This window comes from Rhipicephalus sanguineus, chromosome 3, assembly GCF_013339695.2.
Source record: "Rhipicephalus sanguineus isolate Rsan-2018 chromosome 3, BIME_Rsan_1.4, whole genome shotgun sequence".
Taxonomy (NCBI): domain Eukaryota; kingdom Metazoa; phylum Arthropoda; class Arachnida; order Ixodida; family Ixodidae; genus Rhipicephalus; species Rhipicephalus sanguineus.
This window is the reverse complement of record NC_051178.1, coordinates 124,157,608-124,300,242: the sequence shown is the minus strand read 5'-3', so window position 1 is coordinate 124,300,242 and position 142,635 is coordinate 124,157,608. Positions and strand designations below refer to the sequence as shown.

Here is a 142,635-nt window from a genome sequence, read left to right as displayed (position 1 = left end):
TGCTAGCCTCAGTGTTAACGCGTTGGCAAGAAAGGAACACTACGACTTTGCATGTTCCCTGCGTCAGTGAACAAACCGGGCCCTCCGTGACACGAGAAATCTGATTCGTTCTTGCGAGAAGCGAAGTTTTCGTGAAAATACGCGGCAACTCGCGCTTTCAATGCTAGCCCACAGTGTACACATACTATCAGCTTCGCGAGGCTTACTGTAGCCACGTAGGTAAGTTAAATGTTATCGTCTGACATATTCAGTTGAAGCTCATCCTGTTTTACTTGTATATATAATTGGTCAGTGTTTCTTGTAGTGCATGAGTCCCATAACGCTACGCGGGAGGGAGGTCGCGCGGGCTCGCGATGTGCTCATGTATAACTGAGCGATCTCAAGTTGGCGATACATTAAAATAGGGCCTCTATCCTTTGTCAGCAAAGCGCTGTTAGGAATCGTGCGAGCGACGTTTCAATCCTTCGAGGACGCGTCTGCCCGACGCCTTTCGTGGAGCGAACGCTTTCCATCCACGCCGTCCTTCGCCAGTGTGTTGGTGGTGTTGGGTTTCATAGCCACCGCTGCCGCTTGTTTTTGTACGTTTGTTGATAGGTGGCAGCACACTGCAAGCGATTTGCTTGTCGACCGGTCTGAGAGCAAAACGTTCTCCGCGCCCAGACGTCTCTCTAATTGTAAACGTGGTGACGCGGAGTGGTCGAAGTCGTTCGGCGGAGGAAATTCTTCAGATTGCTTTCAGCAGTGATGTTGAAAGAAACCATCTTGACGACGAGGATTTTTCACTGGACGTAGAAGACTGTGAAAGCACCGAGAGTGATAGCGACGATGAACCACCAGCTGCTAACTCACGACGAGCGAGCTGCACTTCACGTCCCCTCGTGCGTTAATGTTCTTTCACGCTCGTAACTCGTAAGTCACTTTGATTGTATTTAATGTATAATATCCTTGAGCGAGATCAAAATAAAAGCATAGTTCCTCTTGTGCATTGCATGTATCACAATTATTGTGGATATTATGGAGCGCCGCATGCCGCCAACACGCTCGAGCTCGACCAGCGAAGCGAAATGGTTAGAGCGATGGAGCGTGCAGTCACGGCCACAATCCACGCCTCTCGGCGAACTTCTTGGACGTTGCGAAAAGCACACGTGTGCATTCTTTTCGATATTCATGTTTCGATCGTGCTGATCGAACCTGCAACAACATGCGAGTGAAGTACACACGGCTAGAGTCTCAGCATGGCTGTGACACAAGCGCTACTGAATGGCATGTTAAATGCTTGTGTTCCGTTGAAGACGTAACTCCGCGTTTCCGACTGCGCAAGTAATGACGAAGGGGTATTATCGCAGAACACTTTTATGTTTACAAGCCATCATCACCAGTGTTGCCAAATGTATGAGAGCAAAAATAGCTAGATGGCCGTGTAAAAGTAGCTAAAAATAGCTAAAAAAATCCAGCAAGGAGCTAAAAAGTAGCTAAATTATTTTTTCATGCATTTTCAAACATATTCTGGGCGTGAAACGAATTTACTGGCAGCTGTGTTATCTTAAAGTTCAAACACAACTATCAAGTTACGTTTTCTTGCAGAACATGAGTGAACAAAAAACAAAGTACTCCCGTATAGGGCAGGCGTTTTTTTTTTTTTTTTTTTCGCAAAGCGTCAAGGCCAACGTACTCACAAAATGCGAGCTGCGAATGCACGTAAATATGTTACAAAATCGAAACTAATTCTTACCGAATTGTGTAACTGCGAAAAACTGATTGCCTTCTTCGTTGTAATGGGCAGGAAGCCAGAGGCTTAACATACCAAGTTTCAAGAAATTTCGTTGAGCCAGTTGGTCAAAATACGAAACACGTTGAAATCCGTGACGTCAACATTGGAGATAACAGCGGGAAATTTAAAAGTGCTACTTTGACTCATTTTCATGTCGATTAACATATGGCGATGAAATTAAGGACAGAGTTTTCAGCTTATAATTTATCTGTCTAAACTAGTTTATTGCTTCACTGTAGTGTCACTTTACCTTAACCTTTCAGCGATCTCCCCCTGTGCCGCTGTTTGGACCCAGAATAGGTCGAACATGTCATCAGGTGTTTGAATATATCTCAACGAATTTGCGCGGTTGCAATTAAGGGAACAGAATAGTAATTTATACACAAAAAGCCCATTAAATATTTTAGCGTAGCTCTGAACGCACGATGAACCGCATTGGCGAATAAAAAAAACACTATATTTATTAACAGTAAGCCATAACATACAGCAAACACTAATGATAAAGCCTGCTTGAGAGCTTGAGTAGAGAAAAACTGAAATTCAAGCTGAAACCCTCGAAAATCATTAAATGGCAGTGCAAGCGTGAAGCTGTGCAAACGGAAATCAGTCCATTGGTGCACAGAATTCTTGGATTATATCTGCAACCTGCACGGTATCTTCTCCTGCCGTTGAATAGCATGCCATCGTGCCTATTTTTGTAGCCACGTCATCTGGCAGGCTATATTCGTGGCACTTTTTTTTGTGCCTTCGAAGTCCGTACCTCACACTCAGTAACGCATTCAATGTGTCGATGTCCATCCTGTTGCGACGCCTGCACTTCACGATGCTCATATCGCTGAAGCACCTTTCAATCCCAGCGTTAAAGAAGGGCAGCGACAGCACTGTCATGGCGAGCGTGGCGAGCTCGGCGAAAGGATTCTCGCCATGCGCATCCTTGAACGAACTTACTTCATGCCAAAAACCATCGGTTCTGTTGGTACAGCACCATTTTATGTGCCGCAGGTTTCTCCACTGCGTTTCGCAAGCGGACACGGCTTCCACGGAGAGGAACTGCAACGCCAATTCTGTAATTGGCTCTTGTATTGGCTTCAGTGCGTGCTCCACCGAGAGGAGAGAAGTCTTTTGTAAGCACTGAATGTTTTCTGGAAGCCGTTGACGCAGCTGGTTAAATATCTCCACGATGAAACGTCGACAGCGAAGGCGCAGCTCTTTTTCATCGTCGCGTGGCAAGCATGCGTCTCGGAGTGCTGTTTCAAACCGGTGACCAAAGTACGGATTTGGGTCGAGATGCTCGTTGATGTTGACTGTCAACACGTCGTATCGGGAAGTTGGCAGAGATACTTTCGCGGCTGTCGACTTCACAGTATCATAAGATCTTCGAACAATTTCATCGGGTCTTGGTTTTCCGCTTGGTACGATTTGTTCACACGCTGAACCTCCGCTAAAACCCAGTCCAGCAACAGTACGTAGCATTTGTTCTTGGGGTCACTGTACATTTCATAAAGCATCATTGCCGTGCAGCAATTTTTGTCTCTCTGTGCATTTCCAAATACTTCCTTCAGTTCAGTCCACTGCGCAAGTATCCTATTTACTGCCGCATGTATTGACAACCAGCGTGTGTCACAGGCTAGCGGTATGGTAAGCGTAGTCTCTCCGTCGTTTATGTCGCGGTATAAGCTTTGGTACTCCAGTTTCCTTGTTGAGGAGTGAGCAAACCATCGGTATGTCTCTCTCACCAGGAACTCTATGTTTCTCGGCAAGGCAAGTGAGGCGTGTGAAACAGCAAGTTGAAGGGAATGGCAGACGCATCGCACCATAACAAGATGAGAAATTTCATTTCTCAGTCGAGTGTAGACGCCACTATTCACACCCGTCATGACACTTGCATTGTCTACTCCAATGCCAACAAGGTTTTTTGGGTTCAAACCCTTACATCTCAATCCTTCTAAAAGCGCCGAGGTGATGCTTTCAGCGTCGCACTTTTCGAGTTCTTGCAGGGTAAGGAAAGTTGAAATGACCTCACCGTTTGACTGGGAAAAATACCTGATGGCGATTCCGAGGAGCTTCAGGACACTGATATCGGTTGACTCGTCATTCAGAACGCTGTACTTTTGTTGTCCGATATCTTCCCGCAACGATTTTTCAAAATGCGGTCCAAGGACGTTCTTTATTATATTAGTGCACTTTGTGCGGTGAATCTTGATCTTAGAGGCGACCTGGCTATCTTGAAAAATCCGCTTGCAAGCTTCTCCGAGGTGATCCATGGTGTTCATGGCACAATGCTCAGCGACAAAAAGTGCAAGGGTTGCTTCTGACTGCTGTACAGGGCTTGCCATTACACGTGGCATGGCATCGGATATAGTGCGCTGTTGTAGTCCCTTACTTGGCACACATGCCACGTGTTTTGCAGAAGTGGCGTGCTTCTCAATGCTCGCCTTCTTTGCCTCGATAGAACATTTGCAAAATTTGCAAAAGGCCTTGAAGGGGTCCTCTGGCATTGCCATTAGCCACCCCTTGTACTTATCCTCTGTAAGCCAGCAGTGCCTGAAGCGCTGTTTGTACACTTTGCTCTTCTCTGCCATGTTGTCCGAGTCTCTATAAGACAATCTTTAAACAGTATGTACGCACGCACACAAAAAAGCTAAGTGTTCCACACAGCACTGCAACACATCAAAACAGGCTTCTGGAGTCAGTGGAGACAGGGACAGTGCGACGACCGCAGGATGACGATGTGGCCGTCCCGATGATTGGAGCACGGTCGATACTGTGTTGGCTTGGCACCAGAAACGTCGAAACGTCGGAGACTCGGAGGTCGCACTCGCATGAAACCGCTTCACAGACAAAATCACAAAAAATGCAGCAGGAAGCGCCACTGGCTGAGAGGTCGCAAGGTAGCGCTTCTGGAACGAGATCCCCATGAACGGTGCGAGGCTCGTGCTCTGTCCACGTGGTGTTTGAGCTGTATGAATGGAGCCTACGCGTTAAGTGCCCGAGGTAAGGGCTCAGCTAGTCTAGATGGTGTTGATTCGACTCGGTAAGATATATCAGCGGTTCTAGAGGCGTTCCTTCGACACGGAGAACATGCGCGTGTACCATAGCCAACATATACAGATTCCACAGCTACTCGAGCCTGCTTCTGAAGAAAAGCAGGAAAGTTGCTCCTGACACCCTGGCAAATGTAAAATACTTATCAGTATTTGAAGGACCCTTGGTAGAAAGAAGGTGCACCGATGACAGGTGGTTCATGGCCTTGGCCATTAGGTCCGTTTTCGCAAATGCCAAAAAAAGAGAGAGAAAAAAAGGAGAAGCGCTGCTCGTTAAATTATCAAGAGAGGAAACATTTTGAAAACCACGCTGTTGGTCAGAGCCACGGTGATCTTTCTGGCGCTTTTGTTGACGGCGCCCATTGTGCAAGCTACAATGCACCACACTATCGACAAAGCAAATAAAACTGTTGGAATTCAACTTGGCGGCGCCAACGACGTGGTGCAGGTGAACAACGGATTATATGTCACTGCCTCGATTGGCAGTGCATTTTTGGGGGGTCACGCATATTTACATCACGGAGGGTATCAGGCAGCACCTGGGGAGCATTAGTTGAAAGCCTCCAATGTTGAGGCGAAACGAAATTGAAGAAGTTAAAAAAAGAAACAGATGGTGTGTAAGTCAGGTGCCCGTGAAGCGTGCGGTGAAAGTGAGGACAGTAGGAGAGTGGAAGTTGCCGCGTTCTCGGCTCCATGCAAGCTGTCACGATTGTGTGTAAGCAATGAAAACCGTAAATCAAGGAGCATTCGCACTACTCGCCATGTAACTAGAATGACTAGAACTTGTAGTTTCGGTTTCCTAGGCATTATACCGCCACCGCCAACTCGGTCGAAACTAAATTCCCTAGATTTTTCTCTTTTACCCAAGTACCGACAACTGCCTCTTCTTCCGGCCGTCTCTCACCCACAGCCGGCGTCTGCCGCCATTTTCTTCCTAACTTGGAAGATTTACAAAGCCCCGTACGTCTAAGTACATTAGCCACGCATCTTTGAGCGGACAGTGTGCTAACGCGACGCGCCTTTCTCCTCCCGTCAGTCCGCCGTTGTTAGAGAGCGGGGGACGCGTTTCGCCAGGTGCTGGAAAAGAGGGAAAAATCTAGGAACTTTAGTCGAAACTGCCACGGCGCACACCTCCAAGCGTACGTCACTACCTCACTACAGAGCAACTAGAAAATTTCACTACATTGCAGCTAGACTCAGCTAAAATAGCCAGATTTAGAGCTAGATTTCGACTAAATAGCTAAAATAGCTACTCGTAGCTAAACCAAATTTTTGGTAGCTAGCTGAGTAAAATTAGCTAGATCTAGCTACAAAATAGCTAAATTGGCAACACTGATCATCACGCGCAGCAGCGATGGCGCTACTCGCTGGCGGCCTACTACTGCGGCAAATCCGTCAGGCAGGCTCGGTACGTACTACCTCGGAGTGCCGTTCAGCTCATACGTCAATTCTAGTTCATACAGGTTTATGTAGCACGCACAGGATTTCGCAAGGCATCGTTATGCACGGTAACGGAGCTGAAATATAACCTTTCACTTAGCAGCAAATAATTAGGTGGCGAGTACTTAGCACTTTCCATGGTTTGGGAAAGTATTTTAGCCTCATATCCATTTCAGCGCAGCTCATAACTTCATCCGGTGAAAGTGGCATGGTCCGTACGTCGCACGTCCTATCTGTTCCTATGCTAACAATCGGGTTGACCCTCCTCCTGGCGCCATCTTGAAAAGCACGGCGCGCCACCTATAGTTCGTGGGCATTGCGAATAGCGCCAGCGGCGACTGCGGGTCAAAGCTGCGACAAGCAGTAGTTTCGTTTTCGCCGCGTCGCTTCAGAACTGTGTAGTAGCCATTCATTATTGTGCATTAGCGAGCCAGGTTTATTCAGCAGCGGATGCTGTGCCGAGCAGTTTCGTTTCGACTGTGGGCGCAGGCCGCGCACGCGTCTTCGTAACTGCGTGGTCGCTATGATCGTGTCTTAATTTAGCGACCGCACTTTCGTTCACAGCGGATGCGGCACTCAGTAGCCTCGTTTTGACTTCGGGCAATGCGCGCGCAATGTCACGCAACTCGAACATAGTGGAAGCTGTTGAAGGTGAAGAGATTCAGCCGCAGTGCGCATGCTGGTATAAAATTCGGTTGCGACATTACGATGGACGAACGATCATTTGTCGATCATTTTTCCGGCGCAGAAGTTATCGTCACGTGCGCGTGGTGGCGGTGACGGTACGTAATAAGGGAGGGAGCCTGATTACGTTTAGCGTTAAGGCACGGCTGTCTTGAGCCGCGGTCACATTGTGAACGGAGTTGCGAATGAAGAAATTGCGGCATTTGCATTGCTTTTATGTCAGATATGTACCATGAATTTAAGTGGTTATCAAGAAAATGCGAATGCATTGATGTAATAGACACTTGTTTATTGTTTCCTTGATACTTTCGATAATTCGGCATTCGGTTAATTCGAACAAATTTTCCGCGGTCCCGACATCCCATATGACATCCGCTGAGCAATGTATGGGTAGGGGGGCCTTCGTCAGGGAGTTGCATCTGCCTTTAGCCCCTTCATCCTAGACAATGTCTGTCTGAATAAAGTTCAAATAAAAAAAATAATACATATACATAGCACAATTCCCTTGAACCAGTGTTAACATCCGCGGTTTGTTTCTGAGACTATCCATTACAAACTTACAAATCTGCACGTTATGATATAACGAGAATATATGAGAGATGATCATCTTAGATGCGAATGCATACAAAACTTTTGTCCAGTGTGACAGAGAGATGTGAATGAGACCCCGGCAAGGTTGAGTAGGTGTGAGTAAAGTCCCTAGATTTTTCCCTGTTCTAGGGACTTTAGGTGTGAGTGGTAATGATCGAAGATGGGAGCTATTGGACGTGTAAACGCGAGTATCTGTGAGCGGGAGTGTACTTCAATATGGAAATCAGGGGCCGCATGTGAGTGTGAGTAGAGCGGCAAGCTTGGCATGTTCATTCATGAGTAGACTCATTTGAAAGGCGTGAGTGTGAGTATGAGTGAGTGACGAGGGATATGAGAAGGCATGAGTATGAAGGCAACATACGAGTGTAATAGGTGTGAGTATGAATGTGAGTGAGTACCCATGGGAGTGAGTAGACATGAGTGAACGTGAGTACAAATGGCTGTGAGTAGGTGTGAGTATGAACGTGAGCACCGGTGTGAGTAGGTGTGAGTCAGTACTTACCAGTGTGAATGGGTCGGTGAGTACCAATGGGTATGAGCAGGTATGAGTATAAACGTGGAGCGAGTGCCCATAAGTGTGAGTACCCTTGAGTGTGAACGTGAGTAGTTATGAGCGTAAGTGGGCGTGAGTAATGAACGTAAGTGAGTGCCTATGAGTGTGAGATGGCGTGAGTGTGAACGTGAGTGAGTACGAGTAGATGTGAGTAAGAGCGTGAGTAAGTGCTATGAGTGTGTGTACGTCTGAGCGTGAACGTGAGTGAGTAGGTATGATAGTCGGTGCACGTGATTATGAACGTGAGTGAGTACCAATGAGTGTGAGAGGCGTTACTGAAAGTGAGTGAACACTTATGAGTGTGAGCGGACGTGAGTATGAACACGAGTGAGTACCAATGGTCGTGACGTGTGAGCATGAACGTGAGTGCCTATGAGTGTGAGGAAGCGTGAGTATGAACTTCAGTGGGTGTGAGTGGGCGCGAGTATGGGCGTTGGTGGGCGTGAGTATGAACGTGAGTGAGCGCCTATGAGTAGGAGTGGGTGTGAGTATGAACGTGATTGAGTATGTATGACTGAGTATGAACGTGAGTGAGTGCCTGTGTGAATATGAACTTGAGTGAGTGTCTATGAGTGTAAGTAAGCGTGAGTATGAACGTGAGTGAGTGCCTGTGTGAATATGAACTTGAGTGAGTGTCTATGAGTGTAAGTAAGCGTGAGTATGAACGTGAGTGAGTGCCTATCAGTGTGAGTAGGCGAGAGTATGAACGTGACCGAGTGCCTGTAAGTGTGAGTATGAATGTGAGTGAGTGCCTATGAGTGTGAGTGGGCGCGAGTATGGGCGTTGGTGGGCGTGAGTATGAACGTGAGTGAGCGCCTATGAGTAGGAGTGGGTGTGAGTATGAACGTGATTGAGTATGTATGACTGAGTATGAACGTGAGTGAGTGCCTGTGTGAATATAAACTTGAGTGAGTGTCTATGAGTGTAAGTAAGCGTGAGTATGAACGTGAGTGAGTGCCTATGAGTGTGAGTAGGCGTGAGTATGAACGTGAATGAGTGCCTGTAAGTGTGAGTATGAATGTGAGTGAGTGCGTATGAGTGTGAGTAGGCGTGAGTATGAACGTGAGTGAGTGCCTATGAGTGTGAGTAGGCGTGAGTATGAACGTGAACGAGTGTGTATGAGTGTGAGTAGGCGTGAGTATGAACGTGAGTGAGTGCCTATGAGTGTGAGTAGACGTGAGTATGAACGTGAGTGTCTATGAGTGTGAGTAGGTGTGAGTATGAACGTGAGTGAATGCTTATGAGTGTGAGTAGGTGTGAGTATGAACGTGAGTGAGTGCCTATGAGTGTGAGTAGGCGTGAGTATGAACGTGAGTGAGTGCCTATGAGTGTGAGTGGGCGTGAGTATGAACGGAGTGAGAGCCATGAGTGTGAGTAGGCGTGAGTATGAACGTGAGTGAGAGCCTATGAGTGTGAGTAGGCGTGAGTATGAACGTGAGTGAATGCCTTATGAGTGTGAATGGGCGTGAGTATGACCCTGAGTGAGTGCCTATAGTGTGAGTAGGCGTGAGTATGAACGTGAGTGAGTGCGAAGGCTGGAAAAATTGGGGTGAGTGAGTGTGAGTGAGTATTCTTTACAGTGCCGACCTATGGCACATGCATTCGGGAAAGTCGGACGAGTCGTCCGCTCTTCCACCACAACCTTTGTGTTCTGTGTCATTGTTTCCAAACACCCCATGCGAGAGAGCCGTAATTTCCGCATTTTGCTGGTATCGGTGACACTCACTACGAGACAGAAATTTGCAACTGGTGGTTGGCACGTAGTTAAGCGGGGTTCGCAGCAGGTTTCAAATGTATTCGCAAGTGCCTGGGCGTGCACCAAAATGCCTTATAACTGTGCTGGGAGGCAATAAAAGTATTTCGGACATGGCTGTGGCAATTTGACCGCTTTAGTGGAATAAAAAAGCATGAATTTGTATTTTCGGATGATTTCGCAGTCCCCAGGGATTCTGAAAAATCGGACGTTGACTGTATCTGCATAATTTTGTTTGAGCCAGTAGTACATACCTGCCAAGTCTCCCGGATTTTGAACGTTTCTCCCGGTTGTACGGGTCATAGGAAAATCTCCCGGAAATCCAGTTTTGCCCCGCGCATCTAGTGCTTTGTCTGGCCACATGAGCAAACTTGTCTGGCCACGTAGTAGAAAGCATTCTTCTTTTTTTCTTTTTTTTTTTTAACGATGGTAGAAAGGTTCAAATCAGTTTCATTGCTCATAAGTAGCTGTGCACTTTGTGCCGCAGTGCTGCCAACGCAAACGTGTCATAGCGCTGCAGCCGCGTCTTGCCTGTGATGCGTACATATAAGTACATAAAAAGGTGCGCTCTGTTTTCGCTAGGAGAGAGCGCTCGCAAGAATTATGGCGCCAACACAAGCTCGTGATGCAGGTGGCTGTTGTTTGATGTCGTGACGCGAGGTGGGACGTTCCGCGCACAGATGCGCAACACGCAATTTAAAAATTGATCCTAAACGTGTTATAGGTTATATCAGCCGTTAATATTTCGTAGATGATGCGTTTTTGTACACACAAATCTATCCCACAAGTTATCTCGCCTTCAGAATTTTGTGTCACTACTGCTTTAAGTGGAGAGCGCAACACTTAAAAGGGTAGCCGTTACCGATGTCTGTCGAGATAGCGCGTTCGCCAGCGCTCGCGACCGCCCCCGTCGCGACCCTTAAGCCCGAACCATATAGAGCGTTTTTGCCGGCGTTTTCCCGGCGTTTCGTACGCCGGCGTCCCTCGACGTCGACGCTACCGGTGACGGTGGCCGAAACGTCCACCTCTGGACGGTCCAGACATCACGGGCGCCAGCGTCGACGCCGGAAGCAGTTCGATGGACGCAGAACCAATCAGCGTGCGGCTGGCAGCGACTTCCGCTACGTAACGGCGTCGTCGGTGCTGCCAAAAATGGCTGCCGCCCGCCTCTGATCTAATAAGTCGTCGCCGTGCACTGTGTGGCCCTTAAGTTCTTAACTGATGCTTGTATTTGACTTAGCTTGTTCCCTAGAAGCTTCGACAGCAAAGGGATCGTGATATCTTTGAAGTCTTTCCGGGTGCCGTACTCAAGTTCATAGGTAGGCTTAGCATGAATGAGTGTATTGGCCGAATACGTGGCCTCAAAGATGTACGGCAGCTTCAAGCTCAGAGGCCATATATTACAAGTTTGTGCTTCTTCTTAATGCCAATAGCTGGCGCTACAAGTCAAATAAAAAAAAAAAGACTTTTCGGTGGCGTTGTGTCACTGTGACTCGTTTTCTGCACCACAGAACTCCTAATGAGACATAAAAGCTATAATCAGGAATATATCTTGTTGGTCCATTGACGGAAACTGTACACTGCTTTACGAGGTGTCAGATTCATTGTCTCTGGTCACACTGTGTGACGCTGAGCTAACGCTCTTCATATGGTTTGCCGCCCTCTCTGACGGCGTTGATGCGACGACGCCGAGGGACGCAACGCCAGGAAACGCCGGCAAAAACGCTCTATATGGTTCGGGCTTTATGGTCCCTCGCCCGACGAAATAACTGGTAAGCAAGCGACGACAGGCCTCGCACGCGTAGCGATGTTATTGCATGTGCCCTTCGCGCGACGCTGACGGCCGGGTCGTTTCATCTCTGCTTCAACCGCGTTCGTCCCTAGCACTAGCGCGCTTTTACTCGCACGTGAAACAGACGATGCGTAAGCGATGTTATTGGTTTGGACTCTGTACAGATCAGCGGCGACCGCAAAATCCCGCTGACAGTAGGCAGTTTTAGAATAGCGTACGCAAAGCTTTGCGTTGGCTTTTCGCGCAACTGCGCATGCGTCGTACGCTAACCGCTTGCGGGCCCCCGTTAAGTGACGGAAAACGCTAACGCTAAGTTAGCGTTAGCGCTTGCGGCCCGCTATTTCCGTCACTTAACGGGAGCCCGCAAGCAGTTAGCGCACGACGCATGCGCAGTTGCGCAAGAAGCCAACGCAAAGCTTTGCGCACGCTATTCTAAAACTTCCTAATGTCTGTATAATTGCTATCGCAGCACCACCTGCCCTCCCACGGTAGACATATTTTATAACCCCCCCCCCCCCTCGTTGAGTAACTCTCCCGGATTCCGTTTCTCCAAGCTTGGCAGGTATGGTAGTAGTCATTTCTCACATGCGCTTATGTCGCGTGTGGGTTTTGAGGATGCCAATCATTTATTTTGTTCACAGTCACCACTATGTACTAAACTGGCGAATCAGGCGATCGATTGTGTTATATATGATGGAACACAATCCAATTGTAGATAAAAAATGGAACAAAAAATGAATAACAAAAGAAAACTTCTCATTTGGTCTGCCTACCACTTGTCTTGTCCCATCATCTGTGCCATGGAGCTGTGGTTGTCACCCTTGCATATTAAAAATAACTTCAACAAGTCACTCAATTTGTATACTTTTGTTCAAGTCATCATTTTGGAACCTTAGTGCCCCCATTTTACGTTCAGTCTTGCAAAGTCTATGATTTGTATGTCGGAGGCATTCTACTAAAGAACTTCTTTTCAGAAAAGGCTGCTGTGATATTACTCTTGCCTTAACAACCAGAATATATGTTTCTTCATAAGGATATCATTTTCAGTCACCTATAAAATTTTCCAGTCATTTGTTACAGTTTTGAGGCTTGCTTGCGTTCGTGCTGTCTGAAACATTGTCGGCCATTTTGAGCCTTATCTTGTAGGTGGTTGAGGGACGTGGAAAATCCGTCCCGCCTTGTCTCCCATACCTTTCCGGACATCTTTGGGCCATTTGTTACTTCAACTGGCCTTATTTCTTGCCAAGCTAGAGGGGCACAAACAAGTAAGCTGTTTTTTCTTGTCTTATTCAGTATCGTCACCTGATTTTTTTACTGCTCTCTTCTAATATGTATTGTAGGGTCTCGAAATGAGCACTGCTCTCGGAACACACGGACACAGTCACGCTGTCGAGCAGCAGACCACATGTACATTTATAAATAACTAATTATAAGACAAATAATCTAATACAATGTCTATACAATACACAGAGAGCGAAACACACAACAAAACAATATAGCACATGCATTGTACCACAAATGCAACAGTGCCAACGTCCGACTCACCACGAAATGAACGAGGGGCTCGTAGGAAACGAGCGGGGGAATCGTCCCCCATGAGCCTCCCACAAGAGACATCCATCCACCGCTGTTGCCTAACGCCAAAGAGAATGCACTCTTCCTCACGTGTCGGCATAGCCCCCTCTCCCGCCTGGCAGCGCCACTCGGCGCCCCGCCACGGTGGTCTAGTGGTTATGGCGCTCGACTGCTGACCCGAAGGTCGCGGGATCGAATCCCGGCCGCAGCGACTGCATTTTCGATGGAGGCGAAAATGTTTGAGGCTCGTGTATTTAGATTTAAGTGCGCGTTAAAGAACCCCAGGTGGTCGAAATTTCCGGAGCCCTCCACTACGGCGTTTCTCATAATCATATCGTGGTTTTGGGACGTTAAACCCCGCATATTATTATTATTAGCGCCACTCGGCCACCATGCGCCCACAGCGCCATCTCTCGCTAGATTGCAACATAACTATGACTGATCCAACAGACGCGCCCGCCATGCAGTGAAAACGACTTTACAGGAGGTGACAGCATCCCGACAAGATGGTCCTAGCTTAGGCGTTTGCTTCTTTTGTAAAGACTGCACATGCCATACTTAAAGGAGACTGCAAATATTTTTATGCACCAGAAAATTTTCGACTGGTTAACTTTTGTGTTGAAGTAAGTGAAGAACAGACATGTACAGACAGTGTTTGCTTGTTTCAGAATAGGTACTTATGTGAGTAAAAATTTTTATAAGTGTTTACTCATGACTATATTTGGTACTGAGGTACGTAATCATTACACAGACTTGCATTCAAGACCTCAAAGCGTGTTATTGGGTCGTGTCAACCTCGTGTGCACCAGCACATTGTCATAGGCATTTAATCATCATTGCAAGGGGCTCGTTCTGCTGTGTTGGAGCTCAGATGAATTTGCCAAATTTGCTACTGCTACATACCGGCAGTTGTGTCAGTTTTTTGCGTCTATGTTGTAGCTCTCGTGTAGAAATCCTTGGAATGGTGTATATGTGTCTTGGTTGTGCAAACATAGGCTATCTTGTTATGTTGCATTTTATTTCTGTTCTGTCATCTTTATGAGATGTCTTATTCTGTGAAACCTTCATACTTGTAATTGCATGCGAAACCTGTTAATTTTCAGGTTCACAGAATGCTGTACTCATTTTTTTTTTTTTTCATTTTGCAATGACAGTTCCTTTTTTATATTATGAAGTTGCTTATGCATATTTAATGCGAATCCCACTGTAACTCTCTGTATGCTATGTTTATTACTTGACGTAATCCGTACTCAAACTTACAGTATTACTCACGTATGTTATACAGTCAACTGCCGATTTTTCGGACATGCTCGAAAATTCGGACGCTTTCGTGGCACCGTCCAAAATTTCGGACGCTGAAACTATTCCGCGTCCGATTTTTCGGACTTTCTGCCCAAATTGCAGGTCCGAAAGGCATTATTTGAAGCCCCCACCTCTGCCACGTCTATCGTCTCGTAGGTTCGAACCAGCGCTTTCGCGAGTCGATCTCCTTGCGACAGTAGCAGAGTCCGAAAGTCAGCTTTGCCGCAATGCCGAAGCATTATGGGGTGAAGCAGACCAGAAATTCAAAGGGGCCGCTATTGCGGCGCCGTGCGGCGATGTGCGGATAAGCAGCGGAAGGAAGGAAAACGAGAGAAAGGAAAGACATAAATGTTAACCAGTTTGGCATAACTGGTATGCTACCCTGCGGAAATGCACAGAGGCGTGATGGCGGCAGCTGGCAAACGCGCCACAACGGCTTAATCGCTGACAATTAACCCTTACGATAAGCATCTTCTGTTAACTGCTCGGTAGTGCACGTGGCCTAGCGCAGTTGCATGCGTACTGCACGCATTTGATAGGCGAGAACCCAAATGTGCCACGCCGCCATTCCTGCTGCCTCTTTGTGCGAGACCGCTAAGTGCGCCGCATAGACGCGTTGCCTTCACGGACGAAACCAGCTCGCCATTGCCGCGCCTATGTGCGGTCAGGAACTAAGTGTGCATCACGAACCCTTTCATGATAAATGCGTGCGTATGATACAGCAACAGTAAAGTGACAGCGTCAGCTTAGTCGGCGATGTGCTGCACACAACTAGAAACGATCGGCTTGACAGGGCAGTAAATGCTGTGTATCGGCGGAGATTCGGCGATGTGTGTGCGCATCATTTACATGCGGGGAAAGCCGGACAAGTCGTCCACTCTTCCGCCACAGTCTTTGTGTTCCGCGTCATCGTTTCCAAACGCTTCATGCGAGAGAGCCGTAATCTATTCCGCGCTTTGCTGTTACCAGCGGCGCTCATCACGAGATGCAAAAGTGGCGGTTGGCATGTACGTAGTTCGCGGCAGGTACCGAATGTATTTGCGAGAGCCTGGGCGCGCTCCAAAATGCCTGATAATTGTACTGGGAGGCATTAAAGCTATATTTAGGACGTGGTTGTGTCGATTTGACCGCTTGAGCGGAATAAAAAAGCGTGAATTTGTTTTTTCGGACTGCCCGATTAATCGGACGTTGACTGTAATTATAACTGCAGACATAACTAATTAGCGCAAAAAAATCCACAGACTAGGTAGAGACGACAGACAGGACGGTAATTTAATCTCAGGACGATGTAAGACAGGACGATAATTATCATCTCATATGCTCACTTGTATTGTGAACATCGTATGCTGCCAATGTAAGGGTCCTCAGGGACCAAGTCAAGCTGCCTAGAGCAGCTTTTAGCCCTGAAGACCATCCAGAATTTTCCGGTGAAATAAACTTTTGATTTATTGAAATTCTGTACGTAACACAGGGCACAGTACATAGTACAAACAAACAAACACAAATGGACAATTTTATTTGCACCTTTAGAAGCCAGCTAACTGATTGCGCAACGAATGTGCTAGCATAGTGACAGAACATGCTGCAGAATCAAGGAAGTCCAGTGCACCATGCCAGACACTCAAACGAGTAATGTTCACCCTTCAAGACATCCACACACAGTCTCTTGAACGGGTGAACATTGGAAGAAACAGGTAGGCATACAGAGGCCAGTCCCATAAAGCATACTATCGAATGCACAAACTTACCACACTCAATGTGCGGGTGCAAGCTCTTCTGGCACCCAAGTATCCATGCCGTTAGATGGCACCAACGTGGAAACACTCATGCCATCTCTCGGTATACTGCATATCTAACGGTACCGACTCCTGTGACTTGTGATGCATGAAAAAAAAAAAAGCATTTGCAAGTGTGGGAAAACCCAAAGGGGTACAAGAGCCATGCAGGAAAACAAAATACTAGGCCCGTGGCAATTGCGGATAAATCACAAAGCAATGAAAGTGCTTCAACGTTTTTTTTAAGACACTAACATTTGTGATGAGCATTGAGCTAACTGCATCGAAAGTGTGCGCTAGGCATGTATGTGTGCTCTGTTGAACCGAGAACTTTTGAACTCAACAAATGCAGGACTGTATACTTATGTGTATATGATCTTTGTGTTCCTTAATTTTTATTTATTTTTGATCCTAACAACCAAGTGGAAAGGGGTAGCCGCAGGGGCGTAGCCAGAAATGTTTTTCGGGGGGGGGGGGGGTTCAACCATACATTATGTATGTTCGTGCGTGCGTTTGTATGTGTGCGTGTATATATGCGCAAGCAAAATTGAAAAATTTCGGGGGGGGGGTTTCAACCCCCCCCAACCCCCCCCCCTTGGCTACGCCCCTGGGTAGCCGTCGCTAAGAAAGGGTAATAACTCCTTCATTTATTTTTTATTTCAATAAAAAAAAAATACATGATAAGATGCGAAAGTCAAGTGTCCCCCTAACTGACATTTGGAAAAGGTCACAGTAATGTGCCTTGTGTAGCTCAATCTCTATTGCATTGTTTTAGGCGTTGACTACGTTCCCTCAGTGACATGTCTGCAAAATGGATTGGCAGCCAGCGATGTGGTCTCCGAAGTGGTGCATTGGGGAAGACGGTTGGACTTGGGACGCTTTCACCGTTGTGTGGTTGCTGGGACTGAGCCCGATTTGTATCGCGAAGCTCTTCACACTGTGCAGGAACTGGGGAGCAGCTGAAGACCTCTTTGAGCTGTGGTCTTATTGTAACTATTTGGACAAAGAGAAGGAAGCATCATGCATTGCTTGAAAAGATGTGTCATAAAAACACTGAACGCCTCAGCAATTTGTGAGTGTGTCACTCTGTCTAAATTCATTGTGTGCAAATCGTCGTTATGCATGCAGGAGCATATTTTACACGTGCTCGTTGCACCGAATGTGCACTTCAAATGTGCACTTTGTCAAATGTGCACGAATGTGCACTTTGTCGTTACGGCACGCCTTAAGAGGACACCAAAGGGAAAAACCATTTTTGTCCTATTAGTAAAAAACTCCTTCACACTTCCAAAATCACCACGCCTGCCGCGATAAGACGCGTGGGAAGCGACAAAACGCGCAAAAAGAAATTACGGGTGGCGACGCCACCTTGAAATGCCTGTATCAAGCGACGGAACATTGTAGTCTATTAGATTTTCACGGCGTCTGCTAGGTCCTACGCAGTTCCTAATCGGTAAAAATGAAGTTAATTGTCTTTCGAGGGGGCCATAGACTTGACATAAGAAGCTTCAGGAAATTTCGACAAGCCAAAGTCGCCATAATACGAAAAATACGCTTTGAAATCCGTGTTGTCACGCGTGGAGATTTTGGGCAAAATTTAAAAATGACACTTTGACAGTGATTTTCTCCGTTATTAATGCATCTGTGTTCGTAAAATAACGACTTTAGATTTCTGATATTTCAATTGATCGCTATAAGCCGATTCATTGTTTCACTTTCGTGTCGATTTAAATTTCAATACAGAGCGCAATAAAAATAAAGTGAGGAGAGCGTTCTGCTATCTGTCCCCTCTGTTTTTATTGCGCTCCTCATTAAAACCATACTCATGCTGTAAATCACTTTTCTTCCTATAATATCTGCTACAAAACGCTCTTGATGACCCCTATTGTATTCGCAGAAAATTACGTACAGTATACCACTGCCGAACATATGTTCATTGTACCCAGTATGTCCGCTCAAGTGTTTCCATGGTGAGCCAGCCCCTTTTCACAAGAAAGTATCGTAGGTTAAAGTATAGTTGCTAGCGAAGCATGCGCCAAGCATGCGTAGATATTTGCCACTTAAAACGCCTTGCGGTCGATTCTATGTTCGGGCAACACCACCTAGATTATTGGCTCGGGCCCCTGTCAGGCCCGATCTGTGGTCAGGCCGGGCCGGGCCGGGTAGGCGAAAATTTTTCTCGGGTTCGGGCCGGGCCCGGGCCGAAAATCACGGCTCGTTCAGTGCTCTAGCTCACATATACCGTCATTCCCATGCATACAACAGCTCACTAGCGCCAGATTTCCCTCTAGGTTGTTCACTATACTCTAGGTAATTGTGACAAACTCTATGGTGCCAGGGCTGCTATAGGGCGCTGGTAGCGGTGTTTTTCGCAGCGCCACCTGGGCAGAGTCTGACGTCTATTCATCATTTGAGAATGCTTGCCGAATGTGCTCCACCACATCCTTATTCGTCTAGTTACTCCCGTCTCAAGGTTCCACTCCGCGGTTACTACCTGTCCTAAGAATTAAGACATAATATTCATTTACAGCTTCCAGTGCCTCGCTACCTATCTCAAAGCGCTGTTCTCTTCCAAGACTGTTGCACATTACTTTAGTTTTCTGCATATTAATTTTCAGACCTACCCTTCTGCTTTCCTTGTCCAATTCAGTAATCATGAGTTGAAATTCTTTCCCTGAGTCAATGCAATGTCATCAGCGAATCGCGGGTTACTGAGGTACTCATTCCTAACTCTTCTCAATCGTAGCCATATATGTATAGTATAGTAATCTGTGGGAAAGGAAAATGAAGGTGAGGATGATGTGAGGGGAAAGGAGGAGGGGAGAGGGTGGAACATAGCACAGCCATGTATAGCAAGGGGTCGGAAGGTAAGTGAGGGTGAGGAGGAGGTTAAAGAGTATAGCATAGCATTGTATAGTGTACTATAGCAAGGGGTGGAAAAGGGAAGTGACGGTGAGTAGTACGGAACGAGGAGGGGAAGGCCCCCATCTCCGCTGTTTCCTCAGTCTTCGCACCACTGCTGCGTAGCTGCCCCAATTTTTTTCTCGTTCTCTCGCCCACAGCAATACAATCACATGGTTTCCATGCATGCCTGTTCTGCTAGCGTGTCTAGATAGCCGAGTGATTATAACGCTCGCCTTCTGACCGTGAGTACCTGGATTCGAATCCCGCCTCGCCAAGAAATTTCATTTTGTTTTCTTTTCAACACGAAAGTGTTTTATGCCGGGGGGGTCCACCAAGACTTTGATGACTCATTTCCGTCACGGAAATACGTCAGCAAAGTGAACGTCATCAGATGGCAAAGAAAAAAAAACTACAATAAAACAGGAGTCGAACCTGTGACCTCTCGGTCCGCTACGATGGCTGGCGGGCGTTTAGCCCACTGAGCTAAAAAAAAAGCTACCGCCAAACACAACGGAAGCTACATGAACGTGCTTTTTATCTTTCACATTTTCCTTTCACAGTGCTATTGGATGGATGGATGCTATGAGCGTTCCCTTTATAACGGGGCGTTGACGTATGTTCCATCAGGCTCGAAAAAAAAAAAAACGCGCCGTTGCTACAACCGCCCCATTCGGCGCGTTTCCAATAGAAGCGTGTTTTCGTCAACGCTTTAACCCACCGCGAGGTGCTGTCTTTAGCCCAAGCCTCGCTCATAGCATCCATCCATATCGAAAAATAGCTCTCCGACGCTCGTCTGGCTGTCACACCGCGTTCCCCGCTCGCCCTGTGAAAATTAACGGCCAGGCTTGAGGGAAGACACGACACGCGTAGCGTTTCTCTTTGCGTTTCACGACGCTTTGAAGGAGTGCATATGGGGTATCAGTGTTTATTAGATGCGAAGCATCTTATAGGCTTCCCAAGCAACGCTTAGCGGCGCTGCTGCTCTTGACAGGCAGCGCCATCTCTGGCAGAAAAAGAGAAACTGGGGTGTTAGCAGCGCGCGTTTTCCCTTCTCTCCACCGCGCTGCCGCTCGCTTTGCACGTGCAGAGCTCTCGCGGTGCACTTGCGACGCCTCACAATGTACCGCTTGCAGTGCGGCTTCAAAAGGATTTTCAAGCTTGACTGGCACTTCCGAAAAGCGAACTTGATAAAATGAGAAAGGCTCGTCAATCACATTAACGGTGAAGAGCAGACGATCGACAACAACGACGCCCAACTCAAAGCGAAATGCATTTCCCAAGTCGCGATTACACCGTGTAGGACGTATACCTCGAGGTAAATCTCATTCTGTCATGTTAAAGATGAATAATGGCCCACATGCACTCCGAAATGAAGCCGTACACGCTATCGATGTTCTGCGGCGTGGACTACGAATCATATGATTGTTGTTTTGATATGGCATGCTTACAGTAGCAGCCGTACTTTCGTGAACAAACGTTTGCGGCGTGCGAAAAAAAGATTATACGGCCATGACACTGCTTCCTGAGAAGGTTAAGAGTCAAGTCCTCCGTGCCGCTGGAGAATCACCCGCCGATTAAGACGCGAGGCAGCTAGCTGAGCTTTAACCACTGTGAAGCAAGATGAACTGCTCGCCTCGTTTTTTTCGGCTCTCGCGTCATGCTTGCAGTCTCTTTTTATGATATCGACTTGACAGGCGTATAAAACCTGCTGCGTGAACGCGGCTAGAAAATCGCACAAAGTCAGAAGGTGGTTACTTCAAGGTTGCAATTGCAAAGCATGTATATTGCAAAGCATGCAATTGCAAAGCAAGTGCCAGTTATATTTAGCGGCTTAAATATATATCACCCTAATAAAGTGACAAAAACAAAGCAAACCTGCAGAACGATGTCAAAGCTTGCTGAAAATGCACAGACGTCCGTTCCGGCGTGATAAAGCAGCCTTCCCGACGCGTGAAATGCAGGCGCCGAACTTCTGACAATATGCCGAGTTCAGTTGAATTCAACCAACCGCGCAATGATAACGGTATAACGCGAATGTGAACGTTCAACAACGACGGGTAGGTCTCACGAACACGGGGAATCGAAACACAAAGTTGCTTCACCTACAACCGTAACTGGACTTATACGACAAGACAGCGAGTAATCATTAATGTAGTCGCTGCGTGCATGCGCCGCGTTACTTACCGATTCAGGTAGTCGGAACGAACGAAAGCGATGAACTCAGACAGCCAAAATAGAAGGCGAGACAGCGCTGTCAGCTATCCACGCTTGCCGCCTTTATTTCTCGTACGACACGCCCAGGAAACGATACAGTTTAACACGTGAATCGCGTGCCTTGGTGTTGTCTGCACTGTTGTGGCTGGCCGCTAAACCGCAATACTTCGGACCACGCTTGCGCTTCCGCGGGGTCGCTTCTGCCATCGCGGAAATGCGCAGCTTCGCACAGCAAGCCTCTCGGTTCAACGTACCCAGCTGACGGCCCCCCAGTTACCCCTACCCGCACCGAGAGAAGAACGCGTGCGCTACCGCTACCGTGAAAGGGGCCGAGTCGGCCGCGCAGAAGGTTCAGAGCTTTCCGACAAAGCCGCAGCGCGGCTGGCGCGGCGCTGTCGTCGCGCCGCAAACTTGAGCTTGGGTTCCCTATTATGGCGGAGCTCAAACCGGTGGTTTGCGGTATAGTACACTATAGTTTGCGGCGTGACCACCCTTACTGCGCATGCGCAAACCCTCTCCACACACCTCCACTCCCCTCTCCGCTACGCCTTTCTCCACTCCCCCTCTGAATCGCGGGCTCGACATGCGGAAACGCTGCTTCGCATCGCCTCATCGTCCCCTTTAGCGGGAGATGGTGCGATTTTTATGTGCTTGTTGATGCCATATTTCCGCGGGATTCACCATATGCGGTGTTCACGTATATGTTAAAAACTTCAGCTACCGCGAAGGTTAAATCATGATCATGGGCGTTAGTGGTCGGTACGGAGATGTGCCACTAGGCGTCAACGTGAGTGCGTCCACATAAAACGGTGCTCTATCTGCCAAACAACAGTAGACATTGTACGAGCTCTCATATACCAATGCATTATAAACAATCAACTACTACTGTGACGACACGTTTCACTTTCGTGTTATACCGATTCCTGTGACAGAGGGATCAGCCATCTTTTTTCTTCTCCTCCTCTCCACTTCTCTCCTCCTCCAGTTTTTACTCCGACACGTTGCTAGGCGACGTTTTTCTGCGAACACCTTACGGCCCAACCTCCGGCTTAAACAGCTGCCCTGTGTTTAGGAAAGTTACTCTTCTTTTATTCCCTTCCCCCCAGTGTAGGGTAGCAAACCGGACGCGCGTCTGGCTGACCTCCCTGCCTTTCATTCCTTTCTTTCCTCCTCCTCCTCCAGGTGTTTAGGAAGGTTCGATGACGGGGAATTTGCGCTGTTTCACCGTTGATCACATAGGTGTAGGCGCGAACTGTAAACCTCTCGTCGAAGTGAAGGTCACTCACAGCCGACGCAGTTCTTGACCAGTGGTTTATTAGAGAGTTTGAGAATTGGGGACCCAAGACGCTGGGCCCCCAAGCTGCGTTGGGCAGCCTGCTCTTGCGTTCGGATGATCAGCAGAGTTTGAGAATTGGGCCAACGCAAGCTGCGTTGGATGGATGGATGGATGCTATGAGCGTCCCCTTTATAAACAAGTGCGCCACCAGGCTCGAAAAAAAAAAAAAACTTTACTCTTTTTTTTTTCTTAGCGTTGGCCTAGTGTCTTTACTTCAATTAAAACTATTTTACTCCAGAAGAAAAAAAAAACAAGTTTTCAGCTCCGTTCTCTGTCCTTTACGGCAGAATGTCCTTATTTTTTTTTTCGAATATTTATTTTTGTCCTTTCTCTCTAGTTTTCTGCCACCAATTCTCTAACCGTCTCTTACTTATTTCAATCGCGGGTGTGTTCAGTGGTGCGATCTTGTACGCATTCCAAATAAACACGGAGGCGTGGCGTTACATCCAGCCGCACGCGAATGGCCCATTTGAACCGCGACAGACGTCACGGCTCTGCATTGACCAATCGCGTGTGGTCACGTGCGGCTGGTTGTCATGCCACGCCTCCGTGTTTATTTTGTAACGCGTACAAGATCGCACCACAGCTTTCCATTGTCTCTAAAACCCAAGGCGTCATGTAGGCTCGTGCCCAAACGTACACCTGGGTGGATGTCTCCACATTCAATCAGAACATGCTCCGCCGTTTCCTGATCTTCCCCGCAGCACGTGCATTGTTCTTCTTCTTTACTGAATCTCGCTTTATAACTACCCGTTCTAAGGCAACCCGATCTCGCTTCAAACAGTAAAGCGCTTCCCATCGAATTGTCGTAAAATGCCTCCCTTCTTATTTCATTCTTGCCCTTTCGGTAGTTACTCAAAGCGCACGGAGCGCCACGCGTGACGAAATTTAAAATCATGCGAGACGCGAGCCATACTGTGCCGTGGCCCGCGCTGCGTCTGTGTCTTCTCGCTGGTAAGCCAAGACGCCTTGGGGCCCCACGCTTGTTTTGAATAGAGAGTTTGAGAATTGGGGCCCCAAGGAGCTTGCGAGCCGCCAGGGCGCATGCGCAGAACCCAAGCCACTCTTGGGCTCTTGCGCTCGCGTTGACCCGAGACGCAAAAATCTAAAAGTAGCGTGGGGCCCCAAGGCGTCTAGGGTCACCAGCGAGAAAACACAGACGCAGCGCGGGCCAAGGCGCAGTGTGGCCCGCGTCTCGCATGATTTTAATAATTTCGTCATGCGTGGCGCTCCGTGCGCTTGGCCCAACGCAGCCTGCGTTGGCCCAATTCTCAAACTCTGCTGATCATTTGAACGCAAGAGCAGGCTGCCCAACGCAGCTTGGGGGCCCAGCGTCTTGGGTCGCCAATTCTCAAACTCTCTGACTGGAACGTTCCCAGGCCTGGCGACATGCGTCATCTGCGGGAACTGCGAAAAAAAGAAGCCCTCTTTTTAATTTGGATGAGTCGTATCCTGCATAGTGCATCCAGGAGACAAACAAGGTCTATGTTGTTTTGCCATCACGTAGTGTCAGCACACAAAAATTCACCGACTTTTACGATCCTGCCTAATGCGAATTCTGAGCGCAGCTGTTTACGTGTTTTAGTTTTGCGATAAGTTGAGGCACAACGACTGCCTCGCTAACCGGGAGACCGCGGAAGGCAGCGCGCGGGCGCGTTCCAAAACAGCCGCCGCAGACAGGCCTCCGTTCATGCAGCACTTTATTTCCATATATGGTATCGGTGGACGCCCTCGCCGCATATTTTAGTGATGACGTCATCGGCGACCGCACGACGGCGCTCAGTAGTGTGGGGCCGCGGGTGGCCGCCGCGGAACCTGTCGTCTCGCCACTGTCGTTCCCTCCTCCTCGCGCTCTCCTCGCTATCGCCGTCTCTCATCCCCCGCTGCGCTCTGCGATCGCTCTCTTTCGTCCTCGTTCGCGCTGTCGGTTATGACGACGCCGACGCCGCTCAACGCAGGAGCGGGCGCCTAAGAGCTGTGCTATAAAACAACAAACTCGCGCCCGAGCCGCCAGGCACATACAGAAGCCGAGCAGGCGAAGAAACTGCTCACAACGCGCGCCTAGCCGGAGAGAATGAACAAGACTATAACATCGTTCTGCCTCTATTTCATAAAAAAGTTCGTATTCCAGATTTATTTGCATAACTGTGCAACAAGCTTGCGAGTTAGTGGGACCTCTGCGACAAAACAATTGGTAAATAATGCGCGAAGTACCATTTGCCGAGTGCGTGGCCCTTCTCTTTTGTTACTTGATTAGTGCCCACAGAACACCTGCAACTAATGTCCGTACACTACTCGTTATGATAATTGACAGCCTCAGTGACGATGTCCAGTTTATGTATATACGCCAATTTTGTACGGCATATATTGTCAGTAACATTAAAAGAAGACACCAGACTTATGTCGATCAATTGAAAGCACATCGCTTAACTCTGGGAGGTGCCGATAAAATTTCGGAGCCGTGGGACATTGTTATCCAGGTTGGTGTACGCCAGGTACGCCAGGATGAGGTGATCACTTGAGTTTGATTTGCGTGGATATGTTTCGAGACTATGGCCTGCCATCTGCATTCTATAACGCCGTAGGCTGCTTAACAGCAGTCTTTCAACTTTGAAGAAAAGCATGGGCGTGAACATACCTTGGTGTCTTGCACCTGTTGGGGAGTATAGTGGAGACGAGCTGGTTTCCTAATGCAACACTGATATCGTGTTGGCTCTCGGATGGGTTCCCACCCTCATCACAGTGTTGGGCTTGTCATTCTCAAGGCTAATTATCGAGCAATGCCTTTTCAGAAAATATTGTTTTAATGCTGCTGCATTTGTCCATCCTAAATCTTCACAAACGATCTTTGTTTAAATGCAAAGCGTATCTATCTATCTATCTATCTATCTATCTATCTATCTATCTATCTATCTATCTATCTATCTATCTATCTATCTATCTATCTATCTATCTATCTATCTATCTATCTATCTATCTATCTAGCCGCCTACGGCTGGGTGCTCTCGTTACTCTCGTGATCGCCTCCTTAACTTGGTGTAGTTCTGGCTAATTTTATAACAAAGCAACAAACATTACATATATACTCCTATCAGTGCTGGGCAGTATCGAAGATACATGTATCTTAGATACTATCTTAGATACTCTAAGGGTATCTTGTATCTGTATCGCGATACGTCTCGAAAAACGAGTATCTGTATCTGTATTTCCGATACATTCGATAATGTATCGTGTATCTTAAGATACAAGATACTTCTATCGCAACACAACCGTGAGAAACAATAGTCGCTGGCCAAGCTCCGCTTCTCAAGCTGGTACGTCTCAAGCTGGTAAATATAAGGGCAGTGACGCAATATTATTTTTCCGCCAGAGTCCCCCAGTGAGGGCACAATATGAGGAAGCCAAGAGCGCGGACGTGTACGCCGAGCCCACGTACCTTTTGTTTTCTCGATTTTTCTTTTAGGGGCGAAGCTCCTTAAGGCGGCACCCGTTCGTCCCTCGTAGTCGTCGTCGTCGTCGTCGTCGTAGTAGTAGTAGTAGTAGTAGTAGTAGTATTAGTAGTAGTAGTAGTAGTAGCAGTAGCAGCAGTAGTAGTAGTAGTAGCAGCAGTAGTAGTAGTAGTAGTAGTAGTAGTAGTAGTAGTAGTAGTAGTAGTAGTAGTAGTAGTCCGTAACAAGTCTTACGCTTCGACCTCCAAGGTGGTGCCGGTGGGAGATCTTTCCTGTGCGTTGTTGAACAATAAAAAATTCGCAGCGTGCGCGTTAACTAAAAGCCCAATTCTTCTGTCTCTCATTCCCCATTAGCAGCCATTGGCATGTTCCAGTAGGAAACGTTAGTAGAAGTAGAAGTGTAAGTGTTAGCTAAAAGCCGACTTCTTCTGTCTCTCATTCCCATTAGCAGCCATTGTTTACCTCCAAGGTAGTGCTTGGTGAGATTCCTCCTGTGCGGGATTAAACAATAAAAATTTTGTTCAAAACGCCGTTGATTGATGAAATAAACCAACGAAAGACGCCAGATGTTTTGTAAAAGCAAAACGAAAGAACTCCAGATGTTTCTAAAGCAAAACGAAGAGACGCCAGCTGCTTAACGAAAGACGCCAGATTTTTCTAAAGCAATGGTTTTCTAAACAATGAAAATTCACAGCGTACATGTAAAATTAAAGTGAGCTGCAAGTCGTCATAACTCATCGAACCTTTAGTATAAACGCGCCCGATCTCACGTCGCTGATGATGTACTGGGCAGAATTCACGGAAGATTCACGGTTTACCGATGAACCTCCGCAGCTTCGCCCACTCATCATCATTCACTCCGTGGATATGCTGTGATTTTTTAGTTGCGCCAATGCCGCGACACTTGCTCTTAGTCACTGTCCTGCGCCGCGTACTCCAATGCGTGCGGCGTCTATCGCGCAAAATCTGATATTGCTACAGTGTCGTTATTTAAGACTCCCTTGCGTCTTGCTTCGTAACGAAATGTGATGCGTGCAAGAATGGGGTTGCTTTGCGTCTCGTGGATTTTACATATCAGCGATTTGAAGAATCTCGTGGATGTAAGTTTGACTTGCATGCAACGAATAAACTTACATGCAAATAAGATTCTAACAACTTTAGCACTACTGGTACCGATGCTATATCTAATAGAGCAAGCGTTTCCCTAAGAGAAAATATCTTGGCGTACCGTATTTTTTCCTTCCTGTTACATATATTGAAAGAATTTATGAAATCAAACTTTGATTATTAGCACAAGTGCTGTCTTAGCTGTCATTTTGCATCCCATAGATTAACTAGGTCCCTGTACTGTTTCTCCGGTCTGGTCACTGCAGTATGTCTTTTACAACGCGCTCCCAAAATAAGATCTCTGCTTTATTATTCTGTCTGCTTTATTTCTACTACTGCTTACACACTTACACGTTGCCAAGTCGATTTTAAAAACAAATATATAATTATGTGGTTGTGCCTTGAGTATACAGTAGAAGGCATTCTGCTTACCGCTTAGGAACACAGCGAAATTGAGTTTGCATTATAATAATGGAAATGATTGGGAGCCATGTTAAAAATGTTAGGAAGGGGATTTAAGAAGCGTTGTTTTACTGAATGCTCCGTTTTACTCACGAGCGTCCCAAAGAGCCGTTTAAGGCAATTTTTCATAGGCACTGAAGTTTCTGTTGTCTCAACAGGTAAGTTGACGATACTTCATGCTCATAGCTATTAAGGGCGCCGTCTGTATTGTGCTTCTGTACTCATTCAATGTGAACGTTCGATACAGAACCACCTCTCTATTTTACTTATATAAGTTTTCCTGTTTTAGGCCTTCTTAAATATTTTTTGTATTACTAATCGCCACGTAACGGGAGCTATAGGCGGCAATAGCGCAAATAGCGGCGGTGTCCTGCGACGCTTTGTGCAACTATACAATACGTTTCAGACGTTTCTGTGTTGCACATGTTCTCTCGTTGAAGAAAAGTTGATAAAAAATTGCACGTTAGTGAGTATATCAATACAGAATCGTTTACGTCAGCAGATAAGTAGAATATGAAAATTTATTGCAGTTTAAGTCATCTACGTATACGCCAGGGGTCTCAAACTCAGCTTATAGCCAGTGGGCCGCAGTCGCGAAATTTAGTTGCAAGGTCTGGGACAGTGAAGATGGTGGGAGCGGGGGTCGGAGAGAGTTTGAACAAAATGAAATTGCCATTTGACAGGAAGCCTTTCCCATATCTCATATATAGGCCATTTCTGAAGGGGAATTGCAGTCAGGATGCGAGAAACATCGACACCGATGTACACGAGTGAAATCTGGACGCGGATTCTGAAATATAGAGTTTTTGTTGCACGGTTATATTTCAGCACATGATGATCACATGTTGCTCACGAAAGGAATGCTTCAGACCAGTCATGTCTGTGTAGCTCACGAACATACTTATTAAGAAAATAAAAACAAATGGGACGAAGACGATCATCTGTGCAGGCTGGGCCGCTAGCAAAAGGTCTGAAACCCCTAGAATACACAATGTCCCTCACCCCCCCCCCCCCCCCCCCAAGAAAAAAAAGCTGCTCTACGCCTGTCCGGATATACCTTATTGCGCAAACTGTCTTTTAGGGAAAGTTAAGAGTCCACACCGGTATTTGCGCTGTCGTGCGAAGCCTTGTTATTGAAGTTATTGTGATTATATGGCACCCCGCTAGCTGGTCGGCAAGCTGAGCAGCGACTCCCTCAATTGCGAAAATGACAAGCAAGAACTGCTGTCAGCGAAGTGTATAAAGAGTTGTACTGTGGAGAAGCTAAAACAAACCCCAATACGTTGTTTTGGAGAAGGAAACTAATGTACTTTGAGCAAGAAGGGCAAAACTTTTGAGATACTAACAGACATTTCCTTCAAATGAAACAAAATAGGTCACAGTTAAGAAACTTTCAAGCAGACATTTTCGTGCATAGGCGTTTGCTGCTACGTTATATGGATCTATAACAACAAATTTGAGGATGTATCGAAGTATCTTAAGATACAATTGCCGAGTATCGTATCGGATACAATTATTGCGGCAGTATCTTGTATCTGTATCTCCAATACTTCTTGCCTGAGTATCTTGTATCGTATCGCGATACAATTTTAAAGTATCTTTGCCCAGCCCTGACTCCTATGATACAAACGTCATGTCGAGTTAACGCCACTTGTGGTTCCAGTGCTGGCTCCATATTTATAGCAGTCAAATAAACCGCAATTCAGCAAGCTATCCGTGACTAATCCGTGACGTCGCGGTCACGTGATCTGCAATCCCCCGGTGTCCCACGCGGATTTTTCCCTCGTGTGAATACCTCGGAGGAATATAACAAAAGTTACGTGTGATATTCACATAATCGCAACGTAAAGTGCAAGTCGTTGCGATAATACTGACGTCGGTGCTCTAGCGTAAGTTGAAGTTACGTCAGACCACAAGTTACCCTACACTACTACTACACTTACAAAAACACGTTGATCCACCTCGTAGCGCAATTACTCGCCGACTGCTTCGCATGAAACCGATTCCCACAAGGCGTGGGATCTGCTGACTTTTTTTTTAAATCTAAATATTCATGGGCATTGACTGGCCCTGTCGTTTCGCTTGTCTGCGTTTGAAGCAGACTTATGGGGTAAATTTGTGTCATCGTCATCCTTATAGGCATGCGCAGTGTTTCTCATTAGGGCGGGCAAAGTCTCATTGCACCCCCCACCCCCTTTAGCCGACACCAAAATACAACATGCTCCACGATGGATAAAAAACGAAGCAATGATGTGCTTTTCACAATGGGCTGCCTTTGGTCCCTGGATTTCCTGAAATAAAGATGGGAAGTATACAGTTCTTGGAACGCAACATCAAGAACCTTCGGCCGCCATTATCGTCAAAAACGTCGATGACCATAACTTTGCCCTTTAAACATTGACGGGACAGATCGGACTGAGTAAACGTGTTAGGCAGACTTTGCTCCCCCCTAGGTGATTGGGGAGGGGGGGGGCCCTAATCAGCCCCCTCGTGCGCACGCCAATGATCACCCTCTTTGTCATCATCATCGTCAGTCTGACTGATCCCACTGCAAGGCAAAGGCATCTCCCATGTTTCGCCAACCACCTACCAAACCGGTACTCGCTGCGGCCACGCTATGGACCCAAACTTCATACATCTCATCCAACTTACACAGTGGTGGGGAATGCCTTCCAGCATTTTGGAGCAGCCATTGGAGCAGGGGAAATCTGCTTTTGGAGCAGGCACGGACTTTTCATGAAGCACACAGAGGAAGAAAATGTAGCCTTAACCCTTTGTGCGACAGCGGGACACATACGTCCCACTTTTTAGTCTGCCGGAAAATTTTTCTCCCACATCACCCGTTGCAATTAGCGCAACAATAAGTCACTCATATCTTACCTAAGTCATCGTATTCTCGAGGAAAAAATATTTTTACCACACTTTCGAAGGGTGTTACAGTGACGTTTAATTTCGATCAATTTTTCGTGATAGCTTCTGAACTTTCGTCTTCTTCAGATGGAAAGAACCTACCAATCAAAATACCGGATAATTTCCTCTTTTTCTGGTTTTTCAAAGAGGTGGTTCTAGCTTCCAGTCATCGTGTGTTTTTGTAAATTTGAGGAATAACTTGACCGATAAATGCATCGAAACAATCCCCTGAGATATTGCCACGCTCATTCCTCAGCGTAATTGCAGATATTGGTGCGTGGAAATATTTTTCTTGATATCATATACCTCTTGAAAAGTAGGCGCATATTAAGGGACAACAGCTGTACTCGAATATTTCGACAGCCAAAGCAAGGATAGGTAAATGGACAAAAAAAAATGGTTGGTGCACGCAGTGAAGTAAGCTTTACAGGAACAGACCACAACGCTATGAAAGCTCACAAGAGGCACAGGTGCAGGTGGTGTTCTACTGCTGGAATGTGTGAGAATCGCCGCCGATAAACCCCCTCGCCCCCAATGGCTACGGCACGAGGCATGATCCAACGGTTGTGCGCATGTTCCACGCGTCAGGAGGAACATATAAGAAGCGACCGTGGACAGCCAAGAGGGAGTGGCCGACAGAGCTGTCGCGGAGAGCGATCGTGTACGCACTGCAGCGTGCGCCCCGCTGGGGCCAAGGTTAGGGGCCGGAAGTATTGCTGTTATTTTGCCTAAACACTGAAGTTTGGTTTAACTAATAAATGCTATTGTATTTCTCCAGCAGTCTCTGACGGCGTTCCTTGGGGCGGACGGCCACGAGCCCCACAAATGAAATCCCCACAACTTTCCCTAGCAACACCTCGAGAAGCAATAGTCTGTGCCACTTGCTTCGGCCGTTTCATGCCAAATACAAGTTGATGCAATCTCGGGATGGTGCCTTCATGAGACAGTGGGACAGTGTTTTCCCACTTTTCGAAAACGCTCTCATGAGTCAGAGGGACATATATATGTCCCACTTTTTTTCAGTAAACTACTAGCTGGCTTGATTTTGATAGAATTTGTTTTATACTATTTCGTTGAAGCTTATATGAATATACCACAGCCGGTTTTTATATTGTTGCGCGTACCTGCGAGGACAACGAAGAAGAGTGAACGTGCTGGCCGCCCCGCGCTGCAGCTAGAGAGAAGACGACGACGCTGAGGGAGACAACCTGTTGGCCACTCCTGCGCTCACCTTCGAGACCTAATAAACGGCCCTTCAGCTGTAACGTCTCAGTCGCCTTCGCGCGTAACAGAGTGGTGGAGGTGCTGGGTACGCGCTTGCAACGACGGAACAACCATTGCTACACCTTCGTCGAAGCCGTCGACTTGCCGGCCTCCCGCCATCTGCCACAACCGTGTCCGACATGCCCGAAGAAGGCGACGCCCCCAGGGCTGCGCCTTGCGGTCCACTCCAGTACTATCGAGTTCCACCGCCCTTCGGAGGAAAATCGGGAGAAGATGTTGACGCGTGGCTCGTCCAGTACAAGCGAGTGAGCAAGTCCAACGGCTGGGATGCCGCCGCTCAGCTCACCAATGTGGTCTTCTGCCTTACCGACACTGCGCTCGTGTGGTACGAGAACCACGAGGACACGCTGACGACGTGGGACCGTTTTGTTCAAGAACTAAAGGCGTGTTTCGGCGACTCAGGCGTCAAAGGGAAGCGTGCGGAGCAGACACTGTCGCAACGCGCGCAGCTACCAGGTGAGACAATCACCACGTATATTGAAGATGTGCTGAAGCTGTGCAAGGTTGTCAATGCTCAAATGTCAGAGGAAGACAAAGTCGGCCATTTGCTGAAAGGCATTGCCGAGGATGTCTATAATTTCCTCATCGGAAAAGAAAACCTGAGCTCTGTGGCCGAGGTCATTCGGCATTGCCGTACTTTTGAACAGCTCAAAATGCGCAGGATTGCTCCAAAGTTTGGCCGGCTGACAAACGTTACGACGGTTGCAAGCGTCGACACGAGCTCCTGCCAAGACCTGTCTTCGACGATCCGACAGATTGTCCGCGAAGAACTTTCCCGCTATGAAGAGCTGTCACGTTCAGCAGTGGACCACCATTCCGTCCATGTGCCACGGGAGGCTGTGACTGCTCCGACCCCTCCGGCCCCTTGGCAACCGATGGTTAGCGCAGCGGCTGTAGAGTACAACGCAGCCCCACAGTCAAGAAGGACCTCACGCTTTCCAGCTCCCAGCTATGACCGGCGCGCTCAGCGTCCGCCTTCCTCGCGACGCGACATCTATCGCTATGATGTACGAGACGAACCGGCCCACTACACCAGAGAAGATGATGCTCGGTTCATCGAAGAACAATCAAGGTTTCGACCTCTCCCAGTCTGCTACTCCTGCGGTGTCCCAGGACACATCTCGCGGTTTTGTAACCGCCGCGTAGCCCCACGGTATGGCCCACCACCGCAATTTACACGACCTTCCGAACGACCTCACGACGTCCCGCGAGCAACACACCTTCCGCCTAGCGACGATTATTGGGCACGCAGCTTCCGGAATCGCTCCCCGACATCTGACAGGAGTTTGACGCCACCACCACGTCCTCGCGCTCCCCGTTCACCCTCACCGCTGCGTCGCACCACGTCTCCTTTGCCATCGGAAAACTAGCAAGCGCGGCCGATGGAGGTGAGGTCGCCGGAGATGTGCTAATGCGAGAAATACCTCCTGTGTTAATGCTCAAGAACAAAGTGCGTGTTTTTGTTGACGATGTGCCTGTGATGGCTTTGGTAGACACGGGGGCAACAATTTCGGTCATGAGTGCTTGTTTTAAAAATACGCTGGGACGAAAGGTTGTATTTAAGTGGGATGAAGCGTCGAAGTTTTGCGGAGTGAGTGGTGAGCCGCTGCAGGCTGTTGGTGTGTGTAGTGCTGACGTGTTTCTGGGAGGCCACGTTATTACGACAGAGTTCGTGATTATTCCCCGGGCGACACATGATGTTATTTTGGGTATGGACTTCTTGCGGGAGTGTGGTGCCACTGTCGACTGCCGCGAAGGAACGATACTCTTAAGTGGACACGTACCATCAGCACTCCTGGAAAACCCTGCGGATGGCGAGACGGCATTGTGTGTCTGTGGCGACACTATCATACCTCCATCATCAACCGTTCGTGTCCCTGTTGTTTGCTGCGGCAGCCATTCCACCAGCTTTGATGCCAACGTTGAACCAATGCACATCAACTGTATGAAGAAGAATGTCCTGGTTCCACATTGTGTGGTGTCGATCAAAGGCGGACGCGCTGGCTTATGGACTGTCAATTGTTCCACGGAGCCGATCATGCTTCCCGATGGCCTGAAGTTAGCCGTCGTTAGCGGAAAACACGCGGCCTTATCGGTGACGGAGCTTGCAGATGTGCCGGAAGGATGTCGCAGTCACAGTTCCGAAACGGCTCTTCTGTCAATGGTGAATAAGTCGCTGAGTACGAGTGAACGCCGAACGTTGGTGGATGTGCTTTCGAAGCACGTCTCTGTATTCGACTTTGCGCAGAAGGACAAAGTGCCCTCGATCCCTGCTTCTCGGACACGTCATACTATCAACACGGGTTCGGCAAATCCGATTAGACAGAAGCCATACCGCGTTTCACCAACGGAGCGTCAGATTATTAACGAGCAGGTGCAAGAAATGATGAAAAAAGGAGTCATACAAGAGTCGGCGAGTCCATGGGCAGCTCCAGTGATTCTTGTTAAAAAGAAAGATGGATCTTGGAGATTTTGCGTCGACTATCGCCGATTGAATGCTGTAAAAAAAGGACGTGTACCCACTTCCCCGTATTGATGATGCCATCGACTGCCTTCATTCGGCCTCTTACTTTTCCTCCGTAGACTTAAGATCCGGCTACTGGCAAATTCCGATGCATCCTGAGGATAAGGAAAAGACTGCCTTTGTAACCCCTGACGGCCTTTTTGAATTCAACGTGATGCCATTTGGGCTGTGCAACGCTCCGGCGACTTTCGAGAGATTTATGGACACTATCCTTCGCGGCTTGAAGTGGAACATCTGCATGTGCTATCTCGACGACGTCGTCATCTTTGGCCGCACCTTCAGCGAACACAATTCACGTCTGGATATTGTACTGAACTGTATCAGAAACGCTGGCCTTGTTCTAAACTCAAAGAAGTGCCACTTCGGAGACCGCCAAACCCTTGTGCTCGGACACCTCGTCGATCAGGATGGCATCCGCCCAGATCCCCAGAAGACAGCAGCCGTTGAAGCGTTCAGTGCACCGCGCTCTGTTAAGGAGCTCCGTAGCTTTCTTGGGCTTTGCTCCTATTTTCGTCGCTTTATACCTAAGTTTGCCGACGTCGCGTATCCGCTGACATGTCTGCTACGAAAGAACATTCCCTTTGAGTGGACTCCGGAGTGCGACTCCTCTTTTCGTCAACTGAAGTTCCTCCTGACGTCACGGCCTGTTCTTCAACACTTCAACCCTTCAGCTCCGACAGAACTTCACACAGATGCCAGTGGCATAGGAATTGGCGCCGTCCTAGTTCAACGCTACGGTAACTGCGAACACGTGATCGCATACGCAAGTCGCTCCCTGAGTAGGCCAGAGCAGAATTACACTGTTACAGAACAAGAATGCCTCGCGGTAGTATTTGCGATTCAGCGGTTTCGGTCTTACCTGTATGGGCGCCCATTCACAGTCGTCACCGACCACCACTCATTGTGTTGGCTTGTGAACCTTCGTGACCCTTGTGGCCGTCTAGCACGCTGGGCGCTTCGGCTCCAAGAATATAGTTTCACCGTCTCGTATAAGAGTGGTCGACGACACGCCGATGCGGACTGCCTTTCACGTATGCCACTCAGCAATACCGAGTGTGACGCCGATGATTTCGACCACCTTGTAGCTTCCGTGTCGCCGAAATTTCCAGACCTCAGCACTTTCAAGGACGAACAGCGAAAGGACACTAAATTAGCACTGCTCTTCACAGCTCCTACAGCACGCAGTTTTTGTGTACGCGATGGACTTTTGTATAAGAAGAACTTTTCCAGCACTGGCGCACGTTTCCTTCTGGTGGTGCCGGAAAGCCTTCGGCCAGCGATTCTAAGTGCTATGCACGACGATCCTACGTCCGGACATCTAGGTTCTGCGCGGACGCTCTACCGCACCAAGGAACGCTTTTATTGGCCTGGAATGCGACAGTCTATCGAGGTGTATGTGGCCAGTTGCACGCAGTGTCAGCGCCACAAACGCCCATCTGCTGCTCCGGCTGGTCTCCTACAGCCGGTGCCACCTCCAAGCACACCTTTCCAACAAGTGGGCATTGACCTCGTGGGCCCTTTTCCAAAATCAGCGCAAGGCAATCGCTGGGTAATTGTATGTGTCGATTACCTCACACGCTACTGCGAGACGGCAGCCGTGCCCTCCGCAACTGCCATCGACGTCTCGGTGTTCCTGTTGCAACACGTTATCCTCCGACATGGCCCACCTCAGGTGATCATCAGTGATCGTGGACGACAATTTACGGCGGATATCGTAGAGGAGCTGCTTCGACTGTGTGAGTCCCACCTGCGTCACTCGTCTCCATACCACCCGCAAACGAACGGGCTCACGGAGCGCACCAATCGAACAATTGTAAACATGCTCTCTATGTATGTCTCGTCCGACCACAAGAACTGGGATGACGTGCTACCATTCATAACGTACGCGTTCAACACCGCTAAGCACGAGACAACTGGTTATAGTCCTTTCTTCTTGATGTATGCACGCCCGCCACGGCACACACTCGACACAGTTTTGCCTTTCTCTACGCACGAAAACATCTCTGTCGCCGAAACACTATGCCTTGCGGAAGAGGCGCGTCGTATTGCTCGTCTACGCACTGTGGCATCGCAAGACAAATCCAAAGCACGCTACGACATCCGCCATCGTCCTGCAACTTATCGTCCCGGCGATTTAGTGTGGCTATGGACTCCGGTACGGAGACGTGGGTTATGCCAAAAGTTCTTGGCCACATATGACGGACCGTTTGTTGTCATTAAGAAACTCACGGAGGTCACGTACATAGTAGCTCGCCTCACGAAAAGTGGTAGAAGAACTGCTAAAACCCAAGCCGTTCATGTCGCTCGCCTGAAGTTGTGCACACCAAGATGAATCAATGAACTCGCCCGGCGGGCTTCGTCTGCGTGGAGAGGAATGTTGCGCGTACCTGCGAGGACAACGAAGAAGAGTGAACGTGCTGGCCGCCCCGCGCTGCAGCTAGAGAGAAGACGACGACGCTGAGGGAGACAACCTGTTGGCCGCTCCTGCGCTCACCTTCGAGACCTAATAAACGGCCCTTCAGCTGTAACGTCTCAGTCGCCTTCGCGCGTAACAATATGATCGTGTCAAAAATGTAGGCAAACCCACGAAGGGTTATTTAATTTAATGTTCCCTCACTTTACATAATCATTTCTACATGCGCAGCAAGCCCACAAAATAAGCAAAAAATAAACAAAAGTAGGATCATGTACAGAAGCGATGACACAAAACAGTGAAGGATATTGCACCAACAAGCTGGCTGCAACATGAAAACTGTTCAAGCAACGCACACACACACACCACACACACCACACACACACACACCACACACACACCACCCACACACACACACACACACACACACACACACATATTATATATATAATATATATGGTTTCAATGGGCAGTTCTTCTCGAGTACTGCCGTACATAATACAACGGAGGCGTTGTCAACAGTGATATTGCCGCGAGTCTTATATTTCATGAGTGTAAGCTTCACCCACAAAGACTGTGGGCAACGCGCTGCGCAGGCCTCGCCGTGATGTGTAGGAAGCTTCGCGATTGTTTTGGAACAATCTGTTAAGATTGCGTCGCCGCACGAGAATGTTCCAGCTTTGTCGAGAGATAACGCCGCCACCAGCGATATCGCTGGAAAGTTCGATAGCGCCTGTATAAAAGCCGACGCGCTTGACTGCTTGTCAGTTGATCGACGGACGACGCCCTGTTCGCCGCTATCATTGTACAGCGTGTATTGCTGTAGTTCTAGTTCTCATTTTCCGGCCACAAGTTCGGCCAAATAAACAGTTCATTCTGCAAACGCCGACTGCTGTCTTCGTCGACGTCACGACCACGTGACATCTGGTGGAGGTGCTGCTTCATGATCCGGACGCCACCGCGGAGCGCTGACCCAAGCCCAAGCCGCGAAGAAGACGACTCTAAGGACAAACTGGATCCTCGAACCAGCCGCCGGCAGAAGGGACTACAACCAGAGTACGGGCTCCTTCCCGAAAACGCCAGGCAGCCGAAGACCGTCACATCGACCGCTGAGACGATGACTGACGCAGTGCCCCCTACGGCGATCGTGATGCAGCCACCCAGGGAGCCGCCGACGTTCCGTGTTCGCCAGGTGAAGACCCCGAGACTTGGCTCGAGACCTTCGAAAGGGTCTCAACATTTAATAATTGGAACTGCGAGGACAAGCTGCGCCACGTATACTTCTACCTAGAAGACGCCGCGAGGACGTGGTTCGAGAACCGAGAATCCGCCCTACAAACATGGGATCTCTTTCGGACGACGTTCCTAAGCACGTTCACGAGCGTGGTCCGCAAGGAACGGGCCGCGGCTATGCTGGAGACCCGTGTGCAGCTACCCAACGAAAATATTGCCATCTACACGGAAGAGATGAATCGCCTGTTTCGACACGCCGACCCAAGTATGCCCGAAGAGAAGAAAGTGAGGTTCCTCATGCGGGGTGTCAAACAGGAACTCTTCGCTGGATTGATAAGGAACCCGCCGAAGACGGTCGCTGAATTTGCATCTGAGGCTTCCACGATCGAGAAAACGCTTGAGATGCGAACGCGGCAATACAACCGCAGCTTCTTGGCTACAAGCTACGCCGACGTTCAAGCCCTAGGACCCGCCGACCTGCGTGAGACGATTCGAGCAATCGTGCAAGAGGAGTTGCGAAAAGTTCTACCTCCGTCGCAACCTCAAGTAGAGTCCATCGCCGACGTCGTGCGCCAGGAGATCCAGTATTCACTCGGCGCGCCTCAGCTAGCAGAGCCGCAGCCGCAAGCTATTAGCTATGCTGCTGCAGCCCGCCGTCATGCTCCTCCTCCACGCCCCCGCCAAGACGCCACACCGCCGCAGTACCGTCGCCAGACGCCGCCGCCGCCACCGACGCCCTACCGACCACCTGTCGGCCAGCGCAACACCCCGAGGAAGACCGATGTCTGGCGTGCCCCCGACAACCGCCCGCTCTGCTACCACTGCGGAGAGGCCGGCCACACGTACCGCCGCTGCCAGTACCGACAGATGGGACTACGCGGATTCGCTATCAACGCGCCGCGCCCGCAGCCAGGCGAACGACCGCGCGACATCAACGACTACCTCACCGGAACACAGTGGCAAGAACGACGACCTTCCCGCTCGCCGTCGCCCGGCCGCTACATGTCACCGCACCGCCGGCCGTACACTGGCCCAAACCGGGGCCGGTCGCCTAGCCCGTATCCGGAAAACTAAGGGCAGCAACCGATGGAGGTGCGGTTGCTGTACGACGAACTACCGAAGATCCTCCGCCGCCGACGACGACGCTGCGACGAAACCTTCAGAACACGACGCGAACCAGACAGACCCCTGACGACGAAATCTCGCGGACTGAAGAAGACCCGACGACGCAAAATGGAAGCAGCGGAACACACCGACGCAGCCGTGACCCCACGCCACGACCTAACTGCAACGCGAGACGACGAACTAGCGACCTCGACGTTCTTATCGACGGCCACAGCGTCACAGCTCTCGTCGACACCGGAGCCGACTATTCTGTCTTCAGTGGACCGTTCGCCACCAAGCTGAAGAAAGTAAAGACCGCTTGGAGTGGACCCGAAATCCGGACAGCTGGAGGCCACCTGATAACGCCGATTGGTGTCTGCACGGCGAGAGTCACCATCAATAACCGGACTTATCCTGCGAGCTTTGTAATCCTACAAATTGCTCTAGGGATGTGATACTTGGAATGGACTTCCTAAGTGACCACGGCGCCGTCATCGACCTGAGGTCTGAGTCGATAACGCTAACCTCAGACAAAGCGCTCCCGCCCCACGCGACGCCAGGGAAGCATGCATTGAACGTGATAGAAGAGCAGGTGACCGTCCCGCCGCGCTCCAGCGTCATTATTTCCGTTGGCACCGAAAAAACCTGCGAACATTGAAGGCGTCATCGAGGCCGATCAGCAACTACTCTTGAATCGTCAAATTTGCGTCGCAAGAGGTATAGCCGAACTGCGTGACGGTAAAGCAAAGTAGTGCTGACAAATTTCAGCCACGAATATAGGCACCTCAACATTGGTACGACGGTCGCCTACATCGACGAATGTGTGGCCGCCAGCAATGCTTTCGCCCTCTTCGATGCTGCCGAACCTGCTTCAACGAATCGAGGTCCCGAACCAGATTTCAACGTCAACCGGAGCCTCCCGAAGGTCAAGCAAGACCAGCTGAAAACCCTGCTTCTGCAATACAAGGACTGCTTCTCGTCGTCATCACGAATTCGACAAAGTCCGGTGGCGAAACACCGAATTATAACGGAGGAAAGTGCGAGGCCCCTCCGTCAGAGCCCCTACAGAGTTTCGACTCGAGAGCGCGAGGCGATAAAGAAACAAGTCGACGAGATGCTACGCGACAACATCATCCAGCCGTCCAAGAGTCCGTGGGCGTCACCCGTGGTGTTAGTGAAGAAGAAGGACGGGACACTGCGCTTCTGCGTTGATTATCGGCGCCTGAACAAAATCACGAAGAAGGACGTGTACCCCCTCCCACGAATAGACGACACCCTGGATCGACTTCACAACGCGACGTACTTTTCGTCGATGGACCTCAAGACCGGCTACTGGCAAATCGAAGTCGACGAGAGAGACCGAGAAAAGACTGCCTTTATAACACCCGACGGCCTCTTTGAGTTCAAGGTCATGCCTTTCGGTCTTTGCTCGGCACCTGCGACGTTCCAGCGTGTCATGGACACCGTACTGGCCGGATTGAAGTGGCAGACGTGCCTTGTGTATTTGGACGACGTCGTCGTGTTTTCCTCGACCTTCGACGAGCATCTCCGGCGGCTTGAGGCAGTACTTCAAGCAATCAAGGCCTCTGGACTGACCCTGAAGCCAGAAAAGTGCCGATTCGCGTACGAAGAGCTCTTGTTTCTGGGTCATGTGATCAGCAAGTCTGGAGTGCGCCCAGACCCGCGGAAAACAGCTGCCATCGCCGACTTCGCGCCACCCACCGACAAGAAGGCCGTGCGCCGATTTCTCGGCTTATGCGCCTATTACAGACGCTTCGTCATAAACTTTTCACGTATCGCCGAACCACTGACGCTTCTCACGAAGAATAACGTGGAATTCAGGTGGGAAACGGCGCAAGTGCAAGCCTTTGAAGAACTTAAACGACGCCTGCAGACGCCACCCATACTTGCGCATTTCGACAATTGCGCCGATACGGAAATACACACCGACGCAAGCAGCGTAGGACTCGGTGCCGTCCTTGTACAAAAGACTGACGGGCTTGAAAGGGTTATCAGTTATGCTAGCCGGTCACTATCCAAGGCAGAAGCAAACTATTCCACAACAGAAAAGGAATGCCTTGCCATCCTCTGGGCTACATCAAAGTTTCGCCCCTACCTCTATGGCAGGCCCTTCAAAGTTGTCAGTGACCATCACGCCTTATGTTGGCTAGCTAACTTGAAGGACCCTTCAGGTCGTCTCGCACGATGGAGTCTGAGGCTTCAAGAATTCGACATTACCGTCGTGTACAAGTCCGGACGAAAACACTCTGACGCCGACTGCCTGTCTCGTGCCCCCGTCGACGCGCCACCGCAAGACGACGACGATGACTGCTTCCTCGGAAGTATAAGTGCCGACGACTTCGCCGAAAGGCAACGGGCCGACGCGGAACTGGGGGCCTTATTGAGTACCTCGAGTGCAAGACCGCCGTTGTTCCGAGGATATTCAAGCGAGGACTGCCGTCGTTTTTCTTACGGAACGGCGTTCTCCTGAAAAAGAACTTCTCGCCACTGCGAACGGACTACCTTCTTGTCGTGCCCTCATCACTGCGACCAGAAGTCCTCCAGGCCCTACACGACGACCCGACGGCTGGACACCTCGGTGTTTCCCGCACGCTCGCCAGAATACAGGAAAAATACTACTGGCCACGCCTTTCTGCCGACGTCGCCCACTACGTCAAGACTTGCCGAGATTGCCAGCGACGGAAGACACCGCCGACTAAGCCAGCGGGACTTCTGCAGCCAATCGAACCACCGCACCGGCCGTTCCAGCAAATCGGGATGGACCTACTGGGGCCATTCCCGACGTCGACTTCCGGCAACAAGTGGATCGTCGTAGCGACCGACTACCTCACCCGCTACGCCGAGACAAAGGCCTTGCCCAAAGGCAGTGCCGCCGAGGTAGCCAAGTTCTTCGTGGAGAACATCGTCTTGCATCATGGCGCCCCAGAGGTCCTTATCACAGACAGAGGTACCTCCTTTACTGCGGACCTAACTCAGGCGATCTTGAAGTACAGCGAGACGAGCCACCGCCGCACCACCGCCTACCACCCGCAGACCAATGGCCTCACCGAGCGTCTAAATAAGACCATCGCCGACATGCTCGCCATGTACGTCGACGTTGAGCACAAGACGTGGGACGCCGTCCTTCCGTATGTGACCTTCGCTTACAACACGGCCGTCCAAGAAACGACGCAGATGACGCCGTACAAGTTGGTCTACGGAAGGAGCCCGGCGACGACGCTCGACGCCATGTTACCCAACATCACCGATGAAGAAAATGTCGACATCGCCGCTTACTTACAACGTGCCGAAGAAGCTCGACAGCTGGCCCGCCTGCGCATCAAGACTCAGCAGCACACCGACAGCCGTCGCTACAATCTTCGACGACGCTTCGTCGAGTACCAGCCCGGCGACCGTGTCTGGGTCTGGACGCCAATACGACGACGCGGACTGAGCGAGAAGCTTCTTCGACGATACTTCGGACCGTACAGGGTACTTCGACGTCTCGGCGTACTCGACTACGAGGTTGTCCCCGACGGCACCACGAACTCCCAGAGGCGCCGAGCTCGACCCGAGGTCGTGCATGTGGTGCGCCTTAAACCGTACTATGCTCGTTAGCGCACCTGAGGACTCTAATGTTTGCTTTATTTATTATATTTCTTTAGTATTGCATGTATTCATGTTCTGTTTTTAAGCATCGGGACGATGCTTTTTCAGAGGGGGGCATTGCCGCGAGTCTTATATTTCATTGTAAGCTTCACCCACAAAGACTGTGGGCAACGCGCTGCGCAGGCCTCGCCGTGATGTGTAGGAAGCTTCGCGATTGTTTTGGAACAATCTGTTAAGATTGCGCGCCGCACGAGAATGTTCCAGCTTTGTCGAGAGATAACGCCGCCACCAGTGATATCGCTGGAAAGTTCGATAGTGCCTGTATAAAAGCCGACGCGCTTGACTGCTTGTCAGTTGATCGACGGACGACGCCCTGTTCGCCGCTATCATTGTACAGCGTGTATTGCTGCAGTTCTAGTTCTCATTTTCCGGCCACAAGTTCGGCCAAATAAACAGTTTCATCCTGCAAACGCCGACTGCTGTCTTCGTCGACGTCACGACCACGTGACAATATAAATATTTATTTCCCAAACAGTTTCAGGAGTGGACCTCCCTTCCTCGGGGGATGAGTTAAAACTGACGTCGAAGTTCGATCTTGCTTCCTGCCGCGTCCCTCTCGCCTTCAGGACATTTCAGAGAGTGGGGGAATTAGATTACGAGAAAAAAAGAAAAAAAAAAGAAAAAAAGGAGAGAGCAGAACACCGACGAAGTCAGAAAGCGAGGCGAGGGGAAAAAATAAAAAATAATAAAAGAACGCTAACTGTGTATGGCATGAAGTCGTTGAAGGTGTTTGTCGGTTCGCGTCGGGCGCAGGGCCACCCAAAATTGTTGTCAACGCCCAGCTGCGGCGTGACCTACTTGGCACCGCTCCAACACCTGCGCCGAGGGAAGCGCATTGCCTCGCGTTTGTGCGGACGGACGGACAGCGTTACACAGGCTAGTCAAAGAGCTGCTACGCATCTAAAAGTAATTACAGTATGTTTTTAAAAGCTAGTTTCGGTTCCTACTGTACCCTGACGTTACAGCACGGTATGAGCTTCTCGCCACGTGCTCGCACAATATATAGTGACGTTTCCACGGCTGCTCCGCACCGTGGCTACGCTGGTGACGCACAAGCGGCCATCTTGGAAGTTTTGGTATACCTGACTTTATCACAACCAACGTTTTAGAAACGTTGATCACAACTAGCCAGACTGCTGCGTGAAGTCACCAAAATTAGTACTGTAGCCTGACGTCAAGCTAGTGCCGATGTCGGTAGGTGCGCCTTGGAAAAATTGACTTTAATATCAAAATAAAATATCTTATCAGCATTTGCCGAGCTTCACACTTGCTCAGAGCCGTCTCTACATACAGGAGATTTGTATGGCACAACAAACTCGCCTTCAAAAAAAGGTGTCAGTACCCCTTTAAGTCGTCGCTTCAGTTGTTCATCAACACAACATATTCTGCACGTACAAATCTGTTTGAGGGGCATTTTCCACTGAATGTTTGACTTGTCACTGGCCCATGAGCCGAACTTTAAAGGGACACTAAAGGCAAATATTAAGTCGACATTGATTGTTGAAATAACGGTCCAGAAACCTCGTAGTGCTACAATTGTGCCAAGGAAGTGCTCATTTTGAAATAAAATCACGTTTTAGTGGTCCGCATCGCGTTAGTGCACTTCAAATCACCCGCCTGAAAGCGGTGTTTCTTACGTCACTGCTGCCGTGCCCAACGTTACCCGCCTTTACTGCGCGGCGGCGTGCGCCATTCGGACATCTGGCAACGTCACATGCATGCGGCATTTTGTCGAACTTTCTCTCAGAGCGGCTTTCACGAGCGCGCAAAACACAGTACGCGATACCGAAACTACCACTGAGACGCGACCGCGTGAGCGAAGCAGGGTGCTTTGCGTTTGCACCTTGCACAGCAGCGCAGCGCGCCTACAGCCGTCGCTGTTTCCACTGGTACGAAAGTACGGGGACTGCCAGCTGCCTGACACAATTTGGCCGGCCAAAATGCATAGCCCCAGAGAGCACCGTGGCGCGGTGCATTGGGGGGGGGTGTTATCCGCTCGCCTTTGTAAATGCGCTGTCGGGCGAAGCGCAGTTCGGCAAAAACGGAACCTTTGAACCACGCGCGCCGTTCCCCATGGCAACGCCAAAGAGGTTCTTTTTTCCAAGGAGCAAACAGAAACGAACAAGCAGCATTTTATTACATATCTTGATGCATGGAAGGTTCTTTTTTTATTGCAGCTAGTTTGATTACGAGTGATTAATTGTAGTCGAACTCTCTCACCTCATCGGGATCATTTCCAAAATGTGCCGCTCATCGTGTGATACATTTAGCTACAGTGTACTTAGATTAATTTCTCGGTAAATAGGGCACTGTTGTTGTTAATACTGCCGTTTTAGACGTTGTCATACATTGAGCTTTCACTCTGACATAAATTATTATTTGCCTTCAGTGTCCCTTTAAAAACCTGCAATGAAAAAGAAGCGGGCATAAACAGCCCCTTGTGAAATAGCTGCCAGACAGGACGGCCAACGGTGTGTTGTCAATGGACGGGGACATAAGCCAAGCTCTTAAAATATTCTGGGCCGGCGCCAGAAAAAGAAACTGGAAAAGAAAATCCTAATATAAGGCAAACGAATAAGGTCACACTGGAAGAACAGAGTAAATACACTTTTTATTAGCACATAAAACAAGGGTACACGTTGAAACAGAAAAACTACATAGAAACAGCAGAACAGCAGTGCCATCACCAATACCAGACCCCTAAAAGACAAATTAGGTAAGCATCAAGCAAATAAATATAAAATGCAAGCAACAATGAAGTAGTGCAGCTACAATAAAATAAAAGTTGGCGCAGTAACTTCTCCCAAGATCCGTAAAGTGTTAATAAAAAGGAAAGGCACTAGTGTGACAAGACTATATTGTAACATGCCTTTGAAGTCTTTCGAAAAAACACAAGCAATTCATCATAATACACTGCATAGTTATAGGTATCACAGTTCTTTACGTTAGTTAAGCTGGATGTACAGTAACCCACAAGCTACAGGTAAAGGAAGCAAACAAAAAACAACATGCGTCAGTTTTTGCACAGAGGAAAAATAGTAGCCATTGTGACTAGTATACACGAGCACAAAGTTCTCTTCATTGCGAAACCTAGCAACACAGTAACGCTTAAAGCACGGTAACAAGCGACAAACAAAATTCTCGTCATTACAAAAGCTCGCAATAGAGTTTAAGGCATGGTAACAACTGACAATATGAAAATGTGAATACTACAGTTTTTCAACCTTACAATATGGTCACTTTATGGCCTCAAAGTCAGAGAACTTGGTTCACGTTACATCGTCCCAAGATTCGAAGAGCAAGCAAACAGGAAATTGGAACAGAATTTGACAATGCTGTCCAGCAAAACTGGGTTCACAAAAACCATACAAGCCTTGTTTTACTTGTTCAGCAATAGTGCATCCTCAGGGTGCTTTTGCATCAACCGTGCATCAAATTATGTTTCTTTATTAATAGCAGCATCACAAGTTGGTACCTCTGCAGCAACTCTTGGTCGTACCTAATATCTAACTTGTATTATTACACATGCTTTGTCCATCGGGCATGTAGTGCTTCCATGCAGACATGTAAAACCACTGTTTATTGCGGCCTGTTCGAAGGAAGGAGGCCAAAGAGTCGGCGGAAGATGGCCGAATCGGTTATACTGTGGTCAGAGGGACTTGCAGCTGAAGGACCAGCAGCTGAACTCTGCCACATCTGCTCAAATGCTGCCTTATCGCCTGCAAACAGAATAAAATCAGAACGCACATACCACTAATCAACATCAGCTCTCCAGCACCTAGAAGAATAAATTATTGGGCTAGTTGGTCTTGCACAACTAGCTCAGATAGATGAGTGAAAACAATAAAACGACAAGCAACACAAGAAAGGAGGCACGTCTTTGTCGCCTTTCTTGTTTTTCTTGTTGTTTTATTCTTAGCACTAATTTATCTCGGCCACTTCTCCAGCACCTGTTCTTGTCAATGCAGTGTAAGATTGGGTTCCTTAAGGCATATGGCAAAATTACTGTAATCTATCAAATGAACCACACATTTTCTTTTTTCCTATATTGTACAGAGTCTGCTTTAATTTCCTTTAATTGCCTCAACAACTGGCTAAGTTTCAACATGCGCACATTGTTTCACGCTGCACATATTTAACAAATGTATTGTTTGTCATTGATCTAAAAAGAAGCACAGGCTTTCATATGAAAGTGAAATGCATTTCTTTTCTTTTTTTTATTTTTAAATGCAGTAAAGCCATACTGCAGTGAACAAGTGTCATCAATGTATAATCCCCCTATATTTATAGCATTTCACACAGGTATACAGAAATCTGAGAAAGAGACTCCTCCATATTCACAAAGAGGCCTCTACTCGGAAACAGATGAGAACATAGAAATAGTTTCTTCTCAGCAACCACTGCACCAAATTTTATTGGGCTTTATACTTAAAAAGAAGAAGTTTAGTAACTGTGAGAACAGCTTTTTCAACTTAGGCCATCAATTTTAAAAATCTTATTGAAAATGGCAAGATCTCGCAGTACTACATTTACAAACCTTGTCAATGAGAAACAATATCACACTCCTGTAAACCACACCTAATATGTTTAAAACAGACAAAGCTGATGCATTATACAGTGAAACTTCACTTGAACGAACTTCAAGGGACCCCAGGAAAAAGTTCGCTAAAGTGAACGTTCGCTGAACTGAAATAGCTATGTGGCAACTTGTTATCAGGAGCTAAAGAAAACATCAGTAGTTGAAATGAAATTTGAACCCTTTTATATGCAATTCTGATCATTTGAATGTGGATTTCTTGCTTATTTAGCATGTTTTGAAGAATGCAATAATTTTTCGCCGCACTTGCGCACTTAGTACTGCAGTGGTCATGAATTGATTCACTGTGTCCAAGCTCTCATAAACCTTCTCCGGCACAACACTCTACTGGGCAGTGAAGGACTTCACGTTTTCCAAGTACATCAGCGCTTCTTTAGCTGGAATTCTTGCTGCTTCTTCTACATGGGGAGGTTGCTTCCGCCTCCTCTCTTCTTCCTGAGATAACATGTTCGCTACAATCCCTTCTGTTGACAGAGCGGCGCATGTCTCGACGCGGAAGTCACAGGAGACATAGTTCTCAAAATGCAAACCGCTATCTGTACTCAGTCTTTCAGAGAACTGCTTATCAATATGACGTGAGAGGCGTTGAATGGTGTCACAAAATATGTTCGTAGAGCTGAAATGCGCCCTGGAATAATTTCGTTAAAGTGAAATGCGCTAGCATTGGGTCCAATGGCGTTTAGGCGGGGTGCTTAAAAAAAGTTCGTATAACTGAATAGTTCGCTTAACTGACGTTCGTTCAAGTGGTATTTTACTGTACACTGTTTTAAAAGACACCACTATGATTTGTGGGCAAGACTTTCGCGAAACTCTCATAGATGTCACAATGATCTCACGTAGGTTGTAAATTCATTATCGACCAGATGCAGGTTACAGGACTATCATGACTGCTTAAGGTGCCGAGTTACAGATCTGTAAATATGGTGCTTCAGTTTGCTTTTAAGTGTGCCGATTTTCTGCAGTTTACATGAACCCTTTATCTAAATAATTACTTTTGAAAAAAAAAAAAGACATTCATACACCTATGGTACCACCATCTCAGCATGAAAAAGAGAACTGCATGCATGAACATACTAAGATCACATCTGCAAAGAGACTGGGACATTCTGTGTGGATAAGCTCAGCTAGTCCGCGGTAGTGGGCTTGCAATATGTGCGGGCATACTGAGCTCATCAAAGGGAGGTAAAGGACAAACATTTGTGGTCCAAAGTTTAAATTGTGTTTTTTTTCTCACTTAAATACAACATATTCAATTTGAATTTGTCCAACGCTAACCTACTAAAAGCATTTCAGCATTTGACATGTACCTGAAAGAAGAAACTGGAGCTGGTCCCCAAGCTAAACCTTACTCTTGAATTAATGTCATTCTTGACTATACCGAGAGCAGCACAGAACCACTCCTCGACTAAACAAAGCATCAATTATGTTTCACAGCAAATCCAGAGATGAGGAGTCACTTTTGAAACAAGCCTTCACTCTAATGCATTTAAGTTCAGATGGCGAGAACACTTGTTCAAAAAGCTTGTGCTTGGGGATCGCAATGGCATTCAGGCGCAATACCCATTTTGATTGAGAGTTGGCACTGGCACACACTTGTTCAACAAGAGCTGCAATGTCAAGTGGTGCAGTGTTTCAGAATACAAGGGCCTATTGTTTTTCTTTTTTTGTTTATGAATTTACATAATGAGTGTGAGAGGTGCATCGTTCCTGAATCAACAAGAAAACTGATGGTCCTCCTCTGTATTAGTATCACTAATGCTGAATTTACTGGCTCTCCTACTACTGCCCGTCTTACAAAATACTGTTGCAGATTCCTTGTTAGATTTTCACACTAGAAAAACCAGCACACAAGAGCGACATTGGACTTGCCTTCATCCATGTTTACGTACTGTTCCTGAGTTTCCGTCACTCCATCTGGTCTCCTGATTGTACGAACAGTCATGGATTGGTCACCCAGGCTCCTGCGCTCTGTAACTTCTTCATTGCCTTGGGCATCCCTGACAACTGTGCGTTCTTGAATTTTCTGCAAGCATCACATCAACTCAGTGAATTGGGGGGAGGAGGAATGTGAACTCAAAATAGCTTGTGAGTCCCACTATCAAACAAACAAAAATAGCTTGTAGTCCCACTATCAAACAAACAAAAATAAAGTCACGCCCATATGTAAGGTCGTCTCAAGGCTTTTTAAAATCTATTTTCTGTCTCTCTTTTTCTTTTTTATTTCCTGATGTAACGTGATATTGCACACAGCTGTTATAAGACACTACGAACATTACTGTGGTGAAGCACCATAATTAGTTTGATGATCACAGAGAAGTCATCTTACAAAGGAACTGCTGTAGATTTCCCAATCGGTGCAAGAAAGCTTCTTGACTTCATATTCTGCCATTTTCCACAACACTGACATGTGCATGTTCTTTTTCAGCGCTAATCGCTGTTTGCTAAGTTATTACACAGTGCAAGACCCACTACGTGTACTGGAAGTATTTTAATGTTGTTGCCAACACAATAGCAAAACAATCTAAATTAATCGCATTTCTTGTGTGCTGTGAACAGTAGTGTACATTGAGAAACATATTCAGGAACAGCAGTGAGCTGGAATGTACAATAAGTCATGGATAAATACTTAAACAGTCGACGCACTTGACCCATAGATCAGATTTTGATGACTGCTTGTGGCTATCATTACACTTTGGGTGCGACATGACTTAATTTTCGGGCCCAAGCTCATAAAATGAATAGTTCTATGACTCGCAGTTCGGGCGCTGGCATGCTATTCACCACCATTACAATGTGACAATATATTTTGTGTTTCAAAGTGCGTATGGCAATGTTTGCTGCCTCATCGCTGTGCTATCTTGAAACTTTTGCCAGGCTCATTTACATACCCCATTGTGCGAAGAGAAGGTGCGCAGTGAACTGCTGCCTCCCCAAGCAGGGGCCTGATGAGGCTGATGAGGCTGCTGAGGTGCCTCAAACGGAACTGGGGCCAATAGGCTGTCCAGGCCGCTCCTAGCCACGTGCTCGTCCAGATCTGCACAAATGCACGGACATCATCGAGATAGCTATGGCGAATTGCTGCGCCGTTGATGCTATGACACCGCAGTGATGTGGTAATACAATGCTAGACAGAAATATCAAACCCTATTTTAGACTGGTAGCGTTAGTACCCTTCTAGGTGAAGAATTACACCTGTGACACTACTGCATGCCACAGATCTTATGATATTTTCACACACATATTGGAGACATCTTGGAGGCAGGGAAAGTTTTCAAGTCCTCTAAGTTGAGCTTCTTACTATTAAATACAAGGTAACCATTCTTACAGGAATCAATGTAAAGATGTTGCTCCCACAAGTGTTTTGGAGCAGCAAAAATAAGTTTTTGAGGCTGTGTTGGGCACATTATTCTAGATAAAGAGAGCTGTCAACATTAAACAAGCCTGACCTGAGCACCCTTAATTCTGGCAACATAGCTTTTATTTATTTTTTATGACAGGTGGCTAGCGACATTGAATGTAGCATTAAAATGAAAATAGTGGTGCCTGTTAAAAGGCTGCTGACGTGTTGTGTACACACTTTTTCAACATTAAATGTGTCCCAAACATCTTTTGAGAGTGTCAAGAGGACCTTCATGGCAAAGAGTTTGAGAACTGCTACCTCAGGGGTTTAAAAAAAAAAGAAAGAAAATTCAAGCCTGGCTCGATATGCAGATTTCACCACTCCTAAGTCACTTTATTCAGATTAAAAGTCAAGAAACTAAAAAATAATTTTGAAACTAATGGCAATTCCCCATGAGATAACCAATCTTGCCAATAACCGATTAGAATTAGTTACATGAATTTGAATTATAAAGATAAGACAAAACTGCCAACACTGAAAGGTTGTTGGCAGTTGTGCTTACCATCAATACCTGCTTTTTTTCTGAACATATAAACTATACATTCATGTGTTAGCATTATAAACAGTATGGCTGCACCTCCTGTTTGTCTCAACACAAGCAGGAAAAATGTAAATCAGTGCTTTTAACAAGAACAACAACACATCATCACAACAGCTGGAACATTCAGTTCTTTATAAGATAATTTTTTCAAATAAGAACAAAGCCTGCCTCTCAATCAAATTGCTAAAAATTAAATGCAGTTTTTGAACCCAATTTTCATCATATTGATTTCACCTTACTAGACAAATGTTTCAGCTATCTCATAATTAGCAGCAGTATATCTGCCTGCACCATGCGCTGTTCAAGCCAGGAGAAAATACATGTGAATATATGGACTTGCCCAACTCTCAAACTTGCTGCAAGAGAGGTGGGCAATCGGAGAACGGAGTGTGGATATTGCGCACAACCGCAGCCCAAAGATGCAAAATGCACAGATACATGCTAACGTATCTATGTATTATGTGTTACGGTGGTGCAAGAAAGAAAGCAGGTATAGTGGAGATGACACCAGAGTTTTCAATGTGATGGCTCCATCAGACTGGCAGTTGCAATAAGCAAGCCCCAAGTTTCTCAGTAACCTGTGGGTACTAAGTTCTCTGACACTGTGCTATGACCTTAACTCAGACTGCTCACAGGAAGCCCTATGGTGATTCGTAGGCCATAGAGTTTCCTAAAATTAACTAGAGGGGGCTCTGGCGCTGCGATCGTTCAGCTACCATGGGAGTGATGGGTAGTACACAAATTTGCCTAGTCTTCGTGCTTGCGGCTTCAAACGTACTTGTGGCTTTGTTTATTGCTATGTTTTGGTTTTCTTTCGAATAAAAGAATGGATCGTTGTGAACTTCGTGACTAGATTTGAATCGCTGAGCCTAAAGAAGTTAAAGTGGCGAAGTGAAACTGCTGACTTTTGCTGAACTTTGTTTTACGACAAAGCGGATGCAGCCGACGCGGAGCCAAACGGAGCCGAAAGTACGAAGTTTAGACAAATTTGTGTACTACCCATCATTCCCATGCTGGCTGAAGCGTCATGCGTTGCAGCTCCCATAGACACTAGCGCCAGAGTTCCCTCTAGTAAGTTTTGTAGGAAACTCTATGTCGTAGGCCATTCATGCAAACTGCAGAAGTTTGTTTACAGCACTCCATGTCTTACCCATGTCCCTGTATGGAACTTCCTCTGGCTGGGCAGGTCCAGGTGGCATGTGCGGAAACTGGAAGACAAATTTTATATTGTTACCATAAGCGAGGCTTTTCGCAGCACATCATGATAATCAAGAACTCATGCTGGTGCTGAGCCGTGTTCCCGCAAGAGTTGATATATAAAAGGCAATGCTAACAATAGTCCAATAAAACAGCAATTTATGCTCCCTTATGAAGACAACCTTGACTTTATTAAGGTGATACTGAATGAATGTGCCATTTCAAAAGAGTAATTAAACAACTCTGCTAGTCGTCCATTAGCAGAGATGTTTGCTAGCCCGCCCTTCAGTGGACAGGCTAGCACACACACGAGCGTAAGGGTCTTTCCTTTCTGTCTAGCCTCAAATGTCACTGGGAAGGTTCACGACTTTGTGCAAAATAAAAAATTACTGCTGTTATTATTATTGCTTAAACGTACGCCCACAATAAAGGTGTGTGCTGTGACAAACTCTGTTACTGTGCCTATGAAACTTATTATGTATGCTAACTCCTCCATGTAGAGCTTTGGAATGCACTGCAAGTGTGCCACATTTCAGTTCCAAATATATTTGTTAGCACTCCGTTCAATTTAATACCTAATATCAGTACAAGTGAAAATTAGTAGTGGGACATATTCTTGCATAACGAATAAAACGACAAGATATCCGATTTGCAACAGAAAGTTGTTTTCCTAACAGTTCTAGAATTATACTTTGAAAATATGTTACTAATAAAATATATATAGCTAAATATTGATATTTTTAACTATTGGATGATACCTCCACTGTCAACAGCCAGAGCCCAATGGAAGACAAATAGATATTTGTATGAGTCTTCAAACTGTTCAGTTAAAACAAGCAACAACTTGCACACAAGATATTTAAGATTACTCAAGGTAATTTAATTTAACATATAGAAGTTGTCAATACAAGCAAAAACATGACCATGTGTGAGAAAGAACAAGCACGAGAGAAATATAGGGTAGTCTGAGAGTACTTTGCAATGCTTACACCTCTGACCCCTCAAAAAAACCTTTCTCCGACACATCAACAAACTAAAATGAACAAACCCTTCAGCTGTGAGTCGAGCACTGGTTCTTATACATCTGAAACTCTTGCAATAAATTTCTGAATTTTGTGATAGGATCAACCTAAATGCTGTGGAGAGACACATAATTTCACATCAATTCTCATAAATGAGATCCAGATCAGATGTGCCTCGAAATTTCAAATTAAAGAAGTGGGTGAACAAAAGCTTGTTTCCGTTATGCAAAATATTATTTAACTATACGGTATGCAGAAATACACAATGTTTGGTGGAACTGGCAATAAAAATTCGAGTCAAAATTCAAGCAGGACTACTAATTCCTGTGAATATTCACGCGGCAGCAAGAGATGTGTATCAGAAAGCAGGATGTACCTAGCTCGTACCGGTATTCGTTTTGCGTCTTACCATATCCGGAGCATTCAGGAACGGCTCACGGTAGTCTGGAACCTTCAGCATGTGATCACGCAAGTGACCCGGCTCACTGGGGCCTGGTCCTTCTATAGCGGGTACGTCGCTCCCTGCGTTACAAATTACGTTCGCGTTACACAGTTGTTACAGACAGCAATCCAAAATATCTGACCGTGAGGGAAAGGCGGGAACTCGGTCAGCCCGAAGTTGCGGAAGACGCTGTCAAGGTGTCGGAACATATCCCACGGGTCGCCAAACATCGATCCTTCGTATGGGTTGTCATCTCTTCCGAAACCACCATCGTCAGGGTGCGTAGGTTCACCGAAACTGCGCACAGAAATTTATAGCAACGCTACGGCATTTCTTGCGATATTGAGCATAAGCTAACGAAACCAAAAGAAAATGTCGTGTATGCATCGACATACGCCAGAGGCCGACGTTGATCGGACACAAGGGACTCGCTCACCTCGGTTCCTCTGCGCGGTGGAAAGCCCATGAAGGATCGAAAGAAATCGTGGAGGTTCATCGCATTCAAACGCTTTTTTGTCTGCCGAAAGTCACAAAGTGCTCTTCTGACACATCAAAGATCGCCACCTGATGACCTAGATTTTAAAGAACACCAATTAATTAAAAAGCAGCTGTGCGAACGTGCTACTGCTACGTAAAGAAATTTCTTGAATGATGCAATCGCGATCACGATCGCGATGATGCTGCTGCTGGTGCTGGAGTCTTCGATCGGCTGTGGCTTTGTCTGGCTTGTGCGTACGATGGAAAGCCAGAAGGGGAACTATCCCAGCAGGACAGTAGCTGCTGCAACGACAAAATGCCGCGGCGTCTGCTGCCATGTTTTACGCAGTTCCATGAAAAATGCGCGAAGGAGCTTTCAAAGGTAAAGGTCTGCCTGTTGCCACACCTATTTGTTCGCTATTTCTAACCGGAACAATGTGTTCTCATGAGTTCTTTGGCTCAAGTTTAGTTGACGTAAGGCAAATAATCTTCCCTACATATGTTTAATTTTTTTTGACAGTCTCATCCTTGACGTCTCTCGCAACGAATCCGCCGTGATAACTTTGCCGTGTCCGAAAAATGGGTGTAGTCGATGATGGAACTCGGAGGCTTGATCGAAGAAGTCTACGGTAAACAAGTCTGCAGCATAAGTCTACGTGCCTTGTAACAATGTTCCGCAGTGCCTGAGAAGTGTGTTGTTTTGCTCGCAGATCTGATTAAAGACATTCGTGATCCCGAGAAGCCTCACACACTGGAAGAGCTCGGCGTTGTATCTGAGGAAGAGATAAGCGTGAGCACCGACCGAGACGCGTACAGTTATGTGAGCGTCACCCTAATACCGACCGTGCCGCATTGCCATCCTCGCTGCGATTATTGGTGAGCAGAAAGAAGCGCTGTCGCAAGTTGAAACTTGCCTTCCTAAATTTTTACTCATACAGGACTCTGTGTGAGGAACGAAGCTCCGAGGAAAACTTGCCTTACAGTTTCAAGGTATGTAACCTCCATTAAAATTGTTGCTGCCAGTAAACTAAACACTGAAAACGTGTAGCTACCAGCTGGTGCCTACTAGCTAAATTACGCGCTTTTTGCACTGAATATTGAACATAATTTTTGCTATTAACTTTAACATAGCAGTAAGAGTGTAACTGCCCAGTGTGCCATAATTGATGCTTTAGTGAAAAATAGTCTATTTTTTTATTCCAGCTAGATATCTTCATCAAGGAAGGTTCTCACACAACCGCTGCTGAATGTGAGGCCATTATTCATGTCCCATTAAAAGTGATGTTCCCATCACAGTACGTATATGTAACCAAATCGACTCTTGTGTCGGACAGACATTACTTGTTTAATTGCAGATAACTGTAAAAAGTGGAATATTGAAGAAAAAATAAATTCCTTACAACAGACTGAAGAACATGTAACAATCTAAAGTTTCACTTGCCTTTGCAGTGAGCAAGCAGATCAACGACAAAGAAAGAGTAGCCGCAGCAATGGAGAACAAGAACATCAAAGACATGGTGCAGAGCTGCATCTCCTATGAGACAATGTAAAGTGCATCTTGCTGGACTCTTCAGCTGGAGTCACGTATGACCACTAAACATTTACTTTCCCATTTCAGCTAGCTGCCACCACAAGGCGACAAGAAAGTGTTTCGTATGCTTGATGTTGTTGCAGTCATGTTTTAACATTAAATACTACAAATTACATTTTTGGAGAAAAACATGGCTTTCTCATTGAGCTCTCAAGGAAGTAGGCTGCTGCTGATGATTGAAGCAAGCTTGCTTCCCTACTTGGCAGGTGATTTAAAACACAAACACTGGCCCGGTTCAGCAACACCACAGTGAAGGCACTGACCATTAGGAAACACTTCTGAACAAAGAGCTTTGCAAACCCAGGCTGCTACTGTAAGTTTGTCTGCAACCTTTCGCAACTTTTTTTGCCAATCAACTTCTGGCATTTCCCAATCGAGAAAGGCCAAGTTGGCCTTTCTTGCCATGAAACTTGCCAGCTTTGTTACACATTGTACAAGTAGTTGTACTACATATGAAATTGATGGCCACTGTTTTGTAGCTTCCCCTACATAGAGAAGGGTCTCTTGCACAGAAAGTGTAACCCAAACGGTCTGAAGCATCGATAGTCCCTGTTGTGGCATTGCGATTTTCTTGCCAAGACTCCTTTGATCACATACACATTGGGTCTGGGCCACCTAGAACATGTAATCAATTAGTTTTTTTTTTTTTACTTTGCAACACTCGCTATAAGTCATGGGATGTCACTGGAGCAAACATTTCAACAAGTGGTGTCAAGGTAGGGACGTTTGCTGCCTGGAGGACAAGACCACTTGTCGAAATGTTGGCTCTAGCGACACCCCCGGCTCAAGAATGTTCCACCTCTTCCAGGCTCCATCTACTTCTGCCTTGTTTGGATCACTATAATTTTTTTTTCTAAAGCTTGCCTTATCATAGATGCCACGCTTAGCATTTGTTTGGCGCGAACAACGTAGCATGCCCACAGCCATGCAATGGACACGGCAGTCTCATGGATGCGTATGTTTTGACTGGCAAACTCTGACACACTGCATTCGTGTCATTGTGAAGGCGAGCTGTGTAGTCTGCGTTATCACCATGTTTGGTATGTTGCTCTGGTTGTGTTTTTTCCATACTTATTTAACAGCACTCAGCCTTAGTTCTACAAGTTTGCCATCTGAGTTCTGGCATTTGTGACATTTTACGAGTGCCTTATGCACATGGCTGAGGTTTTACTCATGTACCTGCACAAGTACCATAAATAGCTAAAAAATGGATGGCGGTTGAATTTTCAGTCAAGCAAGCAGACTCTGCTCTTGGGTGCAAGATCACTGGTACTGCAAATCGCAGGATTTCTCCAAGCACGAGCTGTTATCTTTGATGCAAGATCGTGTCATAAGACTTTTTCTGGTGCAAGACCAAGAAATATTTGGTACAAAAATTGGGAGGAATGTAATGTTAGAATAATTACATTTTTAGTAATTAATCACTTGCTTTTGAGGCAGTAATTGGTAACTGCAACATATACAAGTCTGGTTCTGCATCAATCCTTTAGCATATTCATTCAGTCAATAAATCTGATGGCAAGTTCACTTTGGCTGTTCCACTCCCCCAAGCAGCTACATCCAAGGTGGTCATCAAAAATAAAAATGCTACATGTTACCAGCAACACATCAGTACTAGTTGTCACCTTGACATTCCCAATGTTGAAGTAATGACGTATAGGAGTCTACAAACAGCTCAGATGTAATTTTGAAAAAGAAGCCAATAAAAAAATGTGCTGGCACAAGTGGGGCACCCGTAATCACGAGGCAGGACAATCCCAATCAAAAAAGGGGTTTGTCAAGGAGATGCAATCTCTCCACTGTTATTCAATGCTTGTCTAGCAGAAGTATTCAAACGAGTAGATTGGGAAGAAATAGTAATAGAGGTTAATGGAGAATATTTTGGAGATTCGAAGTTTGCAGATGACATAGTACACTTCAATGACTGTAACAGGTTGCAAAAAAATGATGGAATTAAACTGAGAAAGTGTCAAAGTAAGGTTGAAGATGAGTATGCAGAAGACAAAGATAGTGCTAGGCGGTCTGGTGAAAGAACGAGAATTTATGACATACAACCGGACCCTTGAATTGGTAGATATGTCTAGGCCAAACGTTTACAGGGAAGGCTACTCACGTAAAGGAAATTCACTGAAGAATAAAGATGGGCTAGTGCACATACTGTAGACATTCTGAACTCATGACCAGTAACTTGACAGAGGCCTTTGTACTGCAGTGGACATAAGATAGGCTGATGATGATGAGTCTTGAAGAATTGCACTTTACTCAATTGGTTTTGATTTCAATCTTAGCGCTCTTGAAGCTATCTGGTACTAAGCTCATGTACATTAATAAAACTTGCTATGATACTAGCAAGTGTACTGCAAGGTATTTCAAAGTCACTTGCAGCAAAGCTCTGGCTGAGCACTAAAATACCAGTTTGGCACATAAAGGTTTGTACAGACTTTATTTACACATGTGTTTGGCTCAAACAGTTGAATCATGCTTGAGAAATGCACAGGAAGTGGTGTTCATACGGTGCAACAGATAACCGACATGGCATTGATCAAATCCTAAGCGTGTATGCTGACAAACGCTTTGTGCTTGCATGTGCAGAGAAGACACTTGGGAGTGCCTTCGCTCAGCTGCACTAATATGCCATGTGATCAGCTCAATCGTAAAGTAGTTTAATGTTAAGAAAGGTGTCCAGAAACTATGGATTCGCAGGGTCTGTCAGCACTGAAGTTACTTAATAAGGCCTACGAGGCCAATGTCAAGCAATTACCTCTTGCAGAAATCGTACAGTTAATAGCAAAGCACACTATATAACATTTACCAGGGAAAAGAAATTCATCATGAACTACATCAGAGACTTACAACTGCAGACACATTTAAATGTAGTTCACTCCCAACTTCATTTGGAGGCGTGCCACTGTGTAAAATTGTTTTACTTGAATATAGCTATAAAAACGTTAAGAGAGTGCATATTCTCGAGTATAGATGCACCATTCCACTGTCGAATAAGGCGAGCCTTTCAGACTACTATTTATACAAGCACTAATACAGGGGCAAAATCTATCCATCACGACAGCTGCACTGTTGGCGAATTAAATGTAACCATGAAGACCTTGACAGCCGAAACAAACAAAAGGGGCACCGGCACATTCACCTTTGAACTTTTGCCAGAACACAAAAACACCAGATCAATGACTTGCTCCTACAGTCGGCCCGGTCTTGCCAAATCGAGCAAAAGTGGGACTGGTTGATCTTATAAGCACCTGACCAGTTCAGATCCAATAGCCCTGTGCTCCCAACTATGAGCAAACGCACATCTCCTGGATGTCCCCCATGTGCTGCACTTCAATCTTGTAGGGGGGGGAGCAACAACAGCAAAGGAGTTTCATGTCACCCAGAGCCCCGTAGGGCGGGCAGCCCCACTTTGCACTTCCTAGGAAGAAAGCCCCGTGGCCAGCTTGCTCTGTACCAGAGAGGTCTTGCGTGGCGGCAGCGACTCCACTGTGGGGATGGTCTCCCCCGTGGGGTTCTGGGGGACGGCGGGAGGAACCCGTGGAACCACTTTCTGGCCTTTTGCCTTGGCCATGTTGTAGTCTCCAGAGTCGAAATACTTTTGCTGCGCATACACAAGAAAAAAATCACAGCAGTTTAACCCTCTCCATACTGCAAGAAATCACATAACTTGCATGAATTTCGCTGAAAATGTGTGCAGGCAAGCCATGCCTCCACAGCAAGCATTCAATACTCCAAAACTGGAAGCAAATTGATGAATGCAATCACATAATGCTAAAGGGACCTGCAATACTTTTTCAGCATGGTCAGAAAACGCTGCTGATCAGTAGTCGAGGCTCTTGAGAACACGTGAGCCAAACATAGCGCAGCACGCGGCCTGGAATTTACAATTAATTCTCCGTCAGCTAGAAATTGTTCCCTCTTCTCTCGACAAATGACGCCATAAACCCAAATGACCATGGCATAAACCGAAAGAATTGAGCATTGTGAGCTGCAAAATTACCGCTGCCACCACATGATGCCACCACCACGCGCTCTGACAAACGGACGCATCTTCCTGCCCCCCTTGTCATCACCCCCATGCGTAGCTTTCAGCGCGCTCACTGGTACGAAAGGAGAGAGAAAGTGCTTAAAGCGTGCGGCAAATCCCCGTAACTCTGCTCATACTCAACAAATTCCACAAGCTCCCTGCAAGGGACCAATTAGGTGGGCTCTCATATGTGAAAGCGTTTTGTGCACTTACAGCAGAGATCACGAATGCGTTACATTTCCATTCACCATCAGCATGAAGTTCTGGGAAAGTGTGCTACGCGACTCTCACCCCTTTGTTCAATCGTTTCTGAAGGAAGAGAGATCCTCCGGGCCTCATGTTTGCCGGGTATTTGGACTTGAACTTTGCTTCTTCTTCCATTTCTGCTTTCCGCATCGTTTGCTGCCAAAAAAATGAGTCAAGAACATGTTGGTTGATCTTACATTTGATGTTACGGCTATGCACACAAGCACTTCTCAATTTTTGGACGTGCTTTGAAATAATGACACAGTGAGGTACACACAAACCACAAAGTTTACAGGAGCATCCTGTCTACTTTTATACATGCGAACTCTAACCGTACGATGTATCATATGGTATCGCACCGTCGAGTTTAAGGAAGATTTTCTTTTGCGCAAAGCAACCGACGGGGCGCTGACGCGTGTGGCCCCCTTCTTAGATTATAGCGTGTGCCTCTATTATCTCTCTCGTGCTTCTATCTTTATGGTGGCTGATTATGCAGCACTCCTGAAGCCCTTCTTGCAGGAGAAATGCTGCAGCATTGTAAGCTCGGCCACTGGACGTTGAATAAAGCAGCAGGTTTTTATTTATGACCCACATAGTACCGGTCACGTCCAGCAAAAGCAGCTGAGAAGTAAAACGACTCGTGTGCATTGCGAGCGTGTCGAACAAATGCTGGCCACGTGCATATTGGACATAAATGACACTGCTTTTGATCCATCAAGTCTCTTAATACGATGCAGTAGGTGGGGATACAGAATAGCAAGGTATCGAGCCGCAATGGTTGAACGCCACTAACTACGCGTTCAATTGTGTGCTAACTGCCACAACCGTTAGCAGTAGCGGCTGGATGACGGAACCTATCTCTACCCCACAAGAAATAAGGCAGCGCCAACAGTATCGAAAGTCGAGAGTGACGCCTCGCAGGAAACGTGAAATCCCACATTCTTTTTCTTCAAAGAAATGAAGCCGACTCCAAGGAGAAAACTTTTTGGGGATAAGCCTAAGACCAACTGCCTCACCTGCTCATCTTTTTCCGTTATATCGGCATCTGCGGCGCATCCTGCGCCTTGACTTTCCTCCGCGGCCATTGATTTAAGAAACTGTAAGCGAAATCCAGGAATGAATTCACGGTAAAACGAAGACTTCCACGGGAACGCAATCGGCGAGACGGTTACACCGTTGAGCGGTGATCGGCAGCTGCTTATTTTTTTTAAAGAGACGACAACCGGCAAAAACTGGCACTAAAAGATACGTCACTGTCACGTGTACAGTTTTTCTAACGACTCGCGCAAACGCATGAAAAATAAACTGTAAATAATAATTATGAGCAACATTTTATTTTAAAAATTTTGTCGCTACAATAAAAATCTTGATATAAAAAAGCTGAACGTTTGTTTTGATGATGATGATAATAAAATGCGTGCATAGGATGATTTTGACCTCTAAGATTGCGGCACATTGCGGGCGGGCGAAATCACGGAGGCTACAAAAACGCACGTGTGCAGTTCAGCGGTTCAGCACAGCCAGACACAGCATCATCGTTTTATGTGTGCGTGTGTTTTGCTCTTGCATCTCGCTTTTCACTGTGTGATCGCCTGCTACAACTGGTTAGTTGCCGTGTAGCTACTGCGTATTTCAAGAACAAGGAACTATCCGAAAATGCCGAAGGCCCCTAAAGCACGGAAAAAGATTCTGCTAGCCGCACCGGTCTCGATGAGATGGCCTACAATTGACAACGAGTGTCGTTCTCGGCTGTTTGAGCGCTTTCGGAGCATGACTGCGCCCTTGGATCCTAGGAAGCTGTCTTACCTCGTACTGGGGTTGAACGGTACTGCGCGAGCACTGGAACAGGATCAGCTCTCCGCGCTGCTACTGAATTCGTCGGCTGATCCCCCTAGGCTCTTGCACGGACTCATCAAGCTGGCACGACACAAAAATACCCCCGTACTTTGTACCAGCGAGCTGCACGAGTGGGTGCCCAGTGTGCATTCTTTGCTGGCGTTGGGGCTGCGGCGTACGGCGCCTGCTACCAAGTCAGTCGACGATTTCCTGAAAGCGGTGCGGCTTAACGCCGGTACTTATACCGATAAGGCATCTGGAAATGACAGCACTGTGGCATCGAACAATGAAAATGAAACTGTTGACAAGCCCTGCGCTAAGGTAACACCCGCAGTCCCGGAGTCTAGAGTTACCGAGCCGTCTGTTAGCGTGGAGAGAAAAACGAGTGAAAGCAAGAAAGCTAGTGCACCGTTCTTGGAAGAAGCTGCCTTTACGAAAACCAAGGGCACGTCTGAAGCGCAGGTCGGAATACTCAATTCGGAAATCCGCGCCACCGAAGGTAGAGGCGCCTCGTCGGTTACTGTAGACATTGAGCTTCCTGAAGAAGGCGGTTTAGAATTTCCAGACTATGAAGGCGGTTTCGACAGCGTTGAGGTAATAGAATCGTCCTCCTGTGCCCCGCAAAAAACGAAAGCTGCTGCTGTGCCCCCTACCGTCCAAGCGTCATGTTTTGTCAAGGCCAATATCAAGCAAGTTTTGCCAAAAGGAAAGACCAAGACTAAAAGGAAACGTGGAATAATTAAGGCAATCAAATAAATTTGAAGTTCTGCCGGCGTCAACAGCCTCGCTTGTGTGTACCTGTGCATTGTGTCGTAAGTAAGGCACATTGAAGTATCAGTGCGGGAAGCAGTGAAGAAGTTACAACTGCCGCAAAGGTGATATCATGAGAATATGGATTCATATAACTTGGCCAAACTTACCACATCATACAGTATACTACAATGCAAAAGAACTTGTGCATGAAACCCTTGTATTATCGACTAGGTTGCATCAGGTGCAAGAGTCTATGGGCTTGCGTATGTGTACGGGATTTTTGTTCACACCTTTTCTGTAGGGGTGTTGTCGTGACAGGGAAATAAATGTGGCCCATTTTGTTTACACTTTATTGGTACTAAAGCTGAAAGCATCTGAAACACCTTGACTTTTTAAATGTTCGTCAGCTGACTGCCGTGGTGGTTGGTTCTGTTTTGATTGAGCACGGTCACCAGTGCCTTTCCAAGAAATTACGACATGGCAAACATGTACTGATGCAAAGTGTGCACATACTTTTTTATTTCTGGGACATTACAACAACAGTGTGCATCACAGCAGAATACTATAGATAAGGCTTAACAACTTGTAATATCTTGATAATATCGCTGCGAGATGCCTTTGCAGTCCTGCGCATTTTATTTAATCTGTATTAACTCGAGTCTAACAAATGCAGAGAAATACATAAACAGCAGGAAAAAGAGGACAAGGCTTGTGACGATATTTCGTCCGACAAAAACTTCAGACCATCATGTTCATCCATAATTGTTTTGAACAATTACTTATTTACTAATTCAAGAGAGAGACACGGAACATAGCTTGCAACTTTAAAGTAGACCTACTTTTGGACAAAGAACACATCAAAATTGCGGGTTTGGAGATCATCACATTAAATGCTAAATAGAATAAATAGCTAAGTATAGCGAAACATTTTAGTGTAGAGTGTGCGCAAAGTTGTGAAATACAAGTGTGCATGAGCATATGGGTCGTCGCACCAACTCTCACATGGTGAGAAAATGCACATCTAGAAATTGTGTAGAAATTGTGAAAAGCATGTTTTAATTAAACTTCATAATTAGAATAAAGTAATGAAAGTACAGGGTGTGCCACAAAGTATTGTACAGTACGTACAGAACATCAGTATTTCAGGAGACCAGCAGCACCAATGGCAATACATACAGAAATGTTAGTCTCTGTACTTTAAGCAATTGCTCAAGGACTCAATGCATTTGTAGAGCCCCCCCCCCCCCTTCCCCCCCAAAAAAAATTAGTGGCAAGATCTTGATGTACAGTGCTCATGGAATAAAGCTCGACATCATAACTACGAGGTCACCACGTCACTTGACTGCAAATGTGGTCACTGCGAAGCCGATGTTGGCTCTGATATGCAAGTGTACGAGCCAATATTGAGTCGACGTGACACAAACTAATATCGTGTAAAATAAAGACATGCACTGCTTAGCCCCAAATTCATTCATTTCATTCTATGAGCACTGTATCATTTCCAGAAAGGTCTTTGGAATGCCCGAACAACATCAGCACGCAGCTACAAAGTAACAACTGCAGTTCTTGTGCCCCAAACTCTATTGTAGGCTGCATGTTTACATTCTACAGTATTAAAGCATTTGTGCAGCTCCTTTATCCAAAAGACTTGTCAGAACAAGTGTACTTCACCATAACTAAAATATCCCAAGCCTTTGGTGCAGAAATTTGCACAAAGACTACCCACGGTAAACGCCCCCTCCAAGAATAGACTGTGCAAAACAGAGTGCATTAGGCTTCCACTTTTGAGATTAGGGGAAAGTAAGCAAGGCATACATAAACATTCTGCTAAGGAAGACAGTTGCCACCTTGACGAAGACAACTCCTTGTCGAAACAGTGGCTCTAGTGCCATTCCCCGCTGTACGATTTTTCATACTATGTGTGCATTTATATGTCAGCTGTTTTTTTTTCCTGCTTGACAGAACTGTTAGTCTACCCACGTCAGCCTTAATATTCCAATCCGCATTCTCATTGTAACAAGACTACAACTGTTTTTTTCTGCACACTTTAGCAAGTAATCCTCGCGTAGTGAAGCGAAAGCATACATCTTGATGGCAGAAGGTATGAGTCTGCGATTGCAAGTACGTACAGCATAAACAGGTAACATAATAAGGAATGAGACATACTAGTCTCATCCTTTACTTTATTATCTACTTGCACTAAGGTACTTACAATGTCGCACCAACCAGCTTAAAGAAATGTGTTAGCAAGCCTGCTCAACAGTGAGAGCGAAACTCCGAGGACTGAATGGACGTTAAGGATTACTACAGTAATAAAGCTTTTCACACTATACGCTACTTCTAGTGGCCCAAGTGCTCTGGCACACACTTGGCCAGTGTATCAGTGCAGAATGCCAAGCATTTAGAACATTAGCGCCACTTCATATACATATATAGCACCAAGTGATGCATGATGCAATGTGATGTGGGGCACACTCGCACAGGCTAGCAATACACTGCCCACTGACTTGTATCGTATTGGCCACAGGCACAGTCGCATAAAGCATCATTAGTTCACAATTCCATATTAATTGTAATAGTATGTGTATATCTTTTAATCTTCCAACTCAATTATGCCTCTTCGTGTCATATTCATACAAACACGGTTGTCTTGCATGCTTCTCATAATAATGCGTAGTTTTTACACTACTCCTTGAACTAACATTGTGGAACAATACTGACGGAGAAGTGAACAATCAGCATTGAGATTATAAGCTCATGCAGTTATTATAGGAATACTGAATACGCATAGGCGTATCTACCGGGGGGGGCAAGGGGGGCGCCAGCCCCCCCCACTGAGAAATGTTGGGGGGGTGGAGCCCCCCCTCTCCCACTTTCGACAGTGGTTATTGTCGGCTGCAGACTGGGAAACTAGGAAGTCTGGCAAAGCTTTACTTGAATGCAGCAATAACGTAATTTTGTAATAAAATTTGTCCTACGATTCTGCTGTGACGACTGTCCGGGTGTCATGACCGCGCACTGTAGGCTCACTGTGGTGCGGACTGCCTATTCCATACTTGTGCACCTTGCGCTCGAGCATTGTAGAGGAGGCTATCGCTCAGCAGGGGCTCTATAACATTACAGCAATCTGTCATGATTTTATTTTGTTCTGTCTGGCCTGAAATTTAAGTAATCCGCGACACAAATATGGAGGTTTGCCCCATTACTTGATCTACTTCACCAGGGAGATGATCAGCGTCCACGGTTTTCTAGACTAAGAAGGCTGCCTACCTGCAAATGATTGTGTCTGTTCCTAATAATGTTTATTTCTCTCTTTATCGGTTTTTCAGTAACGATGAGTTCACAGAGAGTTGTACACGCGCAAAAACGGCTCAAGAACGTTATACTATTATAACTGAAAGTATCTATTATACACATATGAACCCATCTCGCCCGCTGCTATAAGCAGCCGCTGCCAATGTGATTGGCGGGCAGCCTTCTTGAATTACGTTCAGAAGAGACACTGTCTGGCTATTCCAAAAAAAATTAGTTATCGCTCAGCACAGTAATATGCTGCTTATTGTGCACATACTATTTTAACGCCGCGAGTATTTGCAGACTTGTGACGTCGTGTAACAAGGAGGTGATTTTATGGCACATTGAAAAATTTTGACGAAAAGCAAAGAACCAATGACGAATAATACGCCGTATTGAAAATACTTCATTATTATTATTTTTTTACGCAGTCATGCATACGTGCTAATTACGCGGTGGATTTTGCTGATGCATGGACGCGGTGAATTTTGCTGATACAATGCTCAGATGATCAGGTTAAATTTGGGTGTACTTCTGACACTTCACGGCAATATTTCCAAAACGCTGCCGTGTTGTGGCGGTACAGGGCGGCCCAGCCTGAACAATCTGTTTGTGTGTGCAGATTCTTGCTTGATTTAAAAGAAACAGCTTTTAAAAGCAAGTCATCTGATCAGCTCTATGAATATAAAAAATCACCTCGAATCTAATATATATATACGGCGGACAGAGTGAGCGACGCGAGCCCCCCCACTCGCCAACGAGTTGGTACGCCACTGTGAATACGAGACTTTGGGATTGCAATTACCATGAGACGTAGTCACTACCAACGTACTGAACATGCCTGTGTCTTGCCCTGCTATGATACACCTAAGAATGGTTATGATAAGGATACACTTTTTGGAATGTCACTGATGTTGCGACAAAACCAACAATGTATGCAGCAATGACTTAATGTGCCAGTCCATTGTTTCTGTTGCTAGTATTTTAAACTACAGGGCAGTCATTAAATGATATGACAACCATAATCAACAGTCACACCTTGTGCTGTCTCCTGCTTATAGCATGCGATAAAGTTATCTTTGAAAACTGTTTATTTGCCATTAGTCCCGGCAGATCGCTTCAATTGCTTGCTTTCAGTTTTCTTTTTCAATTTAATGAGCACTCTCAGCTTTCAAATCGTCATTGTAATGTTATTGCAATATTATGCCAAGCGTTTACAACTTAAGTTGTAGCTAATATAAACTGTACTGCATTACTGCACAAAAGTGAATTATTGTAGTCCTGTTACAGAAGTCCTACTTCAAAATCATACGTTAATGCTGCAATGTACAGAGAATACACGTGCTAGTATGTGTATGAAAGAAAGTTTGCAAGTAAAAGGATTGGAAATATTTAATATTGTATTACCGCAGAAAAATTAAAATTGTAAACAGCTGCATTTGGTGACTAGATTCTATAAGCTGTGACTAGCTGTGCACACTATGTGACCTTTATTGCCAAGCTGTAAGCACTTCATTATTTTCGCACCAAAATATCTTACAGATAAAAACTGTGCTGGTTGGATACACTACAATAAAAGCACTACGAGTAATTAATGTTCTGTCAACACACACGGGTGCTTGTCGTGTGGAACCCACTTGCAGATTGGCAACACACAGTGTGCGACAGAGCCAGCAATACTGCTAGGTAAAATATCACCTTGAGTTCTGACCAAGCTAGTCCCATGATATTATGAGGAAAAGAAAAAAGAAAGGGAACCAATGCAGACAAATCGTCCACACGTCCAACAACCATTCGATGGGAAAGGTATCACCGTGAGTGTGTGCTAAAAACAGTCCGTGTAAAACTGACTGTGGAAAGTGCAATAAAAACAAATGGCACCGGGCAAACTATGGTTTTGCAATGGGAGCTGCGTCCTCTTCCTCGTCTTCTTCGTCAACGAGTGAGTCGGTACTGCCACTGCTGCATGGAGCGCGCTTCTTCTCTCGGACACGCCTGTTGCGAGAAAAGCAGGCCAGCGTGAACATTTAGACCTCTTGCGGAAAGGGTACAACACAGTCATTCTGCTTAAAGGGCCAGTAAACAGGTTCCAACTTTTTTTTACACACCCCAAACAAGCTCGCCAATTCGTACAGTAGACCGCAGCGATCACATTTTCCGAATATTACAGCGCTGCGCGCGCAGACCCTCCGTTTCGAAAAGCAATTCCCGCGCCTCTTTTCTTCACCTGACCAATCCTCCTCGCATGTGCAGTGATGCAAACTTGCCCATGGGTTACTTGACGTACCACTGAGCTCGTCGACTGGTCTAAACCAGGTCTCAACAAACACTTGTCAAGTTAACGTCAGTTCCTGTTCCTACCCACCGCTACAAAACTGCACCTTGTTTCTTGGCCCTGCGGTGATGCGGTTTCGGCCACGAAGTTGTCGTGCGTATGTTCCTCGCACTGCATGGCACCTGCACGCACTTCGCCTTTGACATGAACAACACGTGGAGGAAGCGTTGTCGGCTGCAAATCGAGCGGAGAGATGGGGAATCGCCGGTAGCTCGGACGGGTCGCGCTTGCTTTGTTTTCCCATTGCACACGCGGCAAGTGGGGTTCTCCACGCTTTTCTTTCGCGCCCCTTCGTCTTCCTGGAAAGCAAGCGTGCATTCCTGCTGCATTGTGAACTGTCATAAAGGCTTAAAAATACCGAAGAGCCAAAAACTGCCCGTCAAGTTACGGAGCACATGCAAAAATGTAAACAATAAACAACCAGGAGCCGCAGCAAGCGGGAGTGCATTGCGACTGATCGAGCTCGCCGATGACGTCAATTGCTGACGTGTCACGTTGCCAAAGGGGGCGGAGTCACGACGGGCTACGCCTTCCCCTCCCTGTGGCGGAGAAGGGTGGCGATGCCGCGCGAAAATTTGAAACCAGCTGAAACGAATGTTCTAGCCCCTATAACTTACTTATTATAGCACATACTCGCAAAGTTCTTGCGGCAGCATGATCACATAGCAAAAGTACGCATATTTCTCCTCATTACAATTTTTGGACCTCAGGGTTGTTTACTGGCCCTTTAAAGCTTTACTGCCAACCTAAGCGATTATGCTTTTCTGCGCGGCTGATTCTTCCACTAGTAGGACTAAGAAAAGGCAATCCATACATGAGTGTCAAGGTTAGCACAGGTAATATGGAATGATGCAGCTACGCTAGAAAAATTAGATGTTGGAAAAGGAACCGCTTGCCTCTGATCAGCATGATTTCCGCAATACAGAGTTAAAAATTAAATTTTGTGGTTTGACGTGACAAAAAAAAAAACTTGGAGGACGCTTGAGCTTCGCCTTCAAGAGTAGAACGCGATAGTGTAATCGGACCCCGTGCACGGTGCCTTCTCAATTGCTAGCCTGGCTTCGGTTCTCGGTGCATGCCTCAACCGTGCAGTAAGGAAACGAACGACTGTGCACGTAATGTTGGCCGTTTCATACTATCCTAGAATGCCTACTGCAAGTACAGTTGTTAAGTGCCCCTTACGCCATAATTCTTACTTTTGCAAATCAGTGAAGCGCCCACTACGCATCCGTACGGCAACACGCGAACCTATGCAGCTGCTCACTTTGTTTATGCTTTTGCACCTGATGATGATTAAATATGTCTGAGTGCTTTGTAATGGGTGGGCCTTTAAAACACTAACTCATTGCGCAATTCACATGTTTTGACACCTGGCACGATTCTACGCTTCTGCCACGCAATACTACAGCGGGAGACTCCTTCCACTACATAACATTCATATAGTGTTTTTTTCCGAAGCAGTTTCAAGCAATAGCACGGCTCTGTGGTAGAATGCCTGCTTGCCACACAGATGACCTGGGTTCGATTCTCGCTCGAACCGTAGTTTTTTTATTATTTATTTTATTTGCATCTTTCTCGATTTTTCAGTCACAGACAAGATGACGATTTTTCACTCACAACCAACGACACTGACGCCAACACCGGAATTTCCGCGAAATGAGCTCTTCAATGCTATCACGTTAAAAACATGGGAGGACACTTAAGCTTCACATTTATGAGCAGAACACGATAGCGTACTTGGGCCCCGTTCTCACCACCTTTTTTTCATTCACTTGCTGTTCTTCACTTCTCGGTGGACACCTCAACCATGTTGTGAAAAAAGGAATATCTGTGTGCGTGAGATTATCCGTTCTAAACTCTCCCAGGGTTAACAGTAGTGAAGTACAGTTGCAAAGTACCCACCATGCCATATTTCACCATTTTACAAAGCAGTTATGTACCCACAGTTAAAAATTAAATTAGAGAGTTTGACATGCTAAAAATGACACAATTATGAGTTGTGCCAACAGTACGGTACTTTGGTAAGATTCTGACCACTCGGGGTTTATGCCGTGCACCTACATCTAAGCACATGGGTGTTCTTTCGTCTCCCACTCCTGTTGAAAAGTGGTCACCGAGCCTGTAAGCCATTCTCGCACCCTCGAGTTAGGCAGCACAACACCTCATCCACTAAGCTGCCATGAACAGGTACACACAACACATCAGCAGCATGCGCGCCGACAGCATGCACCAACAACGCACCGACAGCATGCGTGTTGCATCGATGAACCATGCACATGTGAAAGTATGCCTGGATGTTATCCACAGGAAACGTCATCCATGCTGTGGTCAGTCACTTAGCATGAAAAGCAACGTCTAGGGTGAATTTGAAAAGGCGTACCGCCGGCACACATCCAGCAGTTCAGCACAAGATGGGTCCAACTGCACATCACCATCAGCCGAAAGTTCCAGACGACTAAGTGCTTCGCAAAATTGCATGCCCATCTCCTCAAGTTGAGCCACACCTAGGTGATAACCCTGCAATGAAGAAGTGAATAAGAACGAAATCATCACACTTCCCAACCTATTTAAAAATCAGGGGATGCTAAATGGTACTACTTAGTTTGAAATGCTTCTAAGCACTTCAGAAATCGTAGCGCAAGAATGTGTAACAGCTGAAATCCAATATGTAGCTTGCTGATATGCTTGCTTAACTATAATTTCACTAACAGTCCAAGCTTGTAAATAGCATGCTGGCATTACCTTCCTAAAGCTACATTTTATTGCTGCATTTCTGCAAGAAACCACCCTGGAGTGTTATGTAAACCTTGCACGATGTAGACAGTGGTAGCTGAGTGCTCTTTTCGCATTGACATCAAGTGCCAGCCACAGATATGAGTTGCAAACAGGTTTTGTTACACTAAGTTTGTCACTTTAACCCTTTGAGAATCGAATTTTTTCGCAGAACGCACTCCAAAAATGTGCATTTCTTTTATTGCTGAATTAAATTCTTCAGACGATTCTATTTAAGAAACAAATTGTCTCAAATTTTTTTGCATGATCGTAAAGTGACAAAAAAATAATTCTTGTTAATACATACACATGGCTTATTCGTGAGTAAGATCAAGCAAAATCCTAAAAAAAAACACTTATACGATTTTTTATTTAAAAAATATTATGCATTGTATTAAACATAGCTCACAGACATACAAAAATAAGCACACCAGAGCACTTTTCCGGTAAAAAATGCTCTTGCTCGAACACTAAAAGCTTTTCAGCATGTGATAGTCAAGATGTTGCTCATTCATCATCATCCGAGTCTGAACTCGTAAGTAAATCTTTGTCTGATGAACTGACATCCAATGAATCAGATTCTGATTTGGAACTTGGGGAATAGTCCACATCGGAAGAACCGCCGCTCGACTCACTAGCAGCAGAGCAACCGGCACGCACTTCCATAGCGTAAGTGAACTGCATGAGTGAACGCACAGAAGAAAACTGTATGGTTATGCGCCCGTCCAGAAAGCAAAACGAGAGAAAAAGCTATAATAATCCTTCGTCTTATCGCCAATGCGACGGAGTTAGTTTTTCCGAGTCCCCAAAACAGGAAACGCAACCACGGTGGCATCGTTTATGTAATTTAGCGCTGCACAGAAACAGATGTAGTCGTGCCCCGAAAAGCAATAAATGAGAGAGTAACAAGCGGCCACCCTGAGAGATTAGAAACCAGACAGCCATCAGCTTCGCGGGCGCGAGAAACGATAACCACCCGAAGGACGAAACCGAAACCAACTGCACCGCGTGCGCGTGGTCGGATGTGCAAGCGAAAGCCGCTGCGCTGCATTGGAAAGAAAGAAAAAGAAAAAAAAAACAGAGAGACATCGGCACAGGAAAAAAATTCCACGTATTCCCGAGGTGCAGCAGCACATGCTAAGCAAGAAAAATGCTCAAAAAAGGCGTGCGTTTTAAACATACAGGCAATGACATACATCTATGGCGTAAACCCTTTGGTGCCTGTTAGCTGCCATACATGTACGGCATAAACCCTCAAAGGATTAATGACTGTCATAGTCACCATATCAACAGGTGTTGATCATAGATATAAAAAGTATGCATTACAACTAGTAAACTGAAAGACCTCTCTGACTTAGTCGTTCCGATCGAATCTCAATATTCACACTATCTTTTTAATACCATTGCTCTAAAAAAAGGTGTTCCACTGTTTCATTCTGCCATATTGGTTTGATCTCCTTACAAGCATGCTTTTTCTCCCTTTTTGTTACTCCTTAAATACTGACAAATCAACCACATTTGTAAGCTAGATGCATCAACTGCATTCAGTATTCTATAATTGTTTGCTTCTCAAAGCACACCCTTCTTAAAGGGACTGTCTACCGCTCGGAAAAATTTTTCTGATTGTGCTAAAATAAGATTGTTCGTCACATCGGCGGCAACAAGCATGCTTTTGCCCCATAAAAAAGGCATTATATTTTTAATTTGATGTTGAAAATTGTGAAAGAATGACCGCTAGCATCAGCCAATGGGGATGTGGTTCAATCTACCGGTATGACAAGAAATCCTCGCAGGATTTCTTGTCATTTTGCTTAAAAACAAACAAGTATAACTTGAAATTGCATTTTACACACTTGAGGCACCTTTTGGTTGCGTCAGACAGTAATTTTATTGCTTTTTTTTTTCCTCGCACATCCAAAAAGGCACCCGGTGGCGCTGCTTGCGGCACCGTCTTCGATTTCGTCTGCTTCAACTCATGCGCTATGCCATGCGGGTCTCTGCGCTGGTCGTACTGTGCCGCTGTATTGTTGTTAGGATGTTTCACATGTGCTGCGCTGTGAAGGTGCACATTTATTGTCTATCTTGATGAAGCGACTTGGCTTGGATTACGGCAGCAGTGCTAAAACAAACGCACAGACTGCGCTTACAGCAAAACAAGTGTTCTGTAATCGTACAATAAGGCTTCATTTAACCGCTAGTGCGCTGAAAACGACTGTTACATTCATTACAATAGTGCTCAGCGAAAATAAAGTAATCCTACAGAAATCACATGTGCTTTCGGTTTTAATTTTTACTGGCACTACAATCGTCATTGCGTCCACCAACCAGTGTTGTGGGCATGTTTCACGCCAATGGAAGAAGACCGAACGCAGATCGAAAAATTCTGTTTTAAAAATTTCTACTCACTTTCCAGAGAAACTGCTGCAAGGTTGGACACTTCAGACGGTATGCTTTCTATTGCGGTACAAAACAGAAAAGCGATGAAGGACGGTAGACAGTCCCTTTAAGTGTTTGAAAGGTGAGTGTAGAAACAGATATGTGAATAAATGTGTCACTAAATAAACTGAGCTACAACTTTTCCAAGTCCACTGTACTTGACGCATCACACAGAGGGCTATGAGATCTGTGTTTGACATGGGGCAATGTGAAGACACAGCGTACTCACAGCATAGATGCCCTGGTCACATCCAGCTGTGGAGCATTCGTACGTGTAGCTCAGTCGAATGCCAAACTGGCGCCAGGCTGTCACTCGGGCTGTTGACTCCTTACTCCGCTCCACGTCAAAGCAACATGACTCGTACGTGAATGCAGGGCTCACTTGGTGTAGGATTGCAGCTAGCACCTGCTGGATGCAAAGTTTGTTTTCACTATGCTCCATATAATTACATTTAACCCGCACAAATATAATATGAGCTCCACCATATTATTCTCTTAGAAGTACCAGCTCATAGTATTACATTCTTAATCGTGCACTATACAGTAGACTCCCGTTAAGACGAACTCGGTTAAGACGAATTCTCGCTTATACCGAACAACACGGGACCATTTGTTTGGTTTCCCATAGACTCAATGCAAAAAAAAATTCGCTTAAGACGAACCGCCCAACTGCACTCTTCTGTTAAGACGAACTTTCGCGGTGATCAACAACGCTAGCGATTCTGCGAAACGAACACTGCAGTCTTGGTGGGGACATTCAGGCGACCAAGAAAAAGCAAAAAAGATGAAAAAAAGCGCTTCCTGTAGCAAAGATGCGAAGCAAATCGCGACGAAAGCGACAACAGGAACAAAAATGGTCTGTGCATTACAATCGAGTACGAAACCGAAACCGCGATCGCGGCGCACTCCCGTCAGAGGGGTCAGGTGCATTGTCATCGCCATCACACAATGGCGGCCGAGCACATTTTGTGGTCAGTTCGCGTTGGTTCGCGTAGGACCTGTGTGCGTTGTATCTGTTCCCAGTGAAGTGCAAATTGTGATAAGCCATTTTGATTATGGAAGCGCACGACAAGGGAAGGCTATTTTGCACAGTGAATATAGCTGCGTTGTGTCTTTTTCGTGGCGAGGCTCGTGACCGTGAGTAGCCCGATGGGATATCTTCAGCTGCACGTCGATCAGGAAAAGTTACTACGGGCCGAAAACGGGAAAATATCCGGACTTCGAAGAAAACCTTGCAGATTTTCTTAAGCAACTCAGCGTATAATGACTTTGTCAAGGCAACAGCGCGCGACCGAGGCGTATCCAGAGCCAGCAAAACAGGCTCACAGAAGAAAACGAACTGCCAGGACAATAAATTTTACATTCTTTGAAGGAAAATTGTGCTTGTCTCTTAATTTTTTTTCTAATCGGCAACATAGGAGCGTGTTACAGTTTTATCATGAAAATGTGGTAGCAAACATCTTCACGAGCATTTTTATTTTTGAACACGCGAAATCGGGTGCTCGTAAGATTCGTGTGATTATTCTGCTTGAAGGCATAGTTTTTTTCTAGATGAGCCAAATAAATACTTTTTCTTGTCTTTTTGCCCCCACTGTAAGTCTACTCCATTCAGTGTTTTCAAGTAACATATTTGGATGCACTTGGCATGTTAGCATGTCTCTTTTTGAGGGCACTTCTGATAAGACGAACTCCTGATAAGACGAACAGATGACCGCGGTCCCTTCGAGTTCGTCTTAACGGGAGTCTGCTGTACATGAAAAGTGGCAAGATGCTAAACATGGCAGTGCTGCCCATTCATTTAAATTGCTTCCACTTGGAAAATTGGGTTCAAATAGAGATTGAGAGCAGTGAATGCGAATGGTATGAAACGCTGTGCTAAGCAAGAAAGGCTGGATATGAACAAAGAACCAGTATGTCATACACAGCACTACTTCACATCACTACAAAAAGCGCAGCCAGCAAAAAGGCCAGCCAGAAAAAAAATTCTGTCATGTACAAAACTACTGAAAAATGTTCTGAAGGTTGTTTTCCTACAGAATAAATACCTATAGCTCATCTCAAGCTTGCCAACAGCAAAAAAAATAATATCTAAACTGAAACTGGCTTTCAGTAAAACGTTTTGTTGTGCGAGTTCGTTCACGACTTGAGGAGGAAAAAGCGTAGCACAAAGGAAACAAGGACAACACAAGAACACAGGTCTGGCGCAAGTCTTGTCCTGCGTTCTCGTGTCGTCGCTGTTCCTTTTGCACTACGCTTTTTCCTTCTCAAGCCAAAACTGTGCCTGCTATTGAAGTTCTAACATTGGGCATGGCCCATATTTCACATTCATAAGCACAGTGATGACAATCACCTATCTTGACGAATGTTTGAGCATCACATCCCTTACGTAACGTAATCAATATTCATCCCCACCTTCATAGCTGAAATTGATCATTTGACTGCATTCATTACATTTTGTTTATATGCCTGTCACACTGATGTGAATGCCCAGGGCTCAGTCATATCGTGAAAGGCTTGACAGATAATTCCAACACGCTCATTCTATTTATGGCTTTGGAAGACTCTGCAAGGACGTGGCTGCAACCTGGTTAATGCTACATACAGGCACTCCATGATTATACTGTTTCATTAAAACACGAGCTACAGAACACGCATCAAACACTAACCTCACAAATATCGTCATCTTCTTCGGGTTTGTCATGGAGCAACCATGAACGAGACGGTGAGCAGCCATAGAGAAACGCATTGAAGTGTCGTGAGTGGCCATGGAAGTCGCACATAACCTGCAGCATCGATGCGACAAGGTTCGCAACATCAAGAATAAGACTTTGTATCCCACATCATACATTTTAAGGAGGTGAAAAGAACATCTTTCTAAAAAGAAATAGTATTTAGAAAGTCTATTCTGAATTCACAACTGGTGAATTCAGCAGCAGCAAAGAAGGGACAAGAATTTCTTTATGGTCACGTTAAGGTGCTTCAGGGCAAAGAAGTTCAAGCACTCTTGCACTGGTGAGAAAAAGGGCCCTGCAATATTGCACGTTACTGATACAGAAAATGTGTCCCGTGCAAAGCACATTAAGAAAATACTCTATGAACACACAATGCCTCAAGACTCTCGTGTTTCTCTTTATCACGTTTCACTGACTGTTAAAAAATATGTGTTCATGCCGCTGGAAGTTTTATAGCAATGAAAAAACAGGGGAGGTGTGGCTTGGAAGGAATCCTCATCAAGCTTGTCTAAAAACTAATTCTTAATCTATATTCACTAATTGAATAGCAATAATACAAGATCAAAAATTTTGTTGAGGGACTGACCAGTGGAGTTCGTCCTTGGTGTGCCAAGTAGGCTAGAAGTGCCTTGGTGTGATAGATTGTGGGGTGCAAGTCAGGATCTGGGAATGACCACTGCCGATTCAAATCCTGGCCCGCCAATGAACAGCGGTGACTGCACAAAAGCAATGTATTAGCACAATTAAAATGCTTCAATTCATCTACGTTTTTCTCCCTCTTTTGCCTCTTTCATTCTTGTAGCTCTTCTTCACAAAAATGGTGAGCTCAGCTTATCTATGCACTTTGACCAAATAACACAGATATGCTTAACTTTTAAGACACTTTGTTCTCTTATGCAGTGCAGGCTACTGTACAATTTTGACTACTCTTGTGCAGTGCAGCCTTCGTACTTTTGCAGCACAACTGCCAGCACGTTTCCTGTTTTGGGCAGCACGAACTTTTACCGGAAAAGTACTCTGGTACATTTATTTTTGCATGCCTGTGAGCAATGTTTAATAAAATGCATATTTTTTATTTATAAAAAAAATCGTATAAGTGTTTTTTTTAGGATTTTGCTTGATGTTACTACAAATAAACCATGTGTATGTAAAAACAAAAATGATTTTTCTGTCACTTTACGGTAAGCAAATTTTAGACAATTTTTTTCTGAAATAGAATTGTCTGAAGAATTTATTTCAGCAAAAAAAAATTACACATTTTTGGACTGCATTTCGCAAAAAAATTCGACCCTCAAACGGTTAAGAATGAGCCATACTGTACATGACATGAACATCTTCACCTTGCCATGAAGAAGTAGTGTAGCCACTGTCATATGTACCTAATTCTTTTACCCAATTTAAATGTATAATAAATTCAGTAGTGATAAGGCAAAGCGTTGGACAGTGAAGAGGTTAAGTAAAGACATTAGTTACTTTAAAGGGGGGACATGGCAGTGGGAATGGTAAATTTGCTGAAAATGTTCAATTTTTTTCAATTTTTTTTTTTTTGCAATTCTCAGACCATCTTTTACGTCATGGTGAAATATTAGAACAATATAAGCAGTAGAAGTTGAGAAAAGAGCATTTTGCTAGTGTGCTGTCATCAAAAACTGAGAAAATCGGGCTTTAGAAAATGCAAATCTCCCAGCTTTCCCTTCTCACAGTGCCACAATCTTGGCATCATCGTAAAGAGGAAAGATGAGAGCTCAAGGTAGCCACAATGCTGCATTTCTCCAACAAAAAATGAAGCCAGCTGCCTTCCGAGTTCGATTGTCTTAGCTCCGAGCTCTGTTTCCTCAGCTTTCATTTTTTGTGCAGTTGCTGCCATCATCCTCGTGCCATTAAACAACAAAGAAAGATAAAACCGTTCCGTTTTCTGCACTTGGATTCTGAAACATTGGCGAGTGCCGTAAAGCTGTCCATATTTGTCTGCACAACATAGATTTTTATAATTGGCTTTTTGTAAAAGTTGTTAGTAAGACAATATGTACAGGACATTTAAAAAATTTTTTGTTTGCTTATTTGAGCATTAAAAAATAAGCCAATGGCTTTACGGCACAGAGTGGGCTCTTGTGAATATCCTTGTGCAAAAATCTTGCCAGACTTATGTAAAATTCATTAATTAATTTGTGGATGACAATGAGAGTATATCACATATTGTAACTCATAAACTAAGCTAGCTCAGAACCGGTTTAAGTTATGATATCAGCATAACAAATTGCATCTGCATGCCAAATTTAATCACTTTACTCCATAAATAACAAAAATAGTTTCCACTGCCACATCCCCCCCTAAGTTGAAAGGTGTAGTCCTATTCCCATGCTTCCAGGCAATGATGCAACAAAATTCTTAATGTGTTCATACGTACACTGCCATAAGAACGTAAAGATTAAGAATTAAAGTGCAAAGGTATGAGGAAGCCTTCCTTACCATCCATTGATAACACCATCAGGATTCAGCATTGGCACAATTTTGAACACAAAGGTTTCACGGACTCGCTGTGCAACTGGCTTGTCACTGAGGAGGAAATCAATTATTCCTGAAAATAAAAAGAACACCTTCAGTGGCCACATTTGTGTGGTGAATACTAGCAATTAAGAGGAGAGCATTTTCAGTAAAAAAGTATATCAAACTGCACCTTTTATTTAGGACTGCTAATTGTAAAATACTATCATTAATAAGAACTGTGAAAGCATGTTTTTATGGAGGCTAGCGATCAGATACCCAAACAATAAAAAAGGGGAAGAATGCAACCAAGCAGAAAGACACACATCGCTATCCTTCCGCCTTCTACAAGGTCTTAGAAACACCTGCAGCGCACTGTGGGGATCGAGGCTTGCCCGTCTCCATTGCGCGGGTTTTTCGCCTATTTCTGCCATCCTCATGTCCGATCATGACGCTCCCCTCCTTCGCCATCCTACGGCGCTGGGCGAGCGGGGGTGACGTTAACCTCCCTCACCCCAGCGCTGGATCTCGACAGTGGCGCCGCACTCGAGTCTTGTGCGCCGTGGGGGTGTCAGACTGTCTCTGGACCTCGTAGGGTAAGCACGTGTTTTGCTTCCCGTCCGTCGGCTCCTCTGTTTTGGGGCTCGCTCGGATGGAGTTCGCTAACGGTGCCTTGCGCCAGCGGCGAGCGCTTACCTTACGTTGTCCTTTCCGAAAGCTAGGCCAAAGAGCGGTGCGGTGTGTTCACGCGTGGTCATACTACACCGAAACCGTACCTATAGAAGCCAACGCGAGCGGAGTTTGCCCCCACTCGAGCGATCGGGCCCTGTGGTCGCTGATCGTGAGAGTACGCAGCGTAGTTGTGAGGGACTGTTTCCCTCAGCGGCGTGTCGCCATGAGCCTTTGCCCGCGGAGACGTGCTAGCGGCACCCTTTGTGTTGTGTTTTTGCCCGTGGCGTGGTTAAGCTTGTTTTGCTTCTCCCGCCGCCTTTGGGAGCGGGCGTTGTACTGCATTTGTGGTGTTGCTGCAGGCATTAAAGTGTTGCGGATTTCGAGAACAGTACTGTGTACTCGCCGTGCTGCGCTTGGCGCCTTTGTTGCGCCCGAACGCACGTGGGCAGCGGCGCGCTAGTTCACGCGAGGCGACGGCAAACGCGGCCCTGTGGCTTGCTAAGTGCGAACCCACGCTAGTGGCCGTACTCCTGTGAGATACGTGCACACTACAGCACGGACAAAGAAAAAGCTGTTTCAGATTCATTTGTGCCCGCCTTCAACATCGATATTTGTAGTGCGCAGAAAAAAAAAGAGGAAACATAATAGGGAGTTTTCGAATAGGGGCCCTAATAGTACTTCGCGTGTGCTGGCTTTGGCCACACAGGAGGTACAAGTTTGCAAATGGGTTCTTATGCTCACTATTTGCGTCTTGCTCGTGCAGTGGTACAGTGGCCAGAAAGGCAAGCCGCAATGGATGATAATTAAAAGCTGATACAGGAGTTTGCTTCGGTACACGCATTCTTAAAATTGTCATTTAAAAGTAGGCATGTGCAAATAGTACATTTTAGGTTAGAAGCGAATTCGAAGCGAACAGTAATTTGGTCAAATAATTTTGAATCGAATTCGGATGGTATAATCACATATTATAAAGAAAAATGAGCATATTCGTCATGACCCAACCAACCTGCACAAAAAATTGAAACAAGGCATGTGCAAATGTCATTCTTTTTGGTTCAAAGGAAGTGGAAGCAACCTTAAATAGTAGCAGGATTCGATTTTCGGTAGAATGCTAGTGATAACCTGTAAAATATGTTACGTTTTAAAATTTATTATACTTAGAGCATATAAGCCGGTATAACAAGCTTTTAAACTTAAAAAATGGTGAATCAATGTGAGGGCAATATGTTCATTTAAAGGAGCACTGACACAAAATTTTGAAGGCGAGATAATGAGTGAAATAGATGTATGTGGAGCCGTACACAACGTCTACGAAATATCAAGGGCCAATATAGCCTAGAACATATTTAAAATCAATTTTAAAGTGCATGCCGCGCGACTGAGCGAGATGCGAGCGCTTCGCGACGCCGACATCAACGCAGCGGATGTGTAAACAAACCTACGTCACGAGTTCGTGTTGGCTGGTGGCTGGTTGTGCCCTTGCGCTTGTGCCGTGCTACCTGCCATTTCTTCCTCCGTGCCTGCGGCTTTGCGTGTGCTAGTTGTGTTCTCTTCCGCTGTTCACTCGTCGTGCCCGTTGGCAGATGTTATGGCCCGCTCACGCTAGTGGCAAGCGTGCCGCAACGGCGCGGTGCCGCAGAACGCCGGCCGTCGCCGCACGCGCGAGAGCTGTCCAACTTGCACGGCAAGCTTCGCCGGCGAGTCATTCGCGCCTCCGAAAAACATGGCAGCACTGCCAAAATCGGTTGTCGTCCACTTCGAATCTATCAACTGGCTGCCGTGCGCTCTGTAACGTGTAAGTTCCGAACTGATGCTTCCATTTGCTTTATATTCATGTCCTTAAGCTTCGACAGCAATGTATTCGTCCCGATTCGGCACTGTTTTTGAGAGCCATAGTCAAATAATCGATGCTGTAAGCTTAGCGAGTCGAGATGGGCGCTTCCGAATGCTCGGAGGACATAGATTACGCGTTTGTTAGTTGTTTCTAATCCTCCATAGCTGGCGCCACTTGACCTGGTTCGGCGCCCACTGCACCCACGTTCGCGCGCCGCCTACGTCACAATTTTGCGTGTTCACATGGCCAGCTGTGTTTACCCGTCCTCCCGAAGTAGTGCTGCCTAGCTCGGTGCTCTTTGAAACCGAAACTGCGACTGGGCGCTCTAAAAACGTCTCTAAATAAATAACCGTCGCGCACTCGCGCAAACGAGGTTTGCAGCCGTGATAAGTGGATCATAAGCTATCTATTGCAACAAAAAAAACAAGGTGCAAAATTTTTGTGTCAGCGCTCCTTTAAACATTGAACTGAAGCTTCACGGCAGTGCAGATTTTCCCTGGAAAGCTGTATTCATGGTACAGCACCCTACCACTGCAGTGAAACCACCTTTATAGGGGAAGGGGGGGGTGTTACATGCGGACTAATATGCACCTGTTCGTTCATTTCGAATACTTCGAAATTTCCAATAATTTAAATTGGAATCAAAGCAAATAAGAATACTGCAATATTCGTTCGAATATTTGAAGTGCTCGAATATTCGCACAAGCCTATTTGAAAGTTGTAGTAGTACAGTCCCTAGAAGAAATAAAAATAAATTCTCTGGTAATCACCGTTCATTTTGTAAGTCCACATTATTTGCAGTCATCAGCCAATAAAATCCCAATTTTGAGTCACCAGCTGTGTTAAGCCAACAAGCTCTCAAATCAACAAACATGAGCTATTATTCTGCCAATATTTGTTGTATGTGTAAGATGGGAGGAAGCGATAGCCAACACCAGCATTTATTTATTCATAACGGCATCAGTTGCTCACAAATTGCGTCAATTTGATTTTGGCCAAGAGCAGTCGCTTCAATGGGCACCGCCATGTTTGTTTATGCAAAAAGTTTTGGGGCTGCCCCTAAATTCGAGAAATAGCATGCCCAATGCAAAATCCAAATGCTGTTTGGGTCTCACACATACACAGTGGCTTTGACACTGTTTCTTTGGGGAACCTGTTCGAAAACTCTTAATGACAATAGTTCTTAGGAAAACCCTGAAAAAAACAGGCTAGGAGTCTTTTCTGAGACGAGAACTAAAGCTGAAAGGAATACACGTCCAGATGGGCTGTTGCGTCACTTAACTACCGTATTTACCCACATAATTTGTGCCCTCGTATAATTTGCGCACCCCTAACATTCAGCCAGCTTTACTAAAAAAAAATATTTACTCGCACATTTTGCACGCCCTGTCCCGCCCAAGCCAGCTCGCCGGCGCGAGAGCACGGAGAGACTTTGGACTACCGCATGCCTCGCCGAGCAGGCGAGTGCAGTCATACACAAGACGGACTGCAAGTGCGAAGTCCCCTTCTTCCAATTACTTCGTTCTATTCTCCGGAAACCCCCGAACTACGGTCCCTAGAATATTATATTCTAACGACCGTACCCGAACACTCAAACCTGTTCACGGGTTGTCGGAACTGCTCAAGCGTTCTCCCGCTGTGAGAACGCAAGCGCGCGACACGGCACGGACTATATTCTGAATCAGAGGCGTGTGAGGGCCAATCGCGCCAACTTTTCCCCTCACTGCCCCTCGTTCTCTGCGTCCGTGCTGCAGTGCAGCCTTGGTTGATTGCGGAAGTTTAGGTTTCGCCATCAGCCAGTCGCGTTATCACTGTTCTCTTGCGCTGGGCTACAATAACTATATGGCGAAATTCAAGCTCACTGTTATAGAGTTTGCCGAAGAAAACGGGAACCAAGTCGCCGCCAAGCACATCAATGTGAACAAGAGTCACGTATGGTACGGATGAAGCAGAAGAGTTCGCTTGTCAATACAAGACTGGGAAGGAGAGCGTTCCGAGGACCGAAGCAGGGAAAGTTTCCTGCCGTTGAAAAATACCTTTTCAAACACAGTCGAGCCCGACTGTATCGAACCCGTTTATATCAAATTATCCCGTATATCGAACAATTTCTAAGCACGGTAAATTTACATTGAGAATATACAGCAAAATTTACTGTTACATCGAACTAAAATAGCAACGACAACCGATATATCAAACTCCATGTGCGTCAAAAGTGCCCCAGCAAGTTGGCTTTCCCTCGCGGTGGCGGGGAAAACTGCCGGCGTCACCCTAGAAAAAGTGGTTTAGACCCGGCTGTGCACGGGCGAACACCCCCCTCCAAAAAATGATCCTGGCCTGCTCGCAGCGCTTACAGCCAATCAGAGGCCGTCGTGCTTTCTCCGGGGCGCGGAGGCGGTACAAGTGAGCGCCATTTTTTCTTTCTTTATGCTTGCATGACTGCTGCTGCCTCGTTTCCTCGAGTCCTCATTCAGCGTGGCCCATGCTGGTGGTGTTGCCTGTTGGCGCTCTGTGATCTTTCTTGGCGCGCTGTTGTCATGGCTTGTGCAAGGAGGCAGAATTTGCCGTTTGCTGCGAAACTCGAAGTCATAAATCGAGTCGAGCGCGGTGAGAAGTTCGACGTCGCCGCCGCGTACAAGATTCCAAGGAAGTTCCAACTGCTTTAGACATGCCGGCTTCCGCATGCCTGCTGATGACACCCCAACTTCCGAAAACAGCACTGAAGACACCGCAGGTGTTTCCGCCAAAGTTTGCAGCCAGCTTGCAGAGTTCCCGGGTGCTATCAACGGATCGACATTCAACGAGTTCGTCAGTGCAGACGATGTCGCCATCATATGCCAGCTACAAGATGAGGACTATGTTGCATACGTCGTGCCGACCATGAGCCAAAGCGACAGCAATAAGGAAATTGACGATGGCCTTTGCCTACATTCTCCGAAGGGATTAGTGCACTTGCATTGGTCCGGCGCTATTGCGTGAATATGGAAGGTTGCGGCCTCAGCTGCTCCGACTCGTTGGACAACGTGAAGGCGTGCGTGCTGACCCAGGCAGCGATGTCGTTGAAACAGAAAATCCAAGACTATTTTGTTCTAAAGTAGGGCACGCAAGTAAGCCACCATATTAATAAAGTGCGTTTCTTATTGGTCTGTGCCTTTGTGTCATCAAATCCTATAGTGGGCCTATATCAAATTATGCCATATATCGAACTAATAAACGTTTTTTGGTGAGTTCGATATACCCGGGTTCGACTGTACGTATGTGCAAGGCTTAGGTCCATCGGTATCACCGTGCCGTGGGACCTCGTTTCTCCCAGCATTGTCAAGACGCATCAAGGAGACGGGGCTGTCGAACGCGCTCGATGGAACCGAGGACGATGCGCTTTGGGAGGGCAGTGACAGCGGCCGCGGCAATGATTCCCAGTCGGACTTCTCGACCAGTGATTCTGACTAGACTGTGCATGACCAGATATGGCTGGTTAAAGTACATGCTAATTCTGTTAAATAAACAAGTACCCCTCGTTTGTGCTATAATTGATTCCCTTTTTTAATGTATATACTGTGTGCATTAGGACTATATATTGCGCATTATTTCGGATGTGTTCGTGAAATCTCCGCGTAATTTACGCACCCCCTCTTCGGAGCTCCAATTTCGCGAAAATAGTGTGCAAATTATGCAAGTAAATATGGTATGTACACTGCTACAGTGTTAAAGGAATGTCCTGATAAAAATGGTGTCATTTTATATTACGTAAACATTTATGTGCCGACACCAGGAGACACTCAGATCAATGCTCACCTTTCATTATCCACGAAGAATTTGTTTCACCAGGGTGTACTCGAGCCATTAGCAGTATATATGGCCTGGACACTGTTAACAGAATAAAAGTTGTTGGTTAGATGTGTGCACAACTAAATAGACAAAACCACTTCAGTGCCAGAATTAGCAGTGTCATCCGAAGTAGAAACGGCAAAAGAAGCTCACTTCATGAATATTTAGTTTGTGGTTATATATGAGCTTTCTCTCTCTCTCACTTACTCGCTAAATCAATCAATCAATCAATCAGTGAGTGAATGGTTGGATGAGTGAACCAGCTTTCATTCCACTTATAGAATGACTGCATGTTGCACACCCATTCAGTTTACATTAGAAGGTGCTCAAATCAGTAATATTCAGTTTGCGATGCTTATGACACATCAGACCAACTGTGTACAGTAGCCGAAGTGAATAATACCATGTCATAATATTCGATTGCACACTCTAAAATATGGAATATTCACACAAGCCCGCTGAATATACACATGTATTACTACTACATGGATAGTGGCTGGTATGCACATATATACTAGCTCTGAATTTTAATATTGCATGTTTCTGTTACCCAACGGGAGGCCTTTTAATGTTATTGACACAGCATCGGCGGTCCTCTTTCCAACACCAGTTCATAAAAAAAAAGCAGAGGAAGAAGACTGCCCTGTGCATAAAAAAAAGCTATATAAAAATATATATATTGTTCTGTCATTGCTGCCACTTTTGTATTTTGTATTAACTATCACGCTTGGACCATGAGTCCGCAGTATTGAATAAATAAATTAAAAAAATTAATAGAAGAGCTGATATGATTTTCTTTCCCATTATTATGTCCACCTTAATTCCAGTTGGAACGCAATGCTACCTCTCAACAGGAGTGATCAGTGCAATTCACTAATCTTCCTTAGCTATTACTAGTGTGCCAAGATCTTGTGTCCAGGCCTCTGTTCGAAAGCATTGAAATGGCAGTGGATTTTCGAAGGAAGCAGCCTTATGTGTCTACCTGCAAGTGTAGTTGACTTTAATTTCAAAGTGTGTTGCGCAGGCATTATTTATCTAACAGTCACCACACTCCCTTGTCAAGTATAGTAACTCACATTCCAAGGGCTGGGCTGTAATGGTCAGCAGAGGCACGGGGTTGCCAGCCATGGTCCTGCACAGCTCCTGACGCTCCAGGAATATGCTACCACGGTCATATGAGCTGAGCCAAAGTTTAAGGTGTGCCTGCACATTTAGCAAAAAGAAAATTTTTCTCTTATGACAGCAGCTTTTTATGCACGAAAGATGAGCACCATTGCAGCACATCTGTAAGCAGAAATGGTTTGAACAACATACACTCATTCCCGTGTTGTTAATTCACAAAAACTACTAAAGATAACGAACTTTGTTCCACGCAGCACACAGCCTAGTTCCATGTGAACGTACTCGCACAATATACCCTCTCCCCTCTTTTCTTTATCAGTAATTTTTTTGAATGTCACAACTTGATATGGCACTTTAAGCTAAGCATTAAATCCCATGACCACAGGCTAACACTGTTATGCTTTGTAAATCTTATCCATACTAGCTTTCTTTGTGATGATTTCATGTCATTCATGTACACTGCATTCCAGTTTTCTCCATACAACCACATGAAAATGATATGGCACTTTAAGCTAAGCATTAAATCCCATGACCACAGGCTAACACTGTTATGCTTTGTAAATCTTATCCATACTAGCTTTCTTTGTGATGATTTCATGTCATTCATGTACGCTGCATTCCAGTTTTCTCCATACAACCACATGAAAATGATCACCCAACCTAAAAGCATCACTATCCCATGCTGCTGGAATTAGGTAATTGGGGAGTACTCATGTTAAGACTGAATTATCTTCACCTATTATCATAAAACAATGTTATCCATCTGGCAAGAATGACTGAAAGATAACATCACTCCGTGTATCCAAAGCTAGAGCTTCTGCTAATGTGCTACCCCAGTTAAACTTAGAACTTGAAGGGTATCGCAATGTAGATAAATGTATCTGTAATATGAAATAAAGAAATATGTCTATCTGAAGCTTATCTAAAATCCCTGCACATGTAGGCCAGCCTCTCAATGTGAAACGGGGAAATTTACCAAGTTGTTCTTCAAAGCCACATCGAAGGCATGGTACTTGACTCCCTCATTCCTCATTCATTCACACTTTCTTGCGGAATGCATGCTTTCACGTTATTGATGCAGCGTGGCGGTCCTCTTTCCAATGGCAGTTAGTTATCTCTGATAATAGTAGCCTTTACCGCATCACACCGCTGTGTTGCTGTGAAGCTACTGAAGAAACTCCATCATTACAGTAATACCTCGAACTCTCATATCTCGAAAAATCGGCTAAGTCGAAATTTTCTGCAGTACTGAACGATTTCTCATACGTGAAATGTATTTATTGCGCTTTATCTCAAAGTATTTCTGTGCCGACTTTCGGTTGCCTCGAAATCTTGACAGAGAGTGGAACAAAAACTTCGCCACCAAACCATTTCACAAGGTTCGCGCGATGCCGCACTTATGACAAAGCAGACGCTGCTGCCGAATGTGAAGTTGGAACCAAGCGGCATACCAACTTTGTCAAGCAACCTGTGTCACGTCATGTGACGCTATAGACGTGCACAGGCAGGCCCTGCAAGGTAGCGCAGTTCGTAAACTTCGTTTTGTTTAGCGTCAGAGATGCGATTTCAGTATTGTTTTATTTACGCAAGGCACGTCGCCTGGATTCGTCGCGTGGTGAGGATAACACCGCCAAAGCAAAGCAAGTTACTGATGCTGCAAAGAAAGGTAGCCCTAGTCAAAGAAGCAGATTCGAGGCTCGAAGTTTCCGGACGTCAAAACGGTGCTAATTGTGTGGCTGCATCGTGCGACAGGAGGCAGCCTTCCAGTCACAACATTGACGGAAAAGGCCGATTCTTTGGACTTCGTGATGGGCTACACTGATCTAACCTGCAACATCGGCTGGTTTGACCAAGCGAAGCAATGTGGCGTCACACACAGTAATTGTGGCAATGTTGACGCAGCTACTCAAGGGGTGACGACATCAACCGAAACAACAAACAAGCTTCGCTTGACGCAAAATAAAGTTGAGTGTAGTGGCGGGGATGACCGCCGCATGCAAAGTGTTAAGGAACTCGAGAGAAAGCTTTGCTAGGTGCAAGTGTTACTGAGAGGCAGACTAGCCTTAGTCTGTCTTTCTGCACTAAATAAAAAGGCAGTGCCCAAAACACAGCTGGTTGAGAGCTCTGGTATGTCATTATTTTTCTTTAAAACCTTTACAAACAGCCAGTTAGGCGCTCCTGTTAGGAAAGTGGTCAGTAGTAATAACGTTTTTAGATAAAACTGGACTTCTCAATAGAACTTGCGCAACTTCGCTTATCTCTAAAATCTGCTTATCTGGACATTTTTTCTGGTTTTTACTACTTTGAGTTAATGAGGTATTACTGTATATGGAGTACAAATGAGATCACTGCTGTATGAGCCATCCATATTTTCATACGCACACGTCGCTCAATTTTCCCTCAATTGCTTGCACTGTTCCCTTGATTCAGTGTGCCGTTTGACACCATCTACAAAAACAGTGCCGGGTAGTCAGCACATACGAACATTTCTGATGCCGCAAGTTACCACAGGCCAGTTAGGAAAAATGCACTTGCAAGAGCGCAGAATGGCGTTCATGTATTGAATATGAACGTGAACTGGAGTTTCATATATGTGCGTTGTAATGTGCAATACTTTTGCGTAAGATTTGCAAGGAGTGTTACAAATGTTCAATATATCTGGGTTTCACTGACTAATATTGGAACAATAACAGTAAGTTACCTTAAGGAGAGAAAAACCATAAGGAAAGTTGTTGGCAATGTAGCACACATCTCCAGCATGGGGAAAGCGGACAGTGAAGCTCAGTGTGAAGAGGGGTCCCTTGTCAGCTCGCCAGTGCAGGTTGCGCTGGTAGCTGATGCCACCACCAATACGACGCCAGCCACGGCCGTTGGCCGCATCTCGGACAGAGAAGAGCAGCGGGCACTGGCCTGCACCGGCATATTTGGCACTAACTCAATTTCAAACTTCACTTCTACGGCGTTCACCATATCGTGCTAGTCTACATTCTAGCAACCAACGCTGAAGGTAATAATTCATAGGTAGTCGTGCCTGCAAGTTAGTGTCGGACCACAGGATACACCCAACAGTAAAGCTAACCTTACTCACCTGAAAAATTTTTAATATACAAATTACGCCAGATGTTCTTGTATTCTGGCCCGTTTAAAGGCAGCTGCATCATCTGGGAATTGAACTGACAACCTCATGCTCGACAGCAGAATCCTGCAGTCGGTCAGCCATTTTGGAACTGTGACTAAAGACAGGTCATCTTTTGCACTCTACACCACATTCAGGTGTGTTTCACACATATGACTGTGGTGTTTTACATAAATGCTGTAAATTTTCACTCTCTCATTTGTACGCATGAACACCGAAGATACACGACACTGTAACTGTAGATTCTGGTTTACTATCGACCACTCAGGGTTTCTTCGGTGTACTCTAAGACCACCCCATTTCACGAGCCCTTTTGCTTCCTGTTCCCAGTGAAATGAGATTGTCCTAGCTGAGAATCAAATGCATAAGCTCGCATTGAGCATCATGACGCCACAGTCACTACAGCAGTAGCTAGCACTACTATGTTAGAATACATGCGTCACAGTGTTTATTATTGCTTAGGTGCAATGAATGAAGCACATTTTCTTTTTTTCCTTCACTCTATAAAAACATTTAATTATGATGCAATGTGTCTGGTTAGATAAGCTTGCAAGCACAATTAAACTGCTGCCTAGGCACATTTTTTTACTGATTGTCGTCTCATTTTTTATTTGGGCATTACTTCCTTTTTCATGTGCAAGCCTTAACTGAACACATCCTCCCTGTAATGACCCTCAACAGAGGGTTAACAGAATAACAAAATAGATGCAGTCAAAATGTAACAAAGTCGAGCCATATTTCTCACAAAAAGCTTCCATGATTAAAAAATTTCCCTATGTTAGAGCACTAGAAGAGAAACTTGGGGTGGTTCATCAATGTGTTCCTTGGTCCTCGTCGATTTTTAGCACTGTTTTTCCTTCACTATGTTAGAGGTTTCGGTGCTTCAGTAGCAATATTCGCTTCACAAGTTTTAGGACAGCACGGGTCGATAGTACCTCTTTAGAAAGCTCTATAAGAATAATCCTGCAGAAATATCACAGCTAATTATGGAATCAAAAGTTCTGAAACATTGCAGACAAGGGTAAAGCATAAAAATATGCTACTACTGGCTCTTGTGGCAATGTGGTACCATGTTTACATGCCATTATCAATCACACACCATCAACATAAATATTGTGGCAAGTTGCAAGTGGCAATATTAATTCACAGTATTAACACATTTGCAATGACACTGAGACAATATTGCTTTCATCACCCCGACCGTGTTTCCACACTTCAACCATGTGAGCACATTCCAAATGGCATTTTTTTACAGTTACAATAACTGACTGCTGTGTTTAGGGAGCATATCTGTGGGTAATATGGCTAGGTTCTCTGCAAAGGCACGTTGAAGTGCAAACGTTGAAGTGACTCAGCTGTTAGTCAGCGTTCGTGTGTGTCTCCTGTCTTGATTTCAATGGCACAGCATGTAACTAAAAAATGTCTGTAGGACTGTGATCACAAACTGAGCACGCCAAGTATGGTTTCTATGCTGGTGCAAAAGACTATAAAAGTACTGTGCCCTATCTTCGAGTCAATGGCCACTGTTCTTTCCACTCACTGGTAACATTTACGTGTGAAAGCATGCATGAAAATGGTGCCTTGACTGTCTGACGACGCTCTTCTATTTTTTTTTACACACCATACAGGATTTATGTATGTGAAATGGCTGTAACCATTTCTAACACTGGAAGTGCAAAGCAAAATTACTTCGCTAAATTGTGGCAATAAATACATGGTATTCAACAGAACAGCAAGAATGTATATGAAAAAGGTTTGTTACAGCATCAAAAATATGGAGAATCCACCGTTTGTGCCTGGCTATAGGAGCAAAGGCTATTGGGGCATTGGTCATGAGTAGGGCTCTGTATTTTCGGAGTTTATCTTTCTTGAAATTCGGATGGTGTTTTTCGGAGTTTATTTTTAGTAAATCCCAAATTTTCCAAAATTCGGAGTCTAATTTTGCACTATGCTCAATACTCCAAATCGTACATGAAATCATATTTCAACAAGAAAACGTCAAAACACACGAAGCATATTTTCGATGTCTGGAAGGTATGAATGCACAAACACAAATACTTGAATACAAAACATTTATGTTTGTGCTTATCACAACCTCAAAACTTATCTGCAATAGACGCTAGCATACCTTACGAGGTCCGTATATTCGACGTTGTCTGGCGCGCCCTGGCCAGCGCCACCAGGGGACCGCATATCAAGATGTATTGCGTTGCCGGGGGCCTTACGTACATAGACATCTCTCGCCCCGTGCGTGTCAAGCCCTTTGTTAAATGAGGGATGGATGCGGTGTACAAGATACCGTTGACGTGAGATAAAGTTAATATCGGCCAAACCGGCCGATGTATCAACGACTGCTTAGAACATGGGCTTTCGATAAAGAACGGAACAGGGTTGCATATTGGCTCTGCGGAAACCCACAAGGTGGCGGAAGGGTTAGGGGAGGGAAATTGACAACCACCCGTTTGCAGCACAAAGCCACAGGGGAATCCTTACGATTTTACCGGCCAATATGACCGTTAAAATCGGAGTTTATCGGATCAATCCGAATTGTCAAAAGCCGAATGTTTATCGGATTTTTTCGGATTTATCCGAAAACACTAGTCATGAGTGGCTTACCTTCTTTGTACAGGCTTCCACTGCGGTCAAAGTTTACAATGTTGAATGTGTAGTCCACATCACTGCGCATGCCTGCCACTTCAAAGTAGAACCAGCGATGGTGTAGGCCTGTGTTGATGTCTGGACTCATCAGCAGGTTGTACTCATATGGCCCAACCTGTAAAAAAAAAAAAGGTCACAGTTTCGCCGCAAGGGCGAAGCAATGAATGCGATAGCAAGAAACTAATGCTATACGAAGTGAGGCTCGCCAGTGGATACTCTCAGTTTGAACAGCGCTCCTGTTGCCAAGGTGGCCGAAGCAGCGAAGGAAACTAGCGAGCTTCAAGCGTCGAGCTGTGACACTTGATAGTTCGCGCTCATCGTCTGTTTGTTCGTTTAGCGGCGTCCCTTGAGCTGGAGTGACTTTCGTACGCTCCGTAACATGAGCGCGGACACCACAGTGAAAGCTTGAAACAACCCTCTTCCCCTCCCCACCAGAAAACCGCGCGAGCAGACAGCGGAAGGGCAAGGTTCTCCCTGCGCAAATTTAAGAAGAAGCGAGCGAGCTCGCCGACGACTTTTAAATGTGCCCGTCGTGCTCCTAGCGCCATCTCGCTGGTAATGAAGAAACGCTTATAAGCGCCAGCCGTCTCTGAGTTCGTCCAGCGGTAAAGGGTGTGTATATAACGCTCGCCGTTAGCTACGTGGACGATCTGCATTTCGTGGCGTAGCGGTTAGCGCCGCTCGCTGCGGAGCAAGAGGTCCCTGGTTCGATTCCGCGCTGTGGAAGCATTTTTCTGAATTATTTTTCTTTGGGGCTTTTATGTATATATACATACTTATATATATACGGTGCATGACGGCGACGGCGACGGCAAAATTCAGCCGAGACTGTCCATATAATTGCTATCGCAATAAAAATGTTTGGTTACACACAACACACACACATGCACGCACGCACACACACACACACAACGTGCACACACATACACACACACACACATTATGAATTTATAAACAATTTCCTTTGTAAAAGGTTTCAAACAGGCTGCAAGACCTTCAAGCTATGATTTTAGCTGCACGTAGTTGTATTACTGGCTTTACCAAAATGTTTTGAGCAAGGCTTATATTTTTCTCAGAGATTGCATTTAATGGTTTGCTTTGTACGAGAATGTGTACGGTGCCTGTAATATCATTATTAGTTTATAACAAAGTAGGAAGAGCACTGGACATATTAATTTAGCATTCAAATGAAAGAGTTTGGTCAGCTAAGTGAACCAGCTTTTCCAGTGTTTGCGGAAGTCACCACTGTCTCTTGCATTTTGTTTTTGGACACCATTAGACTCTATACTGTCTTCTGTTGATGATATTACTTCAGTTCTCATCAAAATTTATTCAACGGCATACTTCACACATTTCAGATTTGAAAGACTGTTTTCCATTGCTGAAACTCTTGTGACAGTCATGCACAATTCACAACAAGGAAACACTGTAGTAACCACCTGAACGGCCTTGCGAAGGTTTCCACCTTCAAAACGGGACTCGAACCACAGCCGCTCGGTGACTACTTCCTGAAGAGATCGTGGTGCGTCACTGTTCATCAGAGGTCTTGATGGAGGCAGGCTGTGTAGGGCTAGAGTGTCGTAGTCGTATAAAACGGGAAAACTGCTAGGATCCCTCACATTCTCCAGCCGTATCCGCACTTCTTCAAGTATCTTGTTTCTGCAAAGCGGAACCATAAATGTTGGCTGCAGATCTGATTGCGTCACTTCGAATCATATTCGTTTTCGTCACAGTACATTCTAATAACAACATGAAGGTGCTGTGAGAACCTATATGAATTTTCAGGTGTCAAGAACAACGAAAGTGTCACCAATCTATAGGAAACTAGTAAATGGTCACTGTACTGTTTGGTTCACCTTAACAAAGATCACCTTAATAAACTTCATGCTAAAGGAAGTTTGTTCATTCGGCGTGCTGTTAAACCCCACCAGAGCAGTGACAGATCACACCAATGGCCCACTGCAGTAAAATAAAGGTTTTCTCGTCTGCTGAATATGATGTAAAGTCGCATTTGTATCAGTTGCTCACATTCACATGCAGTGATGGAAGTCACTACAGCATGCACAGGAATGCTGTGGAATGCTCAGTGCACATCTCCTAAGATAACCAGTAAGCAAGCAATTGCACAGTATGTCTCACGCTTTGTCCTGTCCCTCTCTTTTAATGCATTCGCTAATAACCCACGCAGTCCAAATTACTCGAACATGCAAGCCCATTAACAAGCCTTATCATAAAGTAAGCATAATGTTGTCAAGGTAGGAGGAATTGGAGATCAGAGCAGTATTACGGTGTGTACTGGAATGTTGTAGGCTGTCATTCAAGAAGTGCAGTCATTATGCCGTAGTCACTATCATCCTCATATCGGCAGAAGGCCACGATCATATTAGAGTATCTAGTGGAATGTACTGTACTAAAGTAATACGATGAAGTATTCTAGGAAAGTACCGGAAGCTATGCTGTGCACCACCTGAGGCTGCTGTATGAAAAACTTGGGTGAAATTCAATTGCTGTCTTTCTGCTCATCACTGTTGTTGCCATTTGTCCAGTGCTTGCTGCTGTGATTGATACCACTTTCATAAATGTGGCTTTTTTCCTTTCTATTTTCTCAGCGCACTAAACTTCCTTTCAAATACAGCATATTCAATTTTTCATTTAATTTGCTTTCAGCAGGTGCACAGACTCTGTGGCCAAAACTATAAGCTGATCCAATAACTGGCCCTTGTTAGATAACTTGTACTTAAATGGCCAGCATGTGCACGCATGATTCTTTTTATGGACCCAATGACAAAAGCACCTGTCTTGACAACGCTAGGTAACAGTATATCCACTCACAATGAATGTATTGTAGTATTTGCGGTTGATGCTAATGTGTGCCCTAAAAAATACGGCCACATGTGACCACATGTGGCCACATGTGACAATAGGATGTGAAACTGAAACTGGATTCACTGCATTAGCAACAGTATACCATCTACTGCACTAACCCTACATTAATTATAAAGGAGGTCATTACAAGAGGGGCCAACTCAATTTCACAAAAATTGCAAGTATGAAAGTCTTCTCGTCACGCACCTGGCACCTGAATTTTGGCATGAGTGCAGCCGTTCTAACGGCTCAGTATGCAAGTGGCCGATCATTTCTGGAAAGGCGATCTTCACCAAAGGCACAAGGCCCTGGGTGCCTTGCACCATAAGCTCATAGCTACACCTGTAATAACAAGAGGAAATACCATGCAGTAATGGAATAAGAAAAATAGCAAAAGTAAGGTCACGCACAAAACATATTGCAGATAAGAGTAATTAATCCAGCTGAGCAGATGATAAAATTTTTAAGTGTCTGGAATGCAAGTCAAAATTAGAGGTAATTTTGACTTGCCACGCACTTTTACCAATGCTCTGAGGGGTGCAATAATTCTCACTTGAGCTTTTCTAAAGGATCTCCAGCTTCGGGGCTCTTCATAGTTGCAGTCAAGGAAACCTCTGAAGTTGCAGCAGGGCCGACATCCTAAAACAATGGCTTTCATTACACAATGTCGCAGTAAAGTGTGAACAGAAAGGATAGAAAGTGGTTACTCACCGCAGCTTCCTCGTGGACCTTCAATTCTGGGAAAAATTTAGAGTATGACTCCAAGTCCACATCCAAATTGTATTTTTCGGGCAAAGGTTCACATTTCGATATGTCAGGCTGCAAATGAAAAATGAATGTCTCATGCTGTCATGTGGGGAAACGCAGTGTTACGCCGCACATGTGCCGCTTTGCAATACATTGTGATTTAAAGGGTGTTTAATGAAACTCATCGCAGGGTGCATTCAGTGAACTCACAGTACTTTGCCGGGCTTCCTCAAAGTACACTGCTTCAGCATCAGGCAATGTGAACATAAATAAAAACAGTAGAAAGCAAACAGCTCCATATATTTGCACTGTTATTATCCCAAATGCATTTGTTTCAATTCATAAAAATAACTGTATTCCACTTCCAAAGCTCAATTTCAGTGGCTGTGATTTACATTTGACATAGCTGTCCTTTTTCCAGCATGTTTTAAGGTCAATTCAAAAATCAACCAGGCATGTGATACACGTTGTAAATGCCATTTCTGTTTTTCACTATCTGTTTTCGTTCTGTGCAGCATAATCAAAGAGCTAGTACAGTAGAACCCCGCTGTTACGTTCCTCACTGCTGCGTTTTCCCGGCTGTTACGTCGTTTTCCGCCGGTCCCGGCATAGCTCCCATAGGATACAATGTATTGGGAACCCCGCTGTTACGTCGTAACTGTCGGACCGTTCCCGTATGATACGTCGCGAAGTGCGCCCGGAGCCGACCGAGTGACTACCAAAGAGAGCGGCCATGGCGCATTTTCACGCAGCTTGGCCTCGTTTGACCGTAATATTAGCCGCATGAGAGGCGCAAACAACAGAATCTTTCAATTGATGCAAACAAAAGCATGGCCTTCGAGATTCAAATTGCAAACATGGCGTCTATGACGTAACTGCTCGCGTAAGCAAGGCCTTTGAGATTGGCATTTACTATTGACAAAAGCATAGCCTCTGAGATTTGCATTGCACAAACATGGCGTGTATGACGTAATTGCTTGCGAAAGCAAGGCCTTCGAGATTGGCATTCACTTCTGCCATCGCGTTGGCGTAGACTCATCATCATCGTTATTTGTCGGAGAACGGGAGGAGTTCGAGCTGGTTGGAGCTCGCATGGTCGTGCGTGCGGTTCGCTGTCGGACTCGCCGCGCCGGTCGTGATTGCGTGTGCTTAGTTCTTTCATACCTACAGCTATTGGTGTTAAAAAAATCACATACGTTGATTACATTTCTGTGGATGAGGCCGTCGTAAGCTCCGCGTTTCTATCCATCGACTAGATCGCGGCTGAGCGCGCCAATTTTCGTGCTGCTCGTAAGAATTGAAATAAAATTCTGTACCACTAAATATTTTGCCGTTTTTCCTGTTTTTCGGCTCTTACGTTTCCCGTCTCTTACGTTTATTTCCTACAGTCCCTTCAAAAACGTATCAGCGGGGTTCTACTGTATTTATGGCCCCTTTGAAAAGACTAGTAATAGCACTTTGATGAGGCCTCAGTAGTGCAGGTTTGCCATAAATACTGAACAAAACTTTCTTTAGCCTTGCATATGCTCATACCCAAAAGAATTTCTGTGGTGCATTGAAGAACCAGCGCAACAGCTCCATTTTACAGTTTTGTTGGATAGCCACAATTTACAAGTAGTGTATGGGTTACAATGAGCATACAAGTGTTCAGGAAGGCTCACTGGACTCACTGGTTCATCTAGCTCGGCCTCATGTTCTGATGAAGTGGCTGATTGGGAAGACTGCAGCTCATCGTGATCACTGGAAGCATGGGTCACTGGGGTGTCCTCAGCTACTGCGACAGTGACAAAGGAAATAAATCTGGGCCTATATGCAACCATAAATGTCAATATATGTTGCACTCAATATCTGTTATATACAGCAGGTCTTCAACTACACTTGCCCCAACTAAAACATGACTCTTAGCTGTTTAACTGCACTGTGAAACTCGTGCAAATATCCCCACTGAGCTTGCCTATCATCATCAACAGCATTTCTTGTTAGAACAGTCTAAGTTATAAATGTTCATCAGGATTGGTGTACCTGGTAGGGCTTCATTGCTGCCTGCACCAAGGGGCCACTGCAGAGGCCCATGGGTCCTGGCGATCGGTAATGGCCAAGGTGGTAGACACCTGTGAACCACCTGGCACACTCCCCTTGTCAGGCGGTCACCCTGCTCACCAGGGCCTAGAGATGAGGCCCAACGCCATAGCAGGTGTGGCACCTCTTGCTTCCGCAACTCCCTTCGGCCGGCCTCTGTGCATTAGTACATGAGGATCTTAAACTCTTAAACAGTCCACGATGAACTGGCCTCATTTTCAAACTGCATTTTACAATTAATCTTTCAATTTAATGTTCTGGGAAAGTCAATTTTGGTCCAGCAAGAACCACTGGCCTTACCAACACTTTCTTCTCGTTTCCCCAACCTTTATGAAGATATAAAAAATTAGAGAGAAGCCAAAAAGATCACGAGCAGAAAATATAACAGAAAGCATTACATTCCAGGCTGTTTCCATTCGCCTGTGTTGGGGCCCACCCAACACAGGCGACACTGGCATTCAAGTGGCACATTGTTCAATGGTAGGCATCACAATCAGTGGCATGTGTCATCAGCCACTAAACAGCTACAAAACTTCCACTACTGTGCATGCTTGGAGGGCTTGTAGCAACCAAGCAATACATCTTAACGCTACGTTTGCATTATTCATGGTAGTACCTCATTAGAGCTGAACGATTTCGTCACACAGTTAGCACTGCTAGGAGCGATCCATTCTCGTAAGAGCGCAACGCAAGTGTGTGTTGACATGACAGAATTGACCTCTCCTTCATGTGAATGCATCATTAAGTGATAAGCACACTGTGACATCTCGTGCAAACGAGCAGAATAGACCTTCAATATTCAATACTAGACAGAATACAAAAACTTCACGTAAGGTGTGGCGTGCACATACTATGCCTGGCAATGTTGATAAGACACTCCAGGTCTGCCCGCATGATGCGATAGAGAAGCCTCTCCTTGCGGTTGAGGCCCGCATCTCCTCGAAGAGCCTTCACATTGCACGTCTCTACGATGGCCAGCAGATGCTTCAGGTGGCCCCTCTGAACCAGCTCAAGCACATTGCGCTCTGCACAAAATGCCCAGCAATACTGTACAGGGAACCGGTGCTCACTAATGCACAGTAAAAGATAGGTATGTTAACACTGCCTCCTAATACTCACTAGCATGGACAAATGAAACACAAACAGGACAAACAAAACACACAATACAAGAAATGCCACAATTTCACTAACAAAACTTACCATGAAGGTCCTTTTTGTTGCCTTCCACAAATCGCACGTTGGCATTCTGATCAAGCAAACAGGACCGCAACATTTACGTAGTTCTTGCTTAAGCTTTCCTGTTTGAGTTTCACTTGCCCACGGTGGTACATACCAGGCGCTGACTACTGCAACAGTGGTGCACTCACTGGAGCAAGTGGCCAGGGACAAGCACTCCAAGGTCAGGGTAGTCTGGAGGCAAACAGTGCTGTTGCCCTCAAGCAAGTAGAATAACTCCGCCAACAGGCCTTCATTACCAAGAAGAGTTGCATTCTGCTCTGTGGAAACGAGAGGCGGTAGTGGACAAACCCAAGTATTAGCAGCTATTCCTATGGTCAGTACTGCATACCAATTACAAGTGGGATTGAGTCATAATAAATTGATAGGCTGTTAACCTGACATGGTAAACAGGGCACTTTCAAGAAAATCCTCGAGATTCTATAAAGCGTCGTGAAAGTAAAAAAAAACAGGTGGTAACAATATTTTGAGGGGATGCAGCATTCGTTAGAACTGGATTAATTAATTGACTTCTGGGGATTTAGATGCCAAAACAACGATATGAGTATAAGCCACAACATAGTAGGGGGTTCCGAATTAACTTTGACCACCTGTGGCCTTTTATGCGCACCTAACCTGAAGTACACGGGTGGAATTTTCCACCCATCAAAATGTGGCTCTCGTGGCCAGGTACCAAACCCATGTTCTCAAGCTTAGTAGTATGACACCCTACCTGCTAAGCTACTGCGGCGGGTGTTAGGATTCAATAATGCTCTAATAACTTATTGCGATCTATCGTTTTTGCATTAAGATCTTTTTGGGGGCAATTAAAAAATTGGTGATTTTGACGGGAGATGATAAGTTTTTGATGCATTTACTGTTCAAACACTGCAAAATCGGATGCTGCTGCTACAGGAACCATTAGTGTGGCTGTTGTGTCGTGCGACCCCTGGTGACATGCTGAGACACCAGTGCTGTTGTGCTCTCTATTCATGCTACTGTGGGGAGCTGGGTCTCTGCCATGCCTCTTTGCTACCACCAATCCGGCGTGGTCATGCCGGTCATGTGACCCGTGCCTCGCTGACCAATAGCCCTTCTTTCCCCTCCTTAAAACCTCCTGCAATAAACGCGGGAGAGCAGTCTTCCGTCAGTCTCGCCGAAGCTTGGTCTCTGCGTCGTCACTCCGCGCGCCCTCCCGTCGTTCGGCCTCTCCGTCGGCCCGCCGTGGGTTACGCCGCGCTCCTGCCCTACACAACACATGGCGACGAGGTAGTTGACCCGCTATGCTACTACGACAGGCGACGCCAGGAAGAGCACGACGTACGTGACACTACGCTACTGGTCACATTTTTCTGCTGCGCGTCGGTGCTTTGGCTTCTTGCACGCTACAAGGGCGTCGGCCTGCAATTGCTTTGTTCCTGCTCCGTCTACCAAACGACGCCACCTTCCTGCTCGAGCCTACGCCTACCTCCTGCACACATGGCGGCCCTTTTTGCGAACCTCCCTCCGTTCCTCGACGTGCCCGGCAGGCCTCCCATTCCATGGCATTTATGGAGAAAAATTTTCCAGGTACACCTGAAGGCGGCCGGCGGAAGCGGTTGGGAGGACGAAAGACACGCGTCAGCACTTATCAGCGTGCTCGGTATCGAGGGCCAGCGCAAATACTTCGCGGCGCAGGAGCAGCTTGAAGCACACGGCGGCCCAAATGCTACGCACACGGCCAGTACACCGACGGCGGCGGACTCGGGCACGGTGTCGACAGATGCGGCGACGACGGAGTACGACACGGTGCTCCAGTTTTTAGACGGGCTTTTCGCCGAGACAATGAACGTGCTAGCCGAGCGGCACCTTTTCACAAGCCGCAAACAACTGCCCGGCGAAACGTTTCTCGACTTCGTCACCGCGCTGAAAGAAAAGGCCCTGTCATGCAAGTTCGGCGCCACTTACGACGACAGAGTACGGGACCAAGTAATTCACGGGGTCGCCAACGCACATGTACGGGCCAAACTACTGTCGTACGGGGAAGCCCTTAAGCTGCAGAAAGCCGAAGAAGTTGGACGCGACTTGGAGGCGCTCAACAAAGCCAACGCGGCGTTCGGAGAAAATGAGCGGCTACTCGGCTCACACTCCGGTTACGGTGGCAGCGTCCAGTGCGTCGCAGCGGCTCAAAATGGCGGGTCGGCTGCTTCGCTGGCCCCGCATGTGACTCAACATGGCGGCGGCTTCCCCCCCAAGTCGGGCGGCCGGGTCCAAGATGGCTCCGCGGGCTCGACGGCGCTGGCACAATGCTGCGTTCGCTGCCAGCAAGTACAACAGCTTGCGCCCAAGCCTCAAGTCGGCCCCTGTTTTCGTTGCGGCAAGTTAGGGCATTTGGCGAATTCCAGAAATTGTCCGGACAAAAAGAAAATTTGCCAATTTTGCCGCATCAAAGGGCATTTCGCGGCAGTCTGCCGTAAGCGACGAGCATCGGTGCAGGAAGTTAACCCCGTCCGAGACGCTGACTCCGGCACTGCCACAGTCCTGTCCGTGCAAGCTGCGCCGACTAGCCCAAGGGACTTGCACATCCCTGTTATAGTCGGAGGACATAGCCACGTCATTGCTGGTGGACACCGGAGCCACTGCATTGTTAATGACCAAGAAGGACTTCGACATGCTTTTCGTTTCGAAGCACCGACTGCTCCAAACGTTCATCCAACTGCAGAATTTTTCGAAGCACCGCATACCGGTCCTAGGGTATTTCCGCACAGACTTGCAGCACCATGGCAAGCGGGCCTTTGTCACCTTCTACGTGACAGCTCACGGCACTTCACTGCTGGGGCTCGACGCCATCCAGCAGTTGGGACTCCTGATTGACGGCGCAACGTTGACGTGTCGTCTGGTTACACCAGTTTCCTCGCAGCTTCCTGCAGGTGTACCTCCGGAGTTCGAGCACCTGCCTGGCCGGGCCAAGAGGCGGCAGCACATCGTGCCAATGTCTCCCAAGCTGCGTCGGCTGCCTCTGGCGCTATGGCAGCAGGACGCCAGCGAGCTGCGCCGGCTCCAGGACGACGATGTCATTGTCGACGGCGGCGGTCGGCATCCGCATTCAAAATTGCACATCAGCAACCACGTGTTGCCTGCGCAGGCCATTCGCGGTGACCCTGCTGTCCAGTGCGACCCTACATCTACTGAAGCGCAGCTTCAATTGCCTGCGACCCAGTATCACCCGTTGGGACTTCAGGAGGAGTCCTGAATATTCCTCCTCACCTACAGTCAATGCACCGAATTCCAACACGGGGGAGGGAAGTGATGCGAATGGGTCTTCGAAGTCTGCTCCCGATAGCCGCAGCACGCAAAGTTTTCCTGCAGGGCCTGGGTCACGTCGCCCACAGCGGACACGTAAGCCCCCAGCCCACTGCGCGTGTGTGCGCACGTGTGTGAATGTTCAGGAACAGTGGAAGCTGGCACTTGTGTTAGGTGTTGGTTAAATGAATTTTCTGTAACCTAGGTTGTGTTTGTGTTCTAGGACTGAACTGCGTATTGCAGGTGCCATCTCGATCGGAACTTGAATGTGAAATTTTTAGTGTTTCCTGATGTACCAGTTAGAATTGTACAAGGATGCAATTCTTCCCAGGGCGGGACGATGTTGTGTCGTGCGACCCCTGGGGACATGCTGAGACACCAGTGCTGTTGTGCTCTCTATTCATGCTACTGTGGGGAGCTGGGTCTTTGCCATGCCTCTTTGCTACCACCAATCCGGCGTGGTCATGCCAGTCATGTGACCCGTGCCTCGCTGACCAATAGCCCTTCTTTCCCCTCCTTAAAACCTCCTGCAATAAACGCGGGAGAGCAGTCTTCCGTCAGTCTCGCCGAAGCTTGGTCTCTGCGTCGTCACTCCGCGCGCCCTCCCGTCGTTCGGCCTCTCCGTCGGCCCACCGCGGGTTACGCCGCGCTCCTGTCCTACACAACAGTGGCCACTGTTGCAATCAGGTGGGCATAAAATGACCAGACAATTTCGAATCATCCAGTGAAAGCTAATTTTAGAATTGAAATAACAAAAGTTTGGTTCCATGGAAATGTATGTGGTACCAGCCATACATTCGGCTGAGATCAAATTAACCAAAAATCCAAGTTCAACAGAGCCAAGTTAATAGAAGTTCACTGTACCATAAGTTACTGCTGTTGTGGACAAATTATTGTAGATAAAAACACAACCGGATAGCTTTCACATAGAGTGCAAATGCAACATGTACTGCTGCAAGCTTTTAGCGCACTGATGGTTGGTTGGTTTCGTTTATGCGGTTTAACATTCCAAAGTGACTTAGGCTATGACAAACACCACAGTGGAGGGCTTAGGATAATTTCTACCACCTGGGGTTCTTTTACATGCACTAGATACGCACAGTGCACGAGCCTCTAGCGCATCGCCTCCATCAAAATGCGACTGCAGTGACCAGGATCGAATCCGCGTTTTTCGAGCCAGCAACCACGTCGTAACCACTAGACCACCACAGTGAACAGTTACTGCAGCTGATACATCATGAAATGCTCCATGTCTATCCTGACGTAATAAGTGGTAATTAATACTGCAAATGCTTCACATCTGAGCTGAAATAGTAATGACATTAAAAGGCTGGTAAGGTGATTTCAAATATAATAAGAGTATTGCTGACAGCACGGATGTGTGGGGACAGTCATAAACTAGCTGTTATATCAACTTTTAAATACTTAAGGCGTCATGCGAGCAATACGTCATGTCAAATGCCTGCAAAACGTGAGTTGTTTGATAAGCAGTATTATGAGATTGAACTTTCACAGGCACTCATGCTAAAGTACTCAACTGTTGCCAAGCAGTCTTTTCAGCAGCAGCAAGATGGCAACCTTAACCTTGATTTTGACTTTGAATTTCCGAAGCTCTTCCAAGGGAACTTTGTATGCACCCAGGACACGAGCCCTCAAGCAGAACTTCTGATCTGGAAGGTAACGTAATGAACATCAGGCGAAAAGTCAATGACATTCACTGTACCACAGTTTAACCAATACAGACATTAGGATGAGTTTCACAATACCAATCGTGCAGTAAAGGATGGACATAGGATAACCAAACAAGTTGTTTTTTTTTTTTCAACAAAAGCCAGCTAACTGTAGGATGGAGTACCACAGAGTTGAGAATAACAATATTCTACATATGCAGTCAGGATAAATACTTTATGAGTGATATTGACAGTAACAATAAGTACTACTTGAGTTCTTCATTGCTTCAGATAGTTACCTAAATAGGAAACAAAAGCGCACTACGAAAAGTCACTACGGGTAAGCATCAAGCATGCACTGCATATTGAACATATTTTTCTATACTGTGTGCTTTCAATGCACTATGTATTTTTCTACTTTGTTTGTAGTTCATCACCTTGTGCAGCTAGACGAGAGAGCAGGTTGCAGAGGGCCACCAGAAATGCTGGCTCAGACAGGCCCATGTCACGGTGCCTCAGAAGCACCGGTAGCAGCACCTGAGTTGCACTTTGCTCAACCAGGAGGCGAGTCCGACCTGCATATACACATCGCCAGAAATATGCAGGAATGACACTATACATATTATCCCTTTGAGACACGTGAACATCTGTACATGCAACTTACTTTTGCCATTTCTGTGCACTGGTGGCAAAAAGAGACAATGAACACTGAGAAAATGGTAAACATTCTTGTTAACTAAAGTTCTTATATATTACTTCTGGGTGAAATATTTTGTTACACACCATCACTTTGGTGAACGCAATAACGTGTTGAACGAGACGCTTGACAGGAGGCATATCCGCAGGAATTTCTTAATATTTTTACAATATTTTTTGGGAATGATTGCTGTTAGCAGATAAGTACTGGATGTAGTTTGAGTGAGTAACTGAATTTGTTTTATGAAGAAATATGGCATGAATAGCTGTAAAGTAAATACATAATTAATTACATTGAAATTGCAACAAGTTGCTATCAAATGCCCCAGTGTAGTTTATTCAAACATTTCCACTCACTTTAAATTGAGTCTAGAAATTTGGCATCAAATTGTACAAATTTCATGGATTTATGGACAGTCAGTCATAATGCAAGTCGCAGACCTGTCATTACAAGCACCAATAAGCAACACGCCACCCAGTAGGCATTGAGTGCATTTAGCACTCAAAGGCATCCTGCCACACGTATTTCCTAAATATTTATCGTCTGCCTTGCCCTCCACTACAGGGGCGTAGCCAGAAATTTTTTTCGGGGGGGGTTCAACCATACATTATGTATGTTCGTGCGTGCATTTGTATGTGTGCGTGTATATACGCGCAAGCAAAATTGAAAAATTTCGGGGGGGGTTTGAACCCCCCCAACCCCCCCCTTGGCTACGCCCCTGCTCCACTACTATGATTCTTTTCTTTTTGCAGTCCCTGATGCATTCTCTCAAAGCTGTGCTGCCATAACCCAGCAGAGCCTGCCATGCTCTGTTTGCCACTGCACTACGCATTTCAGCTGTTAACCTCTCCAGATTAGGTGGTGTGACATTTCGTTGGGCTGCCAAATATCCACAGCCGTAGGATCAACATGACATTATTGTTTTCCACCAGATGTAAACCACAGCCAGAAAAACTGCTCAGTTGTGATGTGTGTCTAGAGCAATCTGTATAATGGCCACCATGTTTCTAAGTGTGCAGGAATATGTGTGATAGACGGGGCAGTGATTTCAGAAAGTTGAAAGAAAGAATCCTCTGAACAAAACTGTAGGCTTCCCGCTGCGAGTGCAGACACAGCACAAACACAACATTGCTCATAATGGTGACCCTCTTCCCTCTTTTATTGACCTGCATTCCTAAAAATGTAACACCATGGGTCAACAGGGCAAGTTTGATAAGTTGGTTAACGTTTTTGAAAACAACAATGTAAACAGGGGATGTAAATTGGACTGTACGATGCCTGTGTTATACAATTCTATTGCCATCGGTTCATTCCGAATGCAACATTTTCCAGGTGTAACATTTTTGTAGGGTAAGGCGGGACAAAATGAGACGCGGGTCAAAACGCGACATTTTGACTTTGCCGCCCTCTATAACTAATACAAAAAGTACCTTTTCCTTGTTTCTCTATTTCAGCGATAGGTGCCGGTAGTTTTCGACATTTTATGTGTAAAAGTTGATGATTGCTTACAGCGTTCGCGCGGGAAAAAATTGTGCGGCTGACGTCAGTGTGTTCGTGACCCGCCAAAAAGGGGCGAAATTCTGCTCAGCCAAATTTCCGGATCCGTGCATGAAGCTACTCAGCCATCAGTACAACAACGTAAATATTTATGTTGTTACTTTATACTACAAGCTACATGCCACGAAAAGTTTAGCTCATTTGGTGCCGTGGGCCAAAGGGGAACTTTTTTTTAATTCGGGCATGTGATAGGGGCAAAACGCGACAAAAAGGCATTGAATTGCCTTAGAGAGTGTCTTATAAAGTGAACCATTTATTTACTCTCATTATATATGACATTTTTTTGTTAAGGATGGTGCGGACGTACAAGAGAATATCATCTAGAGTTTCCTGGGGGGGAAACGACATGAAAAAAAAAAGCACTGAATGCTTTTCAGGAGTTTCGGAGCAGCACAGCGCTGGGTTTTGTGTAGATTCAATGTGTGGCGTGCAAAGATGGGGCGCATGAAGACTGTGTGGAGGCCCACGGAGTGAATATGATGTGCTTCTACTGCAAGAACTGAAAGGATAATATTTTTTCATGCTCTCTCGTGTTGCCTGATGCAGCATCTCGTTTTGCCACGCAGGTTGGGGCAAAATGAGACATGTGGTCCATTTTTTGTTTCTTTTTAAAATAATATTTTGAATAGGAGTGTGCGAATATTCGAAATTTCGAATATTTTTCGAATAGTGTTTGCTATTCGATTCGATTCGCACTGGAATTTTACTATTCGAACTATTCGAACTTCCCAAAAACAAATACAGTCAACGTCCGATTGAAAGTGACCCATTCAAATTTTCAACTTATGCTTCACCTCCATTACACTCTCGTATTGCGGCAAAGCTGCCTTTCAAGCTCCGTTACGGTCCGAACTTTGCCAAGAGCAGTGGCGTAAATCCCGGGGGGGTCAGGGGGGTCCTGACCCCCCCTGTGTTTAGACTGGGGGGACCCCCTATGCAATGGTCCCCCCCTGAGATTTTGCATTCGAACATCTTCCATCTTGACTTGCTTGAAGTTTTCTCACGTGCCATTCAAAATCGCCTCAGAGTTCCAGCTCTCAGATACAACGAAAGAAATAAGCACAATTCAACACTTACGATAATATTTTTACGAGATCTTGTGAGCGATGTTCAAAGTCTGCAACCACATCCATAGCGGCAATCACGAAAGCCGCTGCCATGCAGCGGCCGTTTATCTAGGTGGTGACGTATCATTGCGCCTTCTCACTCGCTGAGAGCAACGAGATTCGTGAAGACATTTCTTCAGCACCGAGTCTGGGGCAAGAGAAATTGAGTAGAGATATTCGGCCTTTGCTTGCAAATATCACCACAAATGAGTCACTTTTCACACCCAACTGAAAACTGCACGCATTTTTCAGTACCCCTGTTCATTCCAGCTGAACTTCATACTTCCCGTTAGTGTTCGTGTTTCCCTAACTGGCTGTGCGTATGTGCGTATGTCCCTAACTAGCTGTGCTACCCAAGCAGGTAGAGAATGATCAAGAATATCGACCTCACTGTCGGCTTCAATAAGGCGGAGCCCCTGGCTGCGCGCGCGTTTTTGACGAACTTCTGGGCCCGATCCACTCCGATCGTTCAACTACAGTGTTCTAGAAGTGTTCGCAGCGTCACCTTAGGGTCACTTAGAGTCAGAGGTATACCATATTGCAGTAAACTCTACGTCACCTGAAACTTTCCGGCGGGTTTGAAGGGCGCGGCTAGCTTGCGTTGCTGTTTTGCGCGCAAGAAAAGTCCTGAATTACGGTGCGCAACACACGAAACTTCTTTTCATGCAAATTTCTGTGAGTTGTGAAAATAAAGTGCTGTCGTGTGAACCGATTTACAGAGGGTGGGCGATATTTTAAGCGGCTATGATGAATATGAATGCTCCTGCGTGTGGGGCGTTCAAGATTTTTTTTTTTTTTTTTTGTACTGCTGGTCGATACGATTTTCAGTGCCTTTCGCCACTGTAGCGATCCTAGCGACTTCACTCCCGCCTTTCGAGCCCAACTATGCCGGATATAAACAATGCCTCATTTTTTATTTATTTGCTTTCGCATGAGCTGGTCTCTGCGACTAACCTACTTAATGCTGTTTTTTTTTTTTTCGCGAATCAATAATCGGCGGAATCACTTGGCTTTGTATTAAATGTATCCGCACGGTAATCTTAATTTTTTTTATTTGCAGACATAGATCATACAAGGTTACCAAAACTGGTTGGACTCGTAGGCGATATATATTGGTACGTGTGGGTCAATGAAAAAAAAAAACCTATACATAGGTATATGAGTACATAACAAGTAACATACATTACGTTGCGTACGTTTTTATTACACCGCAGAATTGCACCACCAAAATAACACTCGACGCGTCACGTGCTGACAAACTAATTTTATTTTACACGAAACCCTGCCTATGTATGCGCAAATGCTGGCCATATCACAATATGGATTAACAATGCATGCATGGTCACTCGTGATAAAACAATAAACTGCCAATGACAACCGTCGATCTAACTGGAGCATCTCAAAGGAGCCCAATGCCCGTGGGCCTCCCCGCCTTCCTAATTACTCAATCATCCCCCTAAATCTCTTTATTTTTTGTAGATCGATCTCTATCCAGCCCGTTTCATCTGGCAGTAGTTCGTGTGCTTAGGACTTCGATAGCGAAACAAAGCAGCCAGAATTCTTTATCATTTTTTAGAAGTACCCTGACCGCTTTACCAAAGCACCAGTAAGGTTTTGCTGTCATCGCCCTCGTATTTTCTTGCTTTTATTGTTATCGCACTTCACTTTGCGCGTCAGTCTTTGCTTTCGTTGGGTGCAGCTGGTTTTTTTGTTGTCAAACGCTGCACCAGAAATTTCTCTGCACGTACGCTGCATGCTCTATGTGCACGACCGCCGGAGACTGTAAAAGCGCCTCCCTCCCGTCCAGCTGCAGCGGCGGGACGTCTTTGAGACAGTTGCAGTGTACGTATAGAACACAGCTGCCGCTCCTTCAGAAAACACGCATACATAAGTGCAGCAAAGCTGCTCGCGTGGTGCCGACAAAGGTCCTTCAAGCGAATGAATGGCGAGAACATGCGCTGCAGGGCATGCACGAATGGAAACAGTAGCTTTTGGGTCAGCTTTAAAAAAGAATAAAATGCTCAACCCCCCCTTCTCCCTCCGTTGTTTTTTTTTTTGTGGATCTCTTGTTGTGGTCATTGTTGTAGCCCTCTCCCCGCCTCCAACCCCGCGTTTGTTGATCCCCCCCCCCCCCCCCCCCCCCCCGGGAACTTACAGCGTAACCAGGCCTAACCCCGACCAAGGAGACGCGCTTCACACCCCGCAGAGAAGTTTTCAGGAGAAACTGGCGGCAAGCCCCTGGCGGTCGCCCAAGCAATCGACGCGGAGAGGGCCGTGGAGGCGCGGCGCAGAGATACGGCAGTGAGCGCACTGCCCAATTCTAGTACACTGTAGTTCAAACGAAGACGCCTGTCCTCCGGTTTCACTTTGTGCGGAATAGCAGGGAGGCAAAACTTTCTTTAGTAGGTTGGACGACTACAGAGAATCAACACGTCCGCTTGGTTTGAACGCATCAAGAAGACTGCTTTTTGTACACCATTACAGTTTCCTCTCGTAGAGAGGGAAAATGAAAAGGAAAATAGCAATACAGAAACACAAGCACAGTCAAAAGATTTTCTCTGCACCCCGCACGTGCAACAAATTGAAGAACAGAGGGAGGAAAACGCGCTTCCCTGTCGCTCCCTGTGGCTTTCAGTGTCTTTCACGGGGTGGGCGCGTGGGTCGTAAAACGACGAATGTCAAGGACATTCTCCGCTCTTCCCGTACTCATCGTCGCCTTCAACCTCCTTGGTTGCAACCCCGAAAATGCGTCCCCCGGGTTGCCCCTCTTCCTCCTTTTCGCGCGGGGTTTTCCAATTAAAGCTGCTTCGAAGTGGGGGCTGCTTCCCAATATTCGACAAATACGACATCACTTGGTCAGTCGTTCGGCAGTTTCAGCCTGCACGCGTCCACGGAAGTGCTGCCAGCACTGCACAGTAACCGGCCGCGCAACCTTCTTGGCGTAATGTGCTTGTGACTTTCAAATGGACTGGGAAGATGCCGCCAAGCGGCAGAAGTTCGCTGGGCTCGTTCTTTTCTGCCGAACTCCAAGCGACCTTATTCGGGAGAGAATGTCACCAAAACACTGATGATGTCACCAAAAACACTGAAGAGGTGAGGCCTTTTATGTAATTGATCATTGATTATATTTTGTTTTTCGGGTACCCTTAGTGCAACATACAAGGATTTTTATTCTGATTAAAAAGGGGGAAGTGACAGTTACTTGAAGGCCGCCTGAAAGCCGAAAATGGCTTGCAGTCATTAGACAGGTGGATAACTACCACGTTACGTTAAACAACTAACAGAAATCTGCTAGATAACTTTTAAATCAATGGTTTCGTGAGCTACGTTGCAACTAGCTTCAATGGAGCTATTATTAGGACTACCCTCATTCATACAATTCGCTAAAAAGCAAGGAATGTTTGGTGGTTTCATCCACCGGTTCCAGGATCACGCAACCGAAGGAATTAATGCCATTTAGAAGAGTGATTTAGACGCTTCGGCCAACTCTCATTACCTTAGAATAATAACAGAGAGACGAACTAGTGAGCCGCAAGCGGAGTTTGTGGTGTCTTGACTTCTCTCTTGTTTCCGTGCTTGCACGCCCAGTCATTTTAGCATGAATCGTCATCGCCTTGTAGTATAGAAGCGCACGCACAGCAGTGACATGTTATCAAGGCATTGAGTCCCAGTGACGAGCTACCCGAAACGGGACCTTACCCGAAAACTCTTCTACGCACCATCTACATGGCTTTCCTAGCGCGGTTCTTGAATCACGCGAAGAAACCTCGAAACTTTGTAATGTTCAACCTCCCAGCTTTCCTGCAATATGTCAGCAGGCGAGTTTCCCCACGCACGATATCCAGGCTGGTGGCTAACTTTCGCACAGTCTGTTTATTCATGAACAGAAGTGTTTACAATCAACGAACACGTAGCCGTGCGATTAATGTTCGAAACGCTGCTGTAATATCTGAGTTACACGTGTTTGATGATACAAAAAAGGCCTCGCTCGTTTCTCTCTTTCCTTCGTTATTCAGCTCCTCTCCTCCTCAACACCTTCTCGACTGCTATGGAAAGAGAGGTCGCGCAGCTACATCTAGCCGCGCGTCCTCTCACTCCATAGGGAAAGGGCGCGGCGCCGAGTCCACACGCCACGAGCTGATGCGTTCAAACGCGTACGGGGGGTTTTGGGCTTCAGAAACTATGCACCCTCGCAATGTGAAGGCTCAGTGTTGCGTATTTGCGAAGAAAAAATATTAAAAAGCGCATACTTCAATCTCCCGTATATTAATGACACAAAACATCGCATGATGGCATGATGCCCTCTTCGTGTTATTCGGACATCAAGCAGGAAGTGATGTAACACAGAACGAACCGTCCAAGGGCGTCGCCCCCTGGCTCCTTCAATCAACGCTCCGCGGTGAGAAAGCAAAAAAAAAGGCTTTATGTGTATACCGGGCTCTAATTTTTGTTATGCAAACATAAGCTGCGCAACGACTTCTTGATATCTGTAAAATATTTTGTGTATGCACCTGATTAAAGGGACATGAAAGTACTTCGGTCACCTCTAACTTTCTTTGTCATATGCTCTTTCGGAGGAGAACGAGGCGAGGGGGAATCGTGTGGGGTCGAGTGTGGAACACTCTTTTTTTCTGCCTTCTTGGCGTCACGTAGCACGTGATCTATATACGAGCAGGCAGCTGACCAATAATCCTAACACTCCTAAGTTTCCTGAAGTTTCAATCCCACGCCGCCGTAACGAAGTGGTAGAGCAACGGACGCGTTATTCGAAGGTAGCAGGTTCGGTCTCCTGCCGGCGGCAAGGTTATCTTTTCGTCCACTTTACTTTCTTCACATTTATATTCTAATTACTACAAATAACACCCCCTATACTTTCCTTGGAATTGCTGTGTGTTAGTTCACCTAACATGGAGTGTCAAGTGTTCCTTTGGAGCGTTTTGATGTGCTCAGAATGAACATTATTTGCACGTTGAAGATTGTTTGAGCTAGCTGGAGTACACGCATGCCCATTTGGGCACCAACGGGGAATGGGACCTGTTCTCAACTGGGAAAGCATTTCCAACTGGGAATGCATTCCCAATTGGTACCAGTCGCCAACTGGGAATGCATTCCCAACTGGTCCCCAGTCGTCAACTGGGAATGAATTCCCAACTGGTCCCAGTTACCAACTGGAAATGTGTTCCTTAAACCAGTTGAAGTGGAACCAGTTGAAACCAGTTGGATTCCCAGTTACACATTTTCACCTGGGATGTTTCGCCATACTAGTGAAGATGTCGCGAGGTGCTGTCAACTCAGATGAGCATTCACGCTTGCTTCAAAATCAAATTAAGATAACTGAAAGCTAACGTCCGCCAGTCATAAACGGCCAGAAGTACCCTTGCACGCTTACAGACAATCAAACAATACAAACAACTCGATGTTTCAATTTTGGTGTCCCAGTGTTCCTTTAACGTTTGTTTCATATCCAGTGTGTAGATTCATCGAATACTCATCGGCTGTTTGGAACTGTGTTGTAGAAACTAGTTCAGAACGTTGTATGAGACTCATTCGTCGCGCAGTGCAGATCTTAAAGAGCATTGCAATAACGCGATATATGAATATTTGCGTTTTCTTTTTGTTTTATTGTAAAGTTTTCACTTTTGTGTAAAATGAATGCACATTTCTAATAATCAAGATGGCTGCCATGCAAAGTCCGGGACCCCCCCTGTTGTTTTGCTGGATTTACGCCACTGGCCAAGAGAGTCAACGTCTGATTGAAAGTGATCCCTAGGTTTTCATTATGCTTCACCTCATCACACTCCGGTATTGCGGCAAAGCTGCCTTTCAAGCTCCGTTACGGTCGAACTTTGCCAAGAGACAGTCAACGTCCGATTGAAAGTGGTCCCTAAAGTTTCAATATGCTTCACCTCATCACACCCCGGTATTGCGGCAACGCTGCCTTTCAAGCTCCGTTACGGTTGAACTTTGCCAAGAGACAATGCCCGAGTGGAAGTGGTCCCTAGATTTTCAATATGCTTCACCTCATCACACCCCGGTACTGCGGCAAAGCTGCCTTTCAAAATCTGCTACGGTCGCAAATGTATTAACTCAAGAAAACGCTGGTCCAAAACGGAGATGAAAGATCTGACAGGGGTGGGGGCTCAATTAATGCTGTTTTGGACCTGAAATTTGGGCATGAAGTCCGAAAAATTGGAAGCCGAAACTTTTTAGCATCCAAAATTTCGGATGTTCTTACATATCGACGTCTACGAGGCAGATTTGGAACTTCGGACTTCAAGGGAGCAGACCCTTGTCCGCCACATCAGTTGGGCATCAGAGGAGGAGAGGCTGAGGAAATGGCATCTTTGCCTATCACGTCTAAAGTGTTGTCGGCAACACTCTGGTTGCACCAAATCATGCACATAATTAGGATTCAGCCTCTACATTGCCTCATTCTTGATAAGACAACTACGAAACACCACCCCGCCAGTGCTTCATCAATCTAATGAAAAGAAACACTTTCATGTTGCTATCTCACAAGAATATGCTTAGGAATCCTCTCGAACGTTTTTTTCTGCAATTTCGCTTCGAAGTATTCGAGAAACATTCTAGAAATATTCGAGAAATATTCGAAAAATATTCGATTCGATTCGCACTCACACTTCAATATTCGAATTTGCTTCGCACCCAAAATTTTGCTATTCGCACAGCTCTAATTTTGAACCGTCACAGCATGGCCATATTTATGTAGCACATACCTTGTACCCAAAAGAAAGTTCTTGTGTTGACATTTTATGGTAACGAGTGAAATAAAACAAGATATTCACTACTTTCAAATTTTTGTCGCGTTTTGCCCCGCCTTACCCTATATATATTGTATAGTACATACTGTATACCTGAAATTTGTTATGCGTATTGGTAAATTTATATTCTTCCCTAGTCAAGGGTAACTTTGTTCAGTTATTTGACTTAATGTAAGGGTTGCATGTACAACTGGCCCAAACAAAACAAACATTGCCAAGTGACCAGTACAAAATTTTCTACAGATGCTTTCGCATATAAATTTGCAAATTGTGACTTCTGACTTCTAAGTGTTATAAATATATTGATTTATACATTAATTACATATGTGGTGTAGAAAAATGTTTAATGAGTGCAAAAGTGCTTATAAAACCTTTCTTTCTAAGTTTATAGGCTCGAAAAAGTATTGTAATTATCACACCACATAAAAAAGCCTGGAACACTTCCAGAATACTTAAGCAGCAAAAAATGAGCTGAATGGTGTGAAACCTAAGCCAATGACTTAAATAATGTCGCTATTTCTCTCTGTTTTCGTGAGCAAGTGAGTCATCGCTGTTTGAAACAAGCATGCCCTGCAGCAAAACAAGTTTTGCCAATGAGCAACTATATATAAGCTAGCTCTCACATCACATCTCAGCAACAGCAAATTTATAAGAATCATGCCACACAGACAATCACGACCAGCCCCAAAAGTGCGCTTACCTTTCTGTTCACTCACTATTTCTTTTAAGGCCATGACCACATCTCGAACTACGGAAGAATTTTTAGGTTGCTGAAAATAGAGGAATAAACCTAAGACAGGAACTAAGGTACGCAAAAACATGTCTAGTCACTAATCTACAACTGCACCACGTTAAACAATCAAGGAAACCAGCCCACAAGATGTTTTTATTACCTTTTTGTTCCCTATGTACACAGTTCTCTGAGGCAGTGATAGCGACCTTTCCATCCTAGTATTATGTTGTCTATGGAATCTCGTACCTCTACACACCCGACACTGGGACTTCAATACGATGGCTATAAGTGCACTGTCAAGCTACCTCATACGCAGTGCACTTATATTGATATCCAAAGAAGTTGACCAGTAGTCACTGCCACACCAAATATTCTAAGGACTACCATTAATATCTCAATTTTCCTCTTTAATTGTGTGCTTTGAACCTAATCGCACATGTCTTCGAGCTCTGGTTATGGCAGATTTCTGTTTATAATTATCATAAGCAATTTAAGAAGAAAGAAACACAGATTTCAGGCAATTTTTATGTCACAAGCAATTCGTGGCCTGTAGTAACAGGGCTGTAAACAGAGCTTCAGTAGGTTTCCTTGTAGCGCAAAAGAAAAGTGAGGACAAATGAGGCACACATGGATGCACAGCAGCGAGCTGTGTGTCCATGTGTTGCCTAAATTTGTCCCGTCTTTTATCTGCACTACAAGGAAACCCACTGAAGATGTATTACCAGCAAGCACACATTGCATCCCTCGTGTAAACAGAGTTCCCAATGACACACTTAAATGATGTGCTACGGTTTCCAGAATACAGAATCACATGATGGCTAAGACATATGTTCATGCATAAGTAAGCTTAACACAAGGGTGTACAAACAGTTTTTGAGCAAATTGTATTGTCTCCCTTGTTATCTCTTAAATGTACTAAATTTCATTCAAATCAATACAGCACTTGTTTAATTGGAGAATTTATGTGTTTTACATGCACCATTTGAATAAGAGTTGGTCCCATAGTAATGTTTCGTTAGTTCCATGCAGTTCATAATTTTAAAGAGCAGACACTGAGATACAGATGGGAGACATAGAAAGAATGCACACCTTTTTCTTCTTAATGTGCCCACATTTTCAGCACCTTAGCATTCGAACCATGAATCCTTCCTAAATTTCTGAGGGGCCTTTTTCTTCTTTTTTTTCCTTTTTTTTTGCTTTATAAGTTCCATGCAGATCAGCTGACTGTATGGTCGGCGTCAAAAGTTTAGAGACCACTAGGTTGGACAACAAGTTTTAATTTCCTAGCAATTTATGACTGTATTTTGTCTAACTGCTCAGTACATTTTAGTGCATTTTTGAACAGGCTAGAATTTTAATTTAAGGCTACTGCCGAAACAGTGGGAATATTCAGGTTTTTCTTGTGTCTATAAACTTTTGACGCTGAGTGCGCATCTGTCTTAGGCTGAAGATTGTATCTGCGATAGTTCCCAACTACGTGCTTAGGCTGTGGAAATATTTAGCTAGCTTTGTGGCTTCTATAGTACTACGACAGCTCTTGTGTGCAGCCGCACCAATGCACGCTTAATATTGCGCCAAGAACATACTTCCAATAGTGCAAGGAGCATCGGGATGCACTCATCAATCTGCGCTGGCGTCAGCTGCTTCCTTTTCTCTGCAGACAGAAACAGCACAAATACATCACACCTTTGCACACATATCAAGAGTGAGTTTATCCAAGCTGTTCAAGAAAAACGACCATATTAAAATTTAAAAGAAAAAGGAAATGAGGAAGAGAGCACTAGCATCTATTTGTTTGCAAAAAATAAATAAGAACCCCTGACAAATACGCATTTTTGAGCATGCTTCAGCCAATACAGGCTCAGGTCAGTGCAGATCAAGCACTGCTACAGGTTAATTTTCCCATGTGCTTTGATTCCATAGTGCGCAATCACAGATTCCTTATTTGGCAATAACTGAAAAGTTTAGGATATCCCCATTGATTCTCATGAGGATTTTTATGTGAGGGGTAAAAATAATAAATAGTTTAAATACACTCAAACCTCATTATAACAAAGTTGCATCTGCCACGAAAATAACTTCGTTATATCCGAAAATTCGTTATAAACGTTTATTTGTAACATTGTAGCTATGACAAGACTATTCTTCACTTACTTCGTTATATCCGTGTTCGCTATAACGAAGTTTGAGTGTACATACTTAATACATACTTAAGGAACATAAGCTTGCAATTATGTTCTTTCCTCCAGCATTATGCATAACTTATGGAGGTTATTTAACAGTGACATCAAGTATTCAACACCGGTCAAAGATCTGTCACAAGTTAAAAACCACGCTTGCTGAAATGGCAACAATCAATTGAACATGGCAAGTCTTGTTATTATGACAGATGGTTAACATCAACGAATACCAAACAAGCTTCAAAATTTAAGGCAGTGACAATTGTAGGTATGCTGTTTGCAACAACAGATAGATGAGCATACACAGAAATCGTAATCTAGTTCTACAATGATATTAAATTCCTTTTCACAAAAAATTACAGAACTCTGTATACAAATACCATTGGGTTGCACAATATGTACTGATTACAGAAAGTTGATTATTTAATTAAACTGTAAACAGCAGAAAGCTATGCTAACTGCTTTATCAAATGATGCATTGCAAACATGTCAAACCAATGTACATTTTAGTATTTATGTCAAATTCAACCAATATTTTAACAGATCCTACACTCTTGAATGATGAGATACATTGTTACTGTCTGAACATTAAGCAGTCTTCACTGTAGCTGGACGAGAAATTCATGTACAGTCATCTCCAATATCCTGGTTGTGCTTTTACAAGTCTATATAATGTTAAATAGCAAGAGGCCAACGAAAATAACTCTACCAGTGCTGTTATTTTTCTTCCACATGCAGTCTATCACGAGGCACAAACATTGTAAAAAAAAGAAACATTAGTATCGCTACACAATGCAAACATTACAACCTTAAATGTTTACATAAAAAATTAGCAGCTACTATGACATCTATACAAAATCAGCACACACGCACTACTTTCAGACGCGCGGTTTTTCTCCATTCACAACCAGCACACAGATGACTACAAACATGCGTACACAATTCGAAACGCTGCACAAAGCTTGATGTTGCAGCTCAAGTGCAAAGCTTAAGGAGGTTGAAGGAGGTGTTAGGTTGAACAGAGGGATGCAAATCGAGAGCAGCACACTGAGAAAGCGTCCTACCAGCGTCCATCGCAAACGGTGTCTCCGAAGAGGATGAGCCTGACGTCCAAACATAAACTGAGATCCAAGGTCTTGACAGCAGTGCAAACGTGGGAAACAGTTTATTTTTTTTTTCTCCTTAAGCAATCACCCCACTTTGGAGCCCTGCCTCGTTACGAAACAACTCTCATTTAGATTAAGGACCATGCTATGACGGCAGCAACATTTGGCACTGACACTGAAGGGCCGTTGCAGTGGGTCAGAAACAAAGATTTAAAAAAAAGAAGAGAGAGAGCAACCCTTAGTTGCGCTATTTTTGGCACTGCTCCCCTTCCTTTCTGCAGAATCAACAGAATGAAGGCCGTGCAGTGATTCTGAAACAGTAAAGAGCACGGGACAAAACAACTGTGCAAGTTGCCATGTGTGCAGTCTATGAGAAACAAAAAAAGGAGAGACTTCTAGAAGAAGAAAAACAATTCAATGAACACCAGAACCATTCATTGAATGCCTCCCCCGCACTTCCGGACGAGAAAAGAATAAGCCAGCAGAGGCTGCCCCAGCTGCTATTGCACATTTTGTTCAATGAAGAGACTCCACAAAGTGACACTGTGCGTCACAAGCTTTTGTGAGGGTCAATGAAACTGAGCAACATAAAAAGTAAGAAACTGCTTGGCAGGGCATCCTACTTGAAGAAAATAGCATCGAGACGCCGAGTGCAGGGAATGTCTGAACGCATACACAAGGAGGTTGCCTCTTATTTTTCCTGACAGAAAATTTTTTCCATCTGAAAAATTTTTTTTCTTCTATTTATAGCTACTAGAGTGACATACAAGCAAAGTTTGCATTTCAACCTGCATGAAATGCTGAGTGAACGAGACAGGTAGATTTCTTCCTTTGTTGATGTTATCAATCTGTTCAATTGTGACTAAAATATCATAATACAAATTTTTTCAAAACTATCTTTTTTTTTGCTGTTTGTTTATTTTGCAAAGAAAGATGCACAATGCGTCTCACTGCACGCTGACTTCACATATCACAGCTGTTGGTATTACCACAGCAGTCATAGTCAAAAGAAAATATGGCAGTAGTAAGTTTGGAACGATCACATTTTACATCAAATTTCTTTTTCAGTTTCTTTTTTTTTTTTTTTTGAAGTAGAATTTTCTTATCTCACAGGGCTTGATTGGAGAATACCATGTCAAGTGCAGCGATACATGAACAACCAGTAATAGTGCAAATGTAGACAGGTCTATATGAAAACGCGCATCTGCATTTTTCACATTGATCCACCGCGTGTGTGTGATAATGGTGTAACTCTGGACTCGAAGGCAAAGTTCTTGCGATGAAGATTTGTTCAACACTTGTAATGCAGCAGCACTATAGTGCATTCCCTTAAAGGGACGCTACAGTGAAACAATAAATCAGTATAGACTGCTTCATCACTTTTTTAGAACCCTATTGTCATTAATTTCATAATGATAGGCTCTTTATCAAATGAGAAAGTGAAGGTCAAAGTTTCATTTTTAGAATTTCGTGCCGGAGCTCAAGCACCTGACTTCCAGCATGAAGTCGCAGATTTCAATGTGTCTTTTCACATTATGGTCCCATTGGTCCAACAAAATTTAGCAGAACTTGAGAAGTCTATTCTCTGGCTCCCTTAGAACATAATGTAATTCACTTTTATGGTTAAAGAATTATGTAGGCTGCAGCTGATGGCGTCAAAACCTATACCATCACAGCAAGTTGGTACAAGGACTTCAATGTGGCATGGCCATCTGCATCTTCTTTTGGAGCATTTTCTGGATAACCAAGGCTTTTTTTCGTGGCAAGAGCAGTGCTCTTGGTATTGCATAAGAATAGCTAAATAAATAAAACAGGTTAAATTATTTTTCTGCTTAGTGTACTTTTAGGCTCATCTATTTTTTTTTTTCTCCTGCTTGCACTCAGTTTAAACGATGGCCTCATCAGCCTTGAGAAAACTCACCAGCGTGTTGTAAACCAGTCAGCAGTGAGGTAACCTGCGGCCCCAGCATTCCGCAAGGGTCGGGGGGACCACCCAGCACAGGCAACACTTGGCGCAACCTCCACAGATTCTCCGTATCTCTGCAAGTAGTGTAGCTCTTCTCTAAACCTCTCCTGCTGTGCACTGGTATTGGAAAAATCGCTGGGAGCTAGAGAAAGCCACAGTCCTCGTGCAACCCAGACACCAGAGGAAGTCCGGAAAGATACTAGCAGATATGCGCATCCAGTGAAGACTGGAATTAAAAAGTTCTTGGTGGTGTCTAGAACAACCAAGGAATTTACTACTGTCTCGTTCCGTGCCTGTCAGGTGATGTTGCACATTATAGAGATTTGCAAAGGTGGCGGGGGGGGGGGGGGGTCTCTGCAGCTACAACGGCTTCATTAACAGCAGTTCAGGCCAACTCCACATAACTATGGATACAAATGAACCACTGTGCAATGAAATATCTGCGCACAGCTCTCATTTCAAGATGGAAAATTTATAGGTTTCAAACCATTTTTTATAAGCAACAGAAACATCTTCAACTCAGGGGTCCCTATAGATGATCAATTTACTTCTTTAGATTGCAGGGCTAAAATTTATGTCATTATAGGCAGAGAATTAGGAGATGCTATATGCCCTTCCTTGAATAATACCATGACTGAAAACGAAAAGAAATATGGTAGTGATATCTCAGTGCACAAAACAAGCCACTAAGCACTCAGTAGTAAAAGGGGAAGTCCTTGTGCTGCAAGTGCAAATTAATTTGTGGAGAAAGACAGCCACGAAATGTAGGCACAATGTTAAAGTACGCAGGGTCATGCACATGCAGTGAGACGTGCAAGACCAATAAATGTTTCTGCACTCAAGCTCACGTGGGCGCTGCCATTGTGCTGGCCTAGGCTGGGCCTGCTTCTTGCAAGACTGCGCCAGCGTCCTGCACAGAAAAAAAATATAAAATTTGCATGCAGGGTGTTTTAAAGAAAGTGCAATTTACAATTAGATATAACAGAACATGACAGTGGTGAAAGTATGCTGTCTATGTTACATGAAATAACTCGTTGAATATCGATTAAAAGATGTGGTTTGCAAATAACGTAAAATTTTAGGAGTCTAAACAGAGGTCAACATGCTTTACAGAGTCATCTATGCCTAGCCGCAAGCTTAATTCAGCACGAGCAAATTCACTGCAGTATATTGCACAGTCGCAAAATAAGCCACCCTTCGTCAAGGCCAATGCATCGTCGTGTTTTGTTGACCACCTCTGAAATTACAATCGTTTGTCATTTGTCCTGTCGCCTTCTTTTTTCTGTGTCTGTTGTTTTCTTTGCAAGTTTTCACCTTCAGTTCTACAATCCCTTCATCAGCATTTGGCAAACATAATTTTAAGCTGCAACATAATATATGCTACACATGTTAATGTTACAAAATTTACTAAGAAACCGTACTGCAATAAACTAGTCACTTGAGATATGAGTGTTGAAATTAACACAGTGGCCGCCTAGCTACCTTGAAGGCTTGATGTGAGAACAATTTGAATATGCACATGAGCGCATCTACGGCACACTGGAATTGTATGCGGCTTAATTATTTCTGCAGGTAAACCTCTTGTCGATCATGTAATAACGTTATCTCGAGGCTTCTACACAAGTTCCACATTGGCCAGCTTTATTATAAATTGATAAGTTGGTCCAGTCAACATTATCTATTATGTCACAATCGTACTACGGACACTGCCCGACAACGCAACCGAAATAACTCTACGTGTACACGCGCGCGTTCTATAAACAAAAAAAAATAGAAACAAAGCATATTGACAGTCTACCATAAGCATCACGGATGTGTAGTACTTTAGCTTAGTGCGAAGGGCGAACTTGATTAGCAAGCTTGTAAACACAGCGGTAAATCTCAGCGCGAGCTAATTTCACTGCAGAGATGCTTGTCAGCGAAATGGCTGCTGCTTTTTTCGGGGAGTACGAGAATGTTTGGCTTGCAGCCAGTTCTTTGCGCTGCAAATGGAACACCAGCTAACAGCTGATCCCCGGCATTTTTTGCACGGCCATGGCCTTCACGGCGATCGTTTAGTGAAAATAAGTGCGCTACGAGAAACGGAAGTCTCCGAGATGCTAAAGCTTCAAGACATTCACGCACTCCGGCAACATCAACGCACAAACGGTCGCAAAACTGTAATGCATTCACAATGTACCGAAGAGAATTGTCATGAGGACATTCAGTACAGCAACGACACAAAGACTTTGTGGATGCTACTTCTCGTCTAATCGCGTGTTTGGTGCTCAGGAGAAAGTATACGCGCGCTGCTTTTCAGCAAACGCGGTGAAGATAACAGCAGAAAACGCCCATAAGCAACTGATAACGCGGAGAAGATGTTTTGTTTGGCTCACCCGATGTCCTGCACGCGAGCAGTGCTCCCTTTTAGCTGCGCCCTCCGCCTCCGCGAAAGTGCACCTTTCCTTCTCTTCCAGCTGCAGAGGCTGCTGGACAGCGCTAGTAACATAGAACATTAGTTCTTACGGTCGTCAAAACGATGTAAGACCACAATGAGCGTACGAAACGCGTTATATTGAATGGTACAGCGGATCTAATTGGATAGAACCGCCGGTAAATACTGCGAAGGTCTACAACGGCCGAGATAAGCGCCACGAAAACGAAACTGAAACCTAACGCGGTTTCTTTGTCGACTGTGAGTCGACTTCTAGCGGTCTCGCCAGGCAAGTTTTGGATCCTGTTTCGCACGATGTTTTCTCTTTTGCGTCATGGCGGCCAACGTGTCGGACCAAGTTGAAGCGATGAGTTTAGGCGACCATGAAAAGGCACGAACAAACTAAACAGTGACTCTATTCCTCTCGCACTTTGTTGGACAATGCGATTGCCTTTGTGTTTCCGCCTAGCGAAGCGCTATGGTTATCCTGCCTTGGTTCGTACGAAAAGCAGGGTCTGTGATGTTCCCTATCGTCACACGGCTAATTAAAATAGTAGTTCATTCATTCAAGCGGCAATGTGCCCGCAGTAGTTCTTAACAGAGTGAACGTAGGAGACTTTCTTACAAGATTTTAAGGCTCCTCCTAGTAGTTCTACTTGGTTGCAACACGAAACTCTTTACTGCGTTGACGCAATCTTGTACCGGTATTGAAGTGCGCCGGCATTCTTTGTACGCTATTGATCGTTTACTTTGCTCTTGTTTTTGCAGGTGGCTACGAAAGCAGATTCGAAGGCTCCAGTCACAGAGGTAAAATGTTCAGTTATCTTCTATCAATGCGATCACGGCCATGACATACGCACCTGGTTATTTGGTCTTCAGGAAAAAACCGACTAAAACATGCATCCCTTAGAAGAAACGTCTTTGTTGGGGCTGAGGCGCACTTTTTTCAGACCTTTATATATTTCACGATTGCTTCTGAAAGTTATTCATCTACAGGCATTTGTGTCTAGCTGGTATTTAAGCTGTGTAAAAAAAAAAGAAATAAATTATATAGGCAAACGTTCATTTTTTCTTGAGGCGTTGCCTCAGCATTGCTAGCTTGCGCAAAGGTGCCAATCGCAAAACGAGAAATAGCTGTCGAAATTGCCCTGTGATAGGACATGGGATATGGCAGGTAGGACATGTTTGTGGATGTCGCATAGTGTGCAAAAAAAAAAAAGCTGTACTTTCAGCGAAAGGGCTGACGTATGCCTTTTCCGTCTTTATGGCATTGACACCCAATTGAGAGCGTTGTCTTTTAACCAGCGATCGGAGCGGGCTTTTGCCTAAACCTTGTTTACATAAATCGTGGTTAGTTTGCCATGAAGTGCTTTCTGATAAAGCTTCACTCTCCATATACTGTTGCTTATAGTGTTACTTCGCCTTGTGACAGCTGAAGCCATGGCCAGCGTTCATTGAGGAACGCATCCGTCTGTGGGATGAACTGAAAGCACGTTATGAACAAGAGCTAGCAGCTAAGACCAGTGTCCCCATCACAGTAACACTGCCCGATGGAAAGCAAGTGCCGGCGGAGTCGTGGAAGACTACTCCGTACCAGGTCGCTGCTGGCATCAGGTAGGATGGAAGATAGCTAAATGTCAGGGCAGTGTCCCATTTCTATCGATGTCTTCCCCACCTCGGCTATCTGTTTGCTGTGTGTTAAAGCACACCAGTTTGTTTACAAATATCAATTTGTTAGAGAAAAACAGAAAGATCTCTCTGGCACCGCAAAAATACGTGAAAATCAGTCTTGCCTTACTGTCTGTGAAATATCCAAGCACTTTCTCTCATTGTGGTGTCATAACTCGAAGCGTTTTCCTTCTGTACGGTTTCTGACTCGCAGCTGTATGAGGATGCTCCGACCTTTTCTCTTTTTTTTGCAGTAAATTATGTGACCGGGCTAGTTGATGTGGTTTCATTTTGTTTAACAGCACCATGCAAGCAAGACAAAGGACAATGAAAAAGGCAAACACAGACAAATGTTGATTTCCATCTGGTATATGAGAGCACATGCATCGCCTCACACTGGCCGTTGCTACTGCATTTGCTTAAAGGGGTACTGACACAAAATTTTGCGGCTGAGATAGCCTGCGGGATCGATTCCCGTGAACATGTGTATATCATCTGCAAAATATCAACAGCAAATATAGCATGGAAGATATTTTAAATGAATTTTGAAGTTGGCGTGAGTGATCGACACCCTCGGGTGATTGACACCCTCAAAGGTGTAGAGTTACTGTATATGCTAGCTTTAGGTAGCATATACAGTAACTCTACAAAGGTGACCCTCGGTGACCCCCTACTTCCCTCACATGACCATGCTGCAACAAGGTATGGTGACGTCACAGCTTCCGGGTTTTTTTTTTTTTTTTTTTTTTTTTTTTTTGGCGTATTCGCTCCAGCAGCCTACTTCTCGGCGGCTGCTCGTGAACCATTCAGAAGTGCGTCACAGTTCTGTGTGCTGACGTGATCGAATTCTGCACCCGCTAGGTGGTGATAGTTGCACCCGGAGGCTTGTCGTTTTTGAAACCGAAACTGACACTGGTCGGTAATGAGGAGCCTGTAATTAATTATCTGTCGCGCGCTGCAGCAAACGATGTGCCGTGTTATGACTAACAGGCCTCCAGCAACACATTGCTGCAAAAAAAATCAAGGCCAAAATTTTTGTGTCAGTACCCCTTTAATGCAATGGCACAACACACACAAGACCAAATTGTGGATGCATCTCCTCCTGTGCATTTCCCCCAAAATATAGCTCCTAGTTGCGTGCTGTGTACCCACACATTTTGAAATTCAGGTGGCTTTTCTTCTTGTCTTATTCCATGTTTGGAAATTTTTTGAGTAACTGGGATAATATAAAGATTTGGGTTACTTTTGAAGATGTTGATGTTCACTCTGTGTTACCGTTAATTTTAGTACTGCTGTAGTTGAATTCAAGTGCACTATACCCACTGTATACAAGCCTCCTGTAAAGAAATTTCAGTTATAGGGTAATAAGGGAAACATATTGCAATAGTATTGAAAGTTGGGCTAGTTGGTACGGTACCATGTTTGGGTACAGCACGAGGAACGACGAAGGCGGAACAGAACACGTCCGTGTCCCTTTTGTTCTATTCCGTCTTCGTTGTTCCTCGCGCTGTACCCAAACATGCAATAAGGGAAACATGTTACATAGCAGTTTTTCTTTAAAAGTCAGCCATTATTTAACCAAGATCACATAGCATTTCTGTGACTTACTTTGAGTATGTTTAGTGATGATATACATTAGACATGAACAGTCACTGATGCCTTCATGCATTCTGTTTTGTTTTTGCATAGCACTGGACAGTATATTCTCACTGGGCAGAGCGCTATGTATTACACCCATTATAGGATTTGATAAAAAATGCCAAGGGATGATCATTAATGTTTATAGATATATCATTTGCAGTGTCTTTCATCATTTGCTTATCCTGATAGGGTATGCCATCATATGTGTCATCCTAGTGAGGTATGCAAATTATTTGTTTTACAAAGAGGTGCCATTCACTATTTTTTCTTTCTGACTTTTGAACTGCAGCAAGGGACTCGCTGACAATGTAGTCATTGCGAAGGTAAACAAGGTTCTTTGGGATCTAGATCGTCCCCTTGAAGAGGACTGCACTTTGGAGCTGTTAAAGTTTGATGACAAAGAGGGTGAGTGAACCTTAACATTACAAATAATACAATTGCATAAGATTGCATATGCACTCGTCATGAAGTAGTAGGCAGCCAGAACATGTACACATAAAAATGTTCTGTGGGACCGTTGCTTTAGAATGACATATAGAGTATGTTCAGAAGCACCTATTGTCTCTTTGCTGCCAATGTTTGGGCAGGTGAACAGGTGTTCTGGCACTCCAGTGCACACATTCTCGGTGAAGCATTGGAAAGGCTCTACGGAGGCTGCCTCTGCTATGGACCGCCCATCGAGGGAGGCTTCTACTATGACATGCACCTGGATGAAGGGGGCGTGTCGGCCGTCGACCACCCTTCGATCGAGACGCTCATGCGCAACATTGTCAAGGAACGTCAGCCCTTCGAGCGGCTGGAGCTGGCCAAGGAGGATCTGCTGCGCATGTTTGAGGTCAGGCAGCACCACAGTGTCATGCTTCTTATGCCAGTGCATGTGCCTCTAGATAGCATGATGCTCTTTCTTCACTGACTGCCCAGCAAGTCACTGCTGACTACCAAAGTGAAACAATTCTGGGATGAAAGGTTGTCTTTCTGTTTATAGCCTTCATCACTTTTTAACCTTATTATACATAGCTTGATTTGGTGTCGTTACCCATCATTAGGCACATAAATGTTATCAACTCTTTGTCAACCCTTGATAAGGCTGGTGACAAATTATCTATAAGCATTACTTAAACATTTTTTGCTCTATAATGATATTTCTTGAAGTTTGTTTGGGCTTTAGTCATCTGTAATATTTGGTGCTAATGTTCTACCATAGCCTGAAAATGAATGGTTTTTGATGTTCAGGCTCTTTTTTCTTTAATTGAAGGCTATCTTGTAAGGAAATTGATCATGTAAAATATCATTACTGTAGCCTAGCTTTTGTCATGGAGAAGGTGCTTATGAAAATGAGGTGGAGACTACTCATGCATGCCTTCATAGTCATTTGTGGTCATTCAAGGTGTTCAAAGGCTGCTTGAAGGTTTTGCCCAAGCAGTAGTTCTAGTAGCATTCTTAAGTGAAGAATTTTTTGCCACTAATAAGTTCCCCTTTGTATGACTTCAAAGAATACAGTAAAAGCTCATTAATTCGGATTTCACGGGACCGGAAAAACTGTCCGAATTAAGCGAATGCCGAATTATCGAAAGTATCGAGAAAACAATAAATAAATGTCGATCCCATCAATGCACTTTCATTTTCTTGAGGAATACGTATGTAAATGTAGTAATTATTTTGCATAAAAGCAGTGCAAAAGCCACAATTTTCGTCATTTGAGACTTCACAACATGAACACGGCTGAGGACCCCCGTGTCTTAATCTGAAACGTGCTTTGAACCCATAGCTTAGCACAGAGCAACAACGCAGTTGTGGGGGAAAACCACGCCTTTCTGAAAGCCCGTGGCCGTTTTGGCTGTCCACGAATGCCGTTTTCGTTGTTTTGCATCGCACATTTGCGACATTTCGTGCTCCGAGGATCGTCTGAATTAACCAGGGTGATGGCCAAATATGACAAATTAACAAGCATTTGATGCCATTAAACAATGTGTACACTGCGGGGACCAGTGAACATGTCCGAATTGTCCGATCTTCCAAATTAACGAGCGTCGAATTAACGAGCTTTTACTGTATTTACAAGTGATTACTTTTCCAGTGCCCTGATAAGCATGACCAATTGTTAAGTACAGAAATGTTGTGGGTGTATGGCACTGTTTTATAAACCTGTTTCTGTTGGCATGCAGTACAACCCATTCAAGGTGCGCATCCTGAAAGAGAAGGTGCAGACGCCCACCACAACTGTGTACAGGTGTGGCCCCCTGATTGATCTCTGCAGAGGACCTCATGTGCGCCACACAGGCAAAGTCAAGGCACTTCAGGTCACAAAGGTGAAAGCCCAGAATTGTCATTTTCAATTACATTCATTTTGCTGGAAATAGCCTAAACTGTCTGTGTTGTGTGTGCACATGCATGTTTGTGTGTGTGAAGTAACGTTTCCCTGTAATACACATTCAGGAGTAATGGTGCTTTGTACGTATATACTCCACTTTGCATAAATTTAGGTGGTGTCACCAGCTGCGAGATATTTTGTTCAGAATGTGCTGTGAAATGGTACGTTGAAGTTCTAGTTAATAGCTTTTTTTTAAAGTGTCCTTGACTCGATGCAAGAAGGAAACTGCTAGAATGACAGTGCAAAATATGGTGCGTATTGGGGGAGCATGTCTGTTGATTTATTAATCCCCGAAATCTGCCAAATTTTTCTCATGTCAGTCTCATGGTATCAAGGCTTTTGCTTAGTATATATAACTCATTTATGATCCATCTTTATTTCACCAAATGTAACGTATACTGTAAAGCAATAATTTTAAATAACTAAACTTTGTTAATCATCAAAACAAGCATTGTCACTTGTTTTGTTATCAACAATTGCGACTTTGATGGAACTGCTCAGTTTTCATCTGTCGCAGGTAGAGGTGTGCAAATAATCTATTGGTAAATAAAACAACTAATGAAGTGAATTGACTGTATTCAATCCAATCTTCGAATAAGATAGTGGCCATTCATAAGACTTAATTAAAAGTATTTTTCAGATATTTCATATTTTCAACTGTGTGCAATAAATGTAAAGCTGGAGCAAAAGTATTACATGTTGTGGATGTATCAAAGAAAATTTTTTTCTGTACGCTACCAGTAACATCCTAACTGGCTCCTTACAAGCATAGCCAAATTGTTGCATCATTCATACACCCTGGTGACACTTCAAATGTTAGATCTCTCTTGTCGTGCGCAGTATGATTTCTATAATATCTGCCACGTTAGTTAGAAGCATAGCCAAATTGTTACATCATTCACACACCCTGGTGACTCTTCAAACGTTAGATCTCTCTTGTCATAAGCACTATGATTTCCATGATGTCTGCCACGTTAGTGTGACATTGTGGTTGCATGTAGTGAAAAAAGATGCTCTCTTATCTTTCCCAGAATTCTTCAGCGTACTGGGAGGGCAAGGCAGATGCGGAATGCCTGCAGCGGGTGTATGGCATTTCGTTTCCCGACACCAAGCAGCTCAAGGAGTGGCAGCGTTTCCAGGAGGAGGCTGCCAAGCGGGACCATCGCAAGATTGGCCGGGTTCGTGGATATTTCAGAGAGCCCGATTGGGTCTACAACTGATGTTTTTCTGTGTGCTTGATAGTCTTAATTGTGTGCTCATGGTTTTCCTATGTAGGAGCAAGAGCTCTTCTTCTTCCATGAGCTAAGCCCTGGTAGTTGCTTCTTCTTGCCCAATGGAGCACACATCTACAATACCCTCGTTGATCTGATCAAGGTAAGTCCAGTGCCTTCCTGTAAATCTTGACTATGTGCATCAGGGGCGTAGCCAGGGGGGGGGGGGGTTGGGAGGGGTTCAACCCCCCCCCCCCCCCCGAAATTTTTCAGTTTTGCTTGCGTATATATAAACGCACACATACAAATGCACGCACGAACATACATAAAGTATTGTTGAACCCCCCCCCCCCCGAAAAAAATTTCTGGCTACACCCCTGATGTGCATGTAAATTTATCTACAAAAGCATTGCCACAGTTTATCACACTGCACCAGCCTAAATGACCGCTTATGAGGAACTGGACAATGAATGCTTCGACAGTTAAATGCGTTTCAACTTCTGCCTTGCAGTCCGAGTACCGAAAGAGAGGATTTCAGGAAGTTGTCAGTCCAAATATCTATAACAGCAAGCTCTGGCAGACGTCCGGACACTGGCAGCACTATCAGGTAATGTTGTTGTACTGCTGGTGCCTGTTACACTTGTTTCTCGTATGCCTCTTGTTAATTATGGTGTCATATTTTTGTTTAGGACAACATGTTCTCTTTTGACGTTGAGAAGGAGAAATTCGCCCTGAAACCAATGAACTGCCCAGGACACTGGTAAGAATCCTTCCTTTCCATTTTTATGTAATTGTAGTTTTAGGAAAGTTTACTTCTGTGTTTATCCTAATGAAAGAATTAGAACTGTGCAAACTTCTTTTATTAAATTACAGAATTGGGCCAATTAGTTAGCAGATGTTAATAATGGCGTGACAGGGCGGGCTCTAATGTTGTTATGCAGGAGTCAAGAGCACAGGATGTCGTAGCATTCTTGCGAGGTCGTAAAATGACTGATAATTTTTGATGTCCATCAAAGACTGTAGGTCAGGGTGTGAACGTTTAGAAGGAAATTAGGCTTGTGCAAATAGTAAATTTTATGTTCGAAGCGAATAGTGATTTTGGTCGAATAATTTCTAATCGAGTTCGAATGGTATATATCACATATTATAAAGAAAAATGAGCATATTTGTCATGAGCCAACCAACCTGCACAATGTTTTTTTTTTGTTGTAACAAGGGGTGTGCAAATGTCATTCTTATTGGTTCAATGGAAGTGGAAGCAACTTTGAATAGTAGCAGGATTTGGCTTTTGGTAGAATGCAAGTGATAACCTGTAAAATATGTTACGTTTTAAAACTTATTATACTTGGAGCATATAAGCCCGTATAACAAGCTTTTAAACTAAAAAAATGACGAACCAATTCGAGGGTGATATGTTCATTTAATCTTGAAGTGGGGCTTCGCGGCAGTGAGGATTTTCCCTGGAAAGGTGTATTCGCGGTATAGCACCCCTTCACTGCAGTGAAACCATCTTTACAGGGTGGTTACACTAACATACACCTATTCGTTCATTTCGAATACTGCGAAATTTTCAACAATTTAAATTCGAATACTGTATTATTCGTTCGAATATTCGAAGTGCTCGAATATTCGCTCAAGCCTAAAGGAAATATCCAAGGCTTTCCTACAGGTATTGGGCTCTGATCGTGTATAGTGTCAGAAATGTATGTTTGCAACTCGTACCTGTAGCTTATAACGCTATGCGTCTTACGCAGTTGGATCATCTAAAAGTTTCGGTTATAAATATGGCACAGTCCACATACGCACGCCATCATTGTTACTGCTGAGTTTGTAATTCTTAAATGGTGCTACAAGCTCTTGCACTGGCTCATGCTTCAAGCGATCTGCACAGCGTAAAACACATCTCAACTCACTCTTTCCTTTCGAAAAAAAAATGCGTGCAAATTGAATTGTTAAACTACAAGCATACAACAGAGTTCCCTCTGCTGCACATAAGTAATGTTCATTATCTTAAAATTTTCATGCTTGCAGAAATTTGTCCATTGTCTCACTCTCACATGCATTGAAACATAACAGTGACTTTTCATTCTAGAACATTTTTTATCTCTGTTTTTTTTAGCCTTATGTTCGATGTACGTCCTCGTTCGTGGCGGGAGTTGCCACTGCGAATGGCCGACTTTGGTGTGCTGCATCGCAACGAACTTTCAGGGGCCCTGACAGGTCTCATAAGAGTGCGGCGTTTCCAACAAGACGATGCGCACATCTTCTGTGCACCCCAGCAGGTGCGTTCCAGCGGCATCTAGCATCACCATGTGATGCGGTGGTCAAAACTGCTCCTCTATCGTTAATGCTGTTTGTTGTTCTGTCATAAGAAATGAGCAGAAAACAATGAAGCTAGTTTAAATGTTATGGGCAGATAAGAATGGGCATCAAGCTTTGTCCCACTTATTCTAGGTACCTTTCCCGGGTACAGGTGTCCTGTATGTCAAATGACACCCGTATACAGTTGTTTTGTGAGCCTGAAACAAACCAGATTTGAGAGTATGGATCATGTTTACATAAGCTTGACTAACATCAAGTGAGGTGGGCATCAGTACGTCCTTCTGTCTACCTCGATAATTCTGTCAGTTTTATTTGCGAAATTCAGAAAACATTCAATTGATTATTTAATCCCAATGCACTTGCCAAGAAATGATGCTCTAGGTAAAACATCTAAGTACAGTTAAACCTGCCTATAACGAACCTCCATACAACAAATTTCTTGATTTTACGAAGTTTTCTATTCCCTGCTGTTACTTCTGGCTCTCACCACGCCAGGTCAACTTGGTGCCAGTAGGCTCGACTTACGACGACTACGCACTCAAAGTCAGAGACCAGCTGCGCGAGGCTGGTTTCCGTTGCGACGCTGACCTTGATCCTGGCTGTACACTCAACAAGAAGATCCGCAATGCCCAACTTGATCAATACAACTTCATCCTAGGTAAGCTTTAGTTGTGCGGTTCATGGTCTCGGTGCTTACACGTTTTGAGAATGAGAGAAAAGGGACATAAAATTGCTCAAATGCCTCCTTTCGCCGCATTCAACTTTTTCTTCACCCTCAACAGCAGGAATTACATTTCAAGTGCCTTTTTCTCGCTTTCCAGCTTAATTTTTTTTTTCTACCTAAAGCAAACGCTTGTCTGCAGAAAACGAAAGTTTTGAGGCACTTTATAGGTAATCAAATATTCTGGCTTGTTTAAAAGTTGATTGGTAAACACCATTCTAATGCCACTTCAGTTCTAGATAACTCCGGCAGATTACACACGTTACATAACAGTGGGATAAGAATTGTATACTACATAGAGATATCTAGTGCTACTTTGTGTGAGAACAAAACTTAACAGAATGGTTCAATAAAGAACTTGATCCTGGCCTTTTCATTATATTAGAGCTCTACTGAATTAGTATCAGTTAAACTTGCAAGGTTTTTTTAACCATCAAACCATAGAATGGGTTGTCATATTTCAGCTGCAATAACTTCTTCAGATTACATGTTACATAGGTAATAGTGGGATAAGAATTGTGTACTGTATAGAGATAAGTAGCACTGCATTGTGTGAGAACAGAAGTTAACAGACTGGTTCAAGAAAGAACTTGATCTAGGCCTTTTCAGTATATTAGAGCTCTACTGCATTAGTATCAGTTAAACTTCAAGGGTTTTTTTAACCACACAGTGGGATGTCATAAGTCAGCTGCATTTGGATTGAAATTCTTCAAATTCATGCTTTATTTACTTTTAGATATGCTTCTCTGATGTAGTTTAATGTAGAAACTGTTGCAGAGACTGTCCCTACCCCGCCTTTTTTTTTCTTCGTACCTACCTTTGCCTTGTGCTCTTGGTTGACACGAGCTAACTGGAAAGCTTTCACCTGCTGGAGCTTATGTTACTTGCCTGTCATATTCACAGTTGTTGGTGAAAAAGAGAAGACATCTGGAACTGTGAATGTCCGCACACGTGATAACAAGGTGCATGGGGAATTCTCCTTGGACGACCTCGTGGAACGCCTGAACCGTCTCAAGAGGGAATTTCTCCCCGATGACAAGTTTTAAATAACTCTTATCAGTGGCATTAAATGCGTATTTTGCTGTGAACAAGGCAGCAGATGCTTGCAGACTTCTTGACTTTTCAAGCTATGACAGCCATTCATAAACCTAAAAGATTGCAGACCAGCAGCAGTCTCAGAGCAGCATGCACTGTTCATATGCAGAAACAAAGAAGCGGCATTTAAATCCTTTTATTGTGCAGTTCACATATTGTTAGAAAGATTAAACTGGTGCCACAAGAAAACAAATTATGTCAGATAAAGGTATTGCTTTATGCATGCTGCCACATGCTTTTAGCAAAAGCATCTGCTTTGTACTTATAAGGTCAGAGCTTTTATAAAGCCCCTTCACTGCACTGTAATAAATACAGTGCAGGAAAAGCAACTTCTGTTGTTCTGGTCGGCTCAAAACGAAAGGGCCAAGGAAAGCACAGACTAGAGCGCCATGGTACGGTGATTCTGTGCCGTCGGATTGGAATTGAGTAAAGGCACACAATGACTTGACGTTTTTAATAAAATGTTAAAGGTGTTCACACCCTGAAGATCTGGGTTTGTTTTACCCCATCAGTGCACGTAGAAATGCTCACGAAATGCTGGAGATGTAGACATGAGCAGCAGTGCTGCTGGCATGATCAGCAGTGCGGATGGCATGATCTAATGCCGCTGCTTTCTACTGGAGGGGACAAAACAGTTGATTGCTGTGATGAACTATTTGAAAATACTTTTCATTGTTGCATAGTGGCTTTCTTTTTTTTTCTATCCTTTGGCTAGAACAGTCATGCCCTCTTAAAGATGTTTAAAACCTTGTGGTGAAATTGTGAACAACAGAAAAGGTTGCTATGTGCAGGTTACTATATACTTATGGAGCTGCCATCCACATCTCCTGTATTGCTTTTCCTGAAAGCAAGAATAAGTAAACATACACGTAACACACTTTCTTTTCAACTATGCATTCATTTTTCTCTTGCCCTCTTCTAACAGGACCACATAAGCTATATATATGTCATGGCTGTCATTCATAAATGTAGCCATCAAAGAATACGACGCATGTGGATGTCCAGAAAGCAATGTATCCTATTCAGCTTGAGTATGTGGTCGTGCACTTTTTGGCCATGGTTAATTTTCTTCTCCTTCCTTTCTCCCACTATCACCTTTGTGCAGTCATTAGAAATGGTTCCTAAAGTCACATTTGCAATGAGAACAAGAAGACAGATAAATACCAGTTGTTAATGAAGATGGAGTGATGAGTTTTACTTTAATTTGTAAAGGACATCAATATCAACTGTTTCATCTGTCCTGTAATCTTCGGGAAGACCAGCTTCAATCCGGGCCTGCATACAAAAGAGCTTTGTCAGAAATGTGAGGTACCTAGGCTGAAAGGCATCACTGCTCCTTCTTTACAGTAATATTGGATGTAGAAGCTGTTAAACATAATTTGAGATAAGTAATTACTGCATGTGGACTTACCTGATGCTTTACAGTTTCATTTTTTGGTGCTATAAAAGGAAAGAGTCAAATAAATACACCACTTGGAAACAGTGGGTCTGAAAAAAGTACACACACAGGGGTTGGCGACAGGGACAGAACTGTGTCATTGTTAACAGGTCTGTAAAATTATAACAGTGCTGTAAACCAGCGTCACCTAAGAGGTAAAAATACACATGTCAACTCTCCCAAATTTTATGTAAAGTTTACGAATTTGAGCTTGTTTTGTAATTTTGCAAATGTTATGTAAACTTTATAGAAATTTCTGTTCATGAAAAAAGTTTTGCTCATTGATCCCATGACCATGCCTGGAAATTCTTCTGATTTGATAGAGAGCCAGATGGGTATTTGCTTCAAGCAAGTTTACTCAGTCAATTTCTTATCGTAGGCATTATTTGAAAGCGTAAAAATCACTGAAAGAATAACTATGATCTAGAAATAATCTGTTGCTTGTCACTATGCTGATACAGGTTTCCTGTTGCTTTTGCTGCATCTGAAGGTAAATAATCATTATTAAAATGCATGTGTATACTAGAAAATGTGTGAGGTCAAGAACAAAAGAAATGTCTGCTTCTCCTCCATACTCTTCCTGGTGTCATGTTCATGGGATTTTTACGGGCATAATTCACATGATGGCAGGTTATGCAAGAAGCAAACTAAATTAAAAATGTCTCAGCATATGCTGCTTTGCTGTACATATATTTTTTTATTAGTGTGTTCTTGCCATTGCCACTGTTTGAAACCAGATGAGATGTGCGGCATATTAACAGTAGGCTATCTTAAAGGGACACTAAAGGCAAATAACAATTTATGTCACAGTGAAAGCTCAATGCATGACGTCTAAAACGGCAATATTATCAACAGCAGTACCCTACTTACTGAGAAATTAGGCTAAATGTATCACACAACGTGCGCCACGAGTGGGACATCTTGGAAATGATCCCGATGAAGTGAGAGCGTCCGACTACAATTAATCACTAGTGATCAAACTAGCTGCAATAAAAAAAGAACCTTCCGTGCATCAAGAGACGTAATAAAATGCTGCTTGTTCGTTTCTGTTTGATTCATGGAAAAAAGAACCTCTTTGGCGTTGCCATGGGGAACGGCGTGCGTGGTTCAAAGGTTCCGTTTTCGCCGAACTGCACTTCGCCCGGCGCCCGGCTTCGCTCACGCGGCCGCGTCTCACTGGTAGTTTCGGTATCGCGTACTGCCGCGTGTGTACTGCTGCATGCTCGTGAAAGTCGCTGTGACAGAAAGTTCGACAAAATGCTGCATGCATGTGATGTTGCCGGATGCCCAAATGGTGCACGCCCCCGCACAGTAAAGGCGGGCAACGTTGGGCACTGCAACAGTGACATCAGAAAGACCGCTTTCAGGCGGGTGATTTGAAGTGCGCTATATAACGCAATGAGGACCACTAAAACGTGATTTTATTTCAAAATAAGCACTTTGTTGGCACAAAAGTAGCACTACGAGGTTTCTGGACTGCTATTTCAACAATCAACGTCGACTTAATATTTGCCTTTAGTGTCCCTTTAAGATATGTGCTTCAAAATGGACATTTAAATTGTGTCTTGCTTCTTTTTATTTTGCATTTAGAAGCTGCATGAGGTACTGCAAATTATATGCAAATTATCCCAAATTCTTTTTGCTCTCTTTCAATCAGCCTTGGGCTTAATTGTGAAGTAATTTTTACTTGTGGCTTGTGAATTTACTTCATCGATTGCGCCAAATGGCCACTTTCATGTGAGCTGCTGCGGAAGTCATGCTTCTGTCAGTGCCTTCAGTTAACGCCTCCAGTGAAATGAATCACATTGAGAACAATTCTTTGCAACGTATGTTCAAAGCATGTGGTCATTAAAAGCTCTACAAATAGATTAGGCTGTGGTTATCATTGCCTTTAACTGTTGCAATATGATCAAAATGTCTTGTTTTGGTCATTGAAAGCAGATTCTTTTTATAGACTCTTCGTTGAAATTTGAAAGGCCAGTTGGATAACGTACAGCTACTTCGGTTATTTCTGTTCTTATACTGATGTGGGCCTTATCGTTATACAACATTAGGTGGAAGGAGCAGTTTATATAATGGCTAGAGTGTTCTAGTAAAACTAAAAAGTTCAACAAGAAAGTATAATGCAGGTATTGAACGTTGACGTTTCCAGCATGCACGACATCTTGTACGCACCTTGTACGGGCTTCTTCGTGATGTTTGTGACAGGTGGCACGTAGGAACCTGCCAAGACCAATTTATTATTAGTAGAGCATACAGAGCACCCTCCTTTCCAACGTCCGGTTTTTCGGACTCCCTAGGGACCGCGAAATCGTCCGAAAAATCGGGCAGTCCGAAAGAACGAATTCATGCTTTCTTATTCCGCTCAAGCGTTCGAATCGCCACAACCACGTCCGAAATAGCTTTAATGCCTCCCAGTACACTTATCAGGCATTTTGGTGCGCGCCCAGGCTCTCACAAATACATTCGGTACCTACTTAACTACGTGCCAACCGCCACTTGCAAGTTTGCATCTCGTGATGAGCGCCGCTGATACCAGCAAAGCGCGGAACAGATTACGGCTCTCGCATGGATTCAGAGCCTGAATGTCCAACGAGACGGAATGTCCAATGGGTCACGTGACCGGCGAGACTGTCCAACGAGACGGAATGTCCAACGAGACTGAATGTCCAATCAAGACGGAATGTCCAACGATACGGAACGTCCAACCGAGACGGAATGTGCAACGAGACTGAACGTCCAACGGGACGGAATGTCCAATTTAGATCAGATAGACGCGCCCTAGTTTAAAATTTCTCAGACAACTCATTCATCGGGTTAAGATAGATAGAGTACATTATTTTCCTGCTGCTCAGTGAAGGCCCTCTGCGCCTTTCGGGCGCAGAAAACTAATAGTGGCTTCGCCCTCGCTTCGCGAGTGCGGCCATTTCGCTAATGCTCAATGGCCGGTTGGCAGGGTCTCCGTCACGCGCTACTGGCCGCTGTCGCGGCCACGCGCTGTTTAGCCCGCACGCCTGCCCCTTCGGGGCAGGCGCCCGTCCGTGCCAGCGTCCGTGGTGTGCCCGTGTCACTGGGGCGTCCAGACGTAGCTGCAACGGCTCCTATAGTTACGCTAGACACTGCCAAACGGAAAAGCGATATTTGTGACCGGGACGGAATGTCCAACGAGACGGAATGTCCAACCGAGACAATGTCCAACGAGACTGTGTGTCCAACGAGACTCAATGTCCAACCGAGACGGAATGTCCAACGAGACTGAATGTCCAACCGAGACGGAATGTCCATTATTGGACATTCAGTCTCGTTGTACATTCCGTCTCGTTGGACATTCAGGCCGCAAGCGTCTCGCATGGAGCGTTTGGAAACGATGACGCGGAACACAAAGACTGTGGCGGAAGAGCGGACTCGTCCGGCTTTCCCCGATGCGTGTGCGCATGTAAACGATGCGCGCACACACATCGCCGAATCTCCGCCGATGCCAATACACAGTGCCGTGTGAAGCCCATCGTTTCTAGTTGTGTGCAGCACATCGCCAACTAAGCTGACGCCATCACTGTACTGTTGCTGTATCGTACGCACGCATTTGTCATGAAAAGATTCGTGATGCCCACTTTGTTCCTGACCGCACACGGGCGCGGAAATGGCGAGCTGGTTTAGTTCGTGAAGGCAACGCGACTGTGCGGCGCACTTGATGGTCTCGCACAAAGAGGCAGCATGAATGGCGGCGCGGCGCGTTTGGGTTCGGTAATTGACTCGGCAGTCGAAATCGGCATTTGACTGGAAATAGCTTTGTACAGCTATTAGGGTTTGTTATCCGAAAGTATTGTTATAAAGAACTATCAGTACAAACTGTATTATACAAGCGCTAGCGGTGTCAAGTGGAAACAACACGCCGACCGCAGCATGGATGGGCGCCCAAACAGCATGGTTCTGCAAGAAAGAAGAAAAGCTTGGGGGGGGGAAAAAAATTGGCAGCATCAATCTCGTGTGACAGCAGTCGAGCGACGCATCGTATATTGTCACCGCGTAAACGCGTCTTGTATGCGCCGTGTTCTGGAACCGGGCTCCCCTCTCGCGCTTGGTGATGATTTGAAACGGATGGACGGTTACGGGGGGGGGGGGGGGGGGCACTTGCTGAAAGGGGTCATGAACCACTTTTCCAAGTAATGATCTAATGGCCTCAGTATCGGAGTGTACTGCCTCCCGAATCGATTGCCGCAAAAATTTCTCGAATCCGTCAAGAATCAGCGGAGTTACGGGGGTTTGGCGCACGCTCCCAGCGCTTTCTCTCTTTTCTCGTGCCGGCGAGCGCACTGGAAGCTAGACAGGGAGGGAAGGCATGGGGGAAAGAAGTTACGCCAGCGCGCGTCATGAAACGCGATCGCTCTACCGCTGTGATTCGCTTGCGCGAGTGCGGCTACCGTGTACTGAGGAGTGCGGCGCCGGCAAGTGGCGGCACCCCGCGGCAAGAAGCGCATCTGATCCGAACGCCGCTCTCGATTTACGTCGGCTATCGGCCAATAAGCATGCTATGTCTCTTGCGACGTACAGCGGACAGACGCCCCGCCCACCGACGAGAGTGAGAACCGGCCTCTGTTTGAAAAGAGGGTGCCTGGGGAAACGGCAACTTCGCGCTCCGCTTGTGGCCATTACGCGGTGCGCACGACTGTAATATTTGGCAGAGCAGTTCATAGCCGTGTCAGCTTTCCGCAGGATGTGTTTTTTCAATCAGCCCAAGGGGTGCTTCATGACCCCTTGAAAGCCTTGACTATTTGAGAAAAACGCCGATTTTCATTATTTATTTTCGGTAAAACACCATGTATCATAAATATTTCGGGGTCCCCCCTCCCTTGGCTACGGGCCTGGCATGATGATCTGTGGCTGAGCTCTGCAGTGTATGTGCAGTCGCGCTCAATATGACTAGCAACATGGCAGCGCGTGGCCTCACGATTTCAAGGGCTGCCCATGGCTTCAAGTAGCCCTTATTTCCATAACTAAACGCTAATCTCGCACTCAGGGATGATTCCAAATAAGAAAATATCATTTAGTTCCTGAAATGAAAACAGGTTGAAGCCATGCCTAATCATTGAACTCATGAGGCCAAGCGCTCCCGTGTTGCAGGTCATATTGAGCGCGACTGTACGGTCCGTAGATAATGTGCCCTTGCCCAAGAACAGGCCGCGCCTACTATGTCCTTTATCGTAACCTTTGATATTCGTGAAGCGCTAGAGTACGGGTATGTGCTGACGCTGAGGGGTCCCTCCCTGTCTGCTAAGGCATCGTGCTCACACGCTTGAGAAACCCGTGTGATGCGGGTTCGTTTTGCGCAGAAGACTAATTATTGCGATAGCAATTATATGGATAGTCTCGGCTGAATTTTTGCCGTCGCCGTCGCCGCCGTCATGAACCGTATATGTATAGGTATGTATATATAAATAAAAGCCCCAAAGAAAAATAATTCAGAGAAATGCTTCCGAAGCGCGGAATCGAACCAGGGACCTCTTGCTCCGCAGCGAGTGGCGCTAACCACTACGCCACGAAACGCAGATCCTCCACGCAGCTAACGGCGAGCATTATATACACCATATACACACCCTTTGCCGCTGGACGGACTCAGAGACGCTAGGCGCTTATAAGCGTTTCTTCATTACCAGCGAGATGGCGCTGGTAGCGCGACGGGCGGATTTAAAGGTCGTCGGCGAGCTCGCTCGCTTCTTCTTATGTTTGCGCAGGGAGAGCCTTGCCCTTCCGCTGTCTGCTCGCGCGGTTTTCTCGTGCTGAGGGGAAGAGGGATGTTTCACGCTTTCACCGTGATGTCCGCGCTCATGTTACGGAGCGTACGAAAGTCACCCGAGCTCAAGGGACGCCGCTAAACGAACAAACAGAAGATGAGCGCGAACTATCAAGTGTCACAGCTCGACACTTGAAGCACTCTAGTTTCTTTCGGTGCTTTGGCCGCCTTTGCAACAGGAGCGCTGTTCAAACTGAGAGTATCCATTGGCGAGCCTCACTTCGTATAGCATTAGTTTCTTGCTATCGCATTCATTGCTTCGCCCTTGCGGTGAAGCTGTGACTTTTTTTAAGACATTTTATTCAAGAGCGGCGTAAACAGGATCAGAAAGATGTGAAATGAAGTGCAGTACAACAGGCCATTATCTTACCACACACAAGAACCTTTTCGTCTGAATGACTTTACGTGGCTGTTCGCGAAATAGTGCGTATGTTGGCCAGCTCATGCAGCGACGCCCACATCAGAACAGCTTTCATGAAGCGCGAAATGACACGCGGACACAAGAAGGCACATAAAGACATCACCACGTGCATTCTCATGTCCGTACGTGTGTCGTTTCGCACAGCATCAAAGCTGTTCAGGTGATTCACCAACAATCCCGTATTGCAACCCTTGTCTCACAAGCTTATAATTTGTTTAGTTATATCATGGCCTCCGAGCCTCGGGGCGGCTTGTGTGCACCGCGCGCCACCTGATCTCGGAAGATGTGGCACTGCACACAGCGGTGTTCTTCAGCACCTCACTCTACCCTGCCCAGCAGCATAACGGCAACAACGGCACAACTATTGAGTCAACTGAGCCACCGCATTGGGTAGAGGAGTTAAACGCACAGATTTAATAATATGGTGGCAAATCTTACCTGGCCTGTTGACGTAGTACGCGATGAAGAGCACGGCTAGCGTGAGCGAGAACATGGTGAAGGTGAGGCAGACGAACCACGCGATGGACGGTGGGTTCATGCCCAACTCGCCGGGCGTCACATCGAAGTGGCTGCGAAGAAGACATCGGAGGCACAAAACTTCAGCATACAAAATGCTCTACCATGGCAGACTACATAGTACCCTAAATAGTCGCCTTTCTTTTTAAATCTTACAAAGCTACACCGAGACAAATATTGAGGACAATTGAGGACGGACGATCAGCCTACAGCACCACGCTGCGTTTCTCACGCGTGCTCTGCTCTGTCACTGTGTTATGTGTTGGTTTCTTACGTGGCGCTTTGTATATATATATATATATATATATATATATATATATATATATATTGTCACGTGGTCGTGACGTCGACGAAGACAGCAGTCGGCGTTTGCGGGATGAAACTGTTTATTTGGCCGAACTTGTGGCCGGAAAATGAGAACTATAACTACAGCAATACACGCTGTACAATGATAGCGGCAAACAGGGCGTCGTCCGTCGATCAACTGACAAGCGGTCACGCGTGTCTGCTTTTATACAGGCGCTATCGAACTTTCCAGCAATATCGCTGGTGGCGGCGTAATCTCTAGACAAAGCTGGAACATTCGCGTGCGGGGCGCAATCTTAACAAACTGATCTACTACGATCGCGACGCTTCTAGAACATTACTTCGCGGACAGCGTCGAGCGTTGATAACCGTTCCTGCCGGTCAAACCTGAATACATCAAAACAAGACAAAA

At 45.5% G+C, this 142,635-nt stretch overlaps 8 protein-coding genes across 14 annotated transcripts in view; 5 read left to right on the top strand and 3 right to left on the bottom strand.

Annotated features, from left to right (window-relative positions):
- Positions 1-17,345, top strand: part of LOC119387075 (protein misato homolog 1) — a 63,432-nt gene extending 46,087 nt beyond the window's left edge. The window contains exons 13-14 of the mRNA XM_037654376.2: positions 12,775-12,893; positions 17,056-17,345. Coding sequence (XP_037510304.1) covers positions 12,775-12,893; positions 17,056-17,243 — 307 coding nt within the window. The 3' untranslated portion in view covers positions 17,244-17,345. The remainder of the gene's footprint in view (positions 1-12,774; positions 12,894-17,055) is intronic.
- A 28,136-nt stretch (positions 17,346-45,481) lies between these two features.
- On the bottom strand, positions 45,482-54,408 carry LOC119387070 (uncharacterized). The gene is made up of 6 exons (XM_037654373.2): positions 54,231-54,408; positions 54,056-54,168; positions 52,578-52,635; positions 50,375-50,520; positions 49,356-49,509; positions 45,482-46,608 (listed from the first exon to the last, which is right to left on the bottom strand). The coding sequence occupies exons 1-6, from the start codon at positions 54,316-54,318 to the stop codon at positions 46,469-46,471; spliced, it is 699 nt and encodes a 232-aa protein (XP_037510301.1). The 5' UTR covers positions 54,319-54,408; the 3' UTR covers positions 45,482-46,468.
- Positions 54,409-54,816: 408 nt separating this feature from the next.
- Positions 54,817-56,191, top strand: LOC119387072 (MIP18 family protein galla-1). The gene is made up of 6 exons (XM_049413365.1): positions 54,817-54,947; positions 55,086-55,194; positions 55,276-55,441; positions 55,504-55,555; positions 55,769-55,814; positions 56,015-56,191. The coding sequence occupies exons 2-6, from the start codon at positions 55,158-55,160 to the stop codon at positions 56,113-56,115; spliced, it is 402 nt and encodes a 133-aa protein (XP_049269322.1). The 5' UTR covers positions 54,817-54,947; positions 55,086-55,157; the 3' UTR covers positions 56,116-56,191.
- Positions 56,192-59,293: 3,102 nt separating this feature from the next.
- LOC119387073 (cAMP-regulated phosphoprotein 19) lies at positions 59,294-61,682 on the bottom strand. Its single transcript, XM_037654375.2, has 3 exons — positions 61,452-61,682; positions 60,481-60,591; positions 59,294-59,763 (listed from the first exon to the last, which is right to left on the bottom strand). Exons 1-3 carry the CDS (start codon positions 61,518-61,520, stop codon positions 59,581-59,583), a joined length of 363 nt encoding a protein of 120 aa, XP_037510303.1. The 5' UTR covers positions 61,521-61,682; the 3' UTR covers positions 59,294-59,580.
- Positions 61,683-61,914: 232 nt separating this feature from the next.
- Positions 61,915-63,050, top strand: LOC119387069 (uncharacterized). Its single transcript, XM_037654372.2, has one exon. The coding sequence runs from the start codon at positions 62,092-62,094 to the stop codon at positions 63,025-63,027; it is 936 nt and encodes a 311-aa protein (XP_037510300.1). The 5' UTR covers positions 61,915-62,091; the 3' UTR covers positions 63,028-63,050.
- A 4,500-nt stretch (positions 63,051-67,550) lies between these two features.
- LOC119387067 (cytosolic carboxypeptidase 1) lies at positions 67,551-122,812 on the bottom strand. Of its 6 annotated transcripts, XM_049413363.1 has the most exons (25): positions 122,685-122,743; positions 121,158-121,219; positions 120,265-120,383; positions 116,644-116,711; positions 115,025-115,094; positions 104,620-104,757; positions 104,051-104,182; positions 99,383-99,511; positions 98,867-99,040; positions 97,959-98,171; positions 97,607-97,710; positions 95,901-96,008; positions 95,743-95,828; positions 95,397-95,531; positions 93,761-93,983; positions 92,283-92,439; positions 89,232-89,440; positions 86,485-86,611; positions 85,376-85,447; positions 79,063-79,171; positions 77,180-77,309; positions 76,528-76,644; positions 74,091-74,270; positions 71,034-71,170; positions 67,551-68,313 (listed from the first exon to the last, which is right to left on the bottom strand). In XM_049413363.1, exons 2-25 carry the CDS (start codon positions 121,169-121,171, stop codon positions 68,208-68,210), a joined length of 3,057 nt encoding a protein of 1,018 aa, XP_049269320.1. In that variant the 5' UTR covers positions 121,172-121,219; positions 122,685-122,743; the 3' UTR covers positions 67,551-68,207. The 6 variants fall into 6 exon arrangements, with proteins under 6 accessions (XP_049269320.1, XP_049269316.1, XP_049269317.1 ...); XM_049413359.1 differs by lacking the exon at positions 120,265-120,383 and having other exon boundaries at positions 122,685-122,812; XM_049413360.1 differs by lacking the exon at positions 120,265-120,383 and having other exon boundaries at positions 74,091-74,267; positions 122,685-122,812.
- A 227-nt stretch (positions 122,813-123,039) lies between these two features.
- Positions 123,040-131,950, top strand: LOC119387068 (threonine--tRNA ligase 1, cytoplasmic-like). Of its 2 annotated transcripts, none has more exons than XM_037654371.2 (11): positions 123,040-123,113; positions 123,491-123,529; positions 124,155-124,336; positions 126,321-126,436; positions 126,619-126,866; positions 128,197-128,340; positions 129,434-129,580; positions 129,678-129,776; positions 130,125-130,220; positions 130,303-130,373; positions 131,733-131,917. In XM_037654371.2, exons 1-11 carry the CDS (start codon positions 123,057-123,059, stop codon positions 131,914-131,916), a joined length of 1,383 nt encoding a protein of 460 aa, XP_037510299.1. In that variant the 5' UTR covers positions 123,040-123,056; the 3' UTR covers position 131,917. The 2 variants fall into 2 exon arrangements, with proteins under 2 accessions (XP_037510299.1, XP_037510298.1); XM_037654370.2 differs by having other exon boundaries at positions 123,042-123,235; positions 131,733-131,950.
- An 85-nt stretch (positions 131,951-132,035) lies between these two features.
- Positions 132,036-133,761, top strand: LOC125757869 (threonine--tRNA ligase 1, cytoplasmic-like). Its single transcript, XM_049414118.1, has 3 exons — positions 132,036-132,080; positions 132,389-132,593; positions 133,560-133,761. Exons 1-3 carry the CDS (start codon positions 132,036-132,038, stop codon positions 133,700-133,702), a joined length of 393 nt encoding a protein of 130 aa, XP_049270075.1. The 3' UTR covers positions 133,703-133,761.
- The last annotated feature ends 8,874 nt before the right edge of the window (positions 133,762-142,635 follow it).

What these genes read in the sequence shown, in the direction of transcription:
- LOC119387069 (XM_037654372.2), top strand. Translation starts at nt 62,092, where the DNA reads ATGCCGAAGGCCCCTAAAGCACGGAAAAAGATTCTGCTAGCCGCACCG.
- LOC119387073 (XM_037654375.2), bottom strand. Translation starts at nt 61,520, where the DNA reads ATGGCCGCGGAGGAAAGTCAAGGCGCAGGATGCGCCGCAGATGCCGAT. An exon ending in TAACGGAAAAAGATGAGCAG is followed by an intron (nt 60,592 to 61,451) that starts GTGAGGCAGTTG and finishes TTTTTTTGGCAG; the next exon opens with CAAACGATGCGGAAAGCAGA. An exon ending in AGAAACGATTGAACAAAGGG is followed by an intron (nt 59,764 to 60,480) that starts GTGAGAGTCGCG and finishes GTGTATGCGCAG; the next exon opens with CAAAAGTATTTCGACTCTGG.
- LOC119387072 (XM_049413365.1), top strand. Translation starts at nt 55,158, where the DNA reads ATGATGGAACTCGGAGGCTTGATCGAAGAAGTCTACG. An exon ending in ACTTGCCTTACAGTTTCAAG is followed by an intron (nt 55,556 to 55,768) that starts GTATGTAACCTC and finishes TTTTTATTCCAG; the next exon opens with CTAGATATCTTCATCAAGGA. An exon ending in TCACACAACCGCTGCTGAAT is followed by an intron (nt 55,815 to 56,014) that starts GTGAGGCCATTA and finishes TTGCCTTTGCAG; the next exon opens with TGAGCAAGCAGATCAACGAC.
- LOC125757869 (XM_049414118.1), top strand. Translation starts at nt 132,036, where the DNA reads ATGGGCATCAAGCTTTGTCCCACTTATTCTAGGTACCTTTCCCGG. An exon ending in ATTCTAGGTACCTTTCCCGG is followed by an intron (nt 132,081 to 132,388) that starts GTACAGGTGTCC and finishes GATTTTACGAAG; the next exon opens with TTTTCTATTCCCTGCTGTTA. An exon ending in TCAATACAACTTCATCCTAG is followed by an intron (nt 132,594 to 133,559) that starts GTAAGCTTTAGT and finishes TCATATTCACAG; the next exon opens with TTGTTGGTGAAAAAGAGAAG.
- LOC119387067 (XM_049413359.1), bottom strand. Translation starts at nt 122,797, where the DNA reads ATGTTACTAGCGCTGTCCAGCAGCCTCTGCAGCTGGAAGAGAAGGAAA. An exon ending in AATAGTGAGTGAACAGAAAG is followed by an intron (nt 104,758 to 115,024) that starts GTAAGCGCACTT and finishes GTGTATATGCAG; the next exon opens with GTCGGACTCGCCTCCTGGTT. An exon ending in GTGACCAGGGCATCTATGCT is followed by an intron (nt 71,171 to 74,090) that starts GTGAGTACGCTG and finishes TCTTCATTGCAG; the next exon opens with GGTTATCACCTAGGTGTGGC.
- LOC119387068 (XM_037654370.2), top strand. Translation starts at nt 123,164, where the DNA reads ATGCGATTGCCTTTGTGTTTCCGCCTAGCGAAGCGCTATGGTTATCCT. An exon ending in CAGGTCGCTGCTGGCATCAG is followed by an intron (nt 124,337 to 126,320) that starts GTAGGATGGAAG and finishes TTTGAACTGCAG; the next exon opens with CAAGGGACTCGCTGACAATG. An exon ending in AAAGTTTGATGACAAAGAGG is followed by an intron (nt 126,437 to 126,618) that starts GTGAGTGAACCT and finishes ATGTTTGGGCAG; the next exon opens with GTGAACAGGTGTTCTGGCAC.
- LOC119387070 (XM_037654373.2), bottom strand. Translation starts at nt 54,318, where the DNA reads ATGTTTGGCGACCCGTGGGATATGTTCCGACACCTTGACAGCGTCTTC. An exon ending in TCCTGAATGCTCCGGATATG is followed by an intron (nt 52,636 to 54,055) that starts GTAAGACGCAAA and finishes TTTGTCTTCCAG; the next exon opens with TTTCCGCACATGCCACCTGG. An exon ending in GTACGTAAACATGGATGAAG is followed by an intron (nt 46,609 to 49,355) that starts GCAAGTCCAATG and finishes TTCTGTTTGCAG; the next exon opens with GCGATAAGGCAGCATTTGAG.